This window comes from Mustela putorius, unplaced genomic scaffold (assembly GCF_011764305.1).
Source record: "Mustela putorius furo isolate JIRA1106 unplaced genomic scaffold, ASM1176430v1.1 tig00537284_pilon_pilon_pilon, whole genome shotgun sequence".
Taxonomy (NCBI): domain Eukaryota; kingdom Metazoa; phylum Chordata; class Mammalia; order Carnivora; family Mustelidae; genus Mustela; species Mustela putorius.
Window position 1 is genome coordinate 2,149,254 of NW_025422422.1, and position 129,954 is coordinate 2,279,207.

At 38.9% G+C, this 129,954-nt stretch overlaps 1 protein-coding gene and 1 non-coding gene across 8 annotated transcripts; one reads left to right on the top strand and one right to left on the bottom strand.

Annotated features, from left to right (window-relative positions):
• The first annotated feature begins 13,432 nt into the window (after positions 1-13,432).
• On the top strand, positions 13,433-117,748 carry PUM2 (pumilio RNA binding family member 2). Of its 7 annotated transcripts, none has more exons than XM_013052949.2 (21): positions 13,433-13,587; positions 39,783-39,851; positions 47,439-47,547; positions 50,796-50,983; positions 51,548-51,717; positions 54,884-55,154; positions 55,410-55,503; positions 63,989-64,114; positions 67,130-67,272; positions 68,446-68,575; positions 80,479-80,622; positions 80,743-81,030; positions 85,197-85,433; positions 103,099-103,366; positions 104,578-104,707; positions 105,950-106,084; positions 109,278-109,415; positions 110,447-110,572; positions 110,793-110,914; positions 112,089-112,281; positions 114,475-117,748. In XM_013052949.2, the coding sequence occupies exons 2-21, from the start codon at positions 39,801-39,803 to the stop codon at positions 114,604-114,606; spliced, it is 3,195 nt and encodes a 1,064-aa protein (XP_012908403.1). In that variant the 5' UTR covers positions 13,433-13,587; positions 39,783-39,800; the 3' UTR covers positions 114,607-117,748. The 7 variants fall into 7 exon arrangements, with proteins under 7 accessions (XP_012908403.1, XP_004745928.1, XP_004745929.1 ...); XM_004745871.3 differs by having other exon boundaries at positions 13,434-13,587; positions 80,740-81,030; XM_004745872.3 differs by having other exon boundaries at positions 13,435-13,587; positions 80,740-81,030; positions 105,950-106,078.
• LOC123390200 lies at positions 106,492-106,595 on the bottom strand. The gene has a single exon (XR_006604867.1). It is a non-coding gene; the product is annotated as a U6 spliceosomal RNA (small nuclear RNA).
• Positions 117,749-129,954: the final 12,206 nt, after the last annotated feature.

Sequence of the window (129,954 nt, forward strand, 5' to 3'; positions counted from 1 at the left end):
TATCATAAAAAAGCCGCCCACCATGCTCGCCTCAGGCAGGGTGGTCCTGTTTGTTCCCTTATCTCTGGTTTCCCAACACCTCCACATTTTTGGGATTTCTGTGAGCCTGATCACAGAGCCCCTTATCTCTCCCTCCCTAGCCCAACCTGTCCTTTACTCAATTGTTTCACACATCTGTTAACCATTCTGGTCTAGGCTACACAGTTTTGGCTTACGTTTGTATTTCAAAAGAGGATTTGCTTCTCTCTAATACGCTTTATGAAATGCTGAATGCTGGCTGTACTCGTCAACCCAAGAAGACTACACGATGGGGCAGTTCTGTTTTCCTGGCTATGCTGTGTTTTCTCTCTAGGAGAAACTTTCTCTGTGAACTTCTGCAGTGGGAGGGGTATTTTAAAGCCCTTTGACACATACAGGAGACCCTGGAGACCGTGAACACTGAGGGTGAGTGAGTTGGAAAGACTCATTTCCTCTGCTACAACAGCTGGAGGGAAAACTGTTTCTTCATCTGCTACCCTTAATACTTCATTCTGGTCACCAAATATGGGGGGGGGGTTCCCCACACCAAGCAATTCTCTGTAGGTAACAGCTGGGTGTCCTACGATTCAGTTCAATTCTGACATGCCCTACCTGGAGTTAGAGCATACCCCGCTGGTTAAGGGCTAGTCCCAGAAGACTTCAGCCCCTCCCCCACTCCAGTTACCAATTACAAGTCCACCAGTTGCTTGTCACATGTACTGGATATAAGTCACACCCATCTTGGATTTGATAATTGGCTACAGCAGCTCACAGAATTTACGGAAAATGGTTTACTTACTAGATTACTGGTTTATTATTAAAGGATACAATTCAGAACAGCCAAATAGAAGAGGTGCATAGGGCAAGATACGGGGGAAGAGGTGTGGAGTCTCTTTGCTCTCTCCAGCTCCCCCACATGTTCACCAGCCCAGAAGGTCTCTGAACCCCATTGTTTAAGGTTCTTATGGAGGCTTCGTTATATAAGCATGATTGATTATATCACTGTCCACTGGTGATTAATTCAACCTCTTGCCTCCCCCAGAGATATGGGGATGGAGCTGAAAGTTCCAAACTTCTAATTACCTGGATGGTTCCCCTGGCAACCAGCTCCCAGGTTAGAGGTTTTCCAGAAGTCATCTCATTAACATAAAGTTAGATATGATTGGATGGGACTTCTTATGAATAACAAAAGACACTTTATGGGGCGCCTGGGTGGCTCAGTGGGTGAAGGCCTCTGCCTTCAGCTCAGGTCATGATCCCAGGATCCTGGGATCGAGCCCCGCATCGGGCTCTCTGCTTGGTGGTGGAGAGCCTGCTTCCTCCTCTCTCTCTGCCTGCCTCTCTGCCTACTTGTGATCTCTGTCAAATAAAGTAAAATCTTAAAAAAAAAAAAAAAAAGACACTTTTATCTCTCTCAAATCATGAAATTCCAAGGATTTTAGAAGCTCTGTGCCAGGAATGGGGATGAAAACCAAAAATACATTTTTCATTATAATTCACAGTATTGCACTAAGCCTGGTATACTTCTAGGAGGTTTTCTTTGTTTCTTTGTTTCTTTTTTTTTTTTTTAAGATTTTATTTATTTATTAGAGAGAGAGAGATCACAAGCAGAGGAAGTAGCAGAGGGAGAGGGAGAAGCAGACTCCCCCCTTGAGCAGGGAGCCTGATGCAGGGATTCTGTCTCAGGACCGTGGGATCGTGACCTGAGCCAAAGGCAGATGCTTCACCAACTGAGCCACCCAGGCCCCCTACCAGGAGGTTTTCAATAATATTTTGTATATATTTTTCCTGTGGGAATCCATCTCTAGTTTAATGACAAATGGGAAAATCAACTTTCAAAATCTCTATTTCCGGCCATCTATAAAGTAGAAGATTTCAGTAGATTTTCCTTGACACTGGAAATGGACTGTGATAATTTATCTTTTAATTTATGAGCATTTTTTGGACTCCCTGACTCACCACACAGCCTGAGAATCACCCTAATGGCATGCGAGTCATACTCTGGGAATTATGGAGGTGTGGCATGTCTGAGACACTAGGGAGTCTCCTGGTCCAGTTTTGCCCTTGCCTAAGTCAGAGACATTGGACAAAAAGTCCTAGAGCTCCCTGTGTCCAGGATCTATTCTTTTTTTTTTTTTTTAAAGATTTTATTTATTTGACAGAAAGAAAAATCACAAGTAGGCAGAGAGGCAGGCAGAGAGAAAGAGGGGGAAGCTGGCTCCTTGCTGAGCAGAGAGCCTGATGTGGGGCTCAATCCTAGGACCCTGAGATCATGACCTGAGCAGAAGGTAGAGAGGCTTAACCCACTGAGCCACCCAGGCACCCCCAGGTGCACCCCAGGATGCACCCCCAGGCATCCTTGTCTTATTTTAAGACAAGGAAGTCCTACTCCCTAGTATGTCCAAATGCAAGAACCAACCAGGTCTCCCCCTGAGAAACTATAACTATAAGGAAGACCTCACTCTACCCAAGAACACTCCTATTCAGGGAAATGCCTCTGGCCTTCCCTGTAATACTCAGTTGGCTTCTCCTTTGGGGCATGGCACATACAAGGCTATGACAACACTGGCCTCACGCACAAACATTCAGAGAAGATAAACAAACCAGCCCACAGCTGCCACAACTTCCTCCAACTAGAACAACTGTTCCTAGAACGCCAAACATACTGTGATTCAGATCTCCACTGTTTTACTGCCTGTCATGGAAGCATTAATGGGTAGTTAAGATTTAGCTGACAGCGGGGTCTTTATTTTGTGTAGGCTTTAGAGCCAAGGTGGGGATTCAAGCCTGCACTGGCCGTGTTGTTCCTGACAATACCACAGAATGACAGAAGGTAAATTTGGAAATGACTTTGAGACGGGAAATGGAAGCTTTGGAGAAATGCTCTCCTTGAGACTGGAGGCCTCACTTGGAGAACAAGAGATGACTCCATGTTATGCGAGGTCACCCGCTAAGACTAACTAAGACAACTTTCCTCACAGTTTTGAAAATGAGGAAGTGATATAGGCCAATCTTCCACAAATACACAGTTCTTAAGAAATTGGTCCTGGAAGGGGAAAAGGAAGGAAAAGAAAGCTTACTGTGGTCGGGACTCTGGCGTGGCTTTCCTACTGAGAGAGGGCTCTCACCAGACTGCTAGGATAGAAGAAGACAGGAAGCTTAGTTGATGTTGCCATGGTCTGCCATCTCCCGGGCGCTCTTAGTGGACAGATCAAGCTGAACAGCATGAGGGTAGAATGAAATCCTTGAATGGGTACCATGGGCTTTCCCAAAGAATGTTCAGGAGGATCTCTACTGAGTGACCAGAATCTAGGTCCTCCAGCAAGAATCCAACTTCGTGCTGAATAAGCTTGTTCCCTCCTCCACCATGGTTTCCTTCGGCTACAGAAAAGTGGCATGAAACTAAACCCCCTGCTCATGGATCCCAGATGAGTGAGAAAGCTCACACTTGCTAAATGAAAAAGAAAGTGTGCCAGGTCTGCCTGTGGTGACCTTGAGCAGCGAGAAAAATAAGTGGCCTTTCCCCTAGGGAGTTAGGCCAACGCATGACAAGGGGGGTGAGGGGAAGGACACCTCATACAAAAGGCAGAAAACCCGGTCTGAGAGAAACTACAATCGAAGAACAAAGGTACTCTACCAAAAACTTGTTCAGGAACATTCATGGCACCATTATTCATAATAGCTAAAAGGTGAGAACAACCCAAATTTCCATTATTTGCTGAACGAATAAACAAAATCTGGTATATCCATGCAATGGAATATTATTTGGCCATAAAAAGCAATGAGGTACTGATGCATGCTCCAGCGTAGGTGAAACTTGAAAGCATTATGCTAGCGACGCCTGGGTGGCTCCGTTGGTTAAGCATCTGCCTTTGACTTAGATCCCAGGATGCTGGGATCAAGCCCGTTGGGCTCTCTGCTTCTCCCTCTCCCTCTGCTTGCCGCTCCCCCTGCTTATGTTCTCTCTCTGTCAAATAAATAAGTAAAATCTCTTAAAAAGAAAGCACTATGGTAAGTAAAAGAAGCCAGTCACAAAAGATAACATATCATTCCACCTACACAAAATATCCAGAAGAGGCAAACTATATAGACAAAAAGTGGATTGATTAGTGACTCTTTAGGACTAGGGAGTGGGAAGATAGCAGAGTACTATCCAAAGGGTATGTGTTTTCATTCTGAAGTGATGAAAATATTCCAAAATTGTGTGGTGGTATCCACACATTTGTGGATACCCTAAAACCCACTGAATTGTGTACGTTAAATAGGTAAGTTTTGTGGCATGTGAATTATAGCTCAAGAAATCTGTTTTTAATAAAATAAGAGCTAGAGGGGTGGCTGGGTGGCTCGGTCATTAAGCGTCTGCCTTCACTTCAGGGCATAATCCCAGGGTCCTGAGATCAAGCCCCACATCAGGCTCCCTGCTTGGTGGGAAGTCTGCTTCTCCTACTCCCACCTCCCATTCCCCCATTTCTGTTCCCTCTCTGTTGCCTCTCTCTCTCTCTGCCAAATAAAATCTTTTTAAAAATTTTTCTTAAAAAAATAAATAAGAGCTAGTAATGTTGTCAAAGAGACTCATTTAAATCAACCACCACCCCTCCAAATAGCTGCAGAAAAGATGCAATAAAGGCATGGGAAAATATTTTTTTTTAAAAAGTCACATTTTCTGCAAAAGCTTATGCTGTACTATTTCATCACAAAACTATAAGAAGTACTAGAAGGAGATGCATCAGTTTAGGACCTGTCAGGAAAACAGAGACCACATGGGTTAATTTAACAGAGGGAATATAGGAACTGCTCAGGCTGATAAAACAAAAGGTGTGAGGAGAAGCATGAGGAGGGAGTCGAGTTAGTCATACAGTTGCCATTCCTGGGGAAACCAAGAAAAGAGGGGGACGTTAGCTGAACTTAGAAACAAAGGAGGTGGCCCACAGAGTTGGGACTTGGACCTCTGGGGAGGGGGCACCCTGGTTGTTTCTACTACCTTGGGATTTGGAGAGGAGTCCTCAGGGGAACAGGGTCTCAAGTCCTCTGAGGAGGGGGGCAATGTTCAGCCACTGCTCAGCTTTCCCAGGGAGGATCAGCAGCCTGGTTCTGGAAGCAGGCAAAGAAGTCAGAAACTGGAACCAACTCCTGCACTTGGGCAGAGGTGCTGCCTTGGGATTCTGCTAACAGGAATAACAAGTGGAAAGAGCAAGAGGCTTCTCTTTCCCATCTTCTCATCTCTTTCCATGTGCCCACTATTGACAGTGTTTACCAGGTTGCCCACTGGTGAAGAAGTGTTTGCAGAATCCCAGTCTCAGCACCGCAAAGTTTGGAGCTGGGAGACAGTAGATTAATAGCACAGATGATGAGGAAATGTCAAAATGAGATGAAAGGGATGATTGCAGAGCTAAGGAAACATCAAGACCAATGGTGACATTGCACCATTGACATTTTGGCTGAAAACTGAATTTATCACATGGAGAAAAATGCTTGATGTAATCATAGAGAATTCAGAAGAAAAAGACAAAGATAGTAAAGTAATTAGCAAGGAGATGATACATGTGAGGGACAAGATTTTTTTTTTCCCCCAATTTCTTTTTTTTTTCTGAATTTATTTATTTATTTGACAGAGAGAGAGAAAGAGACTGCGAGAGAGGGAGTACAAGCACAGAGAATGGGAGAGGGAGAAGCAGGCTTCCCACAGAGCAGGGAGCCTGATGCAGGAGCTGAAGACAGACGCTTAATGACTGAGCCACCCAGGAACCCCCAAATTCTTTTTTTTTTTTAAGATTTTATTTATTTATTTGACAGAGAGAGATCACAAGCAGGCAGAGAGGCAGGCAGAGAGAGGAGGAAGCAGGCTCCCTGCTGAGCGGAGAGCCCGATGTGGGCTCGATCCCAGGACTCTGAGATCATGACCTGAGCCAAAGGCAGCGGCTTAACCCACTGAGCCACCCAGGCGCCCCAACACCCAAATTCTTTTTAAGAGTGTCTTCTCATTGGCTTTAAGTTGTACAAGATGTTCCAAATAAGAATAATTGTTATCCATGAAGTAGGAAAATCAAAAGTCAGAAAAAAAATATTCAGGGTTGTTTTACAGAAATATTTCCCTGAAATGATTAAAGAACTTAATTTCAAATATCAGGGTTATACTGTAATAACAAGAAAATCTGTTAGGAACTGATTGATAGCAAGATACGTTGTGGTTAAGACATCAAACTTCAAAAGTAGAGAAAAAAACTCTTAAGTAGGTTAAAATCAAATCAGCTGAAGACTTGATTTGTAGAAGTTAAGAGTCTTCCATAAGCACAGTGTCCACAAAGTTCTGGGTGTGAGGGCATTGGAGGGTGCAGGGAGACAGCAAGACTCGAGAATAGTCGTTTAAGTTTAAATAAAACAGGAAGGCATTTTTAAATCTTCTTTTATTTAAATTCAATATTAACATACAGTGTATAATTTCAGAGGTAGAGTTCAGATCAGTCTTTTTTTTTTTTTAATATTTTATTTATTTATTTATTTGACAGAGAGAGAAATCACAAGTAGACAGAGAGGCAGGCAGAGAGAGAGGAGGAAGCAGGCTCCCTGCCGAGCAGAGAGTCTGATGCCAGGTTCGATCCCAGGACCCTGGAATCCTGACCTGAGCCCAGGGCAGAGGCTTAACTCACTGAGCCACCCAGGCGTCCCCAGTGATACATCAGTCTTACACAACACCCAGTGCTCATTACATCACGTGCCCTCCTTAATGTCCCTCATTCAGTGACCCCATCGCCCACCCCCACTTCCCTTCAGCAATCCTCAGTAGTTTGTTTCCTATTTTTAAGAGTCTCTTATGGTTTGTTTCCTTCTCTGATTTCATTCTGTTTTATCTTTCCCTCCCTTCCCCTATGATCCTCTGTTTTGTTTCTTAAATTCCAAGTATGAATGAGATCATATAACTGTCTTTCTCTGATTGACTTATTTCACTGAACATAATACCCTCTAGTTCCATCCACATCCTTGCCAATGGTAAGATTTCTTTTTTTGATGGCTGTATATTATTCCATTGTATATATACACCACAGCTGCTTTAACTGTTCATCTGTCATTGGACATCTGGGCTCTTTCCATAGTTTGGCTATTGTAGACAGGTCAGCTATAAACATTGGGGTGCAGGTGCCCATTCGGATCACTAATTTGTATCTCTGGGGTAAATCCCTACTAGTTCAACTATTGGGTCATAGGGTAGCTCTATTTTCAACTTTTTGAAGAATCTCCATACTTTTTACCAGAGTGGCTGCACCAGCTTACATTCCCACCAACAGTATAAGATCTCCCCTTTCTTCATATCCTTGCCAATATCTGTCTTCTCCTGGCTTGTTAATTTTAGCCATTCTGACTGGTGTGAGGTGGTATCTCGTTTATTCATTTGACAGAGAGAGAGAGAGCACACAAGCAGGCAGAGTGGCAGGCAGAGGGCGAGGGAGAAGCAATCTCCCCACCGAGAAGGGAGCCTCATGTGGGACTCAATTCTAGTACTCTGGGACCATGATTTGACCTGAAGGCAGAAGCTTAACGACTGAGCCACCTAGGTGCTCCTTTCTGCCCATTTCTTGATTGAATTATTTGTTCTTGGGTGTTGAGTTTGATAAGTTCTTTGTAGCATTTGGATATTAGCCCTTTATCTGATAGGACATTTGTATATGCCTCTCCCATTCTGTCGATTGTCTTTTGGTTTTGTCCACTATTTCCTTTGCTGTGCAAAAGCTTTTTATCTTGATGAAGTTCCAATAGTTCATTTTTGCCTTTGTTTTCCTTGCCTTTGGAGCTTTGTCTAGGAAGGCATTTTCAAAACTTCAGGAATATCAGGCTTTCAAAAGATTGCAAATACACTCAAATTCTTTGTAGCTTCTCTCATCAAAAGATAAAGTCTGTTTCTTCATCTTTTTAAAATCTGGGCTGGCCTTATGATTTGCTTTGGCCAGTGATGCAGCAGAAGGGCCATGACATGAATTCCAAGCTGGCAGTTTCCATTCTCACTCTCTGCCACCGTGCAACCAAGCCTAAGCAAGTCTCCAGGAGGGGCTGTGGGTGTCTTGGTTGACCACCAGACCTGAGCCTCACAGCTCCAGCCAGCCTCGATACCAGCTGGCCAGCTGCTCAGGTAGTTCCAGAAGAGATCAACTGAACTTCCCAGTTGAACCCAGCCCAACTGACCAACCCATAGAACTGGGAGCGAGGAAATGATAGTGGGGCGTGGTTTGAAACCCACGTAAAGGCTAACTGATAAATGATGAAATCCATGTAACTGAATCAAAATCAAATCAGAAATGAAGAAGCTATACATGACAAATACATTTAAATACTGAAATTAAGAAAAAGCAAAAGAAAAATGGATAACAATAGAATGTAAATGGTATAAACCCTGACATGATGAAAAATAATACGAGTCAAAAATTAGGAAGTACCGGGAAGAGGTAGAAGGAAGCGAAAGAGTGTTAATTTCTCTTTCATAGCACGGAACACACTACTGAGCAATGCTGGAGCACATAGTTGAAAAAGTCCCTCTGTCCTAGTATGATTTTTTTTTTTTTAAATCAAGTTAACCTTTGAGAAAAATCTTATGAATCAGTCTCTCTGAAAATGAAAAAATATGCATCTGAGCAGTTCCTTCACTTCTTTTGTTAAATTCAAGTAAGACTGAGTTCAACACTGTATTTTATTTTATTTTAGATTTATTTATTTGACACAGAGAGATCACAAGTAGGCAGAGAGGCAGGCAGAGAGAGAGTGGAGGAAGCAGGCTTCCTGCTGAGCCTGATCCAAAGGCAGAGGCTTTAAACCACTGAGCCACCCAGGCGCCCCTATTTCTTGAAATTTTTATAAAGGGCTTATTTACTTTTTTTAAAAAGAGATTTTATTTATTTATTTGACAGAGGGAGAAAGAGCACAAGTAGGCAGAGAGGCAGGCCGAGGGAGAGGGGGAAGCAGGCTCCCCACTGAGCAGGGAGTCCAATGTGGGGCTCGATCCTAGGACCCTGGGATCATGACCTGAGCTGAAGGCAGACGCTCAATTGACTGAGCCACCCTGCTTATTTACTTTTATAAAGACCACAAAGTTGGGTGCACCTGGGTGGCTCAGTGGGTTAATTAAGCCTCTGCCTTCAGCCCAGGTCATGATCCCAGGGTCCTGGGATCAAGCCCCACTTTGGGCTCTCTGCTCAGCGGGGAGCCTGCTTCCTCCTCTTTCTCTCTCTGCCTGCCTGTGATCTCTGTCTGTCAAATAAATAAATAAAATCTTTAAAAAAAATAGCGAAGTTGTAAAAAGAGTTTACAAGAAGTTTCATTAGCAGTCCCAATGGAAAGCAGTATTTTCATAGAGAATATTAAAATGGCATTATGCTCCAAGATTAGTCTGTCTAAACTAGAGGTATGCAATGGCTACATGTTATAATCACCAGGGAGCATTTTTAAAAATATCCATATCCAGGCTTCAGCCAGACCAGAACCATTCAATCAAAATAGCTGGGAAGGGGCCTGAGAATGATACAATTCAGATGTTCCCCCAGGAGATTCTGATGTGCAACTCTGGCTGAGAACCACTTGTCTTAACAGGCCATATAGAAACATTCCTAAGACGCAACTTGTGTTGCTTGGAAATCAGGCTACTCCTTCCACCCTGTGTCTTTTCTAGCCCACAGGGACATCCAGAGGATCTGTTACTAAAGAAGACAAGGAGAATGAATACTCTGGGTGAGCTACTAGCAGATAGAATTCCTGTCAGCTTGAACTGGGGGCAAGATGCTTTCTTGTTTACGTACAGAAGTAGAGAGAGCCAGGCTCCCCCCACACCCCCTTGCTTTGAGTTGGCACGTTTTTGTGTCCCACAGGCTCTAAATGAAAAACACACCCACGACAGAACCAGTTCCTATCAAGTGAGAGGGAATTTTTGTGATTGATTTACCATTGCTTCTTATACTTTATTAAGTAGAGAAATTGCCCAGGAGTCTTGTTAAAATGCAGAATTTGATTCAGTAGTTCTGGAATGGGGCCAAGATTCTGCATTTCAAACAAGTTCCCCGGGTGATTATAATGGCTGTCAGGCATCAATTACAATGTCCACCTTAACTATCAGGCACACCTGATATTTACAGTAGCTGAGGAATGCATTTTTTTCCTTGTAGGTGAATATACGAGAGAAGCCAATAATAATCAGAAGGCGCCTAATGAGCAAAGCCAGATTGCAAAGCGTGTGTGAAGGCACAGAAGCAAGAAACTGCTCACGTGCCAGGTGAATCAGGAGCTGGAGGTAGGCGGAGTCAGGCCGCTGAAGAGTTGGACTTTGATCCGAATTCTGCAGAGCACAAAGCCTCGAAAAGAGATTTACCGGAAAGAAAAGTCTTCCATTGTTAAATTTGTTTGGGAAGTGCTATACACACTACGTCCCTCACTTACATATTTACAAAGCATAATTTGTTTTTAAAGATACTAAGAAGGCTTTTGTCAAATAAAGATAATACCTCATAAACAGTACAGGTTATATAATTTATGGAGCCCAGTGCAAAATGAAAATTTATCTTTTCCTATTAAGACTTTCTGGAAGGCGATGACAGAGCATTAAACCAATTGTGGAACTCTCCTAAAGCTTCTAAAGCTTCAGGCCTTGTAGGACTGCACTGGTCACATGCCGGTGAAGCTGCCCTGTTCCTGGGGATATTGGGAGCATTAAATGAAATAATGTATGAAAAGTGCTTTAGGGGCACCTGGGTGGCTCAGTGGGTTAAGTGTCTGCCTTCAGCTCAGGTCATGATCTCAGGGTCCTGGAATCAAGCCTCACATGGCATCAGGCTCCCTGCTCCGTGGGTAGCCTGCTTCTCCCTCTCTCTCTCTGACTGCCTCTTTGCCTACTTGTGATCTCTCTCTGTTTCAAATAAATAAATAAAATCTTTGGGGGGATAAAAAAGTGCTTTAGTGCTTACCTACTGTTAGCACCACTACCAAAGCTACAGTTGGGTGTCAAGCCTGGAATCACCACTACCAAAGCGGCTACCAAAGCTTATATCCTGTAAGCACTAAATAAATAGTAAGGATGGTTTTCACATAGCTTTTAGTTAGGACTCTTGGTTGTAATAGAAACTGACTTCATTTAGCTTAGGCAAAAAAAAAGCAGAATTTGTTAAATGATCCAGGAATGTGTTTCAGAATCCAAGGGTAGAAGCTGCTAGCAAGGTACAGGAAGAAAGGGCTCTCTTTTCCTCTCTCAACTCCAGTTTTCTTTATGGGTTCCTTGTCCACACTGTGGGAAAAATCAGCCCAGAGGTGCCAGGTTCAAGAGACTTCCCGGAGGGATACTGGGGTCTCTTAGTCCTAATTCCACATGCTGAGGGAGGGCTCTGATGGCTCCATCAATTTTCACCTGGATGAGGCAACTGTACATAAAGACTCTTCAGCTATTATCAGCCCAGTGGAAGGGGAAGAAGGCAACGTATGCGCATCTCAGTGTCTCCCATACTTACCTGATCATGAGACATTTCTTGAAGGAACATCTATTAGTATTGAATAGAACATACTCGGGAAATGCTGTCGTGGGTGATAGGAAGCTATGGAATGGCTAAAGGAGAGGCGAAAGAGCCAGGAATCAGATGTTCATTTTAGATGGCAGGGAGCAGAACTGACTAGACCAAACAAGACTGAACACAAGAAAGCAAAGTAAGAGCTCGCTCTAGATATCCAGACCTGGGAAGCAAGGCTAGTATTAATGAGGATATACGAGGAAAAACCGTCTCCAGAAATATTTGGGAAGTGAAAATTCGGTATGGGGAGAAAGGTATAAGAGAAACAGACAAGGATGTATCAAAGGGCTAACTTGGGGTACTCAATCGGTTCTGGTATACCAACTGTTGAGCTAACACAAGAATTGGGCGATGGGTCTAAGTTGTTTCTGTTTGGTGCCAGGAAGAATATTCAGCTGGAAATATCTCGAAGCCTGAAATGTGGGCCACAGGTAAAAGTCTTGAGGCAGATTCAGATATCACATGCTTTCAGTAATAATTAAAAACCGAGGGACGCCTGGGTGGCTCAGTTGGTTGGACGACTGCCTTCGGCTCAGGTCATGATCCTGGAGTCCCAGGATCGAGTCCCGCATCGGACTCCCAGCTCCATGGGGAGTCTGCTTCTCTCTCTGACCTTCTCCTCGTTCATGCTCTCTCTCAAGTAAATAAATAAAATCTTTAAAAAAAAATAAAAAAAATAAAAAAAAATAAAAACCGAGAAGTTCAGGCATTCAACATATAATCTTTGAACACTACTATGGTCCAGGCCCTGGGACACACACACACACACACACACACACACACGTGTGCCTGCGCGTGGATAAAACACTCATTCTCCTGCAAGCCCATCATGGAGCTTACAGTCGTCCAGGAAGAAAAATCACACAGCACTCCTTTTCAGAACTACAGAATGTCAGAGAGTTGTGCCAACCATGGAGAACAACACAGTGCCGGTGCCCCTACCACATGTCGGCTGTGTGACAGGGCCAGACTACGGTTGGGTCTCCAGCCTGGAATCATCACTACCAAAGCCACAGGGACAGGACGACAGCGCGGGATCGGTCCCTAACTGCTGCGGTGGGGATCGGCGTGCGGACCTGACGGTGCACTTGGCGAGCGCGGGTGATGAAAAATCGGGCGGCGAGTGAGAATCACTAGCCCAGAAGGACCTGGGTCTCCTTTGTGTTTACCCCGGCCAAGCACTGTGCGCCGGCAATGTGCTGAGCTGGGTCCACTTGCCCAGGAGGCAACTAGAATGACAGTCCATTTTAAGGGGTTCACTTTCCCACCCCAAATGCGTCTCCATCGTCTTGTTGCGGGGAGAGGGGAAGGATGAACCCTAAGGGCCTGGATTACTGTCCGGCTCCTGTGGGTGCCAGCACCCCAGAGGCGAAGTTCGAGGAGTACTGCGCGGTCACAGGCAACTGACATCCGCACAGGCAGCGGCGAACAATGAGCTACCAGGGAGGAAGCGAAGGGTAAGCGAATTCGGAAGTCGAGGCTGCACGCGGGAAGACAGAGGCGAACGCGGAGCTCGGCGACACCACGCCTGCGCCGGTCGAGCTCCCGCGCGCGTCCCCGCGCACCTAGCACCAGCTGCGAGCCCGCAAGGTGAGGGCGGGGGAGCGCACGCCTAAGGGACGGTCGAAACGCGCGAGCGCAGAGAGCGTGCGCACGCGCAGAGCTCCCGCCGGCCGGCGCCAGAAGCGCGGGAGAAGCGACGAAAGCCACTGAGAAGAGCCGCACGTCGGTGAGTGCTCCCCCCTCCCCTTTCTCCCGGAGTGCCTTGCGCGCGGCCGGTGGGCGGGGGGGGAGGGGAGGGGAGGCGGCGGTGGCAGCCATGTTGTTGTGAGTCTCTGTGTCTCACCCTCGGTACTTCGGTGGTTCGGAGGAGGAGGGGGAGGAGAAGGAGGAGGTGGGGTGGGGGGGAGGGAGGTAGGTGGAGAAAGAAGATATTGCCGCCACCGAAGGCGGAGGAGGGAAGGACGGCCAAGAGCGACGCCGCCGTGTGCCCAACGGTCGGTGTCTCCGGCTGAGGCAGCGCGGCCGCAGCAGCCCCGTAAGTCAGTCCGCGTTTGCTCCCTCTCCCCGTGCTCTGGCGCCACAGAAGCTGGCTTCCTGGGCTTTGTGTGGCCGTCTCGGCGGGAGCAGCCCGCAGGGCGGGAGGGCGGACAGGCCTGGGGGAACCCAGGGCAGCTGCGGCCTGGGGCCCGGGGCCCGCTCGCACAATGCGGGGGGAGGGGTGCCGGAAGGGGGTGTGCGCCCGGCGCGGGCGGGGGGGTGCTCGGCTCTCCCGCTTCCTTTCCTCCCCCACGCCTCTGCCTTGCGGCGCTGGGGGGCCCACCCCACTAGTCCTGGGTTTCTGGGCGCTGGGGGTTAGGGACCGAGCTGTCCGTTCAGCCCATGGTCGTTAAGAGGGGGGAGGACGGTAGATCCAGAGAAGTGTGCGAGTTTGAAGTGGGCGAAGAGGAAGGAGTGGGTTTATGAAAACAAATACGGGATTTCTTGGGGGCCCGAGTGTGTCCAGGAAAAGCTTTCGGCAGACAGGTGTGGATATGAAAGGAACAGCGACTTGGGTTAGTTAGACTCTTAGGTGCTATTATTAAGGAATGTTATGTTCGTTCCTGGAACAGGCTTTGACACTCAGATATAGAAATTAAAATGAAAGAAAAGATTAGAGGCTTCAGACATTTTAGCAGTAGTTAGTTTGGGCCAAATTTGCGGATAATTGTTAAAAGTTTTATCCCAAACGCTTGTAAAAGTTAGGCTGCTTCTGAGAACACAGCTAGGGAAAACCCTATTTCTTAACTTAGGTTTTCATTCTAACACATATTTAGACATCGTGAGGGTTAATATTACCAGCATATAAGGTGTAATAAGACAGTAATGTCAGTTAAAATCAGGATTTCGGGTATTGTGAGATCTTAAGAAAAGTGGTGATGGGTTTTTTTTTTCGGTTTTTTAGAGAAAGCTTTATTAGACAAATGCTTTTAAACGCTTAAGAGAACTGTTAATATTTGTAAAGGTATATCAAGAAAACAGTTTTAATAAAGGAAGTTACCTAAGGATTTTAAAAGCTTGTTTACTGCTTAGATTTCGTGTTTAATAGGTGACTCACCATGTGACCTGGAGTATCAGAGGACAATTTAAGGAATTCTGGTTAGAAATCCTATTTAGAATACAATTACAAATATTTTTAATGGGCTTACGTTTCTGTTGTTATTCTTTTAATACTTTTTTTAAATAGAGGATTTGCTTCATTGGCACAGGCATAGTGAATAGTTGTTAATATTTCCCTTTGCATGAATGTCTTTTAAAGTTCAATTTTTGGTGAACTTTATTTATTTAGAATTGTCTTTTGGTGTCCGGAAGGGCGGTTTTTTTACCCAGCAAAGACTTACACTGATTTAATAAATTAGTTGTATTTCAGAATCCTGGTTTTTAAGCTTTTTAAGTTCCTTTTTCTTATTTGTACAAGTCTGGCTGTTAATCTTCAAGTTAAATTTGCTATTAACAAACTTGAACATCTTCAAGAAAATTGAAACTTTAATTTTTATACGTAGTTTTCTTAATTTGAGTGTAAAGTTCCCTTAGACGTTTTAATATTTAGTAAGGTTTTAGCTTAAAAGTATAAATTACTGCCATGTTTAAATTGGTCTTACAAGGTTGTCCACTTTAATAGACCAACTTTTCTTTGGCATTACAAGCATATAAGCCAAACTATGCAGTCTCAACAAAGATATACTAGGATTTTGTGTCCCTTAAACCTTCCATACTTGTTTATAAGTCCTCCTGGTGTTGAAATAATAATTTGTCTTCCTGTGTATGTACTTAGCAGAAGCAACTATGATCAGGGATTTGGGCCAGGTGTGACATCAAAGCCAATCTGGTCAGTGACCAGATAGTCTTGCTTTCTATGGATATTGATAAGATTTTCATAATTTCAAGTGGATGTTGGTTCCTGTCTCCCGGACTCAGGTTCTTTCAATTTGTTGGATTTCTAACAGAGCAAACTATTCTCTATTTTTTTTTTCATGTTTTTAAGATTTAGGATTATTTTAAATACCTGAATTTAAATACCTGGCTTGAATTCATAGTTTGTGGCTGTTTTACTGGTAGGTGTATGATTAATATAAAAATTGCACTAATAATTAATAAATTGGTTTGTGATGTATTAGGTAGATTTCTTGCTGTTTTTGAGAAGGTATTAAAAATAGTCCGGCTTGGCCCCTCTTGTCCCGCTTTTTTCACTCTGGCCTGATGAATTTGTAAGAAGGAACTGTTAAGACTATGGCTTAGCCTCTTTCCTCTCTTTCTCTTTGGAAGTCTGCCCCCTGCAGAAAGTGCTTTGTTCTGCTTCTTGAGGCCAGCCACCATGATAGACTGCCCCTTTTTGGAGGACCATCAGTTGTCCAGTGCTATCTGTGACCAGTTTAGGATAATTAAGGGGCGTGGTGGTAGGAACCTCTCTGGCCTAGGTCTAAATTAGTCATTCGATTGTAGCTTGGTCAGTAAAAGGAGAAACTTAAATTGCTTGCTATCAGTCTAGTTCTGTGTCTCTCACTTCTGAATTCTGATGTGGTGGAAAAGTTTCCCTTCAGACCTCATTATTTAGGAGCTAATATTTTTTTTAAGATTTTTTTTTATTTATTTGAGAGGGAGACAGAACATGAGCAGAGGGAACAAGACAGAGGGAGAAGCAGACTCCACACTGAGCAGGGAGCTGGATGCCAGACTCGATCCTAGGAACCTAAGATTATGACCTGAGCCTAAGGCAGATGCTTAAGACCAGCCCACTGAGCCACCCAGGTGCCCTAGAAGCTAATATTTTAATAATGATATTTATATTTAGGAATATAGATGGACCTTTTTCACTTGAAATGTATTGTTTCTGTAGTGGGAAAGTGAATTTTTGCAGATTACTTTTGAAGCCTTTCCAATGAAACAGTATAGAAGTAGTACATAGGTAGTAGGTTCATGGTAAATGCTTTTTTCTTCTTAGAGTTTCAGGTAGCGGTATGTTACCAGACAAAGTTAGTGTATTTTTTTCCTTAGTGACTTTTTTGTCCAACTCAGCTACTTTATAAATGAAAGCTAAAACTTGTCTAATTAAACAGTGTCACCTACTAGAGAGTCATTTTATTTATTTGTCAGAGAGAGCGAGCAAGCACAAGCCGGGGAAGTGGCAGACAGGAGTAGCAGGCTCCCCATTGAAAAAGGAGCCTGATGCTGGACTCAGTCTCAGGACTTTGGGATGACGACCTGAGCTGAAGGCAAATGCTGAACTGACTGAGCCACCCATGCGTCCCAAGTCATTTGATTCTTAATGAAATTGTGGACATTTTTGTCTTCCCTTGACTTTTTGGGGGGGGGGGTTATTGATTGAATGATTGGACAGAGGGATAGAGAGAGAGAGAGCTACAAGTAGGGAGAGGGAGAGGGAGATGCAGGCTCCCCAACGAGCAGGGAGCCCAGTGCCCAGTGCAGGACTGGATCCCAGCCAAAGGCAGCAAAGGCAGATAGATGCTTGACTGAGCCACCCAGACGCCCTTGTTGACCTTTTAAAAAAAAAATTTTCATTCATTTATTTTGACAGAGATCACAAGTAGGCAGAAAGGCAGGCAGAGAGAGAAGGGGAAGCAGGCTCTCCACCGAGCAGAGAGCCGGAGACACAGGGTCTCAAGTCCTGAGTCCCAGGACCCTGAGACCATGACCCGAGCTGAAGGCAGAGGCTTCAACCCACTGAGCCACCCAGGCATCCCATGTTGACCTTTTTCTTTTTCTTTTTTTTTTAAAGATTTTATTTATTTATTTGACAGATAGAGATCACAAGTAGGCAGAGAGGCAGGCAGAGAGAGAGAGGAGGAAGCAGGCTTCCTGCGGAGCAGAGAGCCCGATGCGGGGCTCGATCCCAGGACCCTGGGACCATTGACCTGAGCCTAAGGCAGAGGCTTTAACCCACTGAGTCACCCAGGCACCCCTGTTGACCTTTTTCTTAAATGAAGTTTTACTTGACCATTTCCTGGCTCCTTTCTGTATTTTTCTAAAGTGCTTTAAAGAATTAAAAAAGTGTGGGCTATTCAAGCACATTGGTAAAGTCATGGTTTCTTTAGTATATTTCACCTCTGCAAATGCAGCTACTGTAATCCCATCCATTTTTAGTTTACATATTATAGATTTTTACTTCTTATTCACTTACTGTTCTCTTCTGGGAGATAAAAGATGTTGGAGTAGAGTACTAGAAAAATGGAGTAGAGTAATAGAAAAACATACAAATGGGTACACCTTACGTTCATATCTCAGGATTTCACTGTAACTGGCAAGCATAAAAAAGGGGAAGAAGTGTGAAGGGAAAAGGGGTAGGTAGTACTTGGAATGTCAGAATACTTTGGACTGACAATGGGATAGGGAAAGAAAAAAGGCAGTCGTTATTGCCTACCTAAGGTGAAAGGTAACATTTGAACCATAAAACTTGCATTCCAGGAAGGGATTTGGTGAAATTGACTATAAAATGACACTTCAAAACCATCCTTGAAGATAGATTTTTGTGATTTTTTTTTTTTTTAAACATTTATTTGAGAGAGTGAGAGAGCACACAAGATGGGCGGGTAGAGAGAATCCTCAAGTGGACTCCCTGCTGAACATGGAGCCCAGTGCACTGCTCCATCCCAGGTCCCCGAGGTCATGACCTGAGCCCAAATCGAGAGTCGGTGCTTCATTAACTGAGCCACTCACACACCCCAGAATCTTTGTGATTTCTACTGTATCTATCTCATATAAAGAGCTCTAGATCTCAAGGTGGTGGTCTTGTGATTTTAGGCAGTGGTTTTGAAAGACTTACTTAGGGATCAGTGGAATACTGTCTCAGCTGTGTAAAATGCTACTGGTTTTATTCATTCAGACATTGAAAAGGGTGAATAAATAGTAGAAATAAGCTGACCTTAAGTATAGGTCTTTGCTAGGCAGTCAGATAAGATAAGGCAAATTGTAGGTAGAGAAAAATATGGATGGTTTTGTTAAATACTAAAAATGACATTTTTAGTATTTAGGTAGGAGCCGCTTGTGTTTTCCATTTTGGTGACCAGTTCATTTATTACCATCTGTTTAGTATCTGTCAGCACTTTGAAGTTTGAATAAATGTAAAATACTAAATTTTCTGTAGTACAGTCTGAATCTTTACAGTCTGATATAAATAAGATTTGAAAGTTTGAGAAGATGATAGCTAAAGTTTTCTCTGGAGATGTTTTCTTGGACCACCTTGCAGTTCAAGTGTAATAGATTGCTGAAAATGAATCCAAGGGAAAGTCTTAACGTCCTTTTGTTCACTCCTACACTAGTAGAAAGGGGAGTACTGAGTCTAGGAACTTGTCAAAGATAAATTGTTTGCTATTGTTTTTTTTTTTTTTTTTAAAGATTTTATTTATTTATTTGACAGACAGAGATCACAAGTAGGCAGAGAGGCAAGCAGAGAGAGAGGAGGAAGCAGGCTCCCCACGGAGCAGAGAGCCCGATGTGGGGCTCGATCCCAGGACCCCAGGATCATGACCTGAGCCGAAGGCAGAGGCTTTAACCCACTGAGCCACCCAGGCGCCCCTTGTTGTTGTTTTTTAAAGATTTTATTTATTTATTTGACAGAGATAACAAGTAGGCAGAGAGGTGGGGGGGGTGGGGAAGCAGGCTCCCCGCTGAGCAGAGAGCCCAATGCGGGGCTCAGTCCCAGGACTCTGAGATCACGACCTGAGCCAGAGGCAGAGGCTTAACCCACTGAGCCATCCAGGCATCCCCGTTTGCTAGTTTTTATTGTGAGTCTGTTTGAGAAGATAGTCATGGATTATTATTTGAGGAATATTCAGTCCCATTTGTTACCCTGGATGTTCAAAGTTTTATTTTCTTATCAAGGTAGACTACCAGAAACTTGGACAATATTTTTGAGATTTGTAGGCCTTTGATGTGCCAGACTTCCTTTATTTTTTTTTTAAAGATTTATTTATTTGAGAGAGAGAGAGACACCACAAGTAGGCAGAGAGGCAGGCCGAGGAAGAGGAGTAAACAGGCTCCCTGCTGAGCAGAGAGCCTGATGCCCAGCTTGATCCCAGAACCCTGAGATCATGACCTGAGCCAAAGGCAGAGGCTTAACCCACGGAACCACCCAGGCACCCCCAGACTTTGTTTAGATATCGGAGGTACCAGGTCCTTGTTATTGAGTGTAAAATTAAAAAAAAAAAAAGACTTGGAGAAATGAACTTAGTCAAGGGATAGGTGAAATGGCTTCATCGAGAGGGATTAGTGTGGGTAATGACCCTGATAGGAGAGAATGGCAGAACTTGACGTGGAAGTAGGGAAAATTGAGAAGATATGACTAGACAGGGCGTCTCTGTGGCTTAGTAGGTTAGGCATCTGCCTTCTGCTCTGGTTGTGATCCCGGGACCCTGGGATTAAGCCCCATGGTAGGGTACCCTGCTCAGTGGGAGCCTGCTTATCCCTCTGCTTGTGCACTCCCCCTGCTTGTGTGCATGCATGCATTCTCCCCTCCCTCAAAAATTTCAGTTTAGGGGCGCCTGGGTGGCTCCTTTGGTTAAGCATCTCCCTCAGGCTCAGGTCATGATCTCGGGTGTGGGATCAGCCCCATGTTGGGCTCCACGCTCAGTGGGGGAGTCTGCTTCTCCCTCTCCCTCTTCACCTCCCCACCCCTCGTGCATTCTCTCTCTGTCTCAAATAAATAAAATCTTCAAAAATTTTTATTTAAGGGGCGCCTGAGTGGCTCAGTAGGTTAAGCATCTAGTCTTGATCTCAGGGTTGTTGTGAGTTCAGGCCCTGAGTTGGGCTCCATACTGAGCTTGGAGCCTACTTAAAAAAATTTTTTTAGACTTAAATGCATATAAATTTCATTTAAATTCTGCTTAGGAATATTTCTTCAGAGGCCTTTTTTTGGTATATAATTTAGGTAATCCTCGAAACTTAACAGATTTGGTTTCTCTTTTCAGACATTTGTTTGAAATGTCTGAATTTCTAGGCATTTGTTTTTTTAAGTTATTTATTTATTGTTAAGGCTTATTTGTTTATTTGTCAGAGATAAGATAGAGTGCGCACAAGCAGGGGAAACCAGGCAGAGGGAGAAACAGACTCCCTGCTGAACAGGGAGCTTGATGCAGGACTCAATCCCAGGACCCTAAGATCAGGACTTGAGCTGAAGGCAGACGCTTAACCAGCTGAGCCACACAGGCACTTGGAAAAGTTTTTTAGACCTCCAACATCTTTAAGAAACTGATTAGGTTAAAAAAGAAGGAAAGAAAGAAAGAAACTGGTTAGGTCATCTCGCTTCAAGTTACTGGGAAAAAAGTAATCACCAGTTCAAGGCTTGTTCATGAATATTTGAGGGATTTAAGAGTCACAACTCATACTTACGACCTAAAAGATTACTCTTATTTAATTGAAAAGTTTGTACAGCTCATATATTTTTTTCATAGACTACCCATAGTAGTCATCACAGACTGAACATATTCTAAAACTTAACTGTTGTAAGTTTTGGCTTTTCCTAGACAAAAGTTAAGGGAGTTGAAATGTTAACATTTTTTTTCCTTTTTCTTAGAAATGACTAGAAATACTGCTCAAAATAACTTCTTTTGCATTAACATATTTACAGAAGAAAGTTATGATAATACTGGATTAAAGTTAAGCAGTTTTAACTGTAGGACTTACTGTGTGAGAATGAATTCTGGAATGACCATGTGCTCAGCTTGCAAAAGAACAAATGGATACCAGGGAGCAGTGTATCTTCAGTGTATTGGACAGGGAACCTTATTTTAAAGAACATTGTGAATTGGTGATTAGGGAAAACACTTTGGAAAATTGTGGTCTAAAGAAAAAAAGTACCGGACTCCAGGGTGACTCAGTCTATCTACTAACTGTATTCCTTTTTTTTTTTTTTTTTTTTTAATTTTTAAAGAAGATTTATTTATTTGTTTGTCAGAGGGAGAGCTTGCACACGGGAGCACAGGCAGACAGAGTAGCAGGCAGAGGGAGAAGCAGGCTCCCTGTGGAGTAAGGAGCCGGATGTGGGACTCTATCCCAGGAGGGTGGGATCATGACCCGAGCCGAAGGCAGCAGTTCAACCACCCGAGCCACCCAGGCATCCCTCTACTAAGTGTTCTTAAGCTCAGGTCTTGAAGTCCTGGGACTGAGTCCCTTATCAGGCTCTCTGATCAGTGGGGAGCCTGCTGCTCCCACTGCTTTTGTGTTCTCTCTCTCTCATAAGAAAAATAAAAACATTTAGGAAAAAAAAAATCTTAAAACTGCATTCAAGTCTGCTGCTTTGAATGGTTTTTATTTTTTCTCAGTTGTCTCAGACCATGCACTGAAATGACTTCCTTTAGTTCTGTTACAGCCTTTTCTTTAGGATGTTTCTCCTTGGTGCTATATTGGTTCTGATTGATTATTTGTAACAGTTGAAAATTGCTAGATAACTATTTGAGCATTTGAGACAAGTCTTCACTTGGTGGGCATTCAACCTAGTACTAAAGTGAATTGAAAATAACACAGGATCACTTACTTGTACTTTATTCTATGATAAAGTCTCTGAACTGTAATACATTTAAATAGTATTAATACAGGACCTTTAAAAACAAAAAAACTTGGTTTTGCTAACTTTAGTGAGCATTACAACACAGAAAAAATGTAAAGATAAAGCCAGTAAGTACCTCCTCTCCTATCAGAGTTCAATTCAGTGCTTATTTTGTCATAGTCCACACAGATACATAATTGTATTACTCCTTTCTTTTAAACAAAAATGGCTTCATATGATACAACTTAGGTGACTAGGTATTTTTATTTACTATCACAGACATTTTACTCAATTTGTACCTGTATCTTAAAACATTCAGTATATAGATTTTTATTTTGCTAAACCATTTTTCTGTTGAGTTTATGTTTTTATTTTTCATTTAAATTCAGTTGATTAACATATAGTGTATTACTAGTTTCAGAGGTTTCTTGTTCAGTTCTTATTTTTAACCACTGCAAGCAGTGCTGCAGTAAATGTTCTGTAGTTTATTCTTTTCATGTTGGTGTTTATGTAAAGTTAATTCCTTAGTTAGAAGATTTTATGTTGATTTTTTAAACAAGAAAATAGTCATTCATTATGGTAGATCATTAATACTCTAGAAAGCACTTATATTTTAATTTCAAATATATATATTTTTAAAGATTTTATTTATTTATTTGATAGAGATCACAGTAGGCAGAGAGGCAGGCAGAGAGAGAGAGGAGGAAGCAGGCTCCCTGCTGAGCAGAGAGCCCGATGCGGGACTCGATCCCAGGACCCTGAGATCATGACCTGAGCCGAAGGCAGCGGCTTAACCCACTGAGCCACCCAGGCGCCCCTTAATTTCATATATTATTTCATTTATTTTTCATGATAATCCTATGAGGGAGGCATATACTCATATGCAAGTGGGGAAACACGACCAGTGTTCAAGTGCTCTGAGATCATTCACCTCGTTTAGGACAAAGAAAGAACTATATTCTGATCTTTTGATTGAGATTCTTCTGTTACATCATGATGAATGATTCAGAATTTTTTATTTGGAAAAGCAATAGGGTGTTTGTGGATATATTTCTTAGTTCTATAATGTGTAAGGGTCTCAGTCCTGGCTGTACAGGGAACATCATCTGGAGAACTTAAAAAAAAAAAAACAAAACAGTAAAAATCTGCACCTGTTTCCCTGCCCAGACTAACTCAAATAAGTTTTATATAAGTGGGAACTGAGTGTGCAGTTTTAAATCTTCTGCCTAGATTCTGATGCACTGAGGGTTTGAGAACCAGTGGTTTTGAAGTTGGGGTGCTTCATGCCAAATCTTACTGTGGTATGTTTTACTGATGGTTAAGCCTTCCGGGCACAAAACTTAAAAAGTTAGCTTCTTTTAGTGGTTAATCTCATTCAGTCATAATTTGTTCATAGAACTGGATGGAGTATTTTGGCTTTGGGATTGAGATCAGTGATAGTCTTGGGCAGTAGGAGTAATAGAAAATTAAAAACAAAACAGCTCACTATGGGGTGTCTGGGTGGCTCAGTTGTTGAGTGTCCAGCTCTTGGTTTCAGCTCAGGTTATGATCCTAGTAGGGTCATGATGGAACAGAGCCTCCATGCTCAGCAGGAAGTCTGCTTAAGCTCCTCTCCTCCTGCCCTGCTCACAAGTGCACTTTCTCAAAGATCTTTTTTATTTTTAAGATTTATTTGAGGCAGAGCGAGGGCAAGTGGAGGGAGGGGTAGAGGGAGAGAGAATTTCAAGTAGCCTCTGCACCGAGCATGGAGCCAACCATGGGACTCAATCCCAAGGCCCTGAGGTCATAACCTGAGCCAAAATCAAGTCAGGTGCTTAACCAACTGAGGCATCCAGGCATTCCCAAATAAATCTTTGAAAAACAAAATAAAAATACCTGAAAAACAGTTCATGTTTTTTTCTAAACTTTGCCAGTACTTTCTCAGCAGAAACAATACTAGGAGATTTACTTTTTTGAAAGCAAATAATATGGGGGTGTCTGGGTGGCTCAGTTGGTTAGGCATCTGTCTTCTGCTCAGGTCAGTGATCTCAGGGTCCTGGAACAGAGCCCTGCATTGGGCTCTCTGCTCAGCAGCGAGTCTGCTTCTGCCTCTCCCTCTGTGATCTCTCTCACTTACACTCTCTCAAATAAATAATCTTTTTTTTTTTTTTTTTTAAAGATTTTATTTATTTATTTGATAGAGAGAGATCACAAGTAGATGGAGAGGCAGGCAGAGAGAGAGAGAGAGAGGGAAGCAGGCTCCCTGCTGAACAGAGAGCCCGATGCGGGACTCGATCCCAGGACCCTGAGATCATGACCTGAGCCGAAGGCAGCGGCTTAACCCACTGAGCCACCCAGGCGCCCTCAAATAAATAATCTTTAAGAAAAAAAAAAAAAACTAGAAGTATGAAAGTCAAATACATTGAGGGGTTTAAAAGGTATGATTTGGTTGGTTCCTTTTTTTTTTTTTAACACTTTGAGGAATATATCAAAAGTGTAGGGTAGGACTAACTGAGATAAGTGGTTGGAAAACTAAGTACTAGCTACATAAGTGCAGTGCCTTTAAATCAGGTGATGAGGCAATATTTAGATCTACAAATATTCTGCTTTTTTATTTTTAAAGATTTTGTTTATTCATTTCACTGAGCCGGGGGTGGGGGTTGTGGAGGGTGGGGGGGTGTACAAGCAGAGGGAGCAGCAGGCAGAGAGAGAGAAGGGGAGAAGCAGGCTCCCATGCAGGACTTCATCCTAGGATCTCGGAGCTGAGCTGAGCTGAAGGCAGCCAACTTAACAAACTGAGCCACCCAGGGATCCGTAGATTTCTGCTTTTTTAAAACCCAACGTGTCATGAAGGTGTGGCTAGAGATACTAACTATAGTTGGTATTGGGTATGCATGTAAATCCTTTATACTTCCTTAAAAACCCTTAAAAGTTTACGAATAAGACCAGAATTTTTTTTTACCCAGAATATTTTTCTTTTAAGTGATGGCCTAGTTTATGGGAAAGATGTCTTTCTGGTATGTTTCTTTGTAAGTCATATATAGCTTATGTATATTTATTTGACACAGTGAAGGGGGCAACACAAGCAGGAGGAGAAGCAGGCTCCGTGCTGAGCAAGGATTACCCCCCCCCCCCCGCCCATGTGGGGCTCCATCCCAGGACCCCAGGATCAGGACCCAAGCCCAGGACAGTCACTTCACCAGCTGAGCTATTCAGGTGTCTCATGTATAGGTATACTTAAAAAATAGTTGATGGAGGGGCACCTGGGTGGCTCAGTGGGTTAAAACCTCTGCCTTCGGCTCTGGTCATGATCCTGGTGTCCTGGGATCAAGCCCCATATCAGGCTCTCTGCTCAGCAAGGAGCCTGGTTCCTCCTCTCTCTCTCTGCCTGCCTCTCTGCCTACTTGTGATCTCTGTCTGTCGAATAAATGAATGACATATTTAAAAACAAACAAACAAAAAAACTTGATTGACTTCTACCATGTATAAGGCCATTGATTTCCAACCTCACTTGACAATAAGAACTAATGTGTTAAGTGATTTCCAGCATGTGTATATTAAAGTATCTTCGAAGAGATAAGTAGTGAGTGGGACGTATTGAAGGAGTAAGTAACTCCTAAATATACAATAAAAATTATACATTCCTTTTTCCCAGATGTGTTACTAATAACAGTTGTGTCACAGTTTCTGGTCGTTTCCTCTGTACATACGTATTTATTTTATCCTGTTTTTACAAAAGTTGAATGGTAGACTGCTTTTCACCTTACCTTTTCACTTATGTCCTGGATTTTTTTTCCCATATATGCCTAAATTTATCTCATGTTTTTAAATGGACTCATAGGTGATAATGTTATCAGTTTCCCTTCTTGTTACACACTATCCTTAGTGTTCTTCCTTTGATCCTCTCCCTCATTTCATGGAACATTGGCGTGACCAGAATAGTTTGCATAATTGTGCTACATGTTTTTTCTATCCTAATTCTGATAATAGAGAAGTTTTAAAGTCTTAACAGGTGGGCACCTGGGTGACTCAGTTGGTTAAGCATGTGCCTGTGGCTCAGGTCATGATCCCAGGGTCTTTGGAATTGAGTCCTGCATCCAGATATCTGCTCATGTGGGGATCCTGCTTCTCCTTCACCCTGCTGCTTCCCCTGTTTGTGCACTTGCTTGCTCGCTCTCTCTGTCAAATGGATAAATAAAATTAAAAAAAAAAAAAAGTCTTAACAGGTAATAAGATATTAGTACATTGAAAAAACAAAAACAAATTACATCCCATGGAAGTTAAGAAAAAGATTGTTTGGGAGTAGGTTTGATGGAGAAAGTGGCATTTGAGCCAAACTTTGAGTTTGCAGTATTTGCATATGAACAGATAAATGGTAAAGATCTGTTCAGGGGACTTGAATAGTAAGCTAAAGGAGATTGGGGTGGGGGGCTTAAGAGAATTGTATAATTAACAGATAAGCTGACTTTCAGTTTATGCTTGGTTGATATGGAAAAGAACATGGAACCCTTGGAATCTTGACAGTGTAAAATCTGCCATTTTAGTAGTTTTGTCTATTAGGATATGGAAATTGGCCACAGTTACCTTACTTGCAAAGTAAGAATACAGTATCTACTTTGCTGGATAGTGGTAAGAATCAGTTATAATGTGCCTAGTACAGTCTCTGGCATCACATGGAGTGTTAAATAAATTTTGTTCCCTGGGGGCACCTGGGTGGCTTGGTTGAGCTGCTGACTCTTGATTTTAGCTCATGTCATGATATTAAGGTTTGTGAGGTCAAGCCCCATGTTGGGTTCCACACTTAACAGGGAGTCTGCTTGAGATTCTCTCCCTCTCCCCACATGTGCATGCTCACTCAAGATTTTTAAATAAAATTAAAAAAAAAATTGTTCATTTTGGGCACCTGGGTGGCTCAGTGGGTTAAAGCCTCTGTCTTCGGCTCAGGTCATGATCCCAGGGTCCTGGGATCGAGGCCCGCATCGGGCTCTCTGCTCAGCTGGGAGCCTGCTTCCTCCTCTCTCTCTGCCTACTTGTGATCTCCGTCTATCAAATAAATAAATAAAATCTTTAAAAAAAAAATTGTTCGTTTTGGGGGATGGTATTTGCTAAAAATAGTCCAAAGCTGTTTGTGTTCATTTGGAAATCAATTTTGGGGGGGGTGTTCATTGGCCACTTGTCAAAAATATGGTTGAGAAAGTAATCAGTGATACTAAGTTTATACAATAACTTAGACCCTAAGTCAGTAAACCTTGTGGAGAGTAACTACCTTTGTAAGCTGCAGTTTATAAATGTTTTGTTCAAAAAAGGAGGACTGGTTTCAGATTGTACTTATCCCTCAGGGTCCTGCTTGAATACCACCTGCTTCACATGGTCTTCTGTCGTGTTGTTATATATAAATTTTATTAAGCTTTATTATGGAACTGTTAAACTCAGAAGAAGAATAATGCATTGCATCTTTGGGTATCTATCACTGATATTCAACCTTATGTGAAATCTAATGTTTTACTTTTTTTTTTTTTTTTAAAGATTTTATTTTTTTATTTGACAGACAGAGATCACAAGTAGGCAGAGAGGCAGCAGAGAGAGAGGAGGAAGCAGGCTCCCTGCCGAGCAGAGAGCCCGATGCGGGACTCGATCCCAGGACCCTGAGATCATGACCTGAACTGAAGGCAGAGGCTTAACCCACTGAGCCACCCAGGCGCCCCTAATGTTTTACTTTTTATAGAAGACTATTTCAAAGCAACTCCCAGACTCGAGGCCAGTTTAACCTTAAATTCTTCAGGGCGCTGAGTGGCTCAGTCAGTTAAACGTCTGACTCTTGCTCTCAGCTCAGGTTTTGATCTCAGGGTTGTGAGTTCAAGCCCCTCATTGGGCTCCACAGTGGGGATGAAGAAAAAGATTATATTATGTATATATTTGCATAAATTCTCTTCCTGATAAAGACTCACTAAAATATACATTTCACGGGGGCTGGGTGGCTTAGTCTGTTGAGTGGCTGCCTTCTGCTCAGGTCCTGATCCTGGAGTCCTGGGGTTGAGTCCTGCATTGCCCGCTCTGCTCAGTGGGGAGTCTGCTTCTCCCTCTGTCCCTCACTCCCCTCTCATGCTCTCTCTCAAATAAATAAAATCTTTATTTTTTTTAAGATTTTAAAAAAAAATCTTTTAAAGATTCTTTAAATCTTTAAAAAAAATCTTACAGATTTTAAAAATCTTTTTAAAGATTTTTTTAAAAAAGATTTTATTTATTGATTTGACTGAGAGAGATCCCCAGTAGCTAGAGAGGCAAGCAGAGAGGGAGGGGGAAGCAGGCTCCACACTGAGCAGAGGGCCCAATGTGGGGCTTGATCCCAGGATCCTGAAATTATGACCTGAGCTGAAGGCAGAGACTTAACCCACTGAGCCAACCAGGTGCCCCATAAATAAAATCTTTTTTTTTTTTTTTTTTAAGATTTTATTTATTTATTTGTCAGAGAGAGAGCGCGCGAGCGAGCACAGGCAGACAAGCGAGCACAGGCAGACAGAATGGCAGGCAGAAGCAGAGAGAGAAGTAGGCTCCCTGCCGAGCAAGGAGCCTGATGTGGGATTCGATCCCAGGACGCTGGGATCATGACCTGAGCTGAAGGCACTTGCTTAACCAAACTGAGCCACCCAGGCGTCCCAAAATCTTAAAAAAAAAAAAAAAAAATTCTCTTGTGATTATTACCATTAACAAAATTCATGAATATTGTATATACTGATTTTGTATTTATATTTCCCTGATTTTCTCAAAAGTTTTTGATTTACTAAAATCATGATTCAGAGAAGGTTTCCATAATATATTTGCCTTTGAACCTCTTAGTCTGAATAATACTCTTTTCTGTCCTGTCCCTTTTCTGTCCTCTCCCTCTCCTCTGGATTAGATGATTACTTGTGTTATCTGTTGACTTTGTGCTTTTATATTGCTCATGTTTCTGATAAACAGTATTTAGATCTGGTGACTTTATTAGATTAAGGTTTAGTGGGTTACTCTTTTGAGACAATTTTTCGTAGGTGGTGATGCTGTTTTATATTTTATCATGGGACATTTATTTGCTTATTTTACTTTTAAGATGATAGCATTAAATCACATAAAATGTTAATTTAGAAATACTCCCTTTGGGGGAGCTCATTTCATAATATATCTTTGATATTTCACTTGTATCTTTGACTCTTTAGGATCACTTTGTGTTATCTAACAGTTTTTTCTAGCATATCGTCTTTACTTCATGTTAATTTGACCTGCTTCTCTCAGGTGTTACCTAAAAGTGTCAAAAACCAGGATTGATTGAGGTCAATTTATTTTGGAGATCTTCTAAGCAGTATTTCATATTTCAAAATAAAAGGATTTCCTTAAGCAGTATTTTATTTCTCCAAAAAAAGCAATTGTAAGACTGCCTTGTAAAACAAGAGACTTCATAAGGTCGCAGATACATGGTAATTTTCCTTTGAGAGAATTTTAAGGAAAAAAGAATATTGCTTCATATTTGCATATATGTAAGTTAAATATTTATTCTATTTTGCCTCTTTGAAAATATGTTCTCTGTGAGATTTATCCTCAGAGCTAACACAGGCTTGCATGGAAATACTTGATAAATTTGTATTTACTGTCTAAATGCTGATGTTGGAATAATCTAATTTTTGATCTTGCTAGAAGATTTGAGGTAGGGTCTTTGAAGAATTCTGGTTTCTGGAATCTATATTAATACTCAAGTGTATGTGTGCACGCACATGCATGCCAAATTTCATTCAAAATGTAAAACTTGACTTTTCCTTGGTATAGTTGAGTCAGTAATACTGACTGGGAAAACAAGCCTATATAATTACCCCATGAAGTATGTGGACAAACAGGTAGCAAATATTAAAAAATGTTAGTGTGGTTCTTGGCTCAACTACTAGACGAGCTAAGTGACTTGTTCAATACCATTAGAAAGTGTATGATTCAAGGCAAACAAAAGCAAAAATGAACTTACTGAGACTTCAAGATAAAAAAACTTACACACAGAAAGGAAACAGTCCACAAAACTGAAAGGGACCCTTGGAGAAGATATTTGCAAACGAAAGGTTAGTATCCACAGTCTATAAAGAACTTATCAAATTCAACACCCAAAAAACAGTTAATGCAGTTAAGAAATGGGCAGAAGACATCAATAGATAGTTTTCCAAAGAAGGCTTCTTTCCAGATGACTAACAGCCACATGAAACAGTGCTCAACATCATTCATCATCAGGAAAACACAAATTAAAACCAAGATGAGATGCTACCTCACACCTGTCAAAATGGCTACAGTTAACAACACAAGAAACAAGAGATACTGGCCAGGATGCAGAGAAAGGGGAACCCTCTTGCACTGTTGGTGGGAATGCAAACTTGTGCAGCCACTGTGGAAAACAGTATGGAGGTTCCTCAGAAAGTTAAAAAAAGAACTACCATGTGATCCACCAATTGTACCACTAGGTATTTACCCAGAGGATACAAAAATACTGATTCGAAGGGTATGTGCACCCCAGTGTTCATAGCAACATTATCAACAATAGCCAGACTATAAAAAGAGCCCAAATGTCCATCAACTGATTAATGGATAAAGAAGATGTATATATATGCAATGGAATATTACTCAGCCATCAGAAAGAATGAAATCTTGCCATTTGCAACGGCATGGATGGAGCTAGAGTATATTGATACTAAGCAGAATAAGTCAGCCAAAGAAAGACAAATACTATATGATTTCACTCATGTGTGGAAGTTAAGAAAGGAAACAGATGAGCATATGGGAGGGGGAAAAAGAGAGAGGGAAACAAACCCTAAGAAATTCTTCATGACAGAGAACAAACTTAAGGGTTGATGGAGGGAGGTGGGTGGGGAATGGGCTAGATGGGTGACAGCTATTAAGGGGGGCACTTGTTACAAGCAGCACTGGTTGTTGTACGTAAGTGATGATCACTGAATTCTATTCCTTGGAACCAATATTGCACTGTATGTTAACTAGAATTTAAATAAAAAATTTTCAAAGCCTCAGCATTTAAAGTTACACTTAATAAAACGTATACACACACACACACACACACAAAAGAAAAGTGTTATGATTCAGTTCATGCCTCCAGAAAAAGTAAATTACTAGGTGTTGATGGTGATTAGCAGAAACTTGCAATGTTGGGGTGCCTGGGTGGCTCCGTTGTTAAGTACCTGCCTTCGGCTCAGGTCATGATCCCAGGGTCCTGAAATTGAGCCCCCGCATTGGGCTCCGTGTTCAGCGGGAAGCCTGCTTCTCCCTCTCCTACTCCCTCTGCTTGTGTTATTTCTCTAGCTATGTATCTCTCTGTTAAATAAATATATTTTTAATATGTTAAATAAATAAAATACTTTTTTAAAAAAAGAAAGAAACTTGCAATGTAAAATCTTTGAATGTTAATGGTCTACTACAGATACTTAAGCCTGGATAGGTTTACCTTTCTTATGGATAAGAAAAGGTATTACTAAATAAATTTGTTGATAAATTTGCCAGAGTGGTTTAATATGCTGAAGAAATGAAGATACTCTTAAGGACTTTAGCTCCTGTTTGTTTGCAGTGGATACCATTATAGCTCAATGATTATGTCTATTAAAAACTGTCCAGGGGTGCCTGGGTGGCTCAGTCGGTTAAGCGTCTGCCTTTGGCTCAGGTCATGAACACAGGGTCCTAGGATCAAGCCCCGCATCGGGCTCCCTGCTCAGTGGGAAGTCCGCTTCTCCTCCCTCTGACCCTCCCCTTTGCTCATGCTCTCTCTCTCTCTCTCAAAATAAAATCTTTTATTTATTTATTTATTTATTTATTTATTTATTTTTTAAGATTTTATTTATTTATTTGACAGAGAGAAATCACAAGTAGATGGAGAGGCAGGCAGAGAGAGAGAGAGGGAAGCAGGCTCTCGCTGAGCAGAGAGCCCGATGCGGGACTCGATCCCAGGACTCTGAGATCATGACCTGAGCCGAAGGCAGCGGCTTAACCCACTGAGCCACCCAGGCGCCCCTCAAAATAAAATCTTTAAAAAAAAAACAAAAAAACAGGAAGGATGATTACTAAGAATATTTCATAAGCCTCTTAAGTAACTATTCACATTGGCTTATAGTTAATTAAGTTTTCATGTAATTTTGTGTTTTTTGTAATCGATGCACAAGTAGCCTTCAAGTGTTACAGGACTAATAGGGAAAAGTAGTGCCATTGGGAAGTTGTTATCAGACATTTTTTGTTGATAAATGTCATCTTTGTTGCAGAAAGTCTGAAGAGCCTTGTTAACTATCCCATTAGAATGAGCATTGTGTATTAATATATATGAAGGATTTTTAAGCAGTTACTATCCAGATACTTGGTTTTGTGATCTGAATTTGCATTTCATACCATAAAAAATACTTCTTTTTATTCAAGATATATTGAGCATGTATAGATAGCTAAGACACAGTTCCTAGCCCCTTTGACCCCAGAGCTTAATTTCTACTATCACCTTAAAGTAGAACTAATTATAATACTATGAAAATGTGATTAGTGTCCTGTGGTAGTAGAAAGTGCTTTAATACCATTTATTGTAGCTCTGAGTGGTTTTCCCCAACTTATTTTTTATAGTAGGCATGTGGTGAGGAATTGGATCAGATGTCTGAGAAAAATTAGTACTTTTAATCATATAAATGTACTTAATAAGGCATATTCTTGGTTTTTTTTACACAAACTTATTTGAAAACCTTTTGACTTATGTGTTAGTAAATATAAAAAATCAGAACTTAACTAAGTTGTTGTTTGAGGTGCTTTATCTGTTTTTCTCAGTAATTAGCAATGATGCTGCCTACAAAAAGTTGGCTTTTTTGTTGTTAAATTTTGGAATTTCATGGGACACTGTTGTTATTTTAAGGAAACAAAGAATCAACCTCAAAACTTAACTTTTTAATTCAGATTTACCTAGGATTACACAGTGTCTCGGCCATAGAAGTTTCTGTTATGTATCTTTTATAGAAACCAGATCCAGTTATTTGTTAAATAATATTGGGGTAGTTTCATGGCTTAATGTCGCAAACAAACAAACAAAAAAAGTGAAGACAGACTTTACACCCCAGGCAGTACTGTATACCATAACTCTTGGATGCATTTTCTTCAGATTAACATAGCCTTTTCGGTATGCGTGTCTGGATGCTAGATACTCTTGTTGCTTGTTAGAAGAAAAAAGTGCTCTTTCATCCTAAAATCTAACCATTCCAGATAAAGTTGTTAAATTCATGTCCAAATTTTTTTTCTCTTACCACCAAATGATACCAAGATTTGTAACTGCATAGGACATACAAGATTGGCATTTTTCAGGAATTTTGAGAGTCCCACTTAATGGTATATGTCACCCCCCACCCCCTAAACTTTATTCTGTTACTGATACGGAGATTATTGGCCTGAGAGTTTGTGTTTACTTTCTGTCCTGTTGTTTTGCCCACTTTCTCCTCCAGTCTAATTCATATATATTAATACACAGTGTCTTTTATGGTAGCACCGTAACCTGCAAATCTGAGTTCGAGTGTTTACTTTGTTTTCTTTTGTATTTTAAAGTCTTTTCCTCATAACCTACTGAGTCACCTCCATTTAAATGTGACCTGTAATACCATTCATTAGAAGAAGAAAATATTCCTGGGGATAGTATAAATGAAAAAGCTGGAAGCAAAGCCCTAATGTTTAACTTTTGGCTTGCTCATATTTGAAAGTGGATTATCTGCCTTTGATTTTTTTGTGTGTGTGAAGCAGTCAAACCGAATCCACTAGAGCAAAGATCAGCAAACTATAGTCCAGATCCAGCCCACAACCTGTGGTTTTTGGTTCACTTTCTAGAATTGGTTTTTAGATTTTTAGGTGGTTGGGTGGAAAAAGAGCAACATTTTGTTACACATAAAAAATACATGAAATCCAGATTTCACTATTCATAAGTAAAGTTTTATTAGGACACATTCATGCTCATTTATTTTGATACCTGTGGTAGCTTTTGTGCTACAGAGGTGTCGTTGAGAACAGAGATCATATGACCTGCCAAAGCTAAAATGTTTACCATCTGGCTCTTCACTGAAAGTTTTGTTGACCCCTGCCCTGGGGCATGATTCACCACAAAAGAAAGAATGGATCCTTGAGACTATGTACATTTATCTGGAGGTTCTTTAACTCACAACCTCATTTACTTTGACCATAGATTAAAACCTGGAAGTAACCAAAGAAAGGCTTCAGTAAAACTCAGGTCCTTCTTTACTCTTGAGAAAATTTCTTGTTTTCTACTCTGGTGTTTTCATTTTTCTTTTCTTTTTTTAAAAAAGATCTTATTTATTTATTTATTTATTTATTTGACAGATCACAAGTAGGCAGAGAGGCAGGTGGGGGGGGGCAGGCTTCCTGCGGAGCAGAGAAACTGATGCAGGGCTCCATCCCAGGACCCTAAGATCATGACCTGAGTTGAAGGCAGAGGCTTTAACCCACTGAGCCACCCAGGTGCCCCTGTTTTCATTTTTCTTTTCTTTTTTTTTTTTTTTGTTAATTTTCACTTATTTATTTATTTATTAAAGTTTTTTATTTATTTATTTATTTATTTGGGAGAGATACAGTGAGAGAGAGAGCATGAGGGGCGAGAAGGTCGGAGGGAGAAGCAGACTCCCCATGGAGCTGGGAGCCCGATGCGGGACTCGATCCCAGGACTCCGGGACCGTGACCCGAGCCAAAGGCTCGGTTGCTCACCAACTGAGCCACCCAGGTGCCCTGTTTTCATTTTTCTTAATAAAAATCTCCCTCTGGGACCCCTGGCTGCTGAGCCACCCAGTCAGTTGAGCGTCTGTCTGCCTTTGACATTGGTCATGATTGGTCATGATCCCAGATTCCTCTTCTTTCTCTCATGGACTTGTAGAAAGGTAATACAATACAGATAAATAGATGAAAAAAAACGGTGTACTCTGATCACTTAAGGACTGTATGAATTTGGGGTTATTTACTTTCAGTCTTTTTTGTGTTTTCAAATACTTACTTGAAAGCACACAAGTGAGTGTGAGTGGGAGGAAGTGCAGAGGGAGAGGGAGAAGCAGACTCCCCTCTGAGCTCGGATCCCCAGCACCAGGCTCGCAGGACTCCATCCCAGATCATGACCTGAGCCAAAATCAGATGCTTCATCGACTGAGCAACCCAGCCTCCTCTCCTTTCAGTCTTTCTTAATGTTACCATCTAAGCATTTTCTTAATTTCAAATTCAAATATTTTTAGTAGTTACATGATACTCCATTTTATAAATGTGTTGTATGGCGGTTATGTGGTTTATAATTTCAGAATTTCTGTAATCTGCAAGCAGCACTACTGCAAGCATGCTTGTAATAAAGCTTTATATATAAATATATATATATTTATATAAATAAATATATAAATATATTTGTCTTTACAGGTTGTTTCCTTTTGGAGACTTCTCAGTTTCCAGTATCTCTGGTTGCCTCAAAGTCTGTCCTTTGGTTCTTCAAGCCTTTAAGACTGGATTCTTTATAGGAAATTTGGCACCCTACCTCCAAACCCAGGCCTGTCCTCAGGCAAAAAAAAAAAAAAAAAAAAAGGCCAGGGCACCTGGGTGGCTCAGTTGGTTAAACAACTGCCTTCAGCTCAGGTCATGGTCCCAGAGTCCTGGAATCGGGTCCCACATTGGGCTCCCAGCTCCATGGGGAGTCTGCTTCACCCTCTGACCTCCCCTCTCATGCTCTCTCTCACTTTGTCTCTCTCTCTCTCTCTCTCTCAAAATAAATAAATATTAAAAAAAAAAAAAAGGCCATTAAAAAACTCACTCTATGCCAGTCCTTTCTTTTAAGTGTAGACTCTCTTCCAGTTTGGTTTTTTGTTGTTTTCTATTACCTTCGGGTTTCTCTTTTGTCTAGAGTATATAAGTATTTGCAGAGGATTTAGGTTAAAGGAGCTACACCTCCAATTACTGGGAAACCTGTGCGATTCATTTTAACTCTTTTTTAAGAACAGTGATCATATTTTAACTTTTTTTTTTTCTATAAAATCTAACACATTGAAGATGTCCAGTAAAAGCTTACTGAGTAAATGAAAGGGTGAATAAAATACTCATTTTGTGAAAACCATTAATGAATCCAGCTTTTCTAACAAGAAAATAGCTTCTCTGCCATCCATATAACTTTTTTGATATAGTATCTGTTCAGATCTTTTGCCCATTTTTAAATTGGGTTATTTTTAAAGATTTAATTTATTTATTTGGCAGATCGCAAGTAGGCAGAGAGGGAGGCAGTTGGGGAGGGAAGCAGGCTCCCCGTTGAGCAGAGAGCCCTTTGTGGCTCTCCATCACAGGACCCTGAGATGATGACCTGAGCTGAAGTCGGAGGCTTAACCCCCTGAGCGACCCAGGCGCCCTGGGTTATTATTTTTTGAGAATTTTTTTTTAAGAGTTTATTTATTTGATGGAGAGACAGTTTGGGAACACAAGCATGGGGAATGGGAGAGGGAAAAGCAGGCTCCCCACTGAGCAGGGAGCCTGGTAGTGGCTTGATCCCAGGGCTAAAGGCAGTCACTTAACAATTGAGTAGTCACCCAGGCTTCCCAAGAGTTTTTAAATACATTCTTGATACAAGTCCTGTATTGGGATATGTGATTTCCAAATATTTTTCTCCTGGTCTGTGGTCTTTTCATTATCATCAGTGGCTTTCGTATAGCGTGTTTTTATTGATGAAGTCAAATTTTTTAGACATTGGTTTTTCTTTTATTGACTCTGGTTTTGATGTTAAAAATCATTACCAGATGCTAGGTCACACAGCTTTTCTGTTGTTCGAGAAATCTTATAATATTAGGTGTTACATTTAGGTGTATGATCTATTAGTTAATCTTTACATTAAGATGTAAGGAATGTGTTGAGGTTCATTTTTTGCATATGGATATATCATTGTTCAAGTATCATTTGATGAAAAGATTGAAGAGCTTATTTATTTATTTATTAAAGATTTTATTTATTTATTTGACAGAGAGAGATCACAGTAGACAGAGAGGCAGGCAGAGAGAGAGGAAGGGAAGCAGGCTCCCCGCTGAGCAGAGAGCCCGATGTGGGACTCGATCCCAGGACCCTGAGATCATGACCAGAGCTGAAGGCAGCGGCTTAACCCACTGAGCCACCCAGGCGCCCCTGAAGAGCTTTTTAAATAGTTAACTTTTTTAAAAAAGATTTTTATTTTCATTTTTTAATTTCACAGACAGAGAGATCATAAGTAGGCAGAGAGAGAGGGGGAAGCAGGCTCCCCGCCAAGCAGAGAGCCTGATACGAGGCTCTATCCCAGGAGCCTGAAATCATGACCTGAGCCGAAGGCAGAGGCTTAACCCACTGAGCCACCCAGGCACCCCAATAGCTAACTTTAAAAAAAAATATTTTATTTTTATGTAAGGTCTACACCTAACGTGGGACTTGAGCTTACAACCCCAAGAACAAGAGTTGCATGTTCTATGGACTGAGCAGTCAGGCACTTTAATAGCTCAGTTATGAACGCTTATGTACCCAGCACCAATTTAAGTGTTCTTTGTTACCTTTTATGTATCCAGCACCGATTTAAGTGTTCTTTGTTACCTTTTTCAGCTTTACAGTAAGCCATGTGGCAGGTGCTACCGTTACCCTCCCATGAAGAAACTGGGAAAAAAGTTTAGGTTACTTGTCCAGAGTTCTAGAGCTAGTAAGCTGTGAGAACTATAATTTGAATACAGTTGTGTCCCCTTGTAAGCTTAGGAGTTTGACCTTATAAGTCAAGGATTAAAATACATGAGTTACATGAACAAAGTATAATTAAGAAAGATAAGTGATTACACTTTGGAGATTATATGATGGGAATATGGGAGAGGATCATAATATTTTAGGTAAGAGATGGTGGTAGTCTAAACAGACAGCTGGTGGGGCACCTGGATGGCACAGTTGGTTAAGCGTCCACCTCTTGATTTTGACTCAGGTCATGATTTCTGGGTGGTGAGATCAAGCCTTGTGCTGGAGCTGAACCCGGGGCAGGGAACTTGCTTCAGATTCTCTCTCTGCCTTTCCCTCTGCTCCAACCCCCCCAAAAAAAAAAAAAAAAAAAAAAAAAAAACAAAAACTCACACTAATAACCAGACAGATGGAAAATAGATATAAGTGAGGTTGATATTAGTCATAGGATATTGGTGTAAGAAAGGAAAGAATTAAGTTATAAGTGGGGAAGAAAGAAGAGTAAAGTTGAAATTTTGCCCAGGGAATGGGAGGAAGGAGATAATTGGAAATTTTTATGAGGAGAGAGATTTTTGTTCATAAATAGAAATGTTAGAACCAGGGTCCTAAGCATATATATAACAGTGAGAGTGGATTAGATTGCACAGGATAAAGGGTAGAGAGGAGACTACCATGGATAGAGTACTAGGAAACACTAACATTTAAAATGAGTTGAAGTGGGGCGCCTGGGTGGCTCAGTGGGTTAAAGCCTCTGCCTTCGGCTCAGGCCATGATCCCAGGGTCCTGGGATCGAGCCCCGCATCGGGCTCTCTGCTCTGCAGAGAGCCTGCTTCCTCCCCTCTCTCTCTGCCTGCCTCTCTGCCTGCTTGTGATCTCTGTCTGTCAAATAAATAAATAAAATCTTTAAAAAAAAAAATAAAATGAGTTGAAGAGACAAATGGAAGTCTGGGAAGAAGCCTGAGAAAAAGCAGCTGGGGGTGGGGGGCAGTGTGAGTAGAAGAATTTTTTTTTTTTTTTTAAAGATTTATTTATTTATTTATTTGACAGAGAGAAATCACAAGTAGATGGAGAGGCAGGCAGCGAGAGAGAGAGAGGGAAGCAGGCTCCCTGCTGAGCAGAGAGCCCGATGCGGGACTCGATCCCAGGACCCTGAGATCATGACCCGAGCCGAAGGCAGCGGCTTAACCCACTGAGCCACCCAGGCGCCCCAAGAATTTTAAGAGACAGAATGGGGACAAAGAACTCCTCCCTTACAGGAAGGACGGAGTGCTTTGTAATGTCACATGCTGTGGATTTTTAAAAAGAGAGAGACTGATTGGGGGAAATAATAGGATTATATTGTAAGACCCCAAAGCTCAGAAAGCTAAATTTGTAGTGGCCTCAGTGTTGAGTGATTTTTCCGCCACAGTGCTTAACGGTAGGAGGTAAGGGCCTCTGACTCCAGAACACATTGTCATGTGAATGATAAACTAAACAATTAGAAAAGGAAAGACAAAATACACTTTAGTTTTAGTGTAAGGAGAAAGGAAAGGAGCTCCTCTTAAGGAAATTCCAATACGTTCAGTGAAATTTTTTTTTTTTATCATTGGTATCAGATCTACAAATAATGAAGTGCTGAGAAGTTTTGAAAAATGTTAACTGAGGTAAAAAAGTAATTTTGTAATTGGAACTATAACAAAAAATAAACTATTTTAGTATTTGAGCTTGCTTCTTTTCTTCTTTACTTTCCGTCTATTTTGTTCAACTAGTAGGGGTTTCTCTTGATACACAGACTAGCCCAAGAACTTTTGAGCCCAGGGTTTTAATTTTAATATAGATTGCTATTATGTGCTTTCTTTAGGAAAATCTGTCTTCATAGAGAAATCAGTTTTTGCCTGTCTCCGCTCATGCTAATAGCAGTAATAGCAGCAATGTAATATAAAAATATTTGATGCAGTCTATTTAAGTTTTTCTTTTTACTAATTTTTGTTTTTGTTATTCAACAGGTTTGATCTGTGGATGAAATGAATCATGATTTTCAAGCTCTTGCATTAGAATCTCGGGGAATGGGAGAGGTAAATATTTATTAATACTGAGAATGTGTACCTCACATTGATTATTTGAGCCATTGAGACTTATTCTTGAAAATCATAAGTATTCTTGAAAATAGTGGTTATGTCTTCCACATGTGGGTTTTTTAAAATCTTGGATTATACAGTTTTATAGTTGTGGTGATTTCAGTTTTTGTTTTTTTAACCCCTAGTGGTAATTTTTAGTGAGATTGTGTCTAGTTGATTTGATTGACTTGGTTTAGATCACGTTTTATATTTTGGTAATGAACAATAATTACTTTGCTCTGAAAAGAGCCTTTCTTTATCCTTGTCCTGCTGTTTTATATATGTATGCTGTTTGCTTTTGCCATACTTAATTGTTCACTATTCTCTCTTCTAAAAAAAAAAAAACTCTCCTTGTTCAGTGTTTGCTTAATAAACTTCTAATCCTCTACAAGACTGTACTGAGAAATGAGTCTTATCTATTGTCCCATTGCTATCTGTAGAATTACTTCCTCTTCTGACTTCTCATAGATCTTTGTACATATTTTTATTATATTACTTTGTTACAGTTTTTATATCAGTCTCTTACATAGATTGTTAGCTTTGAATGACTGACCATAGTGAGCATTCTGAATTTTTTAACAGATTTTATCAGTCCTGTTAAATATATGATTTTCTTTGGGGCATTCCATTTAACTGCACCATTACATAATTTAAGGCATAAAAAATGCTTAGTTTTCCATAAACCTAAAGAATATTTAGAAAACTTTAATTGCTTATAAAAACCCTTGTGGTCACATCTTTATTTTGTCGTGTTCTGTAGTACTAACATAGTTGGACTTTGCTAATAGAACATAACCATGAACAGACATAAGATGTGTAATAACTGCTTGCTCCTGGAGATTATTTTACTTTGGTAGATTAGAGACCTTCCTGAGACTCACTCCATCCAATGCTGTGCTCTTCAGATGCAGAAAAAGAGTCCAGTCACTCCTCTGGGCCACAAGAGGGCACCCTGCAGCTAGCTAACCCTTCCCTTCTTCAGAACAGCGTTTTCCAAAGAGTTTGTCATTTTCAGAGGACTGATTTAAGGGTGAGTTAAGGTGCTTAAGCATAAGTATTGCCAAAGTAAACTTGTTAGTCTAGTGCATAAGGTAAAATTATGGTCCCTAAGAAAGATTTGAAAGAGGGAATAATTTTTTAGTCAAACAACAACAAACTAGAGCTTCACTGCAGTACAGTGGCTACTTAGGCTTTATTTACGCTATGGGCGAATAAAAAGAAGCAGTTGAAAAGGGCTTTTTGTTTCCTTCCCTGCTACTTGTTTTCTTAGGTTATTCTGCTTTCTAAAGAAGACCAGTCTTAAAAGCAGGTTTGAACAGTGTTTCAGCCAAGTCTGTGACAAACTTGAACTTGTTTTCTTTTTTAAGATTTTATTTATTTGACAGACAGAGATCACAGGCAGAGAGGCAGGCAGGGGGTGGGGCAGGCTCCCCGCTGAGCAGAAAGCCCTTTGTGGGGCTCTATCCCAGGACTCTGGGATCATGCCCCGAGCAAAGGCAAAGGCTTTAACCCACTGAGCCACCCAGGCACCCCGCGAACTTGAAAGAGCAAGTGAAGTCACACCATTAACTTAATTCCCTTAGACCGACCCTCCCCTCCAAGCACTTTACTTCCTACATCTACATTGTATGTGTATTTACCGATTGGCTTATTTCCCCCCTCCCTTTCCAAATAGTTGATAAAGGTAAAGACATCTTTGCAGGTAAAAAAAAAAAGTTATGATCAGAAACAGTTGGAAGAGTTTCGTTAGTTATTTGGGGGTGGAGGAAGTATACTTGAGGTTTTTGGGGAAAAGAAGCTGGGTTGGAATAGTATGTTAATCTAAACTTAAAGCTAGGCTTTCTTAATGGAAATTTCAGATATGCCGAGTAAAAATGGCTAGGATAAAAGTGGCTAGGGTTAAGACTACCTGCTTTTTTGGGCAGATAGCAGTACATCAGTGCTTCTGTGAACTTCATTCAGTAGAAATGTATTTTTAAATAAGCTGTTATCACTAATTATTTTTTCTTAACAGTTTACCAGCTAATTCTGTTACCTCTAAGAGATAGCTAAGAAACTTCAGGTTTCTGCCTCTGGGTTCTCTCTCCCACAAGCCTTTCTATCTTTCCTCATCTCACAGGCAGCAGGGAACCTTCTGGGATTTCCTTCTTTGCCTGTCTCTCTCTCACCAGTCTTCTCCTCCTTTCCTGACAGGTGAGGTTTTTTTGTTTTTTTTTTTTATCCCAGAATTCATTCATTTTAATAAATTAAAAAATAGCCCTGAGTTTCTGGCTCTTCAGTTTTCTAAAATTGCTTGTTTATTTTTTTAATGTGACATCTTTTTTTAAAGCATTGCCCTATTCTTGACTTTTTCTTCAACAATAAAGTTTTCTTTATTATATCTTAAATTGTTTAGATCTTTAATGTAGGAAGCACTGCATTATGTATAGGACTGTTTTCAAATGTACTGGGTTTTATAGATTGAGATACCTTTGCTGGCCCATCATCAGAAGGGCAGTCTTTCTATTTGGTCATCCAGAAATGGGAACAGATCTGTATTCATCCATTCATAAACTCATTCTTTCCATATTTTTCATAGCATGTTCTTGTCAAAAAACACTGATTTGTATTACATCATATTGCTTAAAAAGAGCAAAGGTAATTCATAGGAGGTTGGACTCAGCTTCATTAGTATAGTATATTAAAACCACACTGCAGAGACACATATCTGTTATTTTATATGCACGCTTTATGTTCCTGTTTATTTTTTTTAAATAGGGGGAAAGAGGCCTCTACCTGAAATTTTTTAGGAAACCCAGAATTTAACTTTAAGTCACTGAGTTAATATGTTTTATTTGGGGAATATTCATAGCTTAGTATGATAAATAATGCTCCCTCTTTTCTTACGCAGTATGTGTGTATGTATGTATTTATTTATTTATTAAGGTTTTATTTATTTATTTGGCAGAGAGAGAGAAAGAGAAGTCACAAGGAGGCAGAGAGGCAGGCAGGGGGCGGGGAGGAGCAGGCTCCCTGCTGAGCAGAGTGTCTGATGTGGGGCTCCATGCCAGGACCCCAGGACCATGAACTGAGCTGAAGGCAGAGGCTTAACCCACTGAGCTACCCAGGCACCCCAGTACACAGTAATATTTAAAGAAAATTATGTGCCAAGATCCCAGGTGGTATGGTGAAGTGGAATACTGGATAGGGAAGTAAGGAGACTTCTGTTTTCCCTGATCTACCACTAGTGCTATGACCTCAAGTAAGACGGCTTCTTTGAAGACAGTAATAAGAATTACCTTTTGTATGAATTATATGTATCTCAAATGTTACAGCTCTGACCTGAGCTTTTAGGGATGACTGGAATGGAAACCAGCTACTTGAAGACCGATCATAGTTTTGTCTACATAAATCTTTATCTTAACTATTTTACCTTAAACTTTATCCACTATAATGAATACCCACATTATATAGGCTGAATAGCTTGATAATACCATTAAAGTTTATTATATCTAGTGGTATTCTACTGAGAATTTTCAGAAATGCTGATGATTTAGACTGATTGAAAAGAACCATCTTCTGTGGTAGTTACGTGTAAAGAGAATGAGCCGTGTAATTATACAGATTGATGGATTCACTTCCTGATGCTGCCACTTACTAGCCACATGTATAACGTTGGTTCTGTTTCCTCATGCAGAATGGGACTGTATTAGGCATCTGTTGTTTATTTCATGATCCACCTACAATACTCAGATGGACTTGAAAATATAATGAATAATGACAGTTCTTAAATCAGCCATTTAAATGTTGCTGGTTAGTATGTAACTTATATTTTACAGTATTAGAAGATTACTAATTTTTAGTAGTAAAGATATCTAATACTTATGTGTCTGCTGTGTGCTAGATACTATTCTAAGCAGTTTACATAAGCTATTTCATTCTAGCCTCAAGAAGCTCATGACAGTTGCTTTGTTATTATACTTAGAGATGAGGAAACTGAGACTCAGAATGGTTAATTAACTGGCCCAAGATGATGTATAGTAGTGATGGAATGGATGCCTTGACTATTTACAATAATGCTTCCTATTGGAAGTGATGACGTCTACTGTTTTCTGTTAAAGCATATTAGGAATGGAGAAGATTTGGTGAAGTTGTAAGATTTGAAAAAATGAAAAAGTATTGCTTTCTTTTATTAACAGAAGAGATTAAAGTCTGCAAGAGCACTCTTCTGGGGTTCTAAAGAATTACCTTGTGTTTTTTTTGTTGTCTACAGATTTAGTTATTAACATTTGTGCCCCTCTTTTCTGAATTTGCATTTATAGAGAGAGTCATCTTACATCCTGATTTGCCCAGACAGTCCGGATACATATCTGTTGTCATGGCATAATTATTATTATTACTGTTTTTTAAGTTTTATTTATATGACAGGAAGAGAGAGAGAGGGAATACAAGCAGGGGGAATGGGAGAGGGAGAAGCAGACTCCCCGCTGAGCAGGGAGCTTGATGTGGGGCTTGATCTCAGGTGCCCTTGTCATGGTATAATTATTAATAGCACCCCCTTCCTCAAAAGTGTCCCACTTTGGATTTTTATGAACACCTTAATTTAAAACACCATATTGCAGACATAAAGCCTTTCAAATTTTTTTGATTCTTAGGATTATGTTAATTTGGTTGGTTATGTGATTTTTTATGTAACAATTTGCATTTAAAAAATCAAGTGTACCTCTAAAATTCTAGAGGAATTTATTACATATTTTGAGGCAGCATGCTAGGTTTTGAGTGATTTCTTTGAAGATGGAGAGGGCAAGCCATAAATGCTTCTTGAAAGAAAGAACTAATAAAATGGTGGACAGTTGGGGGATGAATTTGTATGTTCACCCTGTCGTTTCTGACTTGGGAGGACAGAATTGCAAGTTGACAAATACTGAATTGACCTTGGTTTAAAGCTTCTGTGAATTATGGAACTAATACAAAGTGGTAGTGGATCATGTATTGTACAGATCTTTAAGATCTCTTAGCGCTTGTTTTCTGTAATATTCTTCCCCATTTCTACTGTAGTAAAAGAGTCTCCAGGGGCAAATCTCTATTGCTATTCCAACCAGCATATTGCCTAAAATCTTTTTTTTTTTTTTTAACTGTTCTATCCTGAATTATTGCCTTCCCCTATGTTTAGCTCATTTTCATTTTATTCTTGATCACAACTAGTAGTTTCTGAAAGTATTTGGAATCATGTCTAAACTGTCACAAAAAGTTGTTTCTAGAAAGCACAGGCCTCAGTCAGAAGAAGTGTTAATTTTATTAACTACCAAATTGTTTTCCTGTGCATGATAACTTACACATATTTGCAAAATGAAAAGATATTCTTAGTATAGTGCTTGGCAGAAAGTAGGCATATTGGATAAGTGCTTAACTTTTTTTTTTCCCTGGTTGTATAATTTTGTATTTTAAAGCAGGGATACACTCTACTAAAGCACTGCATGGCACTTTATCACAAAGGCTTTGGAATGGTCTCAGAGAGTTTCTATTATTTCTGCTACCTTAGAAGATTAGTTTTAAGTCTTAGAAGACTTCTGTGTCTATGATGACTGCTTCTATTAAGTCAAAATTTTATTCTCAATCCTTATTTGTTACTGTTACTTTAATATGAGTCTTTTCATGATGTATGAGATAAGTTTATTTTCTCAGGAACCATAATTTTAAGGATTAAGTTGGGTTTTACTATGAATGAATGTTCAGTTATTTATATCAAGTATAGTCTTTTAGTATTATATTAATCAGCTTTGCATTTTGTTTGACCTTTTATAGTGAGATTTAAAACAACAGCAACAAAAACCCCGAAGGAAGAGGTTGCAGATTATTGTTTAAAATGTCTGTGCTTTAAATACAAATCATTTGCAGCCCAGGATGTTCCTAATGTGGAAAAGTGATTCTTTTTAAAATAGCAGAAGTTGTTTTCCTTTAAGATCAAATCTATTTAGTTTAGCAAAAAATCTGTAGATTAGGAACATGCACAAATTGAACTTTCTCCCCTGCCTTCAAAGCTGCTTCTGTAGTACTACCATTTACCTTATTACCCAAATTTAAAATTTTATCAGTCTCCTCCCCATTTGTAATCAGATTCTATTGACTGCTACTAAATACAGATAACTCTCAAACCATTTTATTTTTCTAGTTCTTTCTGTTACTACCCTATTTCAGTTCTTACCATCTTGGCCCTGTCATAGTTCTGTTAAACTGATTTCCTTGTCTGTAGTCTAGAATATCCATTATTCTTATAGCTTACAACTTGAGTTGTTTTCTGAAATGTAATGTCACTCTTAACAACCTCTCTGGATTCCCTTTACTTCAAAGTAATGTGTACTTTCTTTAAGTCTCCTCAGGATCTGATCAAGAAAGCTTTACCAGCATCATCTTTGACATGCTCTCATCTGTTCATCCATCTCATACCTTCTTGTACACACAGTGCAATTTATTACGTTGGGCCTTTGTTCATGATATGCTTTATCTTCCTCGCCTTCCACTCACACTTTCACCACCCGCCACCCCCAGTTTTATTTCTCAGATCCAGTTCAGGTTTAATGGAGTTGGTTTTATTACATTTAGTATGTTTGTGAGCTCTCTGAAGATAAGGTTACCAAGACCCTAAGGAGGCAAACACAGGTAATTTAGTGTGATAAGTGTAGTGTAAAAAGTATACGGGTTTAATTATGAGCACTGAAAGACAGGGTACCTAATTAAGGGCTGAGAGGGAGGAGGTCTTAAGAATGCTTATTTAAAATGCCAAATGCATGTCTCAGAAAACCAGTCTCTTGTTTTCAAACAGACATATCCCAGTCCATCTTCTCTGAGTTTCAGGGAAGGTTGAGAGGAGAGGCTTGGATAAGTATCATTAGGAATTAGCCAGATGTACATTTTGAATAATCAGTAAATCATTGTATCAGCACAGTTTTAATGTGCTGTGTGTGTCATATATATGGTAGATAAAGCATGGGGCTTTTAGATTATTTCAGAAGTATTTGAGGTTCCTTTCTGTGTGTCTTCCATCATCCATAGGTTCCTGATTTGGAATTGATAGATTGCTAGCATTCCAGACCTAGGAAGAGTCATGAAGTTAACTTCCATTGAATAAGTGAAGATGAATTTTCTATCATGGAACCTGTGGCATAGGAGGTGATCCAAGGGCAGTCCTTGGAAGTAAAGGAGAGGTTTTCATCTTTTTATATAGATGTTTTTATTTATATTGAGTACAAAATTTAGTAAGTTTTTTGAAAAAATTTACAAAGAAAGTCACATGGTGGTAAAACCATTTTAATTATATAGACAAGTCAGGAGGGGACTTTGACTAGGGTTCAGGTTTTTAAATTACTAGAGCCAGTCCCCAAACATTAAGTTGGGATTATTGTCTTTTTAACAAAACAAAATAGAAAATAGTTCTCTCTGAATTTTCCTTAGTATTGAATACTAATTTCATATTGGTGGTAAGTTTGCTTTCACAAACCACGTAGAGTTAGAATAAATTTGCAATTAGAATGAAACTTAAATTAATATTTTTTCCCTCCCGAATAGCTTTTGCCTACCAAAAAGTTTTGGGAACCTGATGATTCAACAAAAGATGGACAAAAAGGCATATTTCTTGGGGATGATGAGTGGAGAGAGACTGCCTGGGGAACTTCTCGTAAGTTATTGCTGTTATGTGTGAGAATTACGACTTGACTTGAATTTTTTGAAACCCTGCCTATCCCGAGACAGTATTTAGAGCAAATTTGTGATGTCTTTGTTGAAAATTGTTTAAGTCATTATAATGTATATTTTTAATATAAATTAACCCTTATCTAATGGTCTGCTTGATAATTAGAAGCATTTGTCACAGTAAAATACTACTGGATGATAAACTAACCTTAAATTTTGAGTGTAAATTACCTGGGTGTTTCTTTATTCGCCCTCTGCCCTCCCCCCTTACCCTTGTGCTTTCTCTTTCTCTTTCAAAAATAAATAAAAAAATTTTTTTTAATTAATTTTTTTTAAGATTTTTTTTTTTTTTTTTTTTTAAATTTGTCAGAGAGAACAAGTAGGGAGAGCTGCAGCCAGAGAGAAAACAGGCTCCCCACTGAGCAAGGAGCCTGATGTGGGACTCAGTCTCAGGATCCTGAGATCATGACCTGGGCTGAAGGCATACACTTCACTGACTGAGCCACCCAGGTGTCCCAAATACAGTCTTTAAAATAAAATAACGTGTGCTTGAAAACTTGACTGGCAGAAATGTTTTGATTTTTATTTTGAAGGTTGAGTGCTTAATTACTTTATTTACTAGAACCAACTATTTTTTAAAGCATCTGAAGCAAAACATCTTGAGCACAACATGGTAATGAGAGATTATTTCTAAGATGAATGGTTGGGAAGTATTTTTGGTATGTTATATTTGGAGGACAAGCAATAAAACATTTAAGCAACATACTTACATCTTTTAGTGTCAAGTTTGTATTTTGAATTTCTTGTGCCACTTCCTTTTGTAACTTAACTTTTTTTAGTTGTAGGGATAAAATTTTAAAGATAAATATTAGTCTTTACCCAGAGATATGAGGAAGTTAGGAATGAATAAAAAATAAGTTATTTTGTTTATAGAACAAACATTTATTGAATGCCAAGTATGTACAGATATGAGTAAGATATTCCTTGTTCTAGAGGAATTGTTCTAAAGAAGAGTGTTTCCATGACTGCAAGAGACTTTATCATATAGTTAGTTTCTCTAGCTGAAGTTACCTTTTCACCCTCATGTTCATCTGTTTTTTTGCTCACTTTAACTCTTTACCCTTCATATCACTTCCTTTGGAATTCACTCTAACACTGGGAAGGATTAATGCCCCTTATTTCTGTTTCCATAGTATCCTGGATCATTTTTAATGATGCACTTTTACTCTTTTATGATTGCCTTATATTAAACCCGTGATCTCTTTGAGGGCAGGAACTGTCTTTTTCTTGGATTCCCCATACATAGTACAATGCCCAGCATACAACAGACTATAAACCAACATTTGAAGTATATTAATGAATGGGTGAATGATTGAATGAAATATAATAATGACTAATCCCTTGTGGATAAAGGTACTACAATGGAAATGTTTTAATATGCCTTAAAAAAGTAGTAGTCACTTAAAAACATAGGGTTAATGAAATGATGACTGAGTACCACTATGATAGTTCAGCCTCTTAAGGACTAGACTTAATATTGAGTATTAGATGTGATAACAAATGAACCAGAGTTAGCTTACTGGTGCCTTAAAAAATTTTTTTTTGGTAAGTCTATTTGAATGTTGCCTCAAATGTTTTATATTTGTATTCCATTTGTTCTCTAATCTTAAACATTGTTTTTTTTCTTCTTGTTATAAAAATGTAGAAAAGGGAGGCAAAGTGGGGGGCTTAGGAGGGTAGAGAAGGGAAAAAATGAAACAAGATGGGATTAGGAGGGAGACAAACCATAAGAGACTTTGTTTTTATTAAAAGATTTTTATTTATTTATTTGAGAGAGAGAAAGAAATCACAAGTAGGCAGAGAGGCTGCCGAGCAGAAAGCCTGATGCCGGCTGTGATCCCAAGACCCTGGGATCATGACCTGAGCCGAAGGCCAATGCTTAACCAACTGAGCCACCCAGGTGGCCCTCCATAAGAGACTCTTAATCTCACAAAACAAACTGAGGGTTGGTGGGGGTAGGTAGGGAGAGGGTAGTTGGGTTATGGACATTGGGGAAGGTATGTGTTATGGTGAGTGCTGGGAAGTGTATAAGCCTGACAATTCACAGACTTGTACCCCTGGGGCTAATAATGCATTATATGTTAAATTTTTAAAAAAGCGTACAAAATGTATAGAAAGGTATTCATACCAGAGGAATAATTTTTTTGTTAAAAATGAAAACCTTTAAGCTGGGAGGGACTTTTATTTATTTATTTATTTTAAAAGATTTTATTTATTTGAGAGAGAGCAAGCTGGGGGAGCTGCAGGCAAAGGGAAAGGAGAAGAAGGCTTCCTGTCAAGCAGGGAGCCCAATGTGGTGCTTGATCCCAGGGCTCTGGGATCATGACTTGAGCTGAAGACCCGATGCTTAACCAACTGAGCCACCCAGGAGCCCCTAGAAGGGACTTCTAAAAATAATGTTTAGGTGACAGTTTTTACACCAAGAATAGAAATTCTCTGATATTGACTGATTTTTTTCCAAACTTGTTTGTGTTTATAGTTGTACAGCCATGTGTTCTGAATCCATCCAGTATATATAACTATGAGCTTGAGGTGTGCCCCTGCCAGTTTAGGAGTTACTTTTATTCTTCTAGGTTTCACTTCTAAAGATTTTTGGTTTGAATTATAATGAATCATTAAGAAAGCTTTAACATTGGGGCGCCTGGGTGGCTCAGTGGGTTAAGCCATTGCCTTCGGCTCAGGTCATGATCTCAGGGTCCTGGGATCGAGTCCTGCATCGGGCTCTCTGCTCGGCAGGGAGCCTGCTTCCCTCTCTCTCTCTCTCTCTCTGCCTGCCTCTCCATCTACTTGTGATTTCTCTCTCTCAAATAAATAAATAAAATCTTTAAAAAAAAAAAAAAAAAGAAAGCTTTAACATTTAACAAGATGCTATTGGCAGCTGAGCCTTCAGGTTAACGTTTCTGTCTCCATTGACCTTTCTGGTTTGACAGTTCTTAATCAGCTTTTTACTTTTTTTTTTTTTTTTTTTAAACCAAATGACTTGCTTTCTGTGTTGCCAAGAAGTGTGCCCAGGCCAGCGAGTCTCAGCAGTATGAAAGCTTTTTTTCAGGATCATAATAACATTCAAAATAAAACAGGATGCTGATTTTTTTACCTTAATATGTTAATTTATGTAGATACATTTTGATTAATTTAAAAGTACAAATGTATAATTGTGTTCTTCCTTCCAAACAGACCATTCAATGTCCCAGCCTATTATGGTACAGAGAAGATCTGGACAGGGTTTTCATGGAAACAGTGAAGTAAATGCAATACTGTCTCCGCGATCAGAAAGTGGAGGCCTTGGTGTGAGCATGGTAGAATATGTATTAAGTTCTTCTCCTGCTGATAAATTGGATTCTCGATTTAGGAAGGGGACTTTTGTAAGTATTTTGAATAAAGAAATATTTAATAATTAATCTGGTTGTTTGGTTATCTTTAAGTCCATTTATTTTTTTTTTTTTTGGCTCTTCCCAGAGCAAAGGAAATCTTGGTGCTGTTGGAGCTCTGGTTTTCTTCTCTTGGCCACTTCTTGAAATACATGAAATAGAGAACCAATGGGAATATAATCTTTTAGCCATGTTACAAATATCAACCATATTAGTTAAAAAACATAATTTGCAAGATTACAGTTGTTTATTCATGGTAGTGCTTCATGTGGAAGTAACTAAACAAAATCATATGCCTTAAGTAGAATTTTAATCTTGTCTGTGGTGTTACTGCTTTTCCAGCACCGCTATAGTTAAGGTTGCCTTAGCCCTTCTGTTATAAATCACTGTTTTGTGCGCAGTTTTTTGGCCTTTGATAAATTAGTTGATTACAACATTAAAATAAGATTCAATGCTTTTATTGTTTACATGCACTATAGTGTAGTTTTAGGTCACCTTATGGTGCCTTTTTTTGTGTTCTATTAAATATTCAGAATCAAACAGATTCTTTTTCCTCAGGGCACTAGAGATGCTGAAACAGATGGACCTGAGAAAGGAGATCAAAAAGGCAAGGCTTCTCCATTTGAGGAGGACCAAAACAGAGATCTTAAACAAGGAGATGATGATGATTCTAAAATAAATGGCAGAGGTTTGCCAAATGGAATGGATGCCGATTGCAAAGATTTTAAGTAAGACTTTAACTTTCTCAAGAAGAAAAGCATATCTTCAGGGATGGTACTAGTAGTTGATGTGATTGATTTAGATATTTTCCAATTTTGGTTTATTTTATTTCCCTTTGTATCTTGTGTTAATTTAGTAGATTTATTTTTTTCATAAGGAGTATTAGTTGATTATGCACCATTAAAAAAAAAAATTCCTCAAAATAGTCTCAAACCGTGCATTTCTTTAAAGGAGTAATGTTAGAAGTTGCTGTTATCTTTCTGCTAATATGATAGTCTAAATTTTAACTTTTTCCTCCCTGCTAAAATTTAGTGAATTTTAGGCTTAATCTGTTTTTTCTTGGCAGACTCCTTTGGGGTTGCTCTTGAGCGGCTTTCTGTGGAGTTTCCTCTTCCTTCTATCCCTGTATTGTATCCCCCACCCAATCTAACTCCTAATCTCAGAAATGAGGAAATATTATTTCAGGAGCTGTGACCTTCCTTATTAGTGTTCCATTATTAGAATTTATGGTAATACTTAATATTCCTGAATTTAGGAGGTAAGGAACATATTCGAGACTTTAAAAAGTTAGCTTTGCGCTTAGAATTCTTTAAGTTGTAACGTTTCAGTTGTTTCTTTATGGCAGTTAAATAAGTCTTTTCTTCTAGCTTTGATCTCAGATTAGGCAGTATACATTTACCTAGATAATAGGGAGTTGTTTTCTTCATACTGAATTCCTACATTTTACACTTCAATAGTCAGATGCTTTGGGGCTTATACCTGAAAAATGAGCTGTTTCATTGAGATCCTGTGAACCATGGAATCTCAGTTAACTGAGTATAACCATATATGTGGATGGTATGCTTTTAAATTTATTGCCTTTAATTATCAAAAGCAGAGTAACAATGCTGCTTAAAACAGTGCCATTTGTGTCTGTTGTAAGTGCAAAAAAGCATCCAAAACCAGTAAACCTCTTTGATAAGAAATACATTTTAATGTTTTTCAATTTGTTTTAGAACCTTACCCTGATTTTACTTTTCTGCAATTACCTAATCTTAAGTTTTAGTCAAGGGCATATATTTAAAACTGAGTTTATGAGCCCTTCACAGTATGCATTTATAATTGAAGTGTTAATACACCATTAACTATAGCAAGAAAATAGCACCACTTAGTAGCGCAATGCCTTTTTTCTGTTATATCCTCTATTTATTGCTATATTAGAGTTGTTTGTTTGAAAGGCTATGCTTCTCCATAATACGAACTTTACTACATTTATTAGCATTCCAATTTTACTCCACTAAGTTTGGGGTATGCATTTAAAGTTGTTTGTGAAATATTCTAGATGTAGTATTGTGCTTGATAGGGTAAAAATGTTTTGGGCTAATAGCTGTGGCCATATGGTCACTATGCTAACATATCACTAATCTGTACATTAATTGATACAGCATCAGTATATAATCACTGGAGTGTAGAACTGAAAGGAAGTGAAGAACTATAGCAAGCTTTATTTTAAAATTAAAGAAGAACCTTTTAGGTTTTTTTTCCCTTCCCATATATATATTTTGAAAGAAAAACCTTCAAATATTCACATGAAAAATTAGGTATGGTTAAAATGGGAAAGGAATTAGAAATTTCTTCTAAATATTGCAAGGATAGTGGTTGATTTTTAAATAAAATGTAAGTTCACCTAAATACCTGGAAACCAATTCTTAAAATTAAGTAATTTCGTTAAGTAATGACTTTGTAAAATGTTCCTTGCATGTTAGGAAATTTATCTCGATGTGAAGCTTCTGAACATGGGGGAAGAGTTACATAAGTGTTAACAACTGGCCCTGAAAGCCAGGTGAAATAGTTACTGTTCCTTACTTAATGTACTTAATGTTTGCATATACTGTGAGCTCATGTTCTCAGAACAAACTTACTTCTTGTGACGGAAAAGATCTTGCCTAAAATATTTCTGCAGAAGAAAATACACTGTAAATGAGGATAGATTATGTCTAGGCATAAAGTAAAAATAAGCTTTAGACCATGAAAGATGTTGATAAAAAGGGAAAAGCTGATGCTCAATAAATTTTTTGAGAAAATTAAAAAGGCTTGTTAGTAGGGGAAATTGCTGTTTTAATATGAAGTATACTCTTTTCTATTGTTATACATACTTAATTCTTGGTAAATATGTTATAAATTTCTATTTCTGGTGTTTTTTTTTTTGTTTTTGTGGTGGTTTTTTGTTTGTTTGTTTGTTTGTTTTGTAAAGATTTTATTAACCTAGTTGATAGAGAACAGGAACACAAGCTGGGGGAGTGGGAGGGGAGAAGCAGGCTCCCCACTGAGCATGGAGCTCAACTCGGGGCCCTATCCCAGGACCCCGGGATCATGACCTGAGCCAAAGGCAGATGTCTAACGACTGAGCCCCCAGGCACCCCTCTTCCTGATTATTTAAACTGTAACATTTTTGTGGATAAAGATGGTTTTTGGAAAGTTGTCATAGAGGCTTTTCACACTTCCTTTTTTTGCCCTTACTTGAAACAATAAGCACAAGAAGGTTATGTCTCTAGTCTCATTTAAGAAACTAAGGCCTGGAAGATGAAATGATATGCTCAAAATCCTATTTAAAGACAGACTGGAGTCAGCCTTCATCTTAGTTCATGTCCTTTTGCATTGTATCTCATTTTACACTCTAAAGTCATGAAAGCCATCCTTTATGGCCAGTTTTGTTTTTTTTCTGAACCATTATTAAGCAGGATATCGTGGCATAATTTTATGCTGGTGGAGAAGACCGGAAGTGTGGTAGATGGGTTTTGGTTTTGCGTCTTCCCATATTTGTCACTTGATAGTCTGCTACTCAAACTTACCATTCATTTTGTCTGATTTGAAAAAAGTTTCAGGTAGTCTAAGCCTAAATTGTGATATTGGCCAATTTTCTTAAGTGTAAAATTGAGTTACATCTTTATGCTATTCAAATTAGGGAGAGTGATCGTTAGTAGTGTGAACAAAGCAAAACCATGTCTGTTCTTAAGAGGAAGTTAAATTAGAAAAAAATGCTGAAATGGATTGATTACGTTAGTGACCTGGTGTGCCTGATTTGCCCTCTGTATTTTACCACCATTTGGTTTTCATGATTTTCTTACTTTTCCATTCCAACTGTGACTGACTGACTACTTTTACTCATAAAGCCTTTCTGTTTTCTTTATATAGTCGTACTCCTGGAAGTCGTCAAGCCTCTCCAACTGAAGTAGTTGAGCGCCTGGGCCCCAGTACTAATCCCCCAGAAGGATTGGGGCCTCTTCCTAATCCTACAGCTAATAAACCACTTGTTGAAGAATTTTCAAATCCTGAAACTCAGAATCTGGATGCCATGGAACAAGTTGGTCTGGATTCCTTACAGTTTGACTATCCTGGTAATCAGGTACCCATGGACTCTTCAGGAGCTACTGTAGGCCTTTTTGACTACAATTCCCAGCAGCAGGTAAAGTGTGACCCTCCTTTAAAGAAGCTCCTCTTAACTGTGTGTTGGCGTAGCCTGAACTGTGTGTTGGTATAGCCTGAAGTGCATTGACCTGAATAACAGGGGTATTCTTAAATACTTGGTGTTTTAGAAATAAAATGTTTTTATGGTTGAGAAAGTGATTGAGATCAGTGTTAAAATACACTATTCACAGCTTTCTAAATAGAAATGAAATGCTTTGAGACTAATCTTGGTATTAAATATTTTCTCTAATAGCTCTTTCAGAGGACTAATGCGTTAACGGTTCAGCAGTTAACTGCAGCTCAGCAGCAGCAGTATGCGTTAGCTGCAGCGCAGCAGCCGCATATAGGTGAGTCCAACCACTTTGATGAGACTGTTAGAAAGTCTTGTGTTAGTGTTAATTAGAACGCTTCAGTTTTCTTTTATTGAATGGTGTTATGTCGTGATGTTTCAAAACATCTCATTGAGATCAAAGAGTAATTAATTACATGGCAAAAATAAAGATTAACTAAGAAAGAACCATTTCTGATTATTGTATCCTTGATGAAATGAAAATCTGTATAACTTGATGAAAGCTGTCAGCACACAAGTTTTTTTCTCAGTGTGAAGTTGAGTCAGACACTTGAAAGTTCAAATGTAGGTCTATTATCAATCAATATTTATTTTTTTAAGATTTATTTATTTATTTGACAGAGACACAGCGAGAGAGGAACACAAGCAGGGGGAGTGGGAGAGGGAGAAGCAGGCTTCCCACTGAGAAGGGAGCCCAATGCGGGGCTTGATTCCAGGACCCTGGGATCAGGACCCCAGCCTAAGGCAGACTCCTAACACCTGAGCCACCCAGGCGCCCCCAAAATGTTTATTTTAAAGAATTACATTCCCAGGAAATTTCCTTAAAATGTTTTCTTCATTAAGTTATTTGGGTCTTTGGCCATTAGCTTTCAATGTGAATTACTGTAATTATGCATTTGTTACTGCTAAAGCATTGGTACATGTTGTCCATGTTGGGGTTTTATGTTTGTGTTTTTACTTTTTTTTTTTTTTTTTTGAAATAATTATAGATTCACATGGAGTTGGCAAGGAGAGTACAGAGAGGTTCCCCACCAGCTTTCCCTATATGGCTACATCTTACATAATTATAGTATAGTACCAAAACCAGGAATATGACATTGGTAAATGTATATATATATGTAGTGTTATTTTATCACGTGTAGATTTACATACCTGTTTTTATGCCTGATTTTAGCTTATCTTAATTTATTTTCTTATTGGAGAAGGTGTGACTGTATTCCACATAATCTATGGAAGCAGGCTGGGGGCAAGGTGGGGGGAGGTGATAGAAACTAAGTTGATTCTCTTATCTTTGTATTGTTCTTTGTCAATCCAAGAAGGTCTCCTAGGTCCCTGTTTTATTTTTGGTTTTAATCAAAGGTGACCACACGTTTCTAGATGGTTTCTTTCTTTTCTTTTCTTTTCTTTTTCTTTTTCTTTTTAAGATTTTATTTATTTATTTGACAGATAGAGATCACAAGTAGGCAGAGAGGCAGGCAGAGAGAGAGGAGGAAGCGGGTTCTCTGGCTAAGCAGAGAGCCAAGTGCAGGGCTCTAATCCAGGACCCTGGGATCATGACCAGAGCTGAAGGCAGAGGCTTTAACCCACTGAGCCACCTAGGCACCCCTTCTGGATGGTTTCTAATAGCAGCATACATTCTTTGCCCCCAGCTTCCTTTATTCCTATACTTAAGTCCTCCTCATTAGAAATGTAGTGATTCAGGCGGCATCTGGGTGGTTCAGTCGCTTAAGCATCTGACTCTTGATTTAGGCTCAGGTCATGCTCTCAAGGTGATGAGATTGAGCCCCTTAGAGGGCTCAGCACTGAGTCAGTTTAGGGTTCTCTCACCCTGCTTGTGCGTGCATGTGTCGGTGCTCTCTCTCTCTTTGAAATAAGTAAAAAAAATTTAAGAAAAAAGAGTAGTGGGGCACCTGGGTGGCTCAGTGGTTTAAAGCCTCTACCTTCGGCTCAGGTCATGGTCTCAAGGTCCTGGGATCCAGCCCTGCATTGTGGGGCGCTCTGTTCAGCAAGGAGTCTGCTTCCACCTCTCTCTCTGCCTCTCTGTCTACTTGTGATCTCTATCTCTGTCAAATAAATTTAAAAAATCTTTTAAAAAAAAAAGAGTAGTGATTCCTGTTTTCTATACAGATGGTATAACCCTTTTTTATTTCTTGAGGCTTTATGGTATGTTTTAATGTGACAGGCTAGTATACCCATTGCTCTGCCTTTTTGAAGTTTTACATTTTCTTTTGTTAATTGCCTTATATGCATTTTAGTAATTTGCTTATTTATTTACTTCCAGAGATTGGGTTTAAATTTTAAATTAACTTCTAGAAAATCTACTTTGTTATTACATTAAGTAATAAACCAGGACATGGTGTATCTTTACTTTTGTTAAATCTGCTTTTGTGTTGTTTATCAGTACTTTAAAGTTTTTATCACCTACGTTTGCATATTTCTTGATAAGTATGTTTTTAGGTATTTTGTCTTTTGCTGACCTTGTAAATGGCCTTCTGTCTTTTATTAAATCTTTAAATTGGTATCTATGGAAGCTCTTGGTTATAGCAGATATTAAAGTTTATAAGTATTTTCTAATTGAATCATTCTTGTGTTCATGGAATAAAAAATGCATATAATCTCTTAATGAGCTCTTTTAGTTTGCTCATGTTTTATTTAGGATGTTTGTATCAGTAATGTGTACATAAAATTAATCCTTAAGTTTGCATATTTTATATTTTTCTCAGATTCTGGAATATGATCACTGCATGAAAAGAGTTTAGAACTATTTCCCCTTTGAATACCTTAGAGTATTTCAAGTAACATTGGACTCCTGTTGTCTTTAAGTCTTGGCAGAACTTTGTGAAGCCATCTGGGAAACCATGCACATAAATTTGAAAACCTGAATAAAAATGGAACTGTTTCTAAGCATACTTTACAAAATTGACTCCACCTTTTAATCTTTGTTCCATAGTTAAATATATTGATTGTTGACCATCAGTCTTAGTATCCAAGTTTGCCTAGTCATCTCTTGTCTGGCTGAAAGCCCGTTTTGGAACAGCATTGTACAATAGAAATGTAATGTGTGCCACATAGAATTTTAAATTCTTTTGTAGCCACATTTTTAAAAACTAAAAGGAAATAGGTGAAATTAATTTGAATAGTCTATTTAACCCATTATATAAAAAAATGTCATTCTAAATGTGACCAGTATATAACTTACTATTGAGAAATTTAAATTCTTCATATGAAGCTTTCCAAATTAGGTATGGATTTTTCCACTTTAAGCTGATCTCAATAGACTAATCACATTTCAAATACTCTGTAGCTATATGTGGTTTTAACGTAATAGACAGTGTGGCTCTAGAAGATTCTTCTAGAGTGGGGATTGACAAACTTTTTTATAAAGGCGCAGATAGTAAATATTATAATTTTGGAAACTATATGGTTTCAGTCACAACTACTCAACTCTTGTGTTAGAGCACAAAAACAACCTTAAATGACATAGAAATGAGCATAGCCGTATTCCTATAAAATTCTACCATGGACACTGTAATTTGAATTTTACATAATTTTCATGTGTTAATAATAACTATTATTATTTTCAACTACTAAAAATGTTAAAACTGTTCTTAGTTTATCTAAAAATTGGTAGCATCCTGGACTGGGCCAGAAAGAGATAATTTTAAATATAGTATATTTTTATTTTTTCCTAAATAGCTATCTACACTGAGAAGGGAGAGAAAGAGAAAAGAAAAGGGATTGTTGAGATGGTTTGGAAATTTTGTAGTATAGGAAATTGTGAGTAAAATTGAAATAAACTGTATAGCCTGCAGAGGGCTGTAGGGGGCAAATAAATAGAGGGCCTACACACACCGGGATTGCAGTTTGAGTCATGCTAACCATGAGTATAGTAAGAGCACCCAGGTCACAAATATAAGTAAGACTTGGTTTGGAGACTTCATGATGTGTAGTTGGCAATCTTGATACCACCTGATGCACAGGTGAGCATAAGAGAATTTCTCCAGTAGTATTGCAAACAAAATTCACAGTGCAAACAAGAAAGATGAGCCAGAAAGCAGCCAGTTGTGTAACAAACAGTAGAATTTACACCCACAATGTAGAAATAAGGGAACCTTAAAGTTTCGGGAAGAACTTTCAAAGGTGATTCATAATCTTAGGAGATAAAGAACTTAAAGCCATCAAAAATCAGCAGTCTTGAAACAACGAAATGGTGTGAAAATCAGCCATTTCAGAGTCTTGTAAGTAAAAAGACCTAGGTGGGCTTCATTATTGAGTAGCTGTCACGTAGGATGAAATGTACTGGAGAATGAAAACTTAGGAAATCTCCAAGAACACTAAACCCAAAATGATCAAAATGATCAGTACTTAGCAGAGACAGAGAAACTAGAAGCTAAGGATTGGAGTCAGTAGTAACTAAAGATGTGCAAAGCATAGCTGACTATACCTTTTCCTGAAGTCTCGAATAAACGTGGACAAAGACCTTTGAAGAAAACTCAAAACTTTATAGTTTTGATGTCCCTTCATCTAAATTAATTTGTAGATTTAATGTATTCTTGGTTGGAATCCCAGTAGGATTTTTTTGGAACTTTAAAATTTGTTTTTGATGTTTGTCTTAGAAAAGTAAAACAAGAAAATTAATGGAAAACTAAAATGAAATAAGGGGGACCTACTCAACCATATGTCAGAAGTTACTGTTTTCAGTGATTGAAACAGTGTGGTACTGACCTAGGTATATACAAGTAGTTAACAGAAAAGAACACTTCACAGTAGACACATGTGCAAGGGTGTCTGTTTAGTGTGCAGGGTAGATTTTAATTTTTTTAAATTTTATTTATTTGACAGCACAAGTAGGCAGAGAGAGAGAAGAAAGCAGGCTCCCCACAGAGCAGAGAGCCCAATGCGGGGCTCGATCCCAAGACCCCAAGATCATGACCTGAGCCGAAGGCAGAGGCTTAACCCACTGAGCCACGCAGGCATCCTGGTAGATTTTAATTTTAATTGACATCTCAAATTAATAAAAGAATGTATTTGAAAAATAGCTTGGAGATAAGTGGGTCCTCTTCCTGGTAGATATAAAATTTAAATGAGAATGAGCCTCGGTGGCTTAGCCGGTTAAGCATCTGCCTTTGGCTCAGGTCATGATCCTCGGGGTTCTGGGATTGAGCCCCACATTGGGCTTCCTGTCAGTTGGGAGTCTTCTTGTCCCTCTCCCTCTGCCCCTCCACACCCCACTCTCTCTTAAATAAATGAATAAAATCTTTATTTTAAAAAGTTTTTTGTTTTAGACTCTAGTTCTTTGTCTGTTAGAGAGAGAGAACTTTATCTTAAAATTTTTTATTTATTTATTAGAAAGAGCCAAAGAGATCACAGAGGGAGAGGGAGAAGCAAACCTGCCTCTTAGCCCAGAGTCCAGTGCAGGGCTCAATCCCAGAACTCCAAAAACATGCTCTGAGCTGAAGCCAGACACTCAACTGACCGAGCCACCCAGGCACCCCTAAAACAAACAAACAAACAAAATTGTTTTTTTAAGATTTTCATTTATTGGGCGCCTGCGTGGCTCAGTGGGTTAAGCCGCTGCCTTCGGCTCAGGTCATGATCTCAGGGTCCTGGGATCGAGTCCCACATCGGGCTCTCTGCTCGGCAGGGAGCCTGCTTCCTTCTCTCTCTCTCTGCCTGCCTCTCAGTGTACTTGTAATTTCTCTCTGTCAAATAAATAAATAAAATCTTTAAAAAAAAATTTTTTTTCATTTATTTATTTGACAGCAAGCCAGAGAGCACAAGCAGGTGGGAAACAGCAGAAGGAGCAGGAGAAACAGGCTCTCCTCTGAGCAGGGAGCCCAATGTGGGGCCCCAGCCCAGGACCCCAGGATCATGAACTGAGCAGAATACAAACGTTTAACCATCTGAGCCACCCAGGTGGCCTAGATTATCTGTTGACATAGAAAGGGATCTGTGGTTAATTGGCAAGTGAAAACATATTAAAGTATCATTATAGTCTACAGTATAAAATGTCTTTGTGTGCATTTAAAAGTGTAGAAGGACGTATGTTTTTATTTGTGTGCATGTATAAACACGCAGATACAAACACATTTGTGTATATATATGTGCAAACATAAATAAGTATGTATTTATGTAATACACAAGCATATTTGATGTCTAGTATGTTGCAAATATTTCTTAAATGAATCGTGAGCTTAAAACAAGTAAGAAACTTCTTTCAGTGGAAGGTTCAATATGTATCCGTTAGGTAGAACTAATTCCTTGTTTTTCAGCTATCTGAAATTTCACATCTAACATAAATGTAGAGAAAGCTATGTTAAAATTATTTCTAAGGGCGCCTGGGTGGTTCAGTGGGTTAAAACCTCTGCCTTCGGCTCAGGTCATGATCCCAGGGTCTTGGGATCGAGCCCCACATCGGGCTCTCTGCTCAGTGGGGAGCCTGCTTCCTCCTTTCTCTCTGCCTGCCTCTCTGCCTACTTGTGATCTCTGTCTGTCAAATAAATAAATAAAATCTTTTTTTAAAAAAATCATGAAATAGGGGTACCTGGGTGGCTCAGTGGGTTAAGGCCTCTGCTTTTGGCTCAGGTCATGATCCCAGGGTCCTGGGATCGAGCTCCGCATGGGGCTCTCTGCTCAGCGGGGAGCCTGCTTTCCTTCCTCTCTCTCTGCCTGCCTCTCTGCCTGCTTGTGATCTCTGTCCGTCAGATAAATTTAAAAAATAAAGAAAAATAAAATCACAAAATATGAAATACAAAAAAATTACATCTTGGTTTTGGGGTTTTGTAGTGGTATGAGATGACATGAATATCATTGCATCCATTGTTTTCTACTGTGACAAAGATAATTTATGGTAGAGGAATCAGAAGGAGATCTTGAAACCTTTGCCCTCAGGTGTACTTAAGGAACTAATTCTGAGGAAATGATTTTTTAAATAGTGCAGGGATTTTTATTGGACCCTTTGATTCTTCCTCTGTTAAAAGCAGATTTTTCAAATGGCTTTTTGTGGCTGTGCATGAAATCAGTGCTATGGGCTATGGCCACTATTTCTAGAAATGAAATAGATTTATAGAAATTAATGAAAAGGAAAATTAAGTAAAAAAAAATAGAAAATAGGTTATGGTAGAACTTTATAAGGATAATGTTTTTGAGATTTTTGTGGGATGTATATGTATATATGGCCACCAGGTCGATGTGAAATATATTTCATACTGTGGGTCACAGTCAAAACATTTAAAAACTGCTGTAATGTAGAATGAAGTTTCTGAATCTTGATTTTAAGGTATAGATTTTAAGATAAGTGTTTCTTTTAAATACGTTTCATAAAGTTAATTATGTCCGCATGTTTTTATATTCCTATGCCCCCTTCTTAATCATACTTACTTACTTATTAAAGATTTTATTTATTTGACAGAGAAATCTGAAGCAGGTGCAGGGTGGTGGGTAGCAGGCTCCCTGCTGTGCAGAGAGCCTGATGTGGGGGCTCTGAGGGTTCAATCCCAGGACCCTGATCTGAGCAGAAGGCAGAGGCTTAACCCCCTGAGCCACCCAGGTACCCCTATTTATTTATTTTTAAAGATTTTCTTTTTGGGACACCTGGGTGACTCAGTTGGTTAAGTGTCTGCTTTAGGCTCAGGTAGTGATCCCAGGTCCTGGCATTGAGTCCTATTATCTGGCTCTTTGCAGGAAGCCTGCTTCTCCCTCTGCCTGCCACTCCCCCTGCTTGTGCTTGCTATCACTCTCCCTCTAACAAATAAATAAAATCTTGAAAAAAATAAAAATAGTTTTTCTTTTTAAGTAATGTCCTCACCCAACGTGGGGCTCAAACTCAATAACCCCAAGATCAGGAGTCATATGCTTTACCAGCTGAGTCAGTCAGGTACCCCATTAATCATATTTTAAAATTGAACCTTTTTGATTACTTTTAACACGCCCCTTTTATTATCTCCTCACCTTCAACTCGTCTCCATTATTTTCCCAAAGACACGCCTCTGGTAGTACCTTATGGTAAATATTACACACAGTGATTCCTTGATACCAGCAGTTCTCTTGTCTAATAGGTATTGCAAATGAATATTTTAAAATTTTTCCTAGCCTTTACGAAGTTTACATTGGCATACATTAGATGCAGAAGTTGCCTTAAAGTCACTATACGGCTGAAAGCCCTTCATTTTTCTTCTGTTGCTTTTGGGGTAAAGTCCAAACTACTTACGTTAACCCAGGAAGATCTTCATGGGTCTTCCTTCTGATTATAACTTGTTTTGTCTTCTCTTGCCCTAGAGCCACGCTTCATCCTACCTATTGCTTCTGAAGCTTAAGTACCCCTTCTTTCTGTGCCCATAGCACTTACTGTACTTTTACACTAATTGCTGATTTGCTTTCTGTTTTTTCTCATTGGATGGATTGATTTCTGAGGGCAGATCATATCTGACTTCACTGTTGAATCCTTAGCATATTGTACAGCTTAATAAAGATTTAATGAAAAACTACTGTTGAACAATAGTAGTTCTAGCTCTCAACATTCATTGTGTACCTCATATTCTCACAAAAAATCCTCTTAAGATGCGGTGATACAGCTGTTCATAAATGAGGAATCTGAATCAGGTTGTGTTAGTTACATGCCCTAGCTCATTCAGTTAATCAGAATTTGAACCATTACATACTCTCTCCTCCCCCACTCCAGATGAAGTATAGAAATGATTTTACCTAATGAAGAAAATCATGCTTTTCATTTTCACTCATTATTTCTCCCTTTTTATACGCAGCTGGTGTATTCTCAGCAGGCCTTGCTCCAGCTGCATTTGTGCCAAATCCATATATTATCAGTGCTGCTCCTCCAGGGACTGACCCATACACTGCGGCGGGATTGGCTGCCGCAGCAACATTAGCAGGTACCTCACTGTCCAGCCTTGTTGCTTATTATGGATTTAGTTTTAATTCTGGTATAAACTTTGTTTTTGTCTATTTGGTCAATTTGAAGTACCTAGGAAATGAAACATTTATCTGAAATGAGCTGAAGTTTCCAGAGTTAGTTTACTATTTTTCCTATTGTAGTGCTAGGAAACAGCCTAAGCCTGGTAACTCTTTCCTCATGCATAGTTGATGTACATTTTAATTTTGTAGTTTTGGAAATCTTACATTGTCAACTGCAGATCTTCCCTTTTGTGACCAGTGCTATTAACCACAGAGACCTGGCAAAATAACGTCACTTCTCATAAAATAAATGGGGGCTAGGTGCTATAAATACCCATGTCAGGGAGAGTATGAGGTAAAGGAGCTTCAGCAATCTTGAGAGAATGAGTATTTAGAAAGTAGTTAGTTTATTTAGCTATTTAAAAATGTGCAAGCCAACTGAGGGGCAAAATGGAGAATTGGAGTTGGAAAAGAACTAACTGCCAAAACTGAAACTACCACTAAAAATCTAAAATGAAAGCCAAAACTATACAATGTTATGTGTTAGTGGTATAGCCATAAAGCTGCGGGGCAAATATTTTTAAACCCAAAACTATATTTATTGCTAGAGTTATGTGCTGGTCAGGTACCATCCTGTTGAGCAAAGCAATTTGTTGATTTTCTGTACGATTATGAGGAGGTTATTTTAGACTAAGTTGGGTATAGAGACAAATTAATGAGTCTAAGGTATGGGTTATTATGTTGGTCACAGGCAGAAACAAGGTAATATCAGCTACAGAGATGTATGTTCACTGGAGTAAGCCTGCCAGTTGAATTTCATAACTCTAGACTACCGTGTGTTGTTTTTTTTTTTACTTTGTTCACTGATACGAATTGTCACTGATGAATAAGACCGTTTTAAACACCACTGCTGATAGTTACTATCATGACCAAAGAACAGTTACTCTTTTCTTGAGACTTCTGTACTCTTTATTTATACTCAAGACTTAAAATATTAAGAAGTCAGAAAATAAACGTTAATTTCAAATTTTTGTTTGATAGCTTGCTTAGCAGACGGGAACTCATCTGTCATACTTAGTAGTTTCTCGTATAGATCTGCATGTGATTCCATAAAGAAGGGATGAACTGTCTTGGTGCTGGTTAACTGGATGTTACTATGTAAAGTTTTGGTTTATCATACAATCTATGGAATCGAAAGAAACTCCTTTAAGAAATTGTTAGTTTTGAGAGTTAGCATTCTAGGCATTCTGGACTTAGGCAAAAGACCAGTGCTACCCAGTAGAAATACAATTTGAGCCAAATAATGTAATTTAGGTTTTTCTAGTGGCTACCTTAAAAAGCAAGTAAAAAAACATAGAATTAATTTCAATATTTGATTTAGCCAAAATATCTAAAATATCATTTTAATATAATTTTAAGTTACTAATAGATCTTTTACACACACACACACACACACACAAAACCACTCTGGGAGGAGTCCTCAAAATCTTGCATATGTATCATACTTCCAGCACATCTCAGTTTGGGCTATCCAGTTTTTTAATTCTTATGTAGCCACAAATGGCCTCTGGCTTCTGTTTTAGACAGAGAGGTTCTAGGTAGGTGTCTTGACTTTTGTTTTGATAATGTATTCTTCCTTCATAAATCCTGTTAATAGTTCTCATTATAGATTGGTTTAAATTATCTTCAGAAATATATTTTATCTAAATTTTTTTAATGCTTTTTACTTTAGTTGATTCAGTCAATTGTACTGGGGTTTATTTTCCTCCAAAACAAAGTAAAACCAAGAGTTTAACTTTACAAAGTGTTAAAATATTAAAATCATATCTGTGGGATTTTAGGCCCTCTTTATTATATCAGTCAGTAATGATGACATCTTACTCATCAGCTTACTAATGGTGGGCCATGTTGTGTACATGGTCTTTTCCTCTCCTAGAAGCAAATATTACCTTAAAGTAGAATAGAACAATAACAATTAATTCTATTTTTCCTACTTTGCTTTCACATGTCTGTGTCTCTGCTTTGTATTACCTAATTTTTGTCTTTTTTTTTTTTTTTAAGTTTTTTTAATTTATTCATTTGACAGACAGAGAGATCACAAGTAGGCAGAGAGGCAGGCAGAGAGAGAGGAGGAAGCGAGCTCTCTGCTGAGCAGAGAGCCCGATTTAGGGCTCCATCCCAGGACCCTGAGATCATGACCCGAACCGAAGGCAGAGGCTTAACCTACTGAGCCACCCAGGCGCCCCAGTTCTTTCTTGGCTTGACTTACTAGTCCATTTTCCTAATCATATAAACACTGAAGTTTCATTTGTTTTCATGTGATTTTCAGTTGTTTTAGGAGAATTGTGACTAATTCTGTTCCAGATGTGAAAAATATGTTTAATAAAAACTTAATTTAAAAAAGAATATTTTTAAATGGAAGATTTACAATTCAGTAACAGTTGTAGTGAGCTTGGTACCAGAATGTTTCCTATTTTTATGTCGTAGGTTGCAGATAAAAAGATCAAGTGTTTTTTATTGTTTTAATTCTTTTCAGTAGTCAGAAAATGACCTTTTTAATAAAGAGAATTTGAATTGAACATAGTAAACCCTACAATTTTAAGAAATCTAATGTTTCCTAAAAATACTATATGTTTTCTAGTATCAAACCCATCAGCTGGCATTCAGTAAATGTTGCATAGATTGCTAAGTGTCCTGTCAATTCATTGGCTCTCTTGACTTTAGCTTTATCATCTCCATTAAGGCCATTGCTGTCACTCCTGAATACTTTGTCTTTTAATAGTCATATCTGAATGAGACTGTCCCCCTAATAGAATCAGAAAAAAAAATAGAAAGTATGTAGCAGGTGTTAAGTGAGAAGAGAATTATAAGGACATTTGCTCTAAGTCTTAATATACTGTTCCTTTTTATGATCTAATGGTAACTGACTTCATTTATCTATAAAATGTAAGTAACTCTTTTTTTGGGGGGGTGGGGTGGGTTGTGGGGTTTAGGTCCGGCAGTGGTTCCACCTCAGTATTATGGTGTTCCGTGGGGGGTGTATCCAGCCAATTTATTTCAGCAACAAGCTGCAGCTGCGGCAAACAACACAGCAAATCAGCAAGCAGCATCACAAGCTCAGCCTGGACAGCAACAGGTATAGGCCTGCCTTCATTAAATTAATACCTGGAGAGTCTTGAAATTCCAGGAGTTCTTTGTTTTCAAGATCTGTGTCTTTTCATCTTCTTCAGTGTATAATATAGTACCTAGTATCTAGTTGGTATACAAGTATATGGACTATATTTTTTTCTAATTATATGAATTTAAAGATTTGGCTGTATTCTATTTCTGTGTTTCTGTTATGAAACTGTCTTGAAATTTCTAGCAATTTTTAATTTTCTTTTCATCCCCTCTCCAGGTGTGCTAATTTCCCTATCCAAGTAATTATCACTTTATTTTCTTCTCGGCACTTAAATTACTATTTTGAATATTACTATATATCTGATCAGGAAAGGATTCCTGCATACTTTATATTTTTAAGCAAGAGGAAAATATTTTCACTAAACATTAGATTTAACTTCTTAAAATAGAAAATATTTATTGCACAGGTGTCCCTATCCCTCCCCAACCCCCCGCTTTCCTGGAACTATTTTAATAAATGTGGAAACACTATTGATTTCAGAATTCTGGTTGTCAGATTCTTCATAATTACACCGAAGAAGCAGTTTAATGCCAAGTACAGGATTTACTTGACAGCTAAATTTTGTCTAAATTTCCTTCATATATTTGAATACTATATTGATGTTGTATTGAAACTGTCCTTTGGCTCAGTTCTTGTAGATTATACTACAGCGTGATTTAATAAATTCTTTGGGCAAACATGAAAATATGCTACCTGAACAAGACACAAACCTATGTGTGAGGCTTACACAGGTGGTGTTAACAGTGAATCCCCCTTGTCCTGAATTGGTATCTGTCTTTGTGAAATAAATATGATCTAAGATTTTGCCATTCCTCCCTCCAAATAAATTTATTTTAATACTACATTGGTAAGTTAAAGAGCACAAATACTAGAAATAATTTTTCCCAAAGGCCTTCTAAAATCTCCATATTACTTAAGATTGTTCTAGTTGTCAAGAGCCAGTGATTGTGTTTTTGAATTTAAATATTTTACATTTTTTCATGCTAAATCAGCAATTCATTGCACATAATAAATATGTTCAAAGACTATCCAGAGATCCTTTATCATATGTACAGAGTTGCCTGGGATAAATTTATGTATCTGTTATTTGATAATTTCATTTTTAAGGAAATCATTTGTCCTTTGTAGGTTCTCCGAGCTGGAGCAGGTCAGCGCCCTCTTACTCCCAATCAGGGCCAACAAGGGCAGCAGGCAGAATCACTCGCAGCAGCAAATCCAACTTTGGCCTTTGGTCAGGGTCTTGCTACCGGCATGCCAGGTATATAGTTAGTTAATCGTAGAAGTTTGCATATGTTTGAAATGTTAAATGTAGACACTCACACTGAAGAGTGAAAAAAAATCAAGAAATGTTTTTAGAATCTTGCTTACATTGTAGTTAGTATCTTAGAGCTCAGATGCCAGTAGTTGAAATCAGTACTATTGTGAGACTTAGCAGGGATGGCATACATGTACTAGGGTTCTTAATGTGTCTGTTTTTTTCTTCTGTTTATGGCATAAGCTGTAGCATTCTCCCAGCTCACCACAGCCCAGAATTCTGAAGCAGTCCTTCAAGAAATAAAATCAGTTTAGAGTTGGCACGTAAGATAAATCTTGTTTTTGTTTGCCATTGCAGCCAAAGAAAGTCATTTTGTTAATACTGAGAAGTTTGCAGCTAAAATTTTCCACTTTGAACATTGTTCCATTGTGTTCAGCTCATTTTATAGTATTGTTTTTTTTTTTAATATTTTATTTATTCATTTGAGAGAGAGACAGTGACAGAGAGGAGAAGGTCAGAGAGAGAAGCAGACTCCCTGTGGAGCTGGGAGCCCGGTGCAGGACTCGATCCCAGGACTCTAGGACCATGACCTGAGCTGAAGGCAGCCACCTAACCAACTGAGCCACCCAGGCGCCCATAAACTGTTGTTACTTATAACTTGGACAGTGTCTTTGAAAATATGCCTATGAAAGCCTAATACAAAGAAAGTTACAAAAATTTCTTCCCATTAACAGACTACAACTCTCAGAAAGGGACAGCAAAATACATGTTTTTGTGAAGTAGATTTTTTTAATACAAAATTATAGATACAAATTTACTACTTTAGTAATAATGGAAAAAAGGTAGTTTTTAATCTGAAACAAGCAGCACTTGTTAACATTTTCAAAGTGAAATTTAAAGCTGCATTTGAAGATCAGTAGGTAATAGGTCACTTCCTATTCTACATTCTCTTCACTCCTGAAGACTCACTTTCTCTTTTAAGTATGCTATTTTTTCAGTCTTAGTATATGAGTAGTTATATAGATTACTTATTAATGAAATGTGAGTTCTGGTTTCCATTTCATCGTAATGCAGTTATATTTTCTATTCATATCACTTAGGAAATGTGTTTAAAGTATGGGAACATATGTCGTTGAGGGTTTCTTTTATGTGTTCTGTGCTGCTGAATACTTCTGTATGTTACTTTTAAGGATTTCTCAATTCATTGCATTCATTCTATTTTCTCATTTTATCATCTTGTCTAGCCCTCTGGATAAAGAGAAGATGTTAGTACTGCAGTCCCTGAAGTACAAATAATAGAATGGATGTGGTTCTCATTTTCTTTCTTTCTTTCTTCTTTTTTTTTTTTTTTTTTTTTACCCCAGCCATGTACTTGCTTCAGGGAAGCTGCTTTCCTGGAGCCATTGTGGATTAGAGACCTTTGAGAATGTACTGGGAAGCTGAAGTTGTAGATATGGAGAGACATGGAAACAAGGCTAAAGGGAACTGAGCTGAGAGTTTATTGAAGACACTGCTAAGACTACTCTGGGTTCCTCTTTCTTTCTTTCTTTTTTTTAAGATTTTATTTATTTATTTGACACAGATCACAAGTAGGCGGGTGGGGGGGGGAGCAGGCTCCCCGCTGAGCAGAGATTCCCAATGCAGGGCTTCATCCCAGGACCTGAGATCATGACGTGAGCCAAAGGCAGAGGCTTAACCCACTGAGCCTCCCAGGCACCCCTGGGCTCCTCTTTCTACCCCTCACTTAACTTTTTAGCGCTGCTTCCATGATTCCTTTGCAGTAATCCTAACATTAACTCAGTAACAATTGCAAATTGTGACCTCCTTTCCTCCATTCTTAATTTTCTCAATTCTTTGTTGTATTTGATCATATTGACGATGTCCAACTCTCTACAACTCCTTTGCTGTTATCTACCTCCTGTGATATTTTATTCTCCTGACTTTCCTACCTTACTCATGCTTTTTATCAGTCTCACTTTCCTCTGTGTATAATGGAAAGTATCTTCCTTAAAAATGGAAGATAGTCTGGCTAGTGATTAGACTTTCTGGAATCAGGTCTGCCAAATTGTTGTATCCCTTAGTTGTGTGACCTTGGTCAAGTTACTTTCCTCTTTGAACTGAACTTCCATTACTGGGACAGTAGATACTTTACTTTTTTGTCAGGAAAAGTTTATTTACTTTGACCTTTTCAGCCATCATCCTGACACCAGTATACTAAATGCTGGGCACTTAACACATTTCTGCTTTCGTATAGGACATTACGATGTGTGCGTTTCAGCCACTCCTCAAACTGACAGTGTCAAAAAATGAACTCTCTCCCAGATTTACTTACCTTTTTGTGTACTCTATTTCACTATTAATTCCACTATCCTCTTTTTTCCCCAGTACCCAAACTAGTTTTATTTTCAACATTAACTAAGTTTAAGCTGTCCCAATTTCTGATACATACAAATGTATATTCACTTAACTAGATATACACACATATAAATACATACAAACATAATTCCTATCCATAGTAATACTTTTGAGTTTTATCTATACAATTAATTTTAAGTCGGGTCAAATATTTCCTCTTTTACAATAAACCTAATCTGTTCATGAGACTCTTCATTTGGTATGGGGTAAGGAGTATAATCCTGGATAAAACTGGGATGGTCAGAACTGCCCCTAGCCCATACAGGGTACCTTGGTACAACTTAGAAAATGAGCCACATTGTCTCAGCCTGGTGAGTGGAGCCCTACAGGATTTCAGCAGTCATGGGTTATTTCAGCAATGTACCCTTGTACAGGGCACGATCTCCATGTAGGTGGCCATCCTGGGGGTGCTGCTCAGTGGTGGGGCAAGCAGAAAGGAGTGGTCAGGCCACCTTTGTACAGTTTTACTCTTGTTCAGAAAGACTGATTTAATTTGTCTGGCTGAATTTGGTCAGATGGGGGGTTGTCTCTTCTTCAAACCATTAATGTTGATTGAGCTCAAGAGAAAGGTCTCCTTGATGGAAGATCATATTCACACTCAAGTTTGCACATGGTTGTGCTACATGTAAGTGGACTTTGAAGGTTTAATCTTAAGAAAATAACCCAGTGTTGATTCTTGACTCCTGAAAATTATGCTGTCCATCTGGCTATAGTGTTGAAGTACAAACTAGAAGGTAGGCCTATTCCACAACTATTAAGATGAATTCACACTTGGAGTGGGAGCTCAGACCACTGCTCTTGAAGCCTCGGCTTGGCCGCCTTTACCACACTTGGAGGGGTTGAGGGGAGGAGAGAGAAGCTAGCAAGCAATCATGGCCAGAGAACCAGGGCCATGGACACCCCTATCTGCATACCTCAGTGAGGCAGGTGCACTTGGTTCCACACCCTCAAGGCTGTCCACTATCCTCTGGAACTAGAAACTTCTGGTTTCAGCCGCAGTATCATCTTCAACTCTTGATTCTCTTCTGTGCTTCACATTAAGTAACTTGTCTGTTCTTACTCATTCTGTCTCCTGTTCATTTCTTTTATCTCTGCTGTTCTTGTGCAGCCTTTTCCTTATCCTCCCACTAACTCTGCCTCCAGGCTTTTCTCTTCATCTCTTTATTCTCCTTTCACTTATCATTCAAAAATACAGGTTTATACCATTCTGGTTCTTAACAGTTTTAGTGATCTAGTCCCAGACTGATTGGTAGTATCCTTCTATAGTCCTATGCTTTAACACACTAGATCATATTCTGCCCCTCAAAAATACTTGTACTTTTATGCCTCTAGCCCTACTAACTAATGGCTTTTCACTTAAGTAACCTTTTGTACATTTTAAGCAGAATTGAGATGTAGAGTTTAACATTTCCCTATTTTTAACGTAGGTTAATAAACATTTTGTAATTAGCTTTGCTTGTCATTCTTTTTTTTTTTTTTTGCTTGTCATTCTTTAAAATCCTTTCTATGATATCTTCTTAATCTCTTTACCAGTGCTTTTTCATTAATAATTACTCTTCCTTTTCCCATCTGTAGCACTTGCACCTTTCTTTAGTACTGCTGTCTGCCTTGCATTTCATTAGCTATATTTGTGATTTATTTTCTTTAGTCTGCACTTACTACCATGTTGAAAGGTAGAAAATGCCTTAGAGTGGAACAGCTTTTTCTATTTCTCCCTGAAAGGTAGTTTAGTAGATCAGTGTCATGTCTTAAAATGGCATCTTAGAATTAAGGAAATGGTACATTACCTCCTCTACTATACAGTTTTTGAATATGGAGACCATGACTGGTTTTTTTGTTTGTTTGTTTTTGTTTTTTAGCTCCTGTGTCTTTTTACACTTGCTCAGTAGTAGAAAGATAAATAGAAATTAGAAGCTTTTGAACTGAATGATCATGAAAATGCTAAAAATTTAAGCTTATGAACTACACCTAAAACAACATAGAAGTGGGGACTATAAGAGGCTCAAATGCGTACAGTAGAAAGTAAGTTTCTATAGGAACTATAAAAGGAAAAGAATAAGCCCAAAGATTTGAAAGAAGAAAACCAAATGATAAAGGTGAGAGCTGATGTGAATGAAATCAATGGCAAATCTACAGTAAAGAGTCAGGTTATACCAAAAGTTACTTTCTTTGAGAAGACTTAATAAAATTGATAAAACTCTTACTTATCAGAAAAATTAGAACAGACATAAATAGCCATTATCAGAAAAATTTAATAATCATTGGAAGGTATTAGGAACAATCTCATATTAACAAATGGAAAATTTAGACCAAATGGACAAATAACTAGAAAAATGTAACTTACCAGACTGGAGGCTATATAGAAAATCTGAAGTCCATTACCATTAAGAAAATCAGTGGAGTAACCAAAATTTTCCCTCACAAAATCTTAAGGCAAACATTAAGTGCTGAATACTAGGTATTTGAGGAGGAAATCATTTCTATTTATTTTATTTTTATTTTATTTTAAGATTTTATTTATTTGACAGAGAGCGATAGAGGGAACACAAGCAGTGAAATGGGAGAGGGAGAAGCAGGCTTCCCACTGAGCAGGGAACCTGGTGCGGGGCTCGATCCCAGGACCCTGGGGTCACAACCTGAGCTGAAGGCAGACACGTAACGACTGAGCCACCTAGGCACCCCTAATTTCAATTTTTAAAATTCTAGGGAATAGAAAAAGAGGGTTTGCTTCCCAAGTCATTTTACGGTACTAGCACAATCTAAACACTAAGTAAATAATAAGTGTATACTCTGTCAAAATACTACTGGCATTTTTCATAAAACTAGAACAAACAATCCTAAAATTTGTATAGAACCAGAAAAGACCCCAAATGGCAAAAGGAATCTTGAGAAAGAAAAGCATAGCTGGAGGCGTCACAGTTCTGGACCTCAGACTATATTACAACGTTGTAATCGTCAAGACAGTATGGTACTGGCACAAAAATAGATGCATACATAAATAGAACAAAACAACCCAGAAGTGGACCCACAACTGTATGATCAGCTCATTTTCAACAAAGCAGGTAAGAATATCTGGTGGAAAAAAGTCTCTTCAATAAATGGTTTTGGGAAGATTGGACAGCTATATGCAGAAGAATGAAACTGGACCAATTTCTTATACCACACACACTAATAAATTTAAAATGGATGAAAGAAAAAAGAAAAAAAAATGGGTGAAAGACCTGTATGTGAGATAAACCATCAAAATCCTGGAGAAGAACACAGCAGCAGCCTCTGACATCAGCCATAGCAACTTTTTACCAGACAAATCTCCTGAGGTAAGGGGAAACAAAAGCAAAATGAACTACTGGGACTTCATCAAGATAAAGTTCTGCACAGCAAAGGAAACAGCAAAACAAAAAGGCAACCTTCAGAATAGGAGAAGATGTATGCAAATGACTTCTGGTAAGGGGTTAGTATCTAAAAATCTATGAAGAACTTAATCAAACTCAACACCCAAAAAACAATGCAGTCGAGAAATGGGGAGAAGACTTGAATAGTCATTTTTCCGTAGACACACAGTTGATTATACTAGACACATGGAAAGCTACTCAACATCACTTGGCATCAGGGAAATACAAGTCAGAACTACAAAGGGATACCACCTCATACCTGTCAGAATGGCTAAGTTTAACAATACAAGAAACATGTTGGTGAGGATGCAGAGAAAGGGGAACTCTAATACACTGCTGGTGGGACTGCATACGGGTGCAGCCAATGTGGAAAACAGTAAGGAGGTTCCTTACAGTTAAAAAATAGAGCTACCCTAAACAAACAAACAAAAAAAATAGAGCTACCCTGTGGTGCAGCAATTGCACTAACTAGGTATTTGCTGAAAGGATGCAACAATACTGATTCGAAGGGTACATGCACCCTGATGTTTAAAGTGGCATTATCAACAATGGCCAAACTGTGGAAAGAGCCCAGATGTCCATTGAATGATGAATGAAAGATGTGTGTATATATACACACACATGATGGAATATTACTCAGCCATTAGAAAGAATGAAATCTTGCCATTTGCAATGATGTGGTTGGAGCTAGAGTGTATTATACTAAGTGAAATAAGTCAACCAGAGAAAGATAAATACCATATGATTCAATTATATGTGGAATTTAAGAAACAACAGATGAACGTGAGGTAAGGGGGAAAAAAAAGGGAGGCAAACCATAAGACAGACTCTTGTTAATAGAGAATACACTGAGGGTGGATGGAGGGATGGGTATTAAAGACAGCACTTGTAGGGATGCCTGGGTGGCTCAGTGGGTCAAAACCTCTCCCTTTGGCTCATGATCCTGGGGTCCTGGGATCAAGCCCCACATCTGGCTCTCTGCTCAGTGGGGAGCCTGCTTTCCCCTCACTCTGCCTACTTAATGATCTCTTTCTGTCAAATAAATAAATAAATCTTAAAAAAAAAAAAAAAAGAAGGCAGTTAGGCTGAGTGCTGAGTATTGTATGTAAGTGGTGAGTCACTAAATTCTACTGAAACCAATATTACACTATACGTTAACTAGAATTCACATAAAAACTTGAAACATAAAACGTATCTTCAGTATTAAGTAGAAATAAAAACGTAAATTTACATTGATTGGAAAGTAAAAATCATTCTACCGTAATACTTCTTAGTCTTCATCTCTTCATAAAATCTGCTTTAAAATTTCAAATCCTTAAACATAGCCAAATATTTGGGGGGGGGCACTTGGGTGTTTCAGTCAGTTAAGAGTCTGCCTTCGGCTCAGGTCATGATGCCAGGGTCCTGGGATCTTGCCCCAAGTCAGACTCCCTGCTCAGAGGGAAGCCTGCATCTCCCTCTCCCACTTCTCTTGCTTGTGTTCCCTCTCATTGTATCTCTCTGTCAAATAAATCTCCAAAAAAAAAGTAAAATCTGTCAAGGACCGTATAGAGAAAAATTACAGGCCAATCACACTTAGAAATAGGATTTAGAAAAAAAAATTTTTTTTTAAAGATTTTATTTATTTGTCAGAGAGCTTGAGCACAGGCAGGCAGAGAGGCAGGCAGAGGCAGAGGGAGAAGTAGGCGGACCGCTGAGCAAGGAGCCCGATGTGGGACTCGATCCCAGGATGCTGGGATCATGACCTGAGCCGAAGGCAACCGCTTAACCAACTGAGCCACCCAGGCATCCTAGGATTTAGAAATCTTAAATTACATATTAGCAAGTCAGATCTCGCAGTATATAAGCAGAGTAATACACGATGAAGAAGTTGATTTTATCCCAAGAATTCACAAGGAACTTCAGGAAGTCACATTGTGTAATTTGCCACATTAAAAGATTAAAAAGAAAGCAGTCTCAAGGAAGGAATTCTCTAAAGATACATGAAAGGCATAACAAAGTCATATATTGATTAAAAACAAAAAGCCTCTGGCAGGTTAGAACTTACTTAATATGCTAAGGGGGGAATTGACTCCCCCCTCCATGATTAACTACCTCTTTATGGGAAATATTTTGAAAAGTTTTCTTTAATATAAACAGTCTTGAAGCACTGAAAAAATAAAATTAAATTTAAAAAATAATTTAAAAAGTTTTCTTTAAGACTGGGAACAAGACAGGTTTCAGCATGTTAGAGACCCTAGCAATTGCTATAATATGGGAGAGAGATAAGAAAATTCTGTAAAGGAAGAACTAAAACTCACTATGAGAAAATACAATTGTCTATTAAATGATAAAGTAGATAAAGTATTAGGATTAAAGTGTTAAGATTTTTGGATATGAAAATCAGTTTAAAAATCTTTTACTAGCATATTGTTTGAAAATTTTAAAAAAAATTTGGGGGAAGTGAGTAAGAGCATGAGGGGGGGTGTTGGGGTGAGGACCAGAGGGAGAGGCTGAAGCTGACTCCCTGCTGAGCAGGAAGCCCCATAGGATTTTCAGGATCCAGAGATCATGACCTGAGCCAAAGGCAAATGCTTAATCATCTGAGTCACCCAGGTGCCCCTGAAAATGAAAAAATTTAAAGCTGGTTACTTAGAGCAGTAGCAAGTACTTCTGGCTAAATTAAAAAAAAAAAAAAAATTAAAGATTTTACTTATTTAGGAGAGAAGGTCAAGAGGAAGAAGCGGACCCCCCGTGGAGCTGGGAGCCATATGTGGGACTCGATCCCAGGATTCCGGGATCATGACCTGAGCCGAAGGCAGTTGCTTAACCAACTGAGCCACCCAGGCACCCATAAATTTAAAAAAAAAATTTATGGAAGTGTGATTTCTATGAGAAGCAGGTTTGCTTAGACATTAAAGGATGCCTAAACAGAGATACATCTGAATAGGTCGATACTTTAAATACTTCACTTCTCCCCCTGTTAACTTGTAGTTTCAGTCATTTCCAAACAGAATTGCTAACAGTTCTTCCTATGGTATTTGACAGCTGGTAGGAAAATTTAATGAAAATGCAAGGGGTCAATCAAGATAAAGCCACACAGGTTTAACAGATAAGTAAAAGGACTTGCTCTGTTTTGACTTCCTCTAAAGCTGCAGTTAAAATTACTGCATGAAGAGAGAAACAGACCAGTGGAACAGAGTAGAGACCCCAAAGGTGAGCTCCCCAGAGAAATGACACCTAAGAGCAAAGAAACCCTACAAAGCTTTAAGGAGGGGAATAACTTGTTTTACAAGAAAGGTGAAATACAGTTGATTGGGAAATAAGATGAAATTGAACCTCAGCCCTACTTTGTGTTAAATAACCAACTCCATTTGGATTTTTAGACCTATATATGAAAAGTGGAATTTTAAAGCAATTAGAATATAGGGAACTTATTATAAAAATAAAGGAAATAATAAATTTGACACCATTACCGCAGACATCGCTGTAAAGAGAATAGGAGGTCAGGCTAGGAATGGAAAAAGATATTTGCTACATATTAAAATAGTGAAAGACTTAGATACAACATAAAGAATTTTAAACTACTAAGATAAGGCAGCCCAATAGGAAAATGGGTAAAAGACTTGAACTAGCCCCTTCCAAGAGAAAATCCAGATGTCCAGTTGGCATTTGAAAAGTTGCTCAACCTCCTTCTAGGAAGAAATCAAAACCACAACGGATTACTTCTGTTTATCTTCCAGATTAGCCACATTTAAAAGTCTAAGAATATAAAGTGGTGTTAATGTCACAGAGCAGTTGAAATACCAAAGTATTAAGAGTGTAAATTTGCACAATCATTGTGTCAACTCCTTAGATGACATACCTTGGAGTAGGAAAATCTGCATACTTTATGTACCAGGATACATGTACCACAGTGTTTATAGCAGTACTATTGGCAGTGTCCCCAAATAGAGAATGGTGTAAATGTAGAACAGATGAAGGCATTGTGGTATCGATCCAGTGAGGTGCTATACAATAATGGAAATGTATGTGTCTATACATACATGCAAATTTTTAAATAAACCAAAACAAATGATGGTTAAGGAGGGAGGCATTTATGGGTAGTAGAGTAGTGTGTAACATGAAGAGATTATGGTAGAGCAGGGACATGAGAGAAAGAGTTCTGGGCAGTTTTCTATTTCTTAACTTGGATGGTGGTTACAGTTATTTTGTTGTCATTGTACTTTTCGGTTTTGTACTCTATGTGTTTTATTTCAAAATAACAGTAAATTCTTAAACACAAAGTATTGTGCTTTGTCAGTAGAGTACATTTTCTGTACTTGAAAGAAAATTAACTCAGCATCCACTTTCCCCCTATGGCTCTTTCTACAGCAGAACTCCTCAGAAGCATTGTCTGTCCTTGTTTGTGGTTCTTCCATTCTTGACTCAATTTACCATAGTTTGGCTTTCATCCCTTACTGTAATGACATCCATGTCGCTAATCCCATTGGTCCATTCTGAATTCTTAATAGTTTTTAGCAGCATTTGACATACTTGATCATTGAGCCTTCACTGAAATTCTTTATCCTTTGGCCTACAAGAGGCCACATCTCAAATTCTTTCATCCTTACTGGCTATTGCTTCATGGTTTCTTTCCTGATTCCTTCTCTCTCCAACCTCTTAATGTGAAGTTCTCTGTCCATAGATCCCTTTTGAATTTTCTTGGTGATTTCATCGTTTATAGCTCCAGCCTGGTCTTCTCTTCTAAAGTCAGGACTTTCATTCATTCATTCATTCATTCATTCATTCATTTATTTATTTATTTTTAAGATTTTACTGATTCATTCATGAGAGACAGGGTGGAGGGGGGTGGAGGCAGAGGGAGAAGCAAATTCCTTAGTGAGCAAGGAACCTGATGGGGGACTCGATCCCAAGACCCATGGATCATTACCTGAGCCGCAGGCAGACACCCAGTAACTGAGCCATTAGGCGCCTCTAAAGTCATGACTTCTCTTTGACATCTCCCGTTGGATATCGAATAATTTCTCAGATTATCACCTTTATTCTGTGAGGAGAGGACTTGAAAGCTCTGCATTCCTTCCTAGATTTGCCCTATATGTCTATTCATTTATAATGAAACATTGCAAAAACAGTCAGAATTACTTACTTAATTAAAAACAACCTTTGCATGTGAAAGAGTTGGTTGAACTTAAAACTATCAGAGGTTGCCAGTGCCTTTTTGCAAATGGTTGTCAGACTGCTGAGCCTGAATCCTTGTTGCAGTATAAGACAGCCTTTTTCAACTTGACTTCTGGGAGGGGAGAAGCTTTCCTGCTTAAAGTATCTTCTGTATGTAGTTAACCTCTCTCCTGTGCCTCTAGAGTGGTACTTATATGCTATCTTTGGGAGAATTGGCAGAGTAGTCACTTTTCTGTTCACAATAGTTCCTTTCTGCTCTGTAGTAAAGATAAGGAATCCCTACTTAGAAAGGCTGCTAAGATGTAGACCTCACTCTCCTGTAGTTCTGCATAGCGCAAATTGTCACCTGCCTTGTGCTTAAGGCTATCCTAGAACTAATGCCTCCATGATTTTTAGCAACATTAGCTTGAGAACCTTTACAAAAAGAGTTACCGTACAATTTTTAAAGTATGTTACATCATGACTTAAGTTTTTAAATGGATGCTTACAAATGAAAGTCTTAATTGAATGCTGGTAATGAGGCACTTGGTTTAGAACTTCATTAAAATTGCATAATAAACAATTGTTACAGTGTTCTGCCTTGCATGCCTTAGTTTTTCCTCTTCCTCTCAGAACTATTAGGTAATATTTTTCAGGTATCCGTGCTTGATAGCTGGTAGTTTCTGTATCGAAGGTACCTCAAAATTCTGTGGTCCATAAATGGAAGGCAGCTCTTAAAATTTAGAGAAAACAATTTTACTTTCACTGTATCATGTTTCCATATATTTTAAATAATATCTTCCCGGATGTGTTTGCTTTTCATATTATAACTACTCAATGATTTTATATTAACAGTATGTAATTATATTTTCTGGTTGATAAACACAAAAGCAGGGGTAAACAAACATGCATGTTTCTATAATGTTTTCATTAGTAAACATTTATTTTAATATTATCTAGGCTATCAAGTACTAGCTCCAACTGCCTATTATGATCAGACTGGTGCCTTAGTGGTTGGCCCTGGAGCAAGAACTGGCCTTGGAGCTCCAGTTCGTTTAATGGCTCCAACACCTGTTTTAATTAGTTCAGCAGCAGCACAAGCTGGTAAGTGTAACTGATGTTTTCAGGGATAATCTTTTTGTGGTGTTCTTTTGAAATCATTTAAAAATAGAGAATAGTCTTTTGAGCAGTTTCAAGAAGTATCTGAAATTTATTTTCCAGCAGCAGCCGCAGCAGCTGGAGGGACTGCAAATAGTCTTACAGGCAGCACAAACGGTCTCTTCCGGCCCATTGGCACTCAGCCACCACAGCAGCAGCAGCAGCAGCAGCCGCCAAGCACGAATCTGCAGTCTAATTCATTTTACGGGAGCACGTCTTTGACTAGTAGCTCCCAGAGCAGTTCTTTGTTTTCTCACGGACCTGGCCAGCCTGGAAGTACATCTCTTGGCTTTGGAAGCAGTAGCTCTTTGGGTGCTGCTATAGGCTCAGCCCTCAGTGGATTTGGTTCATCAGGTAAGTTGCCTTTTAAGATGAGTGTACTCTGCTAAGTGGACATGAGGTATACGTGTGTGTTGAATAATAAATATTAATAGCTTGTAGCGTAGAAAGGACAGGAATATAACACTGGTTTATTAGTTTAATTTTGTAGCAAAAAAACTGCCTCCTGCAAATCTTTTAAGCATTTATGAGTGTTTAGCTCATTTCAGGCAACCCATCTTTTACTAAGCTATAGTCATTTTTCCCTGGCTTTAAGAATTGTATTATTGAAATTTTTGTTTTAGGAAGGTTTGTTTGGAGCAATATATATTATACTAATGACTAGCTCTTCCTTATTCTCTATATAATGATTGAGGAAGTAAATATTTTGCCATCTTAAATTTCTGGTATTTTAAAATAATTGTCTTTGTGTGCTTATCAGGTAGTTTATTCTTACTAAATAAATGCTAGTGGTTCATTATGATTTTCTTTAGTTGGTATGACATATAAAAATAAAATGAAATATTCTAAACAGAAGCCCCTAGGAAACTACCAATGTACTTATCTTTTAGACTAAATAATTGGGCCTTTATCCCTAAAATTTCATCTAAAAGGATGTTTCTTCCCATATCCTAGTTTTATATATACTACTTAAAAAATTAAATTTGAAGTATCTTCACAAAATAATTTACCCACAACAAAGTGATTTTGTAACTGAGGAATGACTACCTGAAGTCAGAAGAGGCCTGCATTGACTCCCCAGTGACAGACCTTGTGTTAGCATTCTCTGAGGTTTCCAGAGTAGTCAGGAAACATGAGAGGAAAAACAGTGTACCCTAGGTCTGTTGGTACAGTGAATTCACAGCCTTTTCTTCATGAGGGACAGGGCAGTTTATTCAGACCTCAGGAGATTTTCCATTTTTGTTAAGTTCTAGAATCTATAATACCTGCTTCTTACCTATTTTCCCACCACCTTAAACTGTATGGTTTTCTGGTGAGGAAAATGGCAAAACTAACATGGGCCAGTTTTTATTAAGTATGTTTGCCTATTTTCTAAGAAAGGATCTTCTGAACTTTCAGCATTCATACTTACAAGAGGAATGGTTTAAAACAAGTAGAAACTTTTAGATGGAGGATGCTTTTTATAATAAAGTATAATAAGGAAGTAATGACAGTTGCAGAACAAAAAGTTACCCAGAGAATGGGCACAAGAACTTCTAAGGGAAAATCAAATGACCATGGAGACTCTTTAATCTTTTAATTTTCCTACTTGAGTTTTTCATTTCTTTTGGAGTTCAATATTTTACTTCTTCCCAAGCACTCCCATAGGACTCATTTTTTGTTTCTAATACACTTGACAAGCAATTTCCTCAAGTATCCAACATGCTAAAGAAAACCAAAAGAACGTATAACTTAACTTTGTAGAAATAACTAGTTTCTAGAGATTATAGAGAACAGAGAAGAGCTTTGATAAATCTCCTGTTCCCTTTTCTTATAAAATAATGTCACTGATGGTCTGGGATAGATTTGTAGGCCCCATTAATCCAGTTCTTTTAAATTCCCATTTGTCTCTTAGCTGCCCCCAGCATTCAGGAACGGTTGGCATGAACATTTGTTCCCTACAGATACTCCTGCAGATGCCTCTGTCCCAGAACTGATCTTCTTCATGCCTCCCTTATTTATAATCATTGCTTACACAATCTGACTGCTAGTCTGGGTGCCTCTGTTTACCTTGCTTCAGAGAGCATGAGCAGGTGCCGCTCCTGGATGCCAGTACATAGTCTGTCATCTTCCCCTTCCTCTTGGACATTTTCTGAGAGTTCATTGACGTGCTGCACGTGTGTACTCTTAAAACAGGTCTACCCACGGCGGTTTCACCTTATGGCAATTCCATATCTCTGCGAAATTTAAAATGATAGTGCGGTTATGTGCACATACACACACACAATCAGACACATTCTCCTACGTATATGAGGAAATTAATAACACTTACAGTATTAAATACCCTAGCTTATAACACAGTCGCCTAGGAAGCTTAGCCATTATAATATAGTAATTAAGTCATCCTTTCTATGACCCATTATTTAGAAAGTATTGCAAGTTTGTAATTTAACATTTTGTGCACAGTTGACAAGTGATTAGTGACTCCACTGTTGGTCTAACCTTCTAGATATTTTAGGTATACTTCGTTTCGTATTTCATAGTCGAAGTGTTGCAGAAAATTTAGGCATATAGTAAAAGTTAAGGGGCCAGATTGTTTAGGTTTAAAATAAAGCTATTTCTGAATTACTTTTAAATGTTTGGCTTGGCTTTTCCTTTTTGGAGGAAAATAATACTGCATGTGTCAAAACTATGGGGGGTTTTTTGTTTTTGTTTTTGTTTTTGTTTTTTCGCCAGGGGACTGACAGAGCTACTGCTCTCATTAGAGAGCTAATGTCTTTTCCTTGTCAGTTAAATTGTTTTCTGAAATAAATAGGAATTTTAAATTTAGCATGTTCTGGAACAATCACTTTGACAGTGTCCTTTTAAATTAAATTAGCATAGTTAATGTAGCATATGTTTGACAATTTTGCCAAAAGCAACTCAAACAGAAGTATTTATTCCATTAGTGTTTATATTTGGTTTTGCTGTTAGAATGCATAAAGTTAAATAGTATCCCTGGTACAGTATCTTAAAATGTGCAGTTTTCAATAAAACATAAGTCTTTCAGAAACTGTACTGTCTGGTATAAAAGGTTGACTTTTTGTTTTAATATTTTGCCTCATACAGTTATGTGAGCCTGGTATTTTTCTTTTATAAGAATCCTCAATTTGGCAAAACCAATGTAATTGTTTTCTATCTGTATTATTAGCTTAACTTGGTCTACCCATCATGTGCTCTGCTTAATTTTTCTCTTTATTTTTTCATTTATACCCTAATGACCTACTTATAATTGACTTGTGATTAGAAAACCAAGACCTAATAGAAACTTTAAAATTCTCTTGAAAAATGTTAACCATATTGGTCCGAATATAGAGCTTATTCTTCAAAAACTTGACAAGGAACGTAATATCAAATTCTCTCAGCTGTAAAAGGCATTTAGTTAAAAAACAAACAAAAAAAAAAGGCCAGTGTTCAGAAATAGGAAAAAAGCACTTGAAAATGTGGCCTCTAAGTGAGACTTCAGAATTGGGAGTTTTGGACAACCCTTTTAAACACTTGGTAAAGAATTTGATTATCCAGATGTGTTGATTAACAGATCTTGGGTTATTTTTTTGAGCATTCATCACTATATGGTAATGAGATTCTACCATCGTTTTATGATTTTGTGAAGTACAAAAGGAAAAAAGGACTAGAAGGTTGAATTTGGAATTAAGTAAAAAGAATTTAGTATGTAGTTCAGTGAGAGATGTATTATGAGAGAATTGTATATTAGCTAAGGGGAAAAAAAGGTTTATCAGTCTTCACTTGAGTAAGGGGCTCATAAAACTGGTAGTAGATATTTAGGAATGGAAGATCCCAAGGGGTAAGTGAAAGCATGTCTTTGGTGTGATAACAGTAATGAGAGCTATTAGTTTTCTAAAAGGAAGTTTAGTTTTTCCTACCTATCTATTTTGTAACTTGTTGAAGGATAGGAACTATGTGTAATGTGAAAAGTACCGAAAAGTTAGTTGTCATCTGTATTTTGACTGATATTCGGGCCAATATGGACTTCAGGACTATGGTTTGAACACAAGCTAGAAGCCAAATTAAATGTGAATGGTGAGGGAAATGTATTAATAATCTGTTTATCAGTGTAATCTTTTCTTGGCATTGAGTTGAAGTCTAAGAACTTGATTCCAGAGATTAGGACACTACCAAAATTTAACCTTACTGGAATTTAATCTCCAGCATCTCCTAAAGCAGACACCTTACAATTTCAGGGTTTATAAATCATACCAGGGTATTAAAGCACAGTAATCATATGTGTCAATGGTAAATATGTGTGAAATAATAAACATATGAGTGCTCTGTTAAGTATTTGGTTACTTTATTGGGGTGCATTTATACCCTTTTATGATTAATAAGTTAGTTTATATAGTTATCACAGTAATTATCTTCTCCATAATGTTTCTAAAAATAATTATTGTGATCACTTCTGTTATTTCCCAGCAAGAGTTGGGGATAGGTTTTATTCAGTTAACACATGTATGTAATTAGGGTTTTTTTTATTTCTTCTTCAGTTGGCAGTTCTGCAAGTAGTAGTGCCACAAGGAGAGAGTCTCTATCTACTAGCTCTGACTTGTACAAAAGATCTAGTAGCAGCCTAGCACCCATAGGGCAACCATTTTACAATAGTCTGGGATTTTCCTCCTCTCCAAGTCCAATAGGCATGCCTCTGCCAAGCCAAACTCCAGGACATTCACTTACGCCACCGCCATCACTTTCATCACATGGATCCTCATCCAGTTTGCATTTAGGTAAAAAAAAAAAACCAAAACCCTTTTTATTTGTATGTATACATGTAAGTGTGTTTGTGTGTGTGTTTATAATATATGTAAAATATTTAATGTTGGATAAAACATGCCAAATTGCTTTTGCTTTTAGATATTAGCCTTTTGAAAAAGTTCTACTTTTGTGAAAACTCAAAGTGAGGGTCTAATGTACAGTAAGGTAAAGACCCCTGTGTATCTTATGTTTCTTTTATGAAATACAGTGGTGTGTTTTTTCTTGTCTGTGCTTTTGATTTGTGTGTGTTTTAGATCATCTGAAAAGTCAACTGTTTAAACATGATAGTAAAAGAAATTTCACTGTTGCAAGTTTTTGCACACCTAAAGGAAAACATTAGTCACATAGTTACTGAAATCCAAATAATTTAGTTTAGTACAATGGTTTCTGCTTTGGCCTTTGAATGCCTGGCGATTTTACCAAAGGTTGTATCAGGGTATATGATTTAATACGTTTGTGAGTTAGAGTCTTAAGGGTTTGGTCCATATGCTCTTACTTTTGAATATGTCTTTTAAGAAAAACAATGTTTTAGGCTTGTTATATCCTTGAATTTGGAGCATTTAGAACTTTTGTATCTTTCTGTATGTTAAAATTGCCCCCTACCCCAAGATTATTGAGGTGGTGGTTACCCTTTTCCCTCTCCAGGAAATATTTACTCATGTAGTTAACAGAATATTTTTAAGAGATTTTGGATATCAGAGGCTATGTATGAATCTGTGTCTCTTTAAAGAAAGTATTTGATTAAAATTAGATTTCGAATTTTTGTAATTTTAGTTAACTCAAAACTGAGATTTGTGCTTGGAAAGATTAAATCAGCTTGTGATTTAAAAAGAAATGTTGCTGTTGTTAGCAAAGATAAGTTAGTGATTGTATTTGACCCCTGTCCCCAGTCATAAGGGTATAGCAGTTTTTTCCTAAAGTTTGTTAACGTAAGTGTCCATGTAACAAAGGGATCTTTTGCATCATTTAGATACATCTCAGGGTGAAGTGGCCTAGATTTTTAAAGGCCGGTCCTGTGCCCCAAGTTCTGGGTCCTTGCTCTTTTGTAGATATTAAATATATACAACTATTTATTTGATTTTTAAAGGCCGGTCCTGTGCCCCAAATTCTGGGTCCTTGCTCTTTTGTAGATATTAAATATATACAACTATTTATTTGGGTGGGGCCCTAAGATCTCCTATACAGCACTATTTGTGTAAACTTAATCAGTTTTTAGCCTGACACCTTTGTTCATTTACCATCTTTTCTTGATCATGGGAGCTGCTTAGTTCCTGATCTATATTAATACTCTACTCGGACCTACTCATTCCCACCACTCCCATGTAAGACATGCTTTTGAAACTTTGAAATATACACAAAAATTTGGAACATAGCAAGCCTAAGGATAGGTCTTTCATAATAGTTTTGTGTTTTATTTGTTAAAAATTATATTTGTCATGTCCTGTCCTTACATAGGTAAGTTCCAGATCAGATTCCTGTCAATTGTTATAGCTTATGTTGTGCTTTAGGGCCTGTAAAAATGGCATTAATTATTCTACATAGCTTATTTAGAAATTAGAAATATAAATGACTTTTTAGATGTATCTATAATTAAATAGCAAGCAAGGTATTTTTCTTCAGACTAAAGAATCCAGCTGTGTAGGTGCTTAGGAAAGAAATTCTTGTTACTTAAGAGAAATAGTCATCACTTGGGCCAGCATTTCTGCATTATAGCCTGATACTTCTGTACGCAAAGTTAAACGCCTTAGTTTAAACGCATTAGCTGGAAATCTGTTATTTTAATACACCTCTGATTGGAATTATCTGTAGATTATTTTCTTTTGTATTCTCCCAGTTTCCTTTAGTTTTAGTTGTTGTATGGCTGACAATGTTAACAAGGACCATATGAACCCTGGCAGGTTGGAATAATTTAATAGATTTCATAAATTTGCTCTTTATGTAGTGTTCATATAATCTATTTGCTTTCATCTGATTGAATCACAGTACAAGACTTACATGCTCTCTGGTCTAAGAACATAATTTTTAAGTTGTATGTCCTTTAGTGGATTTCATCATGAATCAAGTTATCAAAGCAGATAATTTAGAAAATACCTATGGAAATGAATTTGCATATCTATTTTTAGAAATAATCTTCCTCAGATCACATATTAAGAATAGAGTATCATGGGGTAGGAGTTTTCAATTTCATTATAATTGGTTGGAATTAATTGGGTCCATGTTATTGTCTTGAGAGATTTTCAGACAGGTAACCATTATAGTTATTGATAGGCCTTCCTAATACCTACATTCTAAAAGTCTTGAATGACACCCTTTTTTTTTTTTCTTCAAACCAGCTCTCCGTTTGCTAGTTAATTGATTAACAGAAAGGGCCTAATAGCAACATTGTTGTGTGCTTCTTTCCAAAAAAGATGTTTACTTTTTTAAAGTAGTTGTCATTTGATCCACATAAGTATTTTCAGTTTATGACTACTATTCACTTTTTCATTAAAGAACAAATATTTCAGGGGCGCCTGGGTGGCTCAGTGGGTTAAAGCCTCTGCTTTCGGCTCGGGTCATGATCTCGGGGTCCTGGGATCGAGCCCTGCATCGGGTTCTCTGCTCAGCAGGGAGCCTGCTTCCCTTCCTCTCTCTCTGCCTGCCTCTCTGCCTACTTGTGATCTGTCAAACAAATAAAATCTTAAAAAAAAAAAAAAAGAACAGATATTTCATTTGAAAGGTTTGGGTTCATTTTTTATGAACTAAAATATTTCTGATTCGCAACCTTATTTTTTAAGATACTGAAGTCAGAAGCATGAAAAAATTTTATTCTTCCATTTCCTAGTACAAAAGATAAAATTCCTTTTTTTTTTCTTTTTTAAAGATTTTACTTACTTATTTCGCAGAGAGAGAGAGATCATCAGTAGGCAGAGACAGTGGGGAAAGCAGGCTCCCTGCTGAGCAGAGAGCCTGATGCTCGGCTTGATCTTAGGACTCTGAGATCAGGACCTGACCTGAAGGCAGAGGCTTATCCCACTGAGCCACCCTGGTTCCCCAAAGTACCTTTTTTTTAAAAACAAAACTATACTGTCATCATATCCTTTTTTTTTTTTTAAGATTTTAAAAAATTTTTTGACAGAGCACAAGTAGGGGGAGCAGTAGGCAGAGGAGGAGAGGGAGAGCCTGGGATCATGCCCCAAGCTGAAGGCAGACGTTTAACCGAACGAGCCACCCTTGCGCCCCTATCACATTTTTAAAAATTAATAATATCTCATCATTCTGTTTTCCCTAATTGACTTAAATGTCTTTTTGATGTGCCCTTCAGTCTGAAGCCATTTCCCCTTCCTCTGTTTTTTCTTTCCATTTATTTGTTGAAGAAACTTTGTCCTGTTGAATTTCTCACATTCCTAACTTTGTTGATTGCTCCCCCATAGTAGTATTTAATGTGTTCCTCTATTCCCTGTATTTCTTGTAAAATGAAATTACATCTAGAGGCATGGTTTTATTGTTTGTTATTTGCTGTTTTTGGCAAAATGGGTTCTGTATTTTCTTGGCTGGCACCATATCAGAAGACCCATCTCTGGTTGTCTCCATTTGGGAGCTTGTCAGCCTGATCCACCTAACAGCGTAGCAGCCTTGGATCATTGTCTGTTTTTTCAGAGGTTGCAAAGTGGTAATACTCTAATTCTGTCATACCTTCAGCATTTATTAGCTGGGAGTTCTTTATGAAAAAAACCGTTAGGATAATGCTTATTTTCTAACTTAAGACAATAACTTTTGAGAATGAGTTGATGCCCTAGCATTTTCTGAATGTAACCCCTGTTCTTTTAATCATCATTGTTACCTGTAAATTGATGACTTAGGGTAGTGGATAGCTTTTAGTCCACTGCAGTCTGAGAGGTACCAATTTCATAGCATTTTTTTTTTTTAAATCTTGAAATTTTAACATCTGCTGTGCCTGCGTGGCTCAGTTGGTTAAGCCTTTGCCTTTAGCTCAGGTCATGATCCCAGGGTTCTGGGATTGGGCCCTCTGTCAGGCTCCCTGTTCGGTGGAGAGTCTGCTTTTCCCCTCTCCCCCAACCCTCCCCCCCAATTGTGTGTTCTGTCTCTCTCTCAAATAAGATTTTTTTTTTAATTAAAGATTTTACTTATTTATTTGTCAGAGGTAGAAAGAGCCGGTGAGCACAAGCAGCAGGAGCAAGAGAGGGAGAAGCAGGCTTCCTGCCGAGCAGGGAGCCCAATGTGGGCTCGATCCGAGGACCCTGGGATCATGACATGAGCTGAAGGCAGACTCTTAACTGACTGAGCCACCCAGATATCCCTCAAATAAGATCTTTTTTAAAAGATGTACCATCTTTGGCCATTTGGAGCTCTTAGGATGGACCCCTATTTGACTACAGGTTTTTAAAAGCAGTGTTTAAATACTGGGAATCAAAAACAAGTGGGAAAGGAACAAGGAAAGAGAAGAAATTTAAAATTAATGGCTTTTATCTTGAAATGCAAAGAGCAGTGTCATATTCTGTGCTTCAGGTTAAGTGTTAAACATTAAATGAATTATTTTTTCATGCTATCTTAATCTGTAGAGCTGGGGGGAAAAATCTACCTGTAGTTGTTTTCTTTAATCATTCTCTCTGTTAGAAGTCAGTATTTTATTTTGAGGTACATCATCTTGGAAAAAACATTAAGTATTCCCAGTATTATTTTGTTCTTCTTGGAGCTAGCTAACAAATTCTTTCCTTCTCTGTTCCTTTTTCCTTTTTAAAATAAGCTTTTAAAATGCGTTAGTGATTTCTGGTTTATTCTTACCTTTGTGCTTATAGTAATCAGGTTGATACGCAATTTCCTGGGTATAAAACAACATTGTGTATTTTTATTTAACTTAGGACTTAACGAACTGATGGTTTATTCCTTGTACCTCTTCCTTTTTTTTTTTTTTTTTTTAAGATTTTATATATTTATTTATTTGTCAGAGAGAGAGAGAGGGAGAACACAAGCAGGCAGAGTCAGAGAGAGAAGCAGGGTCCCTGCTGAGCAAGGAGCCTGATGCGGGACTCAGTCCCAGGACCCTGGGATCATGACCTGAGCCAAAGGCAGCAGCTTAACCAACTGAGCCACCCAGGCATCCTGAGTACCTCTTCATTTTTGAACTGGCTTGTTTTTCTTAAGAAAAAGGTACTAAAAAGTGTAATTGAAGCTTTGAGGTCAGTCAGTGAAATTAGTTTATTAAAAGGTAGCAATCGGTTCTGACAATTCATTGTCTTAGAGTCAGTAATTAAATTCAGTACTTTTATGGATTAGGAGATTTTATAACCTATTCTCTCTAAGATTTTATTTGAGAGAGAGAGAGAGAGAGCAAGTACGGGGATAGGTAGGAGGAGAGAGAAAGGGAGAAGCAGAGCTGAGCAGGGAACCTGAAGTGGGGCTTGATTCCAGACCCTGAGATCATGATCTGAGCTGAAGGCAGACGCTTAACCAACTGAGCCAACCAGGCATCCCACCTATTTTTCCTCCAATTGCAGAAAATTTCATATTAAAAAATTAACTGTTGGGATAATTTTTCCTATTAAGTAGAAGTTAATGTCTATTAAAATTCCAGACTGACCGATTTTGTCAGCTCCTTCTCTTAGAATGAAATGCTTAAAAATTAAAACAAGTATGACCAAGTTGGTTGTATGGCAGTGTAGAGTTTTTCTAAGTGTCATATGTGGTCCTTAAAACAGGAAATAATAAATTACTTTGAAGCTTTCATTAAAAGCACTGCTACCCTGGGATGCCTGGGTGGCTCAGTTGATTAAGCGTCTGCCTTAGGCTTGGGTCAACTGAGCCCCACATTGGGCTCCTTGCTCAGTGGGGAGTCTGTTTCTCCCTCTCCCTCTGCTGCCACTCTGCCTGCTTGTGCTTTCTGTCAAATAAATAAAATCTTAAAAAAAAAAAGGTACTATTACCCTTTAAGTAATAGTTTACCTGTAATTGAATAGCATTTGAATAGTTTTCTAAAGCACCTTCATATTTATTATTTCATTTTCATCCTAATTCTTTAATGTAGACTGGCTGAGCAATACGGCCATTAAAGATCAGAAAAATATAGGTCATGGCACCTGGGAGGCTTCGTCATTAAGCATCTGCCTTTGGCTCAGGTCATGATCCCAGGGTCATGAGATTGAGCCCCACGTTGGGCTCCCTGCTCAGCCGGAGCCAGCTTCTCCCCTGCTGTCTGCTGTCCTTGTCATTGTTGTCCCCACCCCCACCCCGCCTGTGCTTTCTCTCTCTGTTAGATTAAAAAAATAAAACCTTTAGGGGAGCCTGGGTGGCTCAGTGGTTTAAGCCTCTGCCTTCAACTCAGGTCATGATCTCAGGGTCCAGGGATTGAGCCCTGCATCTCTGCTCTGTAGGGAGCCGGCTTCCCTCCCCCTCTCTCTGCCTGTGTCTCTGCCTACTTGTGATCTCTCTCTCTCTGTCAAAACAAACAAACAAAAAAACCTTTAAAAAAAAGTAGTTTTGGAGGATAAAAGTTTATAGATGAGAGAAAATTTTTAAAAGTCTTTTCTTTTTGTATGTGTTCTTATTTATGTTTTTTAAATTTTTTTGTTTCTTTGTTTTAAAATGTTCCCCTTGCCCTTGATAGGAATTTTACAAATTGGAGTTTCTTTAAAATTTTGCTGATTATATGTCATTTGCTGTCATCTTACTAGTTTCCTTTTTATTTGTTGGCCCTCCCTTCACATTTGCATTTCAGCTCCCAGTTCAGTTATTTACCTTTTTCTTTTTATTGATGTAACAAATAAGTCCTCAAGTGCCTTAAAAATTCTTTTAGTCTACCAAGATTTCACCTAGAATTTACATCATTTTGTTGTTCATACACTAACCAATGTACATTAAGTAAACAGGATCAGAAATCCGGCTCTTAAAACGTATGCACATGTACTTCTGGAGAGATCTGTAGCTTTAGCCAAATACTCTTTGAAAATGAAAACAGCATGTTCATGGGGTGACATTGAAAATTGACACATACAGTGAGAATATTTTCATGTGTGTTTGTTTCCTTATAATGTATCCAGGAATAGATCCAGGGGAGGAAGGGTGAAGAAGACGGGGCACCTGGCTCTCTCAGTTGGTTTAGCATCTGCCTTCAGCTCGAGTCATGATCTCAGGGTCCTAGAATTAAGCCCCACATCAGACTCTTTGCTCAGCGAGGAGTCTTTTTCTCCCTCTGCCTTTACCCCACAGCTTGTGCGTTTACTGTCTCAAATAAATAAATAAAATCTTTAAAATCTTTTTAAAAAGGAAAGAAGTTAAAGAAGGCAAATAAATGGATGAACTTAGAACGTTTGGGGGTTGAAGAATTCATTATTATAAAGACAACACCTTTCTTAGGTTGATGTATAGATTTATCCCAGTCTCAAGAATTTTTCAGGCTTTTTAAAGAAATTGACAAGCTGATTTAAATAATGTAAATGGAAAGACAGCCGAGAGCAGTCAAGACAATCTTGAAGGACCAAGTTAATATCAAAATAATTACTGTAAATTTACAGTAACTAAACTTGTGACATTAGCACAAGGATAAGTGGACTAGAATAGTGGATCCAGAAATAAACCTCATTTGGTTCCCTGATTGGGCCCACTGTGCCACCCTGACATATTTGGGAAGGACGGTCTTTTTAGTAAATTGGACTAGAGCAATTGAATATCCAAATAGAGAAAAATGAACTTTGACTCCTCTTACACACTACACACAGACAGACACACTTTATTCTCAGAGAAATTAAATAACTTGCTTACAGTCATTACAGTCACAGACTTAATAAAGAACAGAAATCTTGAACCCAAGTCTATCTGGTTTATTCCAGGATGTCACACTGCTTCTCAAAGAATGCTTTTATTTCTGTCTAGAATCTATCTAAATAAATATTCCCTAAGTTCAGAACTTTACTTTTAAAGTTCAGAACTTTAATAAAATAGTGGTGAGTTGGTGGGAAAAGTGAGTTTAAATATTAGTATATTGGCAGCTTTATGGCTTTCCGCTTGTTAACAATTGACCTTTAATCTGAATTAAGTAATTTTTACTCAGTCTCTTAAAAACATTTATAACTAATTTTTAAATTAAAACTGATGATACAGGGTCTTCTTTATGTGATACTTTATATAGAACAGGAATTAGCTTAATTTATACTGAGATTAATCCACATTTTATGTTAATCTTTCGTGGGTAGTTTTATTGACCTCCATTTTAGAATTTTTGTGTCTGATCAGAAACTTTACTTATTAGTTCATTCAACCAATAAAGAACACCTACGCGCTACACTCTGCTTGACTAGAGATGCTTCTTTAAGGAAAAAGACATCATCCTCACCCACATCATGGAGTTCGTAGTGTTTGTAGTTCATAGTGTTGTGTTGAATGTAGTAGACATGTATACCAGCACTGAAAATACAATGATTGTAGTGCTCTTTCCTTATTGCACTTTAATTCCATTTTATAAAAACATAATAAGTCTCCATTAGAATTACCATCTTTCCTTCATATAAATTTACCACAGACTATACTTCTATTAGAATTATATTAGAATTCTGGCTTTATTTTAAATAAGAAGCAAGAAAGCCCAGGCCTTTCTCCACAGCTTTAAAAGTAGTAAGATCTTAACAGAAATTTGAGTAACTGAATTTGAGGGATTTTGTTTCTTTGTTATTTTATTGATGAAACTGTTCTTGGACATTGGCTGCTTTTCTTTTTTCAGAAATTATTTTACATTCTACTTGGATTTCTATACTAAAGCATCATTTGGTTGTTCATTCAGTGTGTTTTCTGATAAGTGTGTTAGGATCATCTCTTCAGAATACTGCTCTTTGAAAAGCTTCCTGACAGGAATTTTTATTTGTGTGTATGTGTGTTCTGTGGGGTTTTTTGTTGTTTTGGTTTTGGTTTCTTTGGAAATGAGTTTACGTCTAGGTTTTTTGGGTTAAATGTATCTTTCACATTACCTTCCCAGTTCAGCCCTCTTCCCACCAGTGTAACAACCCCATCATGAGAGAAAATTAGTGTGCCTGTGTTTGTCTAGGATCAAAAGTTTTTGTTTTCCCCAGTAAGTCAGGGCAGCTGACCATGAAATCACAACAGGAATCTTTTTAAAAAAGTATAGATGTTGTATGCAACCTGATGGTTTGTTAACTGTCACCAAAGGTATTAGCCAAAGAGAGGAATTGGAAGTCAGTTCTGAAAGGGTGGTTTGGATCAGGCAGTCAATGAAGTACACCCCACTACTTAGGATTTGGGGCTTATAGGCAGTTTTTATTTTATTCAATTAATTTATTTTTTAAAGATATATTTATTTATTTATTTGACAGACAGAGATCACAAGTAGGCAGAGAGGCAGGCAGAGAGGAGGAAGCAGGTTCCCCTCTGAGCAGAGAGCCCGACTCGGGGCTTGATCCCAGGACTCTGGGATCATGACCTGAGTTGAAGGCAGAGGCTTTAACCCACTGAGCCACCCAGGTGCCCCTGATAGACAGTTTTTAAAGTGCCCTCATTTTCAAAAGAGAGGCAGCTTTTCCTAAAGATTAAGGTGCAGGCAGTTTTTGAAACCAAACAAAAAGTAGCCTTTTTGTTGGAAAAATGGGTATCAGCGAGTGAGTTAGTGATAGAAATTATGTAATACTAGGCTGAAGACTATAGTTCATATGTTAAAACACCAAGTCTGTTTAAATGCTCTTTTTTAAAGGAGGGAAGGTTATCAATATCAAATACCTTGTCATGATGGTCTCCCTCTTTATATTTTTAGAAAGTTTACACCTAATTAGAGGCTAAAAGGTAAGGTTACTTTTAATTGCTTCTAGAAAACAATTACAAGCAGTAGAAATGGAAACAACAGATTGTTATTTTGGCTTGTAGTTTGCATCTAATGTTTGCTTTACATATTGTCATAAGATGTACAACTTTAATGTTGCATACCAGCCATGTTCATGCTTTTTGCTTTATATATTAATCTATTAAAAATGATGTGGAAGACTGTGCCTTTTTTTTTTTTTTTTTTAAAGATCTTATTTATTTATTTGACAGAGACAGACAGCGAGAGAGGGACTGCAAGCTGGGGGAGTGGGAGAAGCACACTTCCTGCTGAGCAGGGAGCCCAGCCAGTGTGGGGTTTGATCCCAAGACCCCAGGATCATGACCTGAGCCAAAGGCAGACGCTTCATGACTGTCCATCCAGCCACCCAAGACTGCTTTTAACTAGAATTGTATTGGTTTTGGGGGCACCTGGGTGGCTCATTTGGTTGAGCATCTGACTCTTTCTTGTCAGGTCATGATCTCGGCTGACGGAACGAGCCTAGAGTCAGGCTCTGCGTTCAGCAAGGAGTCTCCTGGAAATTCTCTCCCTCTCCCACTGCCCCTCCTTTCTGCTTTCTTGCTTGCTCTCTAAAAAAACAAGTAAATAAAATCTTTTTTAAAAACCATACTGGTTTTTAAACTCACTGAAGCCTCAGTCTTTCTCCAGTAAATTTTTGTGTCTTTATATGGCAGATATGTAATTAATAATGATTAGAGAAATTTTATGTGATTTATTCCCCTTGTAACTTGAACTTGAAGCATATCCCAGATTTTAAGAACATCATACAGCATTTAATGTTCTTCATGAGGTATAGCAGAATGCTTTAAGTGAATTGCTAAGACATAATGGTTTTTAAAAAAAAAAAAAAAACCCTCAGTCTAATTACTATTTATGCATCCTTGAATAAGGTATTTAGTGTCTCCGAACCTATTGTGTCACAAGTAAAATGGAGATTATTTTCTTGTCCCATAGGGTTGGTAAGAAGATAGCATATGTATTAGTTTTCTAGGGCTGCTGTAACAAACTGCAACTGGGTGGCTTAAAACACAAATTTATTGTCTCATACTGCTGAAGGGTAGAAATCAAATCAAGGCAGGGCCATGTCTTTTTGAAGACCAGAGAGGGCATTCCTTGCCTTTTCCTAGCTTCATGTAGTTGCTGGCAAACCTTGGCATCCTGTGGCTTATTAGCTACATCACTCTCATCTCCGCCTGCCTCATCATGTGACATCTCCCTATGTGTCTCTGTCCTAAATGTTCCTCCTCTTAAGAGAATACTAGTCATTGGGTTGAGGCTCAGCCTAATCCAGTATGACCTCACTTTAACTTGGTTATAAAGACCCTATTCCCAAATAAAATCAAATTCACAGAAACCAGGAGTTAAGAATTAAACGTACTTTTGGGAGACTCAGTTCAACCCTATATAGGCTATCCTCTGGCTTCCCCGGTTCATGTTTTGCCCACGTGCAGAACATAATTCACCCAAAACCAGCAACCCCAGTAGTGGGAACCCATCCTCCCATCAACTAGGAGTTTAAAATCTCATCTAAATAACTCAGAACTAAGTCCAAATTTCATCTTCTCTGTCAGGTGAGATACTGAATATGGTCCATCCTGGATAGAGAAGAAAATTCTTCTCTATCTGTGGACCTATGAAACCTACAAAACGAGTTACCTGCTTCTAAAATACTATGGTAGCTCAGGCATAGGATAGATAGTCCTATTGCAAAAGGGAGAAATTGGAAGGAGTGAAGCAAGCAAGTGTGAATGCCAGCAGGACAAATCCTATTTGTTACAAGGCCAGAGAAGAATCGTCGGTGGCTTCGATGCTCTGTCCTCTAGATCTCCTGCCGCCCCACCTCTCCAGCCTCAGAGTCATTCTTCATTTTGTCCAATCTCTGATCCGATCAGGCCAGGCTGGCAGTATTTTTGTTGTTAGAAAATTCTTAAAAACATTGCTAGTCTGCCATTAATGTCAAGAGATTGTCCAGCCACACCCATTGGCTCTCTGCTGTCAGCATTCTATCTCAATTACCTAAGATTTTTTTTCCGTATCATCAAATGCTGGTTTTCTTTTGCTTAACAGTTCCTTTGAATTACCTCTTTCTCTTGTTTTACCATAGGCAATTAGGAGAAACCAGAGCACACCTTTAACATGTTGCTTGGAAATCTCAGCTAAATATCCATGCCAATTCTGTTTTCTACCCAACAACACGTTTCAGTGTGTTCCCCTGTTTCCTGTGACATGTTTTTCATTTTTGCGAGACCTCACTTGCAGCATCTTTAGCATTCATATTTCTACCAACATTCATGACAAACATATGTGTTCTCGAAGATGGTAGCAGCTTTTGATAGGTGCTCATCACATCTATTTGAGTCCTCACCAGAATTGTCTTTAATATCCACATTTGTGCTGTACCTTTCAAGGCAGCTTAGCCTTTTTGTTAAGCACCCCCAAATTCTTCCCAACCCCAGAATCACTTCATTTTTAGCGCTTTTTGTAGTAGCACTTTACTCTGAGTACCAAAATCAAGTTGTGTTCCCCAGGGCTGGTAGGGCAGATTACCCCAGCTGAGTGTCTTAAAATGAAACAACAAACTCAGGGAGGCACAATTTCAAGACCATGTAGCATTTTATGCAAAGTTAACATTCTCTGTCCAAGAAAGAGTGCTCAATAAATGGTTTCTGCTTTTTTAAAAGGACCCTCATGGACCGTCAGGGCCTAGCGCATAGTATCAGTTAGGAATATTAAGCTATTAAGTGGACTTTCTAAAGTAGGTAAAGAAACTGATTATGTTGAACACGTAATAAACCCTATTTAAAATGATGGCACAACTTAGGACAGAGTTCTGACCAGTGTGTCCTTCAAGAAGTTTTTAAAGTTAGGAATATGTAACCAACATCCTAAAGTAATCCATGTGCATATTGAGAAGCACTGCTCTGAAGTCATTTTTCCTACCAAAGTATAATATATGCATATAAACATAACAAGTCAAATTATTCATGGCTGTTATCATCTGCTCTAAATGTTCCATGTACTTCGTTTAAAAAGTGATCATAGAAAATGTACTGAATTGAAAGTACTACACTTGATCTTAGCCAGAAGGGCGAGAAGCGATGAACTGAAAGTACTAAGCTGACCTGTTCATGGGGTTGAAGTAACTAAAGTTAATGTCATAAAGTAAAATGGACTGTCCTCATTTTAGATTCTTTCTCCCACTCTGTATCATTGATTATTGCCTGCTCCAATTAACTGGTCATCTTTGGTTATCAGCTTATGATTTCTTGAGCTTTCTAGAGCCCTGTCTTCTGAAACAGGCACTGTCTAGTAGCAGGCACTGTCTAGTAGCTTATATATAGTTGTACCCCTTTTAGGGCCCCAGATCTACTAGAATTACCATATTTATTTAAAATAGGGGTTGACAACCTGGTATAAAATGAAACCTTGAATTATCTCAAATTATAATTCATTAGCCTCCAAACTCTTCTATCAGAATAATCTTCAGATTTGATTTTTTCAAAATTTTGTTTTATTTTCTAAGATTTTATTTTTTTATTTGACAGAGATCACAAGTAGGCAGAAAGGCAGGTGGGTGGGGGGAGCAGGCTCCCTGCTGAGCAGAGAGCCTGATGCAGGGCTCGATTTCATCATGACCTGAGCCGAAGGCAGACGCTTAACCCACTGAGCCACCCAGGAGCCCCTCAGATTTGATTTTTTTAATAAAAATTACCCACTGAGAGTAACTCAGTAGGTCTTGAGTAAGGCTCATAAATCTGTATTTTTAAAAGAAGACACAGATGTGATAGGGTGAGGAACTGCCATTCCAGGTCCTCAGGAGGTAGAAAATCATGAAAAGAGTAGTCCGGTTTATTTACTTTGTGGTGGTTTCAGTTGTTACACTGTTTTTCTTCTTTGTTTTTCTTAGTATTTTATAATCTTACATTTTTAATTAATAATAGGATTCTGAAACAACAGACTTCTCAAGGAAGTTAATGAAAATTGATAAAATCATATTATTTCTACTAGGATAATTGTATGGTGTTTGGCTTACTTAGTTGTAATGAATGAACTTGAAAAATTCTTATGTAAATAGCGTGTAAAGGGCAGCACACTGTTGTTTCATAACCTCAAGCCAGGAGTCCTGGCTGACTAGCTGCATGTCACCCTAGTGACTTTAAATAATAAAGATTATTATAATAATAATATAATAATAAAGATTATAGTAAAAATCTCCATGTCTCATAACATTCTTATCCAAGTAGTGATTAAGAAGTGGAAAATAAGGGGGGATGTCAGAGATGAATTGAAGGACTATTCTCCCTTTAACACATTTGATGCAGAAACATACCTGCTCAGAGACTATCACTAGCAATGGTATGAATATAGATAGCCTGTTTGTGTGTTTGTCTTAATTTTGGAATAATTTTAGACTTTCAGGAAAGTTGTAACACTGATTGAAAAACATTCCAATTCTGGGGCGCTTGGGTGGCTCAGTGGGTTAAGCCGCTGCCTTCGGCTCGGGTCATGATCTCAGGGTCCTGGGATCGAGTCCCGCATCGGGCTCTCTGCTCAGCAGGGAGCCTGCTTCCTTCTCTCTCTCTCTCTCTGCCTGCCTCTCAGTGTAGTTGTAATTTCTCTCTGTCAAATAAATAAATAAAATCTTTAAAAAAAAAAAAAGAAAGAAAAACATTCCAATTCTAACCTTCACCCAGATTTTCCTAATGTTATTTTACCACATTATCATTCTTTTCCCTCTCTCTCTGCATAATCCTTTCCCCTCACATCCAGTTTTTTCCTTGATACTTTGGAAAGAATGTTGCAGATACGTTGTCCTTTACCCATAAATAGTTCAGTATATGTTTTCTAAAATAAGGACATTCTTTTATGTAACCCCAATTATCAAAGTCAGGAAATTAACAATGATACAATACCACAATCAGATCAACCAACTTATTCAAACTTTGCTCTGGGGAGGGGAAAGAGTAAGGATTGGGAAGGAGATTAATTAGGGGGCTCACATACAGCAGCACTCACTTGTCATGGCTCTTTATTCTTCTTCAGTCTTGCACTGTTAGTCTTCTATGACTAGGCATTTTTGAAGAATATAGGCCAGTTTTGTAAAATGTCCTTCAATCCCATAATCGGTTTTGGATGGCACGCTTTCATTGTTTAGATAACTAGATTTAATGTGTTTAATGTATATTATCAATTGGGTTTTAAATGCTTATTCCATTTGTAAAGAAAGAAAAGTGTCCTGTCCTGAGAGAATTTTTTTCAATTTTGCAAAGGAAATACTAATTAAGACTTTCAGGACTGAAATTCTGAGGTCTTTAAAATTCAAGGCAATTTAGCATTAAAAGGTTTAACTTTTAAGTTGGCAAAGAGTGTATTAGGTGTTTGGTGTTAGGGAGCTTAATCAAAGCATATCTAGACATGGGAGAAATTTCTGTTAGATATTAGACATACCAGATAAAATTGGCAGTCATTATTCCTGTGGTACTATATCGTGGGGGTATCATAGAGGATAGGTATGTATTTTGAATTTGGTGTTGAAAATTTTCAGTTCATTAAGGTCAGAGAGATGTAGGATTGGGCCTTACGTTTGAGGTAATAATAAGCAATGTATTGAGGTAATAGGAGGAGAAGTGAACAATTAAATTAGGATTCTACTAGGAAATGTGTGTGGGAAATCGGTTCAGAATAATGACTTGAAAATTAAGCTGAAGATGTTAGAGAATGTACTCTAGCAGGATGTTTTAATGTAAAGTGACATCATCAAAGTAGCTTTGGATGAGACATTGTAGTTGTTTCTTTGTAAAAACAGATTAGAATGAGAAGCAGAGCACCCCTATCCTACAAAAAGAACTGTTAGAAATTCGAATGGGCTAGTGAACAGTTCATGGCACTGTATATTCATGGAACTTTATAAATAGAAATAATAGGCGCTAGAGGGTTAAGAGTACTGAGGAAATCAGTCAGCTGAGGTCACAATCTCGGGGTGGTAGGATCAAGCCCTTTGTTGGTCTCTGCACTGGACCTGAAGCCCCACTTAAGATTCTCTCTCCCTCTTTCTCTCCCTACTCTTCTGCCCCTCCCCCCTAAAAAAAGAGTGCTGAGGAAATCAAGACAGTATAAAAACACTGAATTCTTTCACTTTTTAGATTTTTTTAATATATCAACACTGAGATAGTAATACAGACCTTGAGTGAATATGAGAATTTGATGTTAGTGGCTTCAGTGTATAAAATGGTTTGTTAAATTAAACACTTTTAAGAACGACAGTACAGAACTGGACTTTGGGCAGTTTATGTTACATAAAATACTCCCGAATATCATTGTGTAACCACTGTGTGTCAGACATTGTTTTAGGTGCCAGGTATCTAGCATGTAGGTAGGTGAATGTAACTTTGTAGCACTTAACTTTGGAAAGGGGACTGGAAAGTCATGTAAATCATAGTATGTATAATTTGGATGGTGGGAAGTTCAACCAAAAAAAGCTAGAACAATGGGGACTAAAAGTAAAAGAGGAAATGTGCTGACACAATTCACTCTCCAGGATTGTAACTCTCTTACTACTCCTTGCCCCTATAACTGTTTTTGCCTTTAAATGCCTCTCTAACTTTGCAACTTTGCACTGACAGTGTGTCCTTGGTATCATCTCTGGCTTGTCTGGGTTGTATACTTAGCACTACTCTGCATTGAGATGGTCTACAGTAGCGTAAAGCTAATGGTAAATTTTGTTTGAGCTACTAAATCTGCACTTCATGGTTTTCTGTACATTTTTCTTTTTTAAAAGGACACTGTCAAGTACTTTTAAATGGTTATTTGTAATAACAATTTTCTTCTCGTATTTTTTGTTTGTTTCTATTGACTGCCCTTCCTTTAATTTTCTAGCTTGAAATGGAATATTAGTTAACGAGGTTTTTTAATTTGTCTCAAATGATCAAGATTAAAGTTCTAGGAAAAATAAATGTCTATTTCTATTTCTTATTGTAAAATAATAGTATTTTATGGAGAGTGTTCCTTTAAAATTTTAAAAGTATTTTAGAATAAGATGTAATTTGGATTTATTATTATTTAATACTGTGGGTTTTTTTTTTTTAAACTTCAAAAAATAGTCAGTGTGTTAACTTCTTTAAGAAATGGTTTTTTGGGAGCTCCTGGCTGGCTCAGTCAGTAGAGCATGCAGCTCTTGATCTCAAAGTTGTGAGTTTAAGCCCCACCTTAGGCATAGAGTTTACTTTAAAAAAAAAGAAAGAAAGAAAGAAAGATTTTCTTCACATAGAGGTATATATGATTTAATGCATCTTTTTATATACTAGTCCAAAAAAAGTATGAGTTTAGCCCTCAGTGCTTCATTAACACTGCAGATAAATTTCAACCCAACTCTCAGTGACTTAAAATCTGAGTTTGCTAGCTATTGTAACCTTGTTAATACTGGAAATTTTGTTGCTGGTTTCAGTGTTCTGGTATTGATACTAGTATGTATGATATTAGGTGCTATAATTATAATTGTGTTTTAAACTAAGCTTCCAAGAACAAATAAAAGTTTTGTGTATGACATTAGATGTTAAAATTATTACTTAAACTGTCAAAAACAAATATAGGTTTATTTTTCTTATGTTTTCTAGTCTTTTCCCCCCAGATCCTATAGCCACACACAACATTAAATTAAAATGTGTGAGATTTCTCTTTCAATTTTAATTTCCTGTTATAACATATAGGAATTGTTAGTGGAATGAATTTTTTTTTTTTTTATGAATTTTTAGTTAAGTAACTCTTAACTTGAGGAATGGCCTTGTCAAAAATATTTGCTGACCACAGCTGCTTTGTTGTAGGAGGCCTGACAAATGGTAGTGGTCGATATATCTCTGCAGCACCTGGAGCAGAAGCAAAATACCGAAGTGCTTCAAGCACTTCCAGTCTGTTCAGCTCCAGCAGCCAGCTCTTTCCTCCTTCTCGACTTCGGTATAATAGGTCTGATATTATGCCTTCTGGCCGAAGTAGATTATTGGAAGATTTCAGGAACAACCGTTTCCCAAACCTTCAACTTAGAGACTTGATTGGACACATAGTTGAGTTTTCTCAAGACCAGCATGGTTCTAGGTAGGTGATTATCATTTATGATACTCTGCACTGTATTTTTGCTTTGAAAATTACTGCCTTGTAAGAGCATATTTTTCTTAACTGGGGTCATTTAATCTGCATGAAAGTTGGAAGTTTTTAAAAAAATAAATACCTGATAAGGATTTTTTTTCTTTGGTATTAATACAAATGATAAATATCAAGGTTTTTAAAAATTATTTATGGTTTCCCAGTTTTCTGTAATGAGAATATTTTTATAGTGAATATATAGCAGTGCCTTTTTATTGGATTATTTTTATTACTTTGACTCACTTTAATTTTCCTTTTAAAATAATGCTCTGAAGTACATCTCTGGACTTAAGTATTTGTCCCTGATGTAGACTTTGTCTAAAAAAAAAATTAAAAAGAAAGTTAAGTGTGCTCCTTTATAGATTTGTATTTGATGTGATGTGGGTTGAGATATTTCACTTGTAACACATTTATTAAATTTGAATTGTGTTTTCCTTTTATAGTTTTATTTTATCTCCCTGTGGTTGAAAATTCCTTAAGAGTAGCACATCAACCTTATATCACTCATAGTGGGTAGATTTTATTTGTAAGAGCTTCTTTTATTGGGGCGCCTGGGTGGCTGTCCTTGAGTGTCTGCCTTCGGCTCAGGTCATAATCCCAGGGTCATGGGATCCAGCCCTGCATTGGGCTCCTTGCACAGTGGGAAGCCTTCTTCTCCCTCTCCTACTCCCCCTGCTTGTGTTCCTTCTCTTGCTCTCTCTCTTTATCAAATAAATAAAATCTTTTTAAAAAAGAAAAAAGAGCTGCTTTTATTATGCTCTAAGCCTAGATATTATTTAGTAATATTATGAGAAAATATTTGAATATCCAATAAACTATCATTTTTCTTCATTGATTATAATGCAGCCAGGACTAACTTAAGTGTTAAACTTCTTTATGTCCAGACTTTTTACCTAACTAGTAGTTATTAATTAATTAATTAATTAAGCTGTTAAAAAGGAAAAAAAATAATCAAGGTGGTATAAAGAAATGTTTCATAACTTTCATAACTTTTGTCTTTTTTTGCTTTAAATTGGCTGTTCACAGTACTCAATGCGTTAGTACTATTTCTGGAAATAAATTTATGTGTATATATGTGGGGGTGTGTAATAATACTCAAGTCAGATTTTTACAGAAGCTGTTTCCAGTGTGTTGTCATGGCTTGTGAAATTTTTTCTACATAGATTCATTCAACAAAAACTAGAGAGAGCTACTCCAGCTGAGCGACAGATGGTATTTAATGAAATTCTACAAGCAGCCTATCAATTAATGACAGATGTTTTTGGAAACTATGTTATACAGAAATTTTTTGAGGTAAGCACACATACGTGTTTGTATATCTATCCAACTATATGTTTTTAATGCTTAGAAAGGTCCAGGAAGTTGGGTAAGAGTCATATAAAAATATGTGTACTTGGGGGGCATTCTGGGTGGCTCATTTGGTTGAGGGTCCTTTTTTGGCTTGGGTCATGGTCTCAGAGTCCTGGAATCAAGCCCACATTAGGCTCCCTGTTCAGTAGGAAGTATGCTTCTCCCTCTGCCCCTCTGCCTGCTCATGCGCTCACTCTCTCTCTGAAATAGATAAAACCTTCAAAAATAACATATTTTATATATATAAAGCTTTATATATAAAGCTCATTACGTGTGCGTGCGCGCACACACACACACACACCCCTATATAAAACTCATACATATATGATCTTGGTAGAAAGTATTTGCAAATGCTCTATCTGATAAAAGATTTTATATCCAGAATATATAAAGAACTCCTAAAACTCAACAGAAAGACAACCCAATTTAAAAAAATGTACAGGAGGGGGTGCCTGGCTGGCTCAGTCAATAGAGCGTGCAATTCTTCATCTCAGGGTTGTGGGTTCCAGTCCTATGTTGGGTGTAGAGATTACTTAAAAAATCTTTAAGAGGACTTGAATAGAAGATACACAAATATATCTCTATAGAAGATACACAAATAGCCAGTGAGCAGCACATGCAAAGAAGCTTACACAGTTAACATCAGAATATAGTTGAGAATTACCTGGTTTGAATGTATGACTCAGAAATTAAAGGAGATTTTGTTTGTTTAAAGTGAAGACGGAAGATGTTTAAAAGAACAACAGGTGGTTAATGTATTAGTAACAAGAAAATTATAGATAGTGAGACTTAACCCCTCAAAAAAGTAATACAGTTATTTCAGGCAGCTATGGATTTACCTTAATTTTTCTTTTCTTTTTTTTTAAGATTTTATTTATTTCAGAGAGAGAAATCACAAGTAGGCAGAGGCAGGCCGGGGGTGGGTAGGGAGCAGGCGCCCTGCTGAGCAGAAAGCCCGATGTGGGACTTGATCCCAGGACCCCAAGATACGACCTGAGCCAAAGGCAGAGGCTTAACCCACTGAGCCACCCAGGCGCCATTAATTTCTTTTACTCAAATCCTCCTTCCTGCATGATTACCAAATGTGATATTTTTAAAATAGAATGAATAGGCTGCAAACTGGGTTTTTCAGGTTTAATGAAATGATATTATGGTTTATTTTAACATTAATTTCTTTTCCATCAGTTTGGGAGTTTGGATCAAAAATTAGCCCTCGCTACTCGTATCCGGGGTCATGTTCTGCCTTTAGCCTTGCAGATGTATGGCTGTCGTGTTATTCAGAAAGCATTAGAGTCTATTTCATCTGACCAGCAGGTAATTGTAAGTTAAAACAAAATTTTTGTATTTTATTTTGGTTTTTAAATTCTTACTTTATAATCTTGGAGTGAAAATTAAATATTTCCACAATTAGAATAAAATACTTTAAAAAAATCTGTCTCAAACAGTACATTATTGTTACCCAGTAGATCTTTGATCTGTCCTTTATTTGCTTCATCTTTTCATCTTTAAGTGAAGATAATTCAGTGCCTACTGTGTGGTAAGCAGAATACTGCATGATGGGTATTTTTGCTATACTTGCTTATTTGATTTTCTGTAGTACCAGGAATACTGTTCACTATTTCCAAAGTGTACTTGGATTGTACTTAGTTCTACCATAAGAATAAAAAAATGTTTCATTGAGTAGAGTGCTCTTTATTTTTAAGTTTTCTTTTAATTCCAGTTAACATACAACTGTGGAGCACTTGACAGATTTGTGTGTCATCTGTATACAGGCGCCGTGCTAATCTCTGTACCATTCCTGTTTTAGTATATATGCTTCGGAAATGAGCACAAGGATAAAAAAAAAATTTAAAACCAATTGCAGTCTTATATGCCACTTAAAAATTACATAAATAAAGTTCTTAAAAATTTCATTTAAAAAGTTCTTTAAAAATTCAGTAGGAAAAGTAACCTAAGAATTTTATTAACAAGAGTCACAGTTTTTAAGGTAAAGAGGGAAGAGAACACATATAAATTAAATGGGAGGGGCGCCTGGGTGGCTCAGTGGGTTGGGCCGCTGCCTTCGGCTCAGGTCATGATCTCAGGGTCCTGGGATCGAGGCCCGCATCGGGCTCTCTGCTCGGCGGGGAACCTGCTTCCTCCTCTCTCTCTCTGCCTACTTGTGATCTCTCTCTGTCAAATAGATAAATAAAATCTTTTAAAAATAAATAAATAAATAATAAATTAAATGGGAATATACTGTATTCTTGATGAAAAAAGTCTTAAGATTTTATTTTAAATTTTATAAAGATTAATGTGAATTCCCATCATGTGCTCATGGGAATTATAACTGATCAGAATAGACAGGAATATATTAATAGGATGAGGATAAATGCTGATCTGCTAGATTTTTAAATTGTGAAGCATTATCACTAGTGTGGTTCTTGTAGGAGATTAGGCAAACTTTAGAAATGGAATTCATAACCCCAAATAGATACCATTATAAATAAAATGTGTGTGTGTATAAAACTAGTTTATGTAATACAGTAAACTTAGAGTAAAGGAAATAATTATTTCTTAAAGGGCATTGGTAATTAGTATATTTGGGAAGAGATTACATTTGATTCTCCACCCACATATATTATTATATAATAAATTCCAGAATTAAAAACAGTAATAACGTATACATGGATATGTGTGTGTATGTGTAAAAATTTGTGAGAAAATAGTATTACTTCGTGGAGGAAATCCTGAGTTCTAGAGTAATTAAAGATACATCACAATGGAAAAGATCAACAAATTTTAATTATTGTAGATGCTTACATAACTGCTCTACCATAAGTCTCAAGCTCATTTAGATACTTTAAAGAATGAGATCTTGGGCATCTGCGTGGCTCAGTTGGTTAAACGTCTGCCTTCGACTTGGATCATGATCTCAGGGTCCCGAGATTGAGTCCTGAATCTGGCTCCCTACTCTGGGAAATCTGCTTTTCCCTCTACCCTTCCCCTTTGCTCATGATCTCTGTGTCTCTCTCTTTCTTTCTCTCTTTCAAATGGATAAATCAAATCTTAAAAAAGAATGAGATCTTGCCACTAGAAATAACATGAATGGGTCTAGAAGGCATCATACTAAGTGAAATAGGTCAGAGGAAGGACAGATTCCTTTGATTTCACTTACAACATGGAATCTGGTAAACAGAACTAACAATAAACTCTTAAATACAGGGAACAGACTCTTGGTTCCCAGAGTGGTGGTAGGTGGCAAGTGGGGGAAGCAATAGGTGAAGGGGGGAGTAAGAGGTATAAACTTTCAGTTAAAAAATTTAAAAATAAAAGATAAAAAAAAGTCATGGAAATGAAAAGTACAGTGTAGGGAATATAATCAGTAATGTAATGGTGTTTCATGGTGACTGTATCTTTTGTGGTAAGCAGTGTGTAGGGTGTATAATTGTTGAATCAGGTGTTGCACACCTGAAACTAATATAACATTGTCGATTATACTTCAGTAATAAAGATATCTTTAATGTCTTTAATATTTGAAAATATAAGTCAGTGAGAATAAGCCTTATGTGCACCTGTTAATGTATTCTTTGGAGACTTTAGAATATTTTATTTTGTTACTTAGTTTATAGCTAAATATCTGTGTTATGTCATAGCTTAACAGAATTCCTGTAGAGTTACGTCAGTATGTAGTTGAGAGTTCTTTGGGTGAGACTTTAAAGTGATAACTTCATACACTGTTTGTACTCCATTTCTTCACAGCACTGTTTCCTGTTGGCACTAGTAAGGGATACTGGTTATCATGTGGCTGCCTGTGTTTTTCTCTGAGGATTAAATGTTTATTTAATAAACGCTTATAATTTTATCTTAAAAAATGAGGATCACTAGCTGGAAGAAAATGCAGTTAGTCAATAAACCTTACTGTAAATAAGCTTAACCTTACTGGTAAGCAAAGAAACAAATGAAGGAAGTTATTTTTGCCAGTTAAATTTAAAAAAATCTAAAATTTCTCTAGAATTCATTTCCAGAGAGAGACCTAGGTGGCTCAGTCAGTTAAATGTGTCCAACTCTTGATTTCACTGAGGTCATGATCTCAGGGTTGTGAGATCAAGCTCCACGTCGCTCCCTTGCTGTCTGCCCCTCCCTCCGCTTGCATGTATTCTAAGTAATTTTTTTTTAAATTAAGAAATTATTTTTGAGGGAAGGGGGTTTCTAAGTAGAGAAAAAGTATAGAATTCTGAATTATATATATTGTTAGCTGAGAAGGATAATGTAGAAGGTATATACAGTGAAGAGAATTGTTTAAATATGGCAGATTTAGCATCACTAGCTTATTTTTCAGGAAGTGTCATTTACATTACAGTCCTGTAAAATGTTTTGATCTCACCATCAATGACTTGGACAGGGGCAGATTTTAAACTTTGATACCTAAAAAATTGCAAAGAAATTTTGAGTATACTTTTGTACTCTATATTGTTAATCCTGATATCTTTCCTGATGAGGTAATTTTGTAAATATCATCTTCTTTTTGCAGAGTGAAATGGTAAAGGAGCTAGATGGTCATGTTCTCAAATGTGTGAAAGATCAGAATGGAAACCATGTTGTGCAAAAATGTATTGAATGTGTTCAGCCACAGTCACTACAGTTCATCATCGATGCTTTCAAAGGACAGGTAAGATTGATTTTTGCTTACTAATCAGGGCATTCTTTTAGAATTTGAATGTTAACATATTTCTCGTAAGTCACAAGATTACAAACATACAAGACGAAACAGTAAATGTACAGTGATTTCTGCCTCTTTCATAGAGTGCATCAGTTAGCTTTTTTTTTTTTTGAAGCTGAAAACTATAGAAATAGTTTAATAATATTACTTTAGGATTCCAGCTCTTCAAATTATAAACCCAACAGTGTTTTCCAAATTTTTAGGGAGAAGGAAAGGAAGGAAGACTTCAGATCCTTTAGTAAGACACAGAAAATAAATACCAATAAGTAACTAATACATAGTAATAAATAGCAGCTAATTATATCATGACTACCCTCACCTTGTAGTCTATATTCGTTATTACATGCCCTTCATCTTCTGGTTTGGTACCTTTTGTTCAAAATGTCCGTTAGCTCCTGAGGTGCCTGGGTGGCTGTCAGTTAAGCATCCTACTCTTAGTTTCAGCCCAGGTCATGATCTTGTTGTGGGATTGAGCCCCACATTGGCCTATGCTCAGTGTGGAGTCTACTTCAGATTCTTTCTCCCTGTTCCTCTTATTCTCTCTCTCACTCTCTCTCTCTCTCTCAAAGAAATAAAATCTTTAAGAAAAAGGGGAGGGCTGGGTGGCTCAGTCGGTTAAGGGTCTGCCTTCAGCTCGGGTCATGATCCCAGGATCTTGGGATCCAGTAGCATCAGGCACCTTGCTCAGCACGGAGCCTACTCCTCCCTCTACCTGCTGCTTCCTCTGCTTGTGCTCGCTTTCTGTCTCTCCAACAAATAAATAAAATCTTTTAAAAAAGAGAGAAAAGAGAGTATCTGTTAGCTCCTAAACTGAGCACCCCACTTTCCAGTCTTTACTAACAGATTGATGGTCATACTGAAGGTGACTCCCCACCCTTCTAGTTTAAATGAATTCTGCATGTGCTCAGGAACCTGTCTATCTCATAAAACTTTCCAACAATGTCAGATAATGAAAATGCATTTCTTCTGATTGTTTTAAGGTGTTTGTACTTTCAACTCATCCTTATGGCTGTAGAGTGATCCAGCGCATCCTCGAGCACTGTACTGCAGAGCAGACCTTACCTATCTTAGAAGAACTCCACCAACACACAGAGCAGTTGGTGCAGGTATCAGCTCCCTAATAGTCTTAAATGTTTGTGTTTTTGAAAATGGTTCAAAACATAGGCAAATATAATGTATTGCTAAATGTAGAAACACATAGTGAGACAAAAAACCTGGTATATTCTCCTGCATGTATACTGCTGAATTTTTAGAAAAAATAATTAACATCTTTTTAAAGAATAATCATTATTCTTAAGGAAAGTAATTTTTAAATTTTGTACTTAGGATCAATATGGCAATTACGTTATTCAGCATGTACTCGAACACGGGCGACCTGAAGACAAAAGCAAAATTGTTTCTGAAATCAGAGGAAAAGTGTTAGCCCTGAGTCAACACAAATTTGCCAGGTATTGCAATATTTTCTGATTCCAAGGGTCAGTTCTTCTAATTCTTTGGCTTTCTTTACTAAACAAAGTAATACATGTAGACCAGCATTAGAATATATCTTTCTTGGGATACCTGGGCGGCTCAGTGAGTTAAGCGTCTGCCTTTGCCTTGGGTGTCCTGGGATGGAGCCTTACATCAGGTTCCTTGTTCAGCAGCGGGCCTACTTCTCCCTCTGCCTGCCGCTCCCCCTGCTTGTGCTCTCTCTCTGACAAATAAATCTTGAAATAAAATTTTAAAAATAAAAATAAAGTAAAAAACTTTAAAAAACATAATCTTTATTTTAGGAGAGGGGGAAAAGCACATACCGAATGTTGCTTTTATTCTCACATGACAAATTTGTTTGCCCACAAATAATCCATTTTTAAAGTCTCTATTCAGAAAATGATTTGTCTCCCCAAACCTATAAGTGCAAATTGCTTAGTGCATGTTAATGAAAATCTCAGACCTTACTGATGACCTGGGTTCCTCTTTTTTAAATTATCATTATTTTAAGAGGCATATAATTAAACTTGTGGGTATCCAGAATGGGTTCTTCTATGATACTAATTTCTGTTTTAAAAGTAAAGGATAAGAGAATTACAAGGGAATACTATCTTGACTTACGTCTTCCGATGTGTTGAGCAAATTCTTTCAAAAGCAAGGATATTTCGCTGTAAAGAAAAAAGTAACAAAATACAGGGTGCCTAAGTGGTGCAGTTAGTTAAGCATCCAATTCTTGGTTTTGGCTAAGGTTATGATCTCAGGGTCAAGATTGAGCCTGGAGTTAGTCTCTGTATTTAGCCAGGAATCCAGTTGGGTTTTTTTCTCCCTCTGTTTCTGCCCCTCCTGCCCCTGCAGGCATGTGCACCTTCCGGCTCTCAAATAAGTAACTCTTCAAAGAAAAAAGTAAGACTGGGTGGCTCAGTCTAGGCGTCTTCCTTTGGCTCAGATCGTGATCCTGGGGTCCTGGGATCCAGCTCTGTGTCAGGCCCTCTGCTCAGTGGGGAGTCTGCCTCTCCCTCCCCTCCTGCCTCTCCTCCCCACTCTTCTCCACCGCCCCTCGCTTCCTCTCAAATACGTAAATCTTTTAAATAACTTTCTTTGAAAGTGTATTATACTTAAGTGTATTATACTGTGTATATACTTAATTTTCAGCAATGTAGTAGAAAAGTGTGTTACTCATGCCTCCCGGGCCGAGAGAGCTTTACTGATTGACGAAGTTTGCTGCCAGAATGATGGTCCTCACAGTGCCTTATACACCATGATGAAGGACCAGTATGCCAATTATGTGGTTCAGAAGATGATTGATATGGCTGAACCTGCTCAGAGAAAGATAATCATGCATAAGGTAATACAGTTTATAGCACTTAAAATAGATGATTTGTTTGTGTGACTCAAGGCTACAATTTTAGCTTATTTCCTCTTCTGTTATAACTGGAGGGGGGAAAAAAAATCAGTGGATAACCTTTGAAAAGTGTAGGTATGGTGTACCATTTTCATTAAATCCCTAAAGGAGTCTCAATAAAATTGCATTCATTCTTATCTTTTTACCTGTCTTTAGCATTGCCCATCCCTGTTTTATTTAAATATATTTGGTTTGCTATAAAACATGGGTTGAACATTAATTTTAAAATCTAATTAGGTTTTCTCACTAACCTAATACATTTTCCTAAAGAGAGAATTTATTTTGATTGGATTTTTTTTTTTTAAACAAGCTAGTTTCTCCCTAGAATCTAATAATTCTTATAATGCATTGATTTCCATGGGAAAAGTGCTAAAAAAGAATCTGGACGAAATGCTACATACTGAAATCTTTTTCTAAATCAATTCATTTAAGAAACAGGTGCCTAGGGGCGCCTGGGTGGCTCAGTGGGTTAAAGCCCCTGCCTTCGGCTCAGGTCATGATCCTGGGGTCCTGGGATTGAGCCCCGCATTGGGCTTTCTGCTCCACGGGGATTCTTCTTCCCCCTCTTCCTACATGTGATATCTCTCTCTCTGCCTACATGTGATATCTCTCTCTCTCTCTCACTCTCTGTCAAATAAATAATTCTTAAAAAAAAGAAAAGAAGAGAAACAGGTACCTGTTGGCTTGGTTCAGATAAATGTCTGCCTTCAGGGGCGCCTGGGTGGCTCAGTGGGTTAAAGTCTCTGCCTTCGGCTCGGGTCATGACCCCAGGGTCCTGGGATCGAGCCCCGCATCGGGCTCTCTGCTTGGCGGGGAGCCTGCTTCCCTTCCTCTCTCTCTGCCTGCTTGTGATCTCTGTCAAATGAATAAATAAAATCTTTTAAAAAAATAAAAAAAAATAAATGTCTGCCTTTAGCCCAGGTCATGATCCGGGACGAGTCGCACATCAGGCTCCCTGCTCATGCCCTGGCTTTCTCTCTCTCTTTCAGATACATTAATAACATCTTCAAAAAACAAAAAAAAAAAAACAACAGGACATATAACTTATTAGGACCTCTTGTCATATAAAGAGAAATATAAGATCATAAGTTTTTTGCCTTTTTAAAAAAGTAATACTTCTGCTTAAAAATACATACTTGTTCAGTCGTATTTTTAAGAACTAACTACATTATTTAACCAATACCATATTTATGACATTTGGATTGTTTCTAGTTTTATAACTGTCATAAGCAGTGCTGTATATAAATGTCTTTGCATAACCATCTGTTTTTGTGGGATGAATTCTTAGGTGTGGAATTGCTGATGCAAAGTATATGAGCATGTTACATGTTGATAGATACTACCAGGTTGCACTCAAAGAATCTGTACACGTTTGCACGTCTACCAGTGTATAAGAATGCTTGTGTTGTCATGATCTCATCAGTACCAGTTACTGTTCCTTAGAAAATTTTTGCCAGTGTGGGCACCTGGGTGGCTCAGTCGGTTAAGCATCTGTCTTCAGCTCAGGCCATGATCCCAGGGTCCAGGGATCGAGCCCCATGTAGGGCTCCCTACTTAGCGGGGAACTTGTCTCTTTTTCCCTCTGTCCCTCCCCTGATTGTGCTCTTTCTCTCCCTCTCTCTCTCTCAAATAAAATGCGTAAAATATTTAAGAAAAGTTTTTTTGACAGTCTGTGTAGAAAGATAATGATATGATTCTTTTCATTTGCATTTTAAAAACTATTAGTGAGATTTTGAACAATTTAAATGTATTAGCCATCACATATCTGATTGCTTATTCATGTCTTTTGCTCCATTTTCTATTGAATTTTTATCCAAGAGACTTGAGCTAGAAAATTCTGTCTTCATCAACTTTAAGAGCTTAATAGTTCACTAGCGATGCTTTCCTGCTGTGTTTAGAGCCCCTCTGCTGTTTGCATTTGTAATAGTGTAGAAGTAGTGGTTTATTTATTCATTGAACAATTGTGAGAGTAGAAGTTTGGAGAGATTGACTAGAATGAACTGCCTTTGCAAACAATTTTTGTTTAAAGGATTTGAACATTAAAATCCGATTATTCTTCTAAATCACTGAAATTTAGGAGTGCTTTTTTAAGATACCAGAAAATAGGATTTACTAAGGAGATTATTTGTTTTTCAGATTCGACCTCACATTACTACTTTGCGCAAATACACATATGGGAAGCATATACTGGCAAAGTTGGAAAAATATTATTTGAAAAATAGCCCAGATCTAGGGCCTATTGGAGGACCACCAAATGGAATGCTGTGAAGGGAAAAGAGAAAGAAGATGATGTAACCATGTGAAAAGAACGTTTCTTTTGTGAATTATCAAAACACAACTCAACTATGAATCTTCAAAATTTTTTTTAAAGCAAAACTATTTATTGACTTTATTCATCCATTTGTAAATTTTTTAAGGTTCTTGTGTATATTTGGGGGGTGGGGGTGGTGAATTATAAATTATATTCAGCCCTGAGTGGAGACCTATCAGATTGGATTGCTGGCAAAGCACAGAATGCCTGTATATGATGTAACTATCAAAAAAAAGCTGTCACATATTTTGTAAATTTTTACCTTGTAAAGTCACAAAAATAGTTTTTAAAGGAAAAAGTACAGTATTCTTTTAATAAACTGGCTTGCAGTCTGGTAGGTCTGTGGACCCCATAGCACAACAGGTTTATAGAGATGTATATAGAAATATAGTCCTTAATTTTTTTTTTGTCCTTCGTGCGAAGCCTTTTATAACCGATTAACAATCAACTGCATAAATATTATTAATATTTTAAAAAAAAGTTAAGTTGTATTTTGGTAATTCACAAACTATCATGCAAATAAAAAAACCGGCAAGTAAGATAAGAATTAAATGATTTGAGATGAAAAGAACTTAATATTATTTACAGGATGTGATTTTAATACAAATACTGCCCTAAAACGTCTCTGGCGATGTACAGATGTATTGTATATACTCACATATGTAATTGTTGTAAGAGGTAGAAAAAAAACAAAATCATGGTGACACTTCCATTCAGTTAAATGCACTAATTGAAAAGTTAAGTCCCTTTTTAACTTTTCAGTTTGGTTTGCAATCTGAGAAAGAGTGGAAATTTGTATATTGTTTTTCTTATAGAATACAAGGACATGTTGAGGAAGTGTTGAGCTTTATTTTGCTTTTTCATAGTAGATTTTGAGAAGGTAGGAACCAGATAGAGGTGAAAGGGGCCACTGAAAAGTGAATTCGATAGCTCAACATTTAAGCATGACTACATATTCAGATAGCTTTTTTTGCTTCCTATAAATATATGCATTGTGTGTGTAGTAATAGATGTAAGTTTACACTTTGAAAGCAAATCTTGTTTCAATGTTTATTATAAAAGCCTTGCTAATTTAGTAGTGATGCTTTCCTTGGTTGTACAGGTGTACATTTGTAAACCTTCATGCTGTAAATGGAATTCGTTTTCTCTCTTTGGGAAACCTTTGCATTTTAGTGTACATTTATGTCCCTGCCCTCTTTGACCTGGCATATAGTGTTGTATAATGTAAATTTATTTCTCCAAATTGAGAGTGATTTTTTAAAAATTTTTTATCTTTATATGGTTTCAGAAATATGAACCAGCTTTCTTTTTATTATTGTGGGAAACATTTTCTTTTATAACATAGTTGTTGACTCTGTTAATATGGACATACTAGGATTTGGATCACTTTCAAGAAGTCAGGGTACTGTGCATAACAGAAAGTATTGGACTGAGATATTTGGTTACCATGGAGGCCAATGCTTTTTCCATCTTATTAAATGTGATGTGATTTTTTTTCTTTGTACAGAAGAGTACTGTATTTTTGAATAGCCTATTCCCAAGTAAGAGCAAATCTGTATGATAACATTTTTTTCTCTGGACATAAGACATAACAGTAACATGATGTACATTTACAAGCGGCCTTATGTACATTTCCCAACAATCTTTTTAAGGCAAAATTGTGACCATATGTGTATAATTAAAATCGTTTTTAATCCTTTGCCTATGAAAATATTTTGGAAAAAAAACTTGCTTTGTATATTCAGTTTCTGAAAGATAAAAGAAAGTGCTTTGTATTTTGTTGAAGTCAGTATTTTGTATAAAACCATTTATGTTGACCCACTTCTGTTTAGTGCTGAAAACTAATGAACCATGCTATCTCTTTCGATTGAACATGTAAGGGATTTTTTATTAGAAGTCTGCAGAAGAAAAGCATTCTTCTGAGCACAATATTGAATAAAAAGGTTTTATCACTTAGCTGTTCATATCATGAGCCTAAAAATAATGGCATAAAGTTTGGGGTGCCAGGCATACTTTTTCATGTTTGATGTTGAGTTATTCTAATTTTCTAACCCAACATTCCGTGTTGAGTCCATTAAATCCAGCCACTTGTCACTGTCCCCTCTCCTAGTCATACTGGTTCATAGCGTGTCCCGGTCACAGTGGCAATGCTTTCCTCCCACATGTAAAGCTGCTCTCTCCCACCCCATCCTACTTTGTTTTGCTAGCCGCAGAGTGTCTTGGCCCCGTGTTGAAATTTGTTCCCAGTATCAACTCATGATTGTGAGCTGATACCCAAGTTGTTCTTGCTGGAGATTGGTAAGTGACTTTGCTGGATTTGCATAGTTGAATTCCTGGTTTTCCTTTTTCCTACCCTCTATTGGCACGGGCAGTTACCACTGCAAATTTAGAAAGCCCTAGGGGATGGCTGGGAGATGGAACCTTCTTAGGGTTTTGCTGTTTCCGTGTATCCCAGTGTTGACACCCCAAACTTCCCAATACTTTGGGGCCTATTCTAGAAGAGTGTCTATTACTGTAGAAATTTTATGGTCTGCCATTTTGGTGCCCACCTCTCTGATTCCATTGTAACTTGGCTTGGAGTTTGCTAAAATCGGAACATCACATTTCAGAATCAAGAAACTTTAATTGGGCAGAACCACTTAGACTTTACTCTTGAGTGTCTCCTTTTGATATGGATTGTTTCTGGACCAGTTTGTCTAAGTCCTGGCTCTTCTTGGTTCATATGAAATAATGTTATCTTCACTTTGTATATTATGTATAAATTAGAAAATGAAAAATGTGTGAATAACATTGTATGAAATAAACCTGGTCTTGTGTTTTTCTCTAGATAAAACACCCTTCTGTACCTCAATTATAATTGAGATTGCCCATTCAAGTTTACTCTGATTTAAGGAAAGGCAAGTATTTTTATCACATGGATGCAAATCTGGGGCTACTGATTACTCTGATGGTATTTCTATCTTTTGATTAGTATTTAGGATCTCTTGTCTAATTACATAGAGTGATTACACACTTCATAGGATGAAACTTTTAGCCTGTTTCCTTGATAAAATGATACTCAAGGTTGTTTTGAGGATTAAATTAAATCACTTACCTTTACCTATAGGTGTTTGTTTCCTTTCCACACGAACTTCCAGAGACTGTTGTCTAAAGGAGAAAACAGTTTGGGTTCAGGCTTGGATTTGAAGTTTACCTTGCGACTTACTTTGTGACCTTGGGTGTGTTAACACAGCTTCAGTGTCACCCCCGGTACCATGGATGAGTACTATTTAGGTCATTGATTTTAAGAGTTGAGAGTATCTTAAAAAAGATACGTAGAACATAGAATGCTAATATATAATATATAGAAATGCTAACACTATTTCCGTTCTCCTCTCCCTTATAGCTATTCAGTTTTAGGTTTTTTAAAGATTTCATTTATTTGACAGAGATCAAGTAGGCAGAGAGAGCAGGGGAAGCAGACCCCCTGCTGAGCAGAGACATCCTCCCCCCCCCCCCCATGCGGGGCTTGATCCCAGGACAGGCAGAGGCTTAACCCACTGAGCCACCCAGGTGCCCTGCTATTCGTTTTGTTTTAAACCATACAGATAATTTGATATAATCCAAAGTAGAGATCGACATAAAACTACAAGCATTTGGGGCGCCTGGGTGGCTCAGTGGTTTAGGCCTCTGCCTTTGGCTCGGGTCGTGATCTCCGGGTCCTGGGATTGAGCCCCACGTCGGGCTCTCTGCTCAGCGGGGAGCCTGCTCCCCCCCACCCCCCGCCTCTCCGCCTACTTGTGATCTCTCGCTGTCTATCAAATAAATAAAAATCTTAAAAAAAAAAAAACAGTATGTGCATTTTCATCATACACATTTTTAATTTTATGCCAGTTTTAATTTCATCTTGTTTTGTTTCTGTTCTAAGCTGAAAGCAACCCTTCTGGAATTGTTGACCTATCCCACATCTTAGAGATGAAATTAAGGGACCCTAGAAAAAGTAAATATACATCGTCCAATCCTAGATTACTAACCTAAGAAAGTCAAGTTTCCTAAGGTTACCTGGATAGTAGTAGTTTTAAGCGCCCTCCTGACTGATTTCCCAGGAAGGTTGTGGTTGGCGGTGGGCCAGGGGGAGGGCAAAGGATCCCCAGGGGAGCAGTGTTCACTGTCTACCTTACTGGCTGGCTTTCCAGGTCCGATTTAACATCTGATGGGATTTGAATGCTCCAGACAGGGAACGACTGAACACCGGTGAGAAGCAGGGAGCACTGTGGCAATGGGTGCTCGCCTCCAGGAGGCTGCCGTGCGCAAGAGCGCCCAGCGCCGTTGTGTGATCCCGGCCTGCTAGGCTTCAGGGTTACCCATCCGTAAAGTTGGAACACTGTCGGCTACTGGAGTGGCTCAGCCGATTAAGCCTCTGCCCTCGGCTCATGTCATAATCCCAGAACCCTTGGATGAGTCCCACATCAAGTCCTATGTTGGGCTCCCTGCTCAGTGGGGGGTCTGCTTCCTCTGCCTCTGCCCCTCCCCCTGCTCACACACTCGTGCTTTCTCTCTCTCAAAATATTAAAAAGTCAGAATACTCAGCTGCACACAGAACCTTGGATCTGAGTGTTTGGTACTAAGAACCGAAGAGACCTACAGACAAATCTTACAGGAGGCTCACAGTTTGGTAACATTTTTGTTTAACTTCATTACCTCCATATCCTGTAGATAGTTTCTCATTTCTTCAGTGTTTCAGTCACAGAACTTTTTTTTTTTTTCCTAAATATTCACCAGGAATTTAAATCAAATGAAATGGACCTGTAGTTTGAAGAAAAAATGGCTAGGTTGAGCTTAATTCAAGTTTTCTTGGACATCAGTCTTACGGTTCAGAATCAGGACTCTGGGATCAGCCGAGATTCCAAACCTTTAGCTTTACATCATTAGGTAAATGGTTTCAACTTTTAAGCCTTCCTCTCTTCATGTGTAGGCACGGGAAATGAGACCTACCTACTAGAATTGCAAATTGCAAGGATTAAATGAGATATGTGGTGAGTGACTTCTGTTACAGTGAGTTAACAAAAGGTTGGGGGAGGGGTTTTAATTTGCCTACATGCAGCCTCAAAACAGGGAGATTGGAGCTCATTCATGTTTCTGCATATGAGCCGATAAGTCTCAAGTCGGTAGGAAAATAAAGATATGATTAAGGAATTTAACAGCATTTTAGTTATTGGTACATTTAATCTTTTGGGGGGGGGGCGGGTACTAATAGAAGTAATAGCTTTGCCCTGATGGCTGCCAGGATGTGAATAGGGAGTTGCCCGATGTCCGGGAGCAGTGGAGTGACCTGTCTGCGTGGTGGGCAAAGCCTGGAAGTAGCAAGAACCTGGAGGGAGGGCGAGGTTGGCCCTGCAGATGACAGACGTCCGCATCGTGACGTCCCAAGCCGGTCTCACCTCAGTTTCACCCCAGGTCTTTTATGGGAAGAAGCCCTGAGAAGTTGGGTCTCAGCTCCTGGTGGGTTCGTCTTACACCAAGGGTCAGGGGGAAGCATGGGGATCACCCTGGAGGAGAGGAGGGATGTTGGGGAGCCTTCCCTGCCCCCACTTTGAAAGTCAGTTCTGACATCACCCAGGACACCTTCTATTGAGTAGAATGCAGTAGGTTTCACCGAAGAGAATTAGAAAAGAAGGCCAAAAATACACCTTTCTAGTAGTAGAAATACTACTAGAAATATATCTTAGAAATGTTTGAAATACATTTCCTTATAACTCCTAGGTTAGAGATAATCTCATCTGGAATAAACCATTTGGGCCAACTTCAAAATGAGTAGCCGTGCTGTGTATCAAAGCTTGGGGTATCAAAGGCTACTCAGAGAAAAACATCTCTGCAAGAAAGTCTGTAGATAATTTAAGAAGCTAGTAAGAGGGGGACGCCTGGGTGGCTCAGTTGGTTGGATGACTGCTTTCGGCTCAGGTCATGATCCCGGAGTCCCCCGGATCGAGTCCCGCATCGAGTCCCGCATCGGGCTCCCAGCTCCATGGGGAGTCTGCTTCTCCCTCGATCATGCTCTCTCTCACATAAATAAACAAAATCTTAAAAAAAAAAAAAAAAAAAAAGCTAGTAAGGGGTGCCTGGATGGCACAGTCAGGTGAGTGGCTGACTCCTGGTTTCTGCTTGGGTCACGATCTCAAGGTTGTAAGAGCAAACAACACCGAGGCTGGGGCCCGCATGCTCAGCACAGAATCCCCTTCAGATTCCTTCATCTTCTGCTCCTCCCCCTCCCTAAAACAAATCTTTTTTTAAAAGGTAGTAAAAAATTACAAAAGAAATAGAAAGGATTAATAATAAACTCCACAAAAAAGGAATGGGTTTGACTGGTTAAAAAGAAAAATGAGACATACTCTTGGCAAATCAGAATTTTAAAAAATAGGTGAAAGACACAACTGGGATTTATGAAATTGCAAGTTTTTTAAAATTATAGAACATTATATAAAAAGTCTCACTATAAGGGCGCCTGGGTGGCTCAGTCAAGTGTCTGACTCGATTTTGGCTCAAGTCATGATCTCGGGGTGGGGAGACTGAGCCCCGCACTGAGCTCTGTGCCCAGCAGGGAGTCTGCTTAGGATTCAGTCCCTCCCTCTGCCCCTCCCCCTATTCAATCTCCCTCTCAAATCTTTTTTTTTTTTTTTAAGATTTATCTATTTCACAGATCACAAGTAGGCAGAGGCAGGCGCAGAGAGAGGGGGAAGCAGGCTCCCTGCGGAACAGAGAGTCCGATGCGGGACTCAATCCCAGGACCCCAGGATCATGACCCGAGCCAAAGGCAGAGGCTTTGACCCACTGAGCCACCCAGGCATCCATCAAATAAATATTTTAAAAAACAAGTCTAACTATAGATTAAAAATCAAGTTTCCTAGGGAAATATCAAGTTCCAGAATTAAGGAATAATAGAAAACATAAATAGACTAATAACTATAAAAGTAAAAAGCTAGTCAAAAGAATCAGGTTGAAGGTCTCACATTGCTTGATGTCAAAACTTACTACAAACCTACAGTAATAATACTGTAATAATACTAATAGTAATAATACCTACAGTAAAACTGTTTGCGGGGCGCCTGGGTGGCTCAGTGGGTTAAGCCTCTGCCATCGGTTTAGGTCATGATCTCAGGGTCCTGGGATTGAGTCCTGCATCGGGCTCTCTGCTCAGCGCTGAGCCCGCTTCCCGCTCTCTCTCTGCCTGCCTTTGCCTGTGATCTCTCTCTCTCTCTCTGTCAAATAAATAAATAAAATCTTAAAAAAAAACAACAACACAGTATTTGGATGTTAATGACACATTGTGATCATTTTACAATATATACAAATACTGAATCATGCATGTTATACATCTGAAACTAATACAGTGTTATATTTCAATTATACCTCATTTTTTTATTTAAAAAATAAGTGGTACTAGCACATGTTTATAGCAGCATTGTTCACAATAGCTAAAAGAAACAATCCAAGTGCCCATCAATAGATGAATGAATAAACAAAATGTGGTCCATACATATACTGGAATATTGTTTAGCCTTAAAAAGAAAGGAAGTTTTTTGACACATACTGTAAGGTGAATAAACTTGACATTATGATATGTGAAACCACAACAAGGCATACTATCTGATTCCCCTTAGATGAGGTTATTTAAAGTAGTTAAAATTATAGAAACAAGAGTGGTTTCGTGTTTAATGGGTATAGAGTTTTAGTTTTGCAAGATGAAAAAGTTCTGGATATCTGCTGTGTAACAATGTGAATTACTACTGAACCATACACCTAAAGATGGCTAAGATCGTAAAAAAGGAAAAGGAAGGGAGGGAGGGGGAAAAGAAAAAGAAGGAAAGAAAAGAAAAAAGAAGGTAGTCAAAGATGTAGAAGGTCATGAGCCCAGACTGTTTAAGGGATAGGTTGTGTAAATTTTTTTTTTTTTTTTAGGATTTTTATGTATTCATTTGAGACAGATACAGAGAGAAAGAGCATGAACCAGGGGAAGGGCAGAGGGAGAGGGAGAAGCAGACTCCCTGCTGAGCTGGGAGCCCAATGCAGGTTTCAATTCCAGAACCCGGAGACCATGCCTGAGCTGAAGGCCAGTGCGTAACCATCTGACCCACCCAGGTACCTCAAGTTCTGTAAATCTTTAAGGAACATACAATGCCTACCTAGTTTATGTACATTTTACGGAGCATGGAAAACAATGAAAATTTCCCAGGTTATTCTACAAAACTCTAACAACCTTGAAAACAAAACGGAACTAAAGTGCACACAAACCATAAAAGTGGGCCATTTTCATATATCATAGATGCAAGACTTTTAATATGTAAATCAGTCCAATGCGATTGCATTCCTGTATTAGAGATTAAAAGGCAGTCTTAACATTTACCCAATCATTACATTCCTACCTATTTACCCAAATGAGCTGGAAACTTAGGTCTACACAAAACACTGCACACAGACTTTTTATAGCAGCTTTAATCATAATTGCCCACTTCAAAGCAAACAAGATGTCCTTCAGTAGGTGAGTGGTTAAGCGAACTGACACATGCAGACGACGGAATATTATTCAGAGATGAAATGACCCATCAAACCATAGGACATGGAAGAAGCTTAAATGCATATTGCTCAGCAAAAGAAACCAATCTGAAAAGGCTCCATACCATATGATTCCAACTACATGACATTCTGGAAAAGGCAAAACTAGACGGTGAAAAGATCAGGCGTTGCCAAGAATTGGGAGGAGGTAGGAAGAGAGCAGAGGGGCAGTCGGGATTTCTGCATGTCTTACCACACTGTGGTTATGTGACCTGGGGAGAAAACAAACGTCCAAATCAAGGCAGGCCCTTTCCAGTCTCCACAGAGGTCAGTTTTGATCCTGAAATCATGAGCTGGTACCAGAAGCAGTAACAGCAGTAGCTGGAAAGTACAGGACACTTACTAAGTGCCAGGTGTTAAGTGATTTGCATATATTCTCCCATTTCCCCCCAGGACAACTATGTTAGGATGGGACTGGTCTCTCTCTCTCTCTCTATATATATATATATATGTGTGTGTGTGTGTGTGTGTGTGTGATTTGATTTATTTATTTGAGAGAAAGAGAGTGAGCAAGAGACAGAGCACAAGCTTGGAGGGGAGGGAGGCAGAGGGAGAAGCCAGCACTCTGGGATCATGACCTGAACTGAAGGCAGACGCTTAATCCACTGAGCCATCCAAGCGTTCCTTCTTTTTATTTGAGAAAGAGAGCTGGGGCGCACCAGCGGGGGGTAGCGGGGGAGAGGGAGAGAGACAACCAGACTCCCTGCTGAGCCGGGAGCCTGATCCCAGGTCTCTGGGATCATGACCTGAGCCAAAGGCAGCCACTCAGCAGACTGAACCCCACAGGTGCCCCAGTTAGGGACTAGTCTTATACACCTTTTACAGATGGCAAAGCTGAGGCTTAGAGGGCTTGGATGACTTGTCCAGGGAGACAGGGCCAGAGCCAACCCACTTGGAGGCTGTGCAGAGGCTCTCAGAAGTCAGCCTCCCGCAGGGCCCAGGGGCAGCTGATGTGGGGAAACACATGATGCACTCCACGAGTCATGGCTTTAGCTGGTTGCGGCCCTGAAGGGTTGGGGGTCCTGGCTTACTAGCCCTTCTGATTCTGATTCTGCTAGAAAACCAGAAATCTGGATTCCTATATACAATTTCCTTACGGAAATCTCTCCTTTTTTAAAAAAACACTGTGAGGGCAAAACATTTCTCCAAGCCAAATGCTGCCTTGGGGGCTGTTGGTCACCTCTGCCTAATATAGTCCCAGTACTGGGAGGCAGAGAGACCTTCTGTCTGTGCGGTGAATGCGCCACGCGCCTGGGCTCCACGCTTGTACCCGCAGCCACAAGCCTTCTGCTGCCTGCCTGCCTGCCTTCCCCTTCAGAGCCCACCTGAGAGTCTCCCCGGGGGCCTTAGAATGCCTCACTTCTCTGCTAACTTGGTTTACCAGGCCTGCCCCCAAGAGCTAAGTGCTGTGTGTGTGATCTCTCCTGTAATTGTCACAACAATCCGAGTTCGGGAGGCTTCAGCACATTGGTCCAGGTCACAGGGGAGAGGGCTGCGAAGCTGAGGCTCTACCTACCTCTCCCAGACCCCTGTCCTGTCCTCAGCATCACTGACATGCAGGCCTGTGCATGTGCCCAGGCTAAGCCCTTGACGGTGCTTATCTCATTTAGTCCTACTCCTCTGTGTAGGTACTGGTAGTTCCCCAGTTCTTAGAGGAGCAAATCAAAACACAGAGAGGCTAACTTACTGGCTCAAGGTCACACAGCTGAGGCCCAAGCTAAGAACGTGCTGGAGGAAATTGCATCTTGCTGCTAGCTGAGATGGCAGGGGTGCGTGAGACAGACACGGTGTGCCATCTGAGAACATCAGCCCCTGAGCCTCTTGCCAACAGGGGTCTGAGTCAGGGAAAACCCAGCGGCGTCTCAGATGCCCGGTCCCTGGGAAGTAGGGACAGGCTGCCATGGGCCAGAGACAAGCAGCCCCACCCCAGGAAGTGGCTCCAGATGAATCAGTCTGACGGCACCTGCAGGGTGAGGCTGGCGTTGGCTCACCGGCCTGCCTGCCAAAGAGCTTCCTGTCCAAGCTTCCCACAAAGGCTGCTCCCGAGGTGGAGCTGGGCAGCCCTGCAGCTCTGCACACGTTTTATCAAATGAACGAACAACAGTTCATCTTCCTCCAAAAACAAAAAACAGAACCAAAAAATGCTCAGAGACAAGAGAGTCCTCAGGTCTCCTTAGGGTGGCGGGATAGGCAGCATCAGGTGATAAACACAATCCCCCCCCCAGGGGAAGGCTTCAGGGAAGTAACTCTGATTTGGATGTGTGGATGGCAACAGAGAAGCAGCATGTGCAGTTCAGTCCACTTTCAGTGCCCCAGGCACTGGCGGCTTCAAACATCCCTGAGCCCAGGAGTGCAAACAGACCCATGTAAGTTACACGGCTCTGGCTCTCCACGAAAACAAACATGCAACAAAAACTACCTCGCACCTTTCATTCTTCAGGGATCCCCCTGGACTCCAGCAGAGCCACCTGCAGACCAGGATGAAGACCTCCTGTGGAGCCCCCGGTAGCATGTCTGCCGCCCCGCGAGAGTGGCCCCAGCCATGTGAGCAGAGCAGAGGGACTGCATGGAAACACCCCATCCCTCCAACTTCCTTCTCGTCAAGATTTCTTTTGGGGAAAGAGGTTGTTAGGGGATGTGAATCAAATCCAGAATTTAATACAGTCCAGGCCTGGGGAGCTAGTGGGGTCACCCCACCACCCCCCTGGGGACTTATCAGCAGCACCTTCAGAAACATCCTTCTCCTACCTCCCCACACGCAACGGTCCTCCCCACACTCTTCCGGGGCAGGTGCAGAAGGCCAGGTTGACCAGTGTATTGTCAGGGTCCCTGGCGAGGGTAGAAAATCCGGATAACCATGTCTGAAGAAACGCAGAAGTCGATCCCTCCATCATGCACACAGCTGTGTGGGCAGTCCCAGGCTGGTGTGCTGCTTCGTTGCCTGGGGACCCAAGCTCCTTCTATCTGGTCCTCTGCCATGCGCGGTCTCTGTTCTCAAGTTTACTTCATGGCCAAGATGACTGCTCCAGCTGCATCCATCATATCTGCATCCCAGCCAGGAGGAAGGAAACACAGGGAAGGAGAAGAACCTGTTGGTTCTTTGACACCTCCCTCAGTGTATGGACACCATCTCTGCTCCTGTCCCACTGGCAAAATCCTCATGGTGCCAAAGACAGTCTTTATTTCTAATGGCCAAGAGGCCTGTTAAAATGTAGGGGTGCTGGGGCGCCTGGGTGGCTCAGTGGGGTAAGCCTCTGCCTTCAGCTCAGGTCATGATCTGAGGGTCCTGGGATCGAGACCCTCATCAGCTCTTTGCTCAGTGGGGACCCTGCCCCCTGCCTGCCTCTCTGCCAACTTGTGATCTCTGTTAAATAAATAAAATATTTTTTAAAAATGTAGGAGTGATTTTACTGAAAAAAAAGGGAGAAAAAAACAAATATGGGGAGCAACCAGGAGTGTCTGCCCAAGCAGCCATCAATAAAAGGCTTCAGTAAAACATTTCATAATAATAAGGGTCAGTCAAAATCAAATGACAATGAGATATTTTACTTGCATCAGACTGACAAAATATAAAATGTCCAATAAATGCCAAGTTATATAGAGGATGTGGAAAAACGGGAGCTCTCATAACTGCTGCTCAGTATAAATTGCTATGGACCCTTTTGGAGAATAATTTGGGCAAATTAGAGCAATTCCTAAAAAGCTGAATACAGTTGTATCTAAAACCCAGCTGTATCTACCTTTAGAGAAAGTCTCCCATGCACTCCTGGAGAAAGGTGCAAGAACTGATGGCAACATTGTATATAAATAATACTGAAGAGCTGGAAACAACCAGATGTCCTTGGGTAAACAAACTGTGATATATGCATCCGATAAATACTAACACAGCAAGGAAGGCAAGCAACCCAGAGGCGCAGGGATTAACACGGGTAATCTCAAAAGGTAAATTGGGGGCACCTGGGTGGCTCAGTGGGTTAAGCTGCTGCCTTCGGCTCAGGTCATGATCTCAGGGTCCTGGGATCGAGGCCCGCATCGGGCTCTCTGCTCAGCGGGGAGCCTGCTTCCCTCTCTTCTCTCTCTCTCTGCCTGCCTCTCTGTCTACTTGTGATCTCTCTCTGTCAAATAAATAAAATCTTAAAAAAAAAAAAAATCAAAAGGTAAATTGGGATGACTCAGTGGAATCGATAATGTTTCATTTCACACGAAAATAATAAAAAGAAAAGAAAAAAAGACTATGTTAAGATTTGATAAACTGAGTAGTCATTGCATAAGTTTTTATTATGTTATTATTTTGGGAGGTAGGTATTGCAAGTGAGGTGGAGTTTTTTCGCATTCTTTTTATTGTAAAATATATGTAATGTAAATTTTACCATTTAAAAAAAGATTTTATTTATTTGACAGAGACGGGGGCAGGGGGCAACAGCACAATTGGGGGAGCGGCAGGCAGAGGGAGAAGCAAACTTCTCGCTGAGCAGGGAGCCTGACGCAGGACTCCACCCCAGGACCCTGGGATCATGACCCGAGCTGAAGGCACACACTTAATGGACTGAACCACCCAGCTCTCTCTCTATATAGATTGATATACCTGAAATTTAAAAACTGAATAATACTATAGACTTAAAAATTCTCCTACCCTGTCGCCATCCCATATTCTTCCCCTAGAAGAAACATTTTTCCATACATACATAGTCACTGTACATTACACAGGTTTTGTGTTTTTTAAAAAAAAATTGTGGCCCTACCATATAAAGATCACTCCTTTACTTACTTTTTTCACCTAAAAATAAGCTTTGAAAAATTTTGCATGTCAGGACTTAAACACCTGCTTAATTTTCAAGACTGTTGTACAGGGATGCCTGGGTGGCTCAGTCCGGTCAGCCTGTGCACTGGGCTCAGGTCCTGATCCCGGAGTCCGCTTCTCCCTCTGCCCCTCCTCCTGCTTGTGCTCTCTCTCTCTCAAATAAATAAATAAAATATTTTTTTAAAAAATAAAAAGTGTTGTATAGTTTTCCACAGGGTGGGAATACTCACATTTATATCACCTTTCTTTCTTCTTTCTTTCTTTCTGTCTGTCTGTCTTTCTTTCTTTCAGATTTTATTTATTTATTTGACAGGTAGAGATCATAAGTAGGCAGAGAGGCAGCCAGGGAGAGAAAGGAGGAAGCAGGCTCCCTGCTGAGCAGAGAGCCCGATGCGGGGCTCAATCCCAGGACCCTGAGATCATGACCCAAGCCGAAGGCAGAGGCTTTAACCCACTGAGCCACCCAGGCGCCCCTATATCACTTTTCTTTTACTGATGATTAAGACATGCCCGTTGGACCCTGGGGAAAACTCTTGGGGAGAGTAAGCTCACCGAGGCAGAGCTCCCGAGTGGAGAACTAAGAGCATTTTAAGTGTTGATAGTTGCCGACTTGCTTGAGGACACCTGTGCCAGTTCAGGTGCCTACTCAGCAAAGGGCAGCCGTGCACCCAGGGTCCCACAGACACCACGCCCCACCTCTTGTGGTCCAGCCCCTCCCCGCCGGCCGCCCCCTGGGGGCAGCCGTGTGCATTGCCCCACAATGACACCCCGGGAAGAATGAGAGGAATGAGGTTCAGGAAACACTGGCCCTGCCTTCCTGGAACTTTCTTTCTCTTAGTGGGAAAGGGAAGAAACATTTAAGGCAGTTAGGGATTCACCAGGGATGCTACGGAACGTATTTCATAACCCATGTTAGGAACACAGATCAGGATGAGGACCCTGCCTTGGTTCCTCCAGGCAGGAGGCTAGAGGCCCCGAGCTCAGTCAGATATTAACTCTTTAGTTGCTAGATTTATGAAGGTCTTGGAGGGTGTGGGGGTGGGTCCCAAGGTAGGGACCTGATGAGCACAGCGGGGGCGGATGGCTGTATCTGTGCATATGGGCTCATGTCAGCTGCTTTCAAAGAAAAGGCTAGTTTGTTGACATCGGGCTGGAGAAGAAGCAAGCAGGTCAGGGGGCAGCTGGGCCAAGAGCGAGTTCTGACCCTCTACTTCCCTTCTTTCCGTCCATGCCCCCTTGTGGCTTCTCTTTTGGGTCCCTCAGTCTGCCCAGAGAAATCCACCTTGATCTGGGGCAAATGTACTGTCAGAAAGAAACACTAAACTGGTGGTTTTTGAAAAGACCATCAACCTCCCACCCCTCCTTCTCTATTTTATGCAGAGGGAAAAGGGAGATTCCAAACTGACCTATTTTTTCCTCCACATTGGGTTAAAAGGACTAGAGAACTAACTTCAGACCATGGAGCCAGCTCCCAGGAGACACACAGTCTTTCTACGGAAAGGGCTTTTTAACCCACCGGGACTCCCAGAGCTCCCAGAGAGACCCTGCCTGGTGTCATGCTATTGGGTGACCCGTGATACCAAGGCACTCAGGGACCACACATTAGGTCCCCCAAACCCTGATGAACATCTATCATCCCCATGGCAGACCTGGGGAATCAGACCCCAAAATGGGGAGTTGCCAGGATTACCCAACGTCTGTCCCTCCAGAGCAGGGACAAAAATAGGGCTGAGTGCTGTTTGGAGGGCATCTATCTTTTAGTGCTCTGGTTGGGGAGTGCGGCTGCATGGGTCTGGACGGGCCTGCTGGGAAGGAGGAGAACCCAGTGGCCCACAGCAGATTGTCTCAGCCTACCTGTATAAGCAAGACTCAGGAATGTTTAAATGGCTTAAAGAGAAATACTGGGGACTGCTGA

What these genes read in the sequence shown, in the direction of transcription:
- PUM2 (XM_004745871.3), top strand. Translation starts at nt 39,801, where the DNA reads ATGAATCATGATTTTCAAGCTCTTGCATTAGAATCTCGGGGAATGGGA. An exon ending in GATTTAGGAAGGGGACTTTT is followed by an intron (nt 50,984 to 51,547) that starts GTAAGTATTTTG and finishes CTTTTTCCTCAG; the next exon opens with GGCACTAGAGATGCTGAAAC. An exon ending in AGCGCAGCAGCCGCATATAG is followed by an intron (nt 55,504 to 63,988) that starts GTGAGTCCAACC and finishes TTTTATACGCAG; the next exon opens with CTGGTGTATTCTCAGCAGGC.